Genomic DNA, 144,179 nt, shown 5'->3' on the forward strand with positions numbered 1-144,179 from the left:
CCACAAATTTCTTGCTAACCAACTATAGTTTTGGCAAGTCGGTTAGGACATCTACTTTGTGCATAACACAAGTAATTTTTCCAACAGTTGTTTACAGACAGATTATTTCAAGTATAATTCACTGTATCACAAATCCAGTGGGTCAAACACTAAGTTGACTGTGCCTACCTCTTAAGGCTCTCTTGAATTTTTTCAACATTTTGTTAAAAATCGCGCAACATTTCAACGTCCTGCTACTCTTGCCAGGAATATAGTATATGCATATGATTAGTATGTGTGGATAGAAAACACTCTGAAGTTTCTAAAACTGGTTAACTTCTTCGAGATTGGGGGCGCTCTTTTAATTTTTGGATAAAAAACTTTCCCGTTTTAAACAAGATATTTTGTCACAAAAAGATGCTCGACTATGCATGTAATTGACGTTTCCAAAACTGCAAAGATATTATCTGTGAGTGCCCCAGAACTAATGCTACAGGCGAAACCAAGATGAAGTTTCATACAGGAAATGCCCCAGATTCTGAAGGCGCTGTGTTCCAATGTCTCCTTATATGGCTGTGAATGCGCCAGGAATGAGCCTGCCCTTTCTGTCGTTTCTCCAAGGTGTCTGCAGCATTGTGACGTATTTGTAGGCATATCATTGGAAGATTGACCATAAGAGACTACATTTACCAGGTGTCCGCCCGGTGTCCTGTGTCAAAATTATTGCGTAATCTCTAGGTCCATGCTCGTTCCATTTCTTCAGAAGAGAAAGTCAACTGCCACGAAGGATTTATCATCGATAGATATGTGAAAAACACCTTGAGGATTGATTCTAAACATCGTTTTTGCCATGTTTCTGTCGATATTATGGAGTTAATTTGGAAAAAAGTTCGCGTTTTAATGACTTAATTTTATTATTTATTTATTTTTCTCTTTTTTTTCTTACCCAAACGTGATGAAGAAAACGGAGCGATTTGTCAACACAAATAATCTTTTTGTAAAAACTGAACATTTGCTATCTAACTGAGAGTCTCCTCATTGAAAACATCTGAAGTTCTTCAAAGGTAAATTATTTTATTTGAATTCTTTTCTGGTCTTTGTGAAAATGTTGCATGCTGAATGCCAGGGATAATCCTATGCAAGGCTATCAATACTGTTACACAAATGCTTGTTTAGCTATGGTTCAAAAGCATATTTTGAAAATCTGAGATGACAGTGTTGTTAACAAAAGGCTAGGCTTGAGAGCAAATAGATTTATTTAATTTCATTTGCGATTTTCATGAATAGTTAACGTTGCGTTATGCTAATGAGCTTGCAGATAGATTTACACAATCCTGGATACAGGTTTTTTTCGTAGCTAAATGTGACGCAGAAAACGGAGCGATTTGTCCTAAACAAATAATCTTTCAGGAAAAACTTAACATTTGCTATCTAACTGAGAGTCTCCTCATTGAAAACATCAGAAGTTCTTCAAAGGTAAATTATTTTATTTGAATGCTTTTCTGTTTTTTGTGAAAATGTTGCCTGCTGAATGCTAATGCTAAATGCTACGCTAAATGCTACGCTAGCTATCAATACTGTTACACAAATGCTTGTTTTGCTATGGTTGAGAAGCATATTTTGAAAATCTGAGATGACAGTGTTGTTAACAAAAGGCTAAGCTTGAGAGCTAGCATATTGATTTAATTTCATTTGCGATTTTCATGAATAGTTAACGTTGCGTTATGGTAATGGGCTTGAGGCTGTAGTCACGATCCCGGATCCGGGATGGCTCGACATGTCTGTGACTATAACAGAACGTGAACAGCAAGCAAAATCACAAGAAAAACCTGGTCACAAAAAAAAAAAGTATTCAGAAAATGATGTCATGGCTTTCGAAGCTTCTGATAGGTTAATTGACATCATTTGAGTAATTTGGAGGTGTACCGGTGGATGTATTTCAAGGCCTACCATCAAATTCAGTGCCTCTTTGCTTGACATCATGGGAAAAACAGAAAATAAATCAGCCAAGACCTCAGAAAAGAATTGTAGAACTCCTTAAGTCTGGCTCATTCTTTCGGAGCAATTTCAAAAACGCCTGAAGGTACCACGTTCATCTGTACAAACAATAGTACGCTAGGATAAACACCATGGGACCACACAGCCGTCATACTGCTCAGGAAGGAGACGGGTTCTGTCTCCTAGAGATGAACGTACTTTGGTGCGAAAAGTGCAAATCAATCCCAGTACAACAGCCAAAGACCCTGTGAATATGCTGGAGGAAACAGGTAGAAAAGTATCTATATCCACAGTAAAACGAGTCATATATATCGACATAACCTGAAAGGCCGCTCAGCAAGGATGAAGCCAATGCTCCAAAACCGCCATAAAAAAGCCAGACTACAGTTTGCAACTGCACATGGAAACAAAAATCATACTTTTTGGAGAAATGTCCTCTTGTCTGATGAAACAAAAATAGAACTGCTTGGCCACAATGACCATCATTATGTTTGGAGGAAAAAGGGGGAGGCTTGCAAGCCTAAGAACACCATCCCAACTGTGAAGCATGGGGGTGGCAGCATCATGTTGTGGGGGTGCTTTCTTCAGGACTGGTGCACTTCACAGAATAGATGGCGTCAAGAGGACTGAAAATTATGTGGATATATTGAAGCAACATTTCAAGACATCAGTCAGAAAGTTATAGCTTGGTCGCAAATTGGTCTTCCAAATGGACAATGACCCAAAATATTATTCCAAGGTTGTGGCAAAATGGATTAAGGACAACAAAGTCAAGGTATTGGAGTGGCCATCACAATGCCCTGACCTCAATCCTATAGAACATTTGTGGGCAGAACTGAAAAAGTGTGTGTGAGCAAGGAGGCCTACAAACCTGACTCAGTTATACCAGTCTGTCAGGAGCAATGGGCTAAAATTGACCCAACCTATTGTGGGAAGCCTGTGGAAGGCTACCCGAAACGTTTGACCCAAGTTAAACAATTTAAAGGCAATGCTACCAAATACTAATTGAGTGTATGTAAACTTCTGGCCCACTGGGAATGTGATGAAAGAAATCAAATCTGAAAGAATCTTTACTATTATTCTGACATTTTACATTCTTAAAATAAAGTGGTGATCCTAACTGACCCAAGACAGGGAATTTTTACTTGGGTTCAATGTCAGGAATTGTGAACCACTGAGTTTAAATGTATATGGCTAAGGTGTATGTAATCTTCCTATTTCAACTATATATATACTGTATGTGGTTTTTGTCCTGTCTAGGGTATTTGTATGTTTTGGGGGTTTTAAAGTCGATGTGTTTTTATGTCTATGGTTGCCTAAATTGGTTCTCAATCAGAGGCAGCTGTTTATCATTGTCTCTGATTGGGGACCATATTTAGGTAGCCATATGCCTTGGATAGTTTGTGGGTTATTGTCTATGGTTAGTTGCATGTCAACACTCGTTATATATAACGTCACGTTCGTTTTGTAGTTCTGAATAGTTTGTTTAAGTGTTCTTCGTTTTCATTAAAGATCAATGTTATCATATCACGCTGCACCTTGGTCTCCTCTTTACGACAACCGTGACATATTGTCAGCTAAATGAACAAGCTTACAGACTATGGCATGGAGCATAGCCAGATAACTAACATACAGTAGGCCAAGTCCTATTCTGTTCTTAAATTAAATACATTTTCTTCATATAATACATTTTCTTTAGACCTGACTAAAATAAATAATGGTTTTATTGCAATGGTGTAAATTCAATTGATTTAATATACTTTTTTTAATGTAGATGTTCCAAAGGTGTGAATCAGCAGCTTACACATGGGGGCCTGGAAATGCTAAACATGTTTATGTCAATTACCATGAGACCAGCAGTCCTCCGCATGACAATAACGAGCTGGCAAAATGTCATGACCATCACAGCCCTAGCTATTACCCACTTTCTCCTGCTCTACTGAAACAAATTGTCATCCTTCAAGAAGTGTATTTGTGAGTTTTACTCAAGGAACTAAGAAATGTTTTAGCATAGCGACGTCATCAGGTGCTGGAAAAACCATGGTAGTGGTGCTTGACTATTAATTCTGAAAAGGTGTTGGAACCCTGATATGTGATATGAATAATAATACAAAATAATGAAATGTCATTTATTCATTAATTTATTCCTAATTCACTGGAACTCATTCATTTAATAATAATGTTTTTAGTATACCAGTGACAGCCACTAACGCAAGCTAGCAATGACTAAGATTAGCATTCAGTGGGGGCGAATAAGCATGTGCAACCTGGTTTATTAGACTTTTTTAAATGCAGATGTTCCAAAGGTGCGAATCAGCGGCTTACACATGGGGGCCTGGAAATGCTAAACATGTTTATAACATGTTTATAACAACCTTGAACAAGTCCACAGCCTTACTGACATTACTGACATTTATGGGAGCCACGTAGGCAGACGTGGACGGAGACGTACTGCATTGCAACTGACATCAACGGCGGGCACTGGAATTTCAAGATTTGTCGTGGTAAGTGGGTGGAAGTCTATGGTCGTTTCTGAGGATTTACTAAACAGTTTCCGGACATGCTGTTGAAGTCAGAAGTTTACATACACCTAAGCCAAATACATTTGAACTCAGTTTTTTTCAAAATTACTGACATTTAATCCAAGTAGAAATTCCCTGTCTTAGGTCACTTAGGATCACCACTTTTTTGTAAGAATGTGAAATGTGTCCCGCCCTGACCGTAGATTGCTTTGTATGTTTCTATTTTCTGTTTGGTCAGGGTGTGATGTGGGTGGGCATTCTCTGCCTGTATGTCTAGGTTTTGTATTTCTATGTTTAGGCCGGGTATGGTTCTCAATCAGGGACAGCTGTCTTTCGTTGTCTCTGATTGAGAATCTTACTTAGGTAGCCTGTTTTCCCACTGTTAGATGTGGGTGGTTATTTTCTGTTTAGTGTTTTCACCTTGCAGGACTATTTTCGGTTATTCCTATTGTTATTTTGTATTTATTGTTCAGTTCAGTATATTAAAGATGAACACGTACCCCGCTGTATTTTGGTCTGACCATTCCTCTTCTTCTTCCGATGAATGCCGTGACAAAATGTCAGAATAGTAGTAGAGAGAATGATTTATTTCAGATTTTATTTATTTCATCACATTCCCAGTGGGCCAGAAGTTTACATACACTCAATTAGTATTTGGTAGCATTGCCTTTAAATTGTTTAACTTGGGTCCATATGGAAGACCCATTTGCGACCAGGCTTTAACTTCCTGAATGATGTCTTGAGATGTTGCTACAATATATCTCCATAGATTGCATTCTTCATGATGCCATCTATTTTATGAAGTGCACCAGTCCCTCCTGCAGCAAAGCACCCCTACCAAATGATGCTGCCACCCCGGTGCTTCCCGATTGGGGTGGTGTTCTTCGGCTTGCAAGCCTCCCCCTTTTTCCTCCAAATATAACAATGGTCATTATGGCCAAGCAGTTATATTTTTGTTTCATCAGACTAGAGGACATCAGACCAGAGTATGATCTTTGTCCCCATGTGCAGTTGCAAACCGTAGTCTGGCTTTTTTATGGCAGTTTTGGAGTAATGGCTTCTTCCTTGCTGAGCGACCATTCAGGTTATGTCGATATAGAACTCGTTTTACTGTGGATATAGGAGACAGAACCCGTCTCCTTCCTGAGTGTTATGATGGCTGCATGGTCCCATGGTGTTTTTACTTGCGTACTATTGTTTGTACACATGAACGTGGTACCTTCAGGCATTTGGAAATTGCTCCCAAGGATGAACCAGACTTGTGGAGGTCTACAATTTTTTTCTGAGGTCTGTCAGACTGGCTGATTTCATTTGATTTTCCCATGATGTCAAGCAAAGAGGCATTGAGTTTGAGGGTAGGCCTTGAAATACATCCACAAGTACACCTCCAATTGACTCAACTGATGTCAATTAGCCTATCAGAAGCTTCTAAAGCCATTACATTTTCTGGAATTTTCCAAGCTGTTTAAAGGCACAGTCAACTTAGTGTATATAAACTTCTCACCCACTGGAATTGTGATACAGTGAATTATACGTGAAATAATCTGCCTGTAAACAATTGTTCGAAAAATGACTTGTGTCATGCACAACGTAGATGTCCTAACCGACTTGCCAAAACTATGGTTTGTAAACAATAAATTTGTTGAGTGGTTTAAAAACGAGTGTTAATGACTCCAATCTAAGTGTATGTAAAATGTAGTGTATACACGTCCATGCATGTCCGTGCACAAAAGTGGTCTGCTGTCGGAGATTTAGAGGGTGTGTGCAGGGTCGAGCACAGCTGGACACTTGCCCGCAAATTTCCAAAAAATTGTATGTTTTCGGACTTGTGCATTGGATTGTTCGAACTGTAAATTTTCCTTTTCATGCTGTGTGAAGTGTTCCAAAACCACATAGCTTCACATGTGAAAGGCTATGTGATCACATGTGAAAATCATGTTGTTTTTCTGTAAGTAATCAACATGGTGTAGTCATTTGAGAGACAAGGGATGCAACCTCAGTATCTTTGCTACTTATCCCATCCCACTGGGCACAGACTATCACATTTCAAGGTAAGACCCAGATGCAGACAATGTTGAATTAACAACCGTTTAATAATCCAACAGGGGCAGGCAAAAGACAGATCAAGGACAAGCAAGGGTCAATAGGCTGGAAACAGGAGACAAAGGGATGTGAGACATGAGTTTAACTCATGGCACATGAAAGGTTGGGTGTATACAAAGGGTACGGGGCAGAGGAAGACAAACAGCAGAGGGGCTAATCATTTTAGAGATGGGAAAATGGGCCAGTAAACTGGGGGGAGAGTTTGCGGGATTCCACACGGAGGGGCAGATCCTGTGTGGATAGCCATACCTTCTGCTCGAGATGATACTGGAGAGCCGGGGTCCGATGGTGATCCGCTCTTCGTCAATACCTGGAGGTGGTCTTGAGGAGGGCTGACGGACTCTCCTCTAGGTACGACAACAGCGGCGGACAAACATCTGGGCAGAAAGCATGCCGACCTCTTCTTCCTGCTCGGAAATGAGTGGGGGCTGATACACCAGGGAACACTCAAATGGTGATAGGCCCGTGGCAGAGTAGGGAAAGGTGTTGCGGGCGTATTCCACCCACACAAGCTGCTGGCTCCAGGTGGTGGGGTTGGTGGAGACCAGGCAGCGCAGAGTAGTCTTGAGGTCCTGGTTGGCTCTCTCCGACTGGCCATTTGACTGGGGGTGGAACCCAGAGGACAGGCTGGCCGACGATCCAATGAGGGTGCAGAACGCCTTCCAGAACTGGGACAAGAACTGAGGCCCCCGGTCGGAGACCAAGTCCACGGTCAGTCCATGGATCCGGAAGACGTGCTGCACCATGAGCTGGGCCGTCTCCTTGGCCAAGGGTAGTTTGGGGAGAGGAATGAAGTGGGTGGCTTTGAAAAACCGGTCAATCACAGTCAGGATGTCAGTGTTGTCCTCAGACGGGTGGAGACCAGGGATATGTGGGACCAGGGACGGTGAGGGACGAAGCCGAAGCTGGTCTTGCGAAGGCCAGGGTTCGCGGGAGCCTGGGTGTCAGGTAAACCTGGAGGAATGGGCCCCCTCCAGGACCACGGAGTGGACAGTGTCAGCCACAAACATCCGGTTATCTGGAGGGGGGTGGAGACAATCACAAAGGCAGGTGAAGCAGATCAGGTTTTGACACAGACTTCAATTCAACGTTTATTCCAAGTTGGTTCAATGTCATTTCATTGAAATGACGTGGAAACAACTTTGATTCAACCAGTGTGCCCAGTGGGATATACTACCCTGGTCCCTTTAGCCCTTTGACAAAGAATGGCTGCCTTCAATCATCCTAATGAGAGCCTCCCATTGAGGGTGGATGATATGTTATGGAGATCTGATGACAGGAGCAGTAAAAATGCAATTCATCATGGCAATTATTAATTTGTCCCTTCTTGTCTCCCAAGGCCACATGCCATTTGAAATATTCCAGGAAGTTTTAAAGCAGAAGATTTCTGAGGAGTGCATACTTTTTTTGTTAATAGAGTGTCATGACGTTGCCCTCTTTGGGTACAGCAAGCCCCATCCCCCTCTCCCTGTCTCCTACACCCAGGGTGATATGGTCAGAGAGAGGTCGTAAATTCCTGGAGGAGATTATCTCCTCATGGCCACAGTATAGAGAGAAGGTAGAGTTTTCATAGAAGACAACAAAGGAATTTCTTCCACCTCACAGAACTTGAGGTCCAAACAACATTTATGTTCCGGAGAAGGTATAAAAAATCGGTGAAGAATCGAGCTATGAACTGATCCGTTTGGTACAATTTTGTGAAACTCAGGGGAGACAACACGGCCACTTTACCATAACGCTGTTTATATTATAGCCCCAGTTATGAGGCTTACATCTAATTATTGTATAAAATGAATGAGTGAGGATGGAACTGTTTGTGAAATTGTATAATGTGATTTTGGACTGTTTAATGAATTCCCTAAAAAGTTTCACTAAGTCCTTGGCATGCCCCCAGGGGCACAGACAGGACCGGGTGTCATGAGACAGCCCTTTTCAATGTTCTGAATAAAACCCCTACTTTCTCAACAGACCATGTTTCCCTCAATTACGTGAGGACAAAGGTTGCAGACCAGCTTATCTCGATAACGAGAGGGCCAAGGTTTGAGTAGATGGCTGACTCTTTTAACCATACCACCAGTCTAAACTCTTAGACTATCGATACCGACAGAATAAGAACAAGTCTTCGATATTAATTACTAGTCTGCAGCTAGGAATTTGGTATCATTGAACGCGAAGACCGACATCCGCCAAAACATCTATCCATAACGACATGAATGAATGTCACTCTGAACTATCCATTCTAACCGCGACAGAGAGGGCGGACAAACTCTCCAACAGAAACTAACTTTTCAACAGAGATCCCGACGACACACTGAGCGTAAATATATTGATTGATTGCAATTTGTCCTGAATGAGTGAGCACTCATGTGCAAAGGAATAGCATTTCATTTGTTATAATTATCAACTGTGTGTTATCTTATCTCAGTCGACCCCCACTTCCCTTTTGTACACCAAGCCGCGATGCCGGTTTATCCCACTAGGGAAACTCCGTTATCATTTCCTTGTAACTATCTACTGTTTGTTTATGCATTTCTGTGAATTACTTAGTTAGTAAATAAATGATTTAAGACAATTGATGTATGGATGACTCATAGTGAAGACTGGGTTCATGCAGATAACCAACAATTTACGACGTTTGGAATGAGACTAACGTGAGGTAAAGAAGAATTCATTAATCAGAAGACCATTTTTTTTTTCTTTTTTTTTTTTTACATTTTTGACCCCTTTTTCTCCCCAATTTTGTGGTATCCAATTGTTGTAGTAGCTACTATCTTGTCTCATCGCTACAACTCCCGGCTCGGGAGAGACGAAGGTTGAAAGTCATGCGTCCTCCGATACACAACCCAACCAGCCGCACTGCTTCTTAACACAGCGCGCATCCAACCCGGAAGCCAGCCGCACCAATGTGTCGGAGGCTACACCGTGCACCTGGCAACCTTGGTTAGCGCGCACTGCGCCCGGCCCGCCACAGGAGTCGCTGGTGCGCGATGAGACAAGGACATCCCTACCAACCAAGCCCTCCCTAACCCGGACGACGCTAGGCCAATTGTGCGTCGCCCCACGGACCTCCCGGTCGCGGCCGGTTAGGGGGGGTGGTTTATAGAAGATAGCCCTATTTGGTAAAAGACCAAGTCCATTTTATGGCAAGAACAGCTCAAATAAGAATAGCAAGTCAACAGTCCATCGTTACTTTAAGACATGAAGGTCAGTCAATACGATACATTTCAAGAACTTTCAAAGTTTCTTCAAGTACAGTCGCAAAAAACATCAAATGCTATGATGAAACTGGCTCTCATGAGGACCGCCACAGGAATGGAAGACCCAGAGTTACCTCTGCCGTAGAGGATACGTTCATTAGAATTAACCTGCCTCAGAATAGGCAGCCCAAATAAATGCTTCATAGAGTTCAAGTAACAGACACATCTCAACATCAACTGTTCAGAGGAGACTATGTTAATCAGGCCATCATGGTCGAATTGCTGCAAAGAAGTCACTACTAAAGGACACCAATAAGAAGAAGAAACTTGCTTGGGCCAAGAAACACTAGAAATGAACATTAAACCGTGGAAATTTGTCCAAGTTGGAGATTTTTGGTTTCAAAAACCGTATTATCTCTGCATGTGTATTTCCCACAGTAAAGCATGGAGGAGGAGGTGTTGTGGTGTGGGGGTTCTTTGCTGGTGACACTGTCTGTGACTTATTTAGAATTCAAGGCACACTTAACCAGCATTGCTACCACAGCATTCTGCAGCGATACGCCATCCTATCTAGTTTGGGCTTAGTGGGACTATCATTTGTTTTTCAGCAGGACAATGACCCAACACACCTCCAGGATGTGTAAGGGCTATTTTGCCAAGAAGGAGAGTGATGGAGTGCTGCATCAGATGACCTGGCCTCCACAATCCCTTGACCTTAACCAAATTGAGATGGTTTGGTTTGAGTCGGATTGCAGATTGAAGTAAAAGCAGCCAACAAGTGCTCAGCATATGTGGGAATTCATTCAAGACAGTTGAAAAAGCATTGCAGGTGAAGCTGGTTGAGAGAATGCCATTAGTGTGCAAAGCTGTCATCATGGTAAACGGTGGCTATTTGAAGAATCTCAAATATAACATATAATTTGGTTTATTTAACACTGTTTTGGTTACTACATGATTCCATATGTGTTTCTTCATTGTTTTGATGTCTTCGCTATTATTCTACATTGTAGAAAATAGTACAAATAAAGAAAAACCTTTCAATGAGTAGGTTTTCTAAATCTTTTGACCGGTACTGTATATACTTGGTAGGCTGATTCATTCTCTCTGATGAGTGCACATATTTTAACCCCCAAATCCTGGAGACAGCTGCAGCTTTGGAGTGTACCACTCTCAATTGACCTATCCATACCTCCATCCGTCAAGTTCTCTGCCAAGCTGGAAAGGTCTTTCGCCCAGCCTGCAATGGCCACATGTGTTTCATGACTGCAACACATCTGTGGTACTATGGCAACCATTTCAGCGGAGTTTCCATTGTGCTGTGGACAGATGTTCTTTCTAGATAAGGCCACGTTTGTCCCGCCAACATCACCTCATCACTTTTGCTTACTTCATAAAGTTAAGTGGGTTATAATTCGGCTCACTTATGATTTAGGGTAACCAGTGAGTTCAGATTTTTCTTTACTATAAATTGTATTCTGTCGCTGTCACAACAGCCCTCCTGAAAGCTGGTAATTGGAAGGTATTTGCTAGTTTTGAGAAGAGAGTGAGAGAGAGAGAGAGAGAGAAAGAGAGAGAGAGAGAGAGAGAGAGAGAGAGAGAGAGAATAAAGGAGTCTAAAGAGAGTTGCGTATCGCTCCTTAGAGCATTGCTGGAGTGAAAGTATACAAAGGAGCTCAGATTCTTCTGTCAGCTTTTGGGGGCTCTGGAAAAAAGTACAGTTGTCAACGCAATCAGAAAATAGTAAATAAAAATCTTGCATCGGATTCAAATTAGGTCTATGTTGTGTGTCATCCACAGACATGACTATTACAATATAATTAATCATTATACCATATTTATATCATATTTACATCATATTTATATCATATTTGCCCAGGATTTAATACGGTATCAACAGAACAGATATGAAGGCAGATGAAAGCATTGAAATATACTTCAAACATTGTGTTTCTGAGATATTGATTATGAGTCACTGTCAAATTTGTCATTATAATACCTATTTGCCTGAGAATATGAAAAATGGTTAAACAATTGCTCAAATTAGCCTAAGCTATTTCTTGTGATAGCATACTAAAACTGAGATAGAGTATGGAGAGTTTTGATCTACTGTATGTTGTACATTTTAGATGTGACTGCATTGGACTGATTGCTAACATCAAAGGGGACAATTTGGAGGATTTTATTTTCATGTTCAAAACTTAAAACTGTCACTGATATCAGTCATTTCAGTCTCCAGGATGTGACAACATGGAAACTTTGATTGCTGAGTAAAATACAATATGCAAAATATGCTGAATATAAAAAACATTAATAACACCTGCTCTTTCCATGACAGACTGACCAGGTGAATCAAGGTGAAGGCTATGATCCCTTATTGGGTGCTGGCTCATCTCAGGCTCATGTTAAAACTCAATATTCGGAGGGTGTTCTTAATGTTTTGTACACTAATTGTTTTGGGGCAAAAAAGTATTTAGTCAGCCACCAATTGTGCAAGTTCTCCCACTTAAAAAGATGAGAGAGGCCTGTAATTTTCATCATAGGTACACTTCAACTATGACAGACAAAATGAGAAAATAAATCCAGAAAATCATATTGTTGGATTTTTTATTAATTTATTTGCAAATTATGGTGGAAAATAAGTATTTGGTCACCTACAAACAAGCAAGATTTCTGGCTCTCACAGACCTGTAACTTCTTCTTTAAGAGGCTCCTCTGTCCTCCACTCGTTACCTGTATTAATGGCACCTGTTTGAACTTGTTATCAGTATAAAAGACACCTGTCCACAACCTCAAACAGTCACACTCCAAACTCCGCTATGGCCAAGACCAAAGAGCTGTCAAAGGACACCAGAAACACAATTGTAGACCTGCACCAGGCTGGGAAGACTGAATCTGCAATTGGTAAGCAGCTTGGTTTGAAGAAATCAACTGTGGGAACAATTATTAGGAAATAAAAGACATACAAGACCACTGATAATCTCCCTCAATCTGGGGCTCCATGCAAGATCTCACCCTGTGGGGTCAAAATGATCACAAGAACGGTGAGCAAAAATCCCAGAACCACACGGGGGGATCTAGTGAATGACCTGAAGAGAGCTGGGACCAAATTAACAAAGCCTACCATCAGTAACACACTATGCCGCCAGGGACTCAAATCCTGCAGTGCCAGACGTGTCCCCCTGCTTAAGCCAGTACATGTCCAGGACCATCTGAAGTTTGCTAGAGAGCATTTGGATGATCCAGAAGAAGACTGGGAGAATGTCATATGGTCAGATGAAACCAAAATGTAACTTTTTGGTAAAAACTCAACTCGTCGTGTTTGGAGGACAAAGAATGCTGAGTTGCATCCAAAGAACACCATACCTACTGTGAAGAATGGGGGTGGAAACATCATGCTTTGTGGCTGTTTTTCTGCAAAGGGACCAGGATGACTGATCTGTGTAAAGGAAAGAATGAATGGGGCCATGTATCGTGAGATTTTGAGTGAAAACCTCCTTCCATCAGCAAGGGCATTGAAGTTGAAACGTGGCTGGGTCTTTCAGCATGACAATGATCACAAACACACCGCCCGGGCAACGAAGGAGTGGCTTCGTAAGAAGCATTTCAAGGCCCTGGAGTGGCCTAGCCAGTCTCCAGATCTCAACCCCATAGAAAATCTTCGGAGGGAGTTGAAAGTCCGTGTTGCCCAGCAACAGCCCCAAAACATCACTGTTCTAGAGGAGATCTGCATGGAGGAATGGGCCAAAATACAAGCAACAGTGTGTGAAAACCTTGTGAAGACTTACAGAAAACGTTTGACCTCTGTCATTGCCAACAAAGGGTATATAACAAAGTATTGAGATAAACTTTTGTTATTGACCAAATACTTATTTTCCACCGTAATTTGCAAATAAATTCATCAAAAATCCTACAATGTGATTTTCTGGATTTTTTCCCCTCATTTTTCTGTCATAGTGTACCTATAATGAAAATTACAGGCCTCTCTCATCTTTTTAAGTGGGAGAACTTGTATAATTGGTGGCTGACTAAATACTTTTTTGCCCCAGTGTATATGCTTGTCATGGTACAAAAAAAAAATGAGGTAAGACTTAAATGACACTTTCCTGATGCTGTCGGATGAGATTTAAAGAAGATATGTCTCCATTTTATGTACAATTCAAATATACCCTAACAGCTTCATACCGCACTCGTCACCTTTAAGCTTTGGATATTCTGATATGAATATTATGAGTACGTTATCAGTAGTTTCCACCAATCCATTTTTGCCCCTGAAGTATTAACACTGACATGTTCATTCTGACCACTGTGAAGATAATACTTTATATAAGAAAACGTTTCTTAAGCTACTGGTATATTGAAAGACAATGGTTCTCTCCCTTTAGCTACCTAGGATCCTGTCCAAAAAATATGTCAGGTAGGAGAGTCTTGCAGAGGCAAAACATTCAGGCCAGCTTATAGAAAACAAACCATAGCTTAGCTCATATATTTACAACATGGAAATAGAGAGGTCAGTGGGGGACACCCTCGTTGGACTGCACCATAGAAATCTATATTTGGGATACAAAGAGAATTTTCCCTAAACACAACATGTCTGAACTCCCCTTTCTGAGAGGAGCTATTAAATCTTTCATGAGCGTCATCCACCCGTTGAGCGTAGGAGCTCTAGCCTTGTCCGTGGCACTCTTTCCAGACTTATGAATAAAATATGGCGTTCACATGGGTATGCTTAAACAACAAAAAGAAACACTGTCGGGATTGTTCTGCTATTATTTCAAATGGAGCTTTAGGAGAAAAATAATCCAAAAAGCTCACATCTACGTATATTCTCAAATGATTACATTCTCGAGTGGTCAAGACTTCCCCATGTATTTGACCTGACATGAATGAAAGGCAAAGTTTTGGAGATTACTTTGTGTTTTGCTATCATGAGTCTTGTGAATTGGATGCCTAATGATGTGATTAAACAATAATGTAGGCAGAGTTGATTTCCCTGTTTGTTAGATAGGTCTGAGGTATAATTAAGTATTTTTTTGTTACTACTGTACATGATTCCATATGTGTTATTTCATCGTTTTGATGTCTTCGCTATTATTCTACATTGTAGAAAATAGTACAAATAAAGAAAAACCTTTCAATGAGTAGGTTTTCTCAATCTTTTGACCGGTACTGTATATACTTGGTAGGCTGATTCATTCTCTCTGATGAGTGCACATATTTTAACCCCCAAATCCTGGAGACAGCTGCAGCTTTGGAGTGTACCACTCTCAATTGACCTATCCATACCTCCATCCGTCAAGTTCTCTGCCAAGCTGGAAAGGTCTTTCGCCCAGCCTGCAATGGCCACATGTGTTTCATGACTGCAACACATCTGTGGTACCTGTTTGTTAGATAGGTCTGAGGTATAATTAAGTATTTTTTTGTTACTACTGTACATGATTCCATATGTGTTATTTCATCGTTTTGATGTCTTCACTATTATTCTACAATGTAGAAAATAGTCAAAATAAGAAAAAACCCTTGAATGAGTAGGTGTCCAAATTTGGACTGGTACTGTATATTTTTATATGCTGTATATTTACAAAAAATATATAAGGAGGATTGGAAATTAGGCAAAAAATGATGGAAGCCACAATCTATCTGCAATATTAAAGCTGATCAACAGTGGCTTGCAAAAGTATTCACCCCCTTGGCATTTTTCCTATTTTGTTGACTTACAACCTGGAATTAAAATATAGTTTTTTTTGGGGTTGTATCATTTGATTTACACAACATGCCCACCACTTTGAAGGTGCAAAATATTTTTTATTGTGAAACAAACAAGAAATAATAAAAAACAGACAACTTGAGCTTGCATAACTATTCACCCCCCCAAAGGCAATACTTTGTAGAAACATATTTTGCAGCAATTACAGCTGCAGGTCTATTGGGGTATGTTTCTATAAGCTTCACACATCTAGGCACTGGCATTTTTGCCCATTCTTCAAGGCAAAACTGCTCCAGCTCCTTTAAATTGGATGGGTTCCACTGGTGTACAGCAATATTTAAGATATTCCAGAAATTCTCAATTGGATTGAGGTCTGGGCTTTGACTAGGCCATTCCAAGACATTTAAGCAGGGGGACACGCCTGGCACTGCAGGATTTGAGTCCCTGGCGGCGTAGTGTGTTACTGATGGTAGGCTTTATTACTTTGGTCCCAGCTCTCTGCAGGTCATTCACTAGGTCCCCCCGTGTGGTTCTGGGATTTTTGCTCACCGTTCTTGTGATCATTTTGACCCCACGGGGTATGATCTTAGGTGGAGCCCCAGATCGAGGGAGATTATCAGTGGTCTTGTATGTCTTCCATTTACTGATAATTGCTCCCACAGTTGATTTCTTCAAACCAAGCTGCTTACCTATTGCAGATTCAGTCTTCCCAGCCTGGTGCAGGACTACAATTGTGTTTCTGGTGTCCTTTGACAGCTCTTTGGTCTTGGCCATAGTGGAGTTTGGAGTGTGACTGTTTGAGGTTGTGGACAGGTGTCTTTTATACTGATAACAAGTTCAAACAGGTGCCATTAATACAGGTAACGAGTGGAGGACAGAGGAGCCTCTTAAAGAAGAAGTTACAGGTCTGTGAGAGCCAGAAATCTTGCTTGTTTGTAGGTGACCAAATACTTATTTTCCACCATAATTTGCAAATAAGTTCATTAAAAATCCTACAATGTGATTTTCTGGATTATTTTTCCTCATTTTTTCTGTCATAGTTGAAGTGTACCTATGATGAAAATTACAGGCCTCTCTCATCTTTTTAAGTGGGAGAACTTGCACAATTGGTGGTTGACTAAATACTTTTTTTGCCCCACTGTATGTATATACTGTATTATATACCATCTATTGAATCTTGCCTATGCCACTTTGTCACTGCTCATCCATGTATTTATATGTATATATTCTTATTCCATTCCTTTACTTAGATTTGTGTGTATTAGGTAGTTGTGTGGAATTGTTAGACTACATGTTAGATATTGCTGCACTGTCAGAACTAGAAGCACAAGCACTCACAATAATTTCTGCTAACCATGTGTGACCAATACAATTTGATTTGATTTGATTATCAGTTGAAAAAATGAATAGGAGTATATATGAAGACTGTTTAGTAGCAAAAACAAGTGTTTAAATACATTTAAAAAATACATTTTAATGTTTCCTGGTCTTTCTTATATGTCTCCGATATAGGACAGACACTTCAGAATACATTTCCTTTTTTGGTGAGGGGGACTATCGGTTGTTCCACGTAGTGAATATGCCATTCAATGCGTTTGTATGGGCTAAAACCAAGTCTATATATGTATATATATTATTATTATTTTTTTTGATACTTCAAGGGGTTTTGAAATTCTAAATCAAATAGCAAAATGACCCTTCTTAAAACAATTCCATATAGCTTAATAGAGGAAATAAAATATTATATTAGTTTTTTCACTCCCCATTCCCGGAGTCCTCCTTGCTAGCTAGCGGGAGCTACGACGGTAAAGTGTCTTATGGTCCCGCCTGCCAAAAACCTGCCCTCACAGTTGTTAACAGAACTACGGGAAAATGGTGCCACTGTCTACCTTTCGTCTCCCACCTTCTGTGTACCAGAGAATACTGTGCCTGACAGGCAGTGGTGTAGAACACTGTCTATCGGTCGCCCCAGCCTCCCTCTAGCACAGCAGTCAGGAAGCTGGAGCAACATTGTGTGTTAGCTTACTAGCTAGTTTGCTAGTTAACTAGCTAGTACACGGTGTCGCTCCCACAGGCTGTGTACTGGACTAGCAAAGCTAGCACACAGTGTCCTTCGCTCCCATTTGCCGAACACATGCCCTCGCCGTCGTTAACAGAATTGGGGGAAAACAGTGACTGACAGGCAGGGACGAAGGACACTGTCTACCGGTGTAAGGCCAGCTAACTACAGTTGTTGACCCCACCCCTCATTCTGTGGGGTGACTTTCACTTTTACTGGGTCATTTTCAATTAAGGTTTCTTTACTTTTACTCAAGTTTGGCAATTGAGTACTTTTTCCACCACTGGGAATGCCCACATGCAGGATGCCCCGAATTACAGGCCGCAATTGCACCCTTCTCAAAAAGCCTGCAGCAGCACTCGGATGTGAAGGACAGATAAATTGTGTGCGAGTTGACAAGTCATGAGGCAAATCTGTAAAAGTGGAGATTAAAAAGGGCTGTGGCATATGCCGCCTCAACAAATATTTTCCAGGGGCCCTGGACATTGAATTGAAAACGCTATAACAACATTATTAAATGCGTTATCATCTGCCTCATCCATATTGAAACACAATATAAACTGACCACCAATATATTTGGGGATTTTGAAATAATTTTGCAGCACAAGTAGATTTTTTTTAAAGCACAGTGGGATCAAATTTGTCTCAAACTGAAGGAGCAAAATGATTTGAGGAGTTAATGTCCAGCCTGTGAAATGCAGCTCCCAGGTTATGTCTGTATGCAGATTCCTATAGAGACATGGAGGAAGTCTCCTGGCTGTACCTTGGGTGCAGTAAAAGCTTTTGCAGAGAGAGAGGGGGCGAGAGGAGGGAGCAACAGAGAGAGAAAGAGAGAAGGAAGGAGGGGGGGAGAGAGGGAGGAGAGCTCTAAAAATATGTATTTTAGTAGCTGTATTTACCTTAGCTTGCCCTGAATGATATTGACTTTGAATCTTTCATCGTCACACACACAATTATTTATTTAACTAGGCAAGTCAGTCAAGAACAATTTGTTATTTACAATGACGGCCTACATCGGCCAAACCCAGACAGCACTGGCCGATTTGTGCTCACCCTACAGGACTCCCAATCACAGCCAGTTGTGATACAGACTTATAGGTCTATTGATCTTGAAGGACACAGTACCTCAATAACTTAGTTGAGTTCTTTGATTGATTAGATTTTGGCTTGTTTAGGCTGAAAATAAATTGACTCAACAATGAATAGTCTCACCATAGCTAATGCCCCATCTACAAAGGTGTTCCTTCCTATGGGATGTATGATCATCACCTTTTTTTCAAGAGCATTAGTAATGCATCTTTTAAATATATGGTGGGCTTTATATACATAAATGTTCTATTCCTTTCTTTTTTTAATAAATGTTTAAAAATAGAGATTCCGGCGAGAGGTACAACTGAAAAGTGCATCGTGGGTCTATAGCCCTTTCACAATTACTTTTCACTAGATGGCAGTGTTAGCAAGCATTGGAGTTACAGATTTTTCCAACTGAAGTAATAGGCCTAAATTAAATCCAAAATCTCATGAGTCCAAGTGTTGTATTACTTAGTGTTTAGGATCCTCTAATGAGCAAGTGTTGCTTACATTATCATTCATGTATTAAATAGATCTCAGCCATTGACATGGGCCTGTTTCCAAATGCTGAATTCCTATTTTTATATCAACATAACCACTCTTAACTTTGTGACACAACATTTAGGTTGTGTTCCTGGGATGGGGTGTTATCCTGCAGTGTGGTTTACTGATTGGAGAACATTCAGAAAATAACGTTTTATCAGCCTATTAAAAACAACAGGTCAACATTCACAAGGCCGCTCGGCCAGACGGATTACCAGGACATGTACTCCGAGCATGCGCTGACCAACAGGCAAACGTCTTCACTGACATTTTCAATCTGTCCCTGACTGAGACTGTAATGATTCAAGCAGACCACCTTAGTCCCTGTGCCCAAGAACACTAAGGTAACCTGCCTAAATGACTATCGAACCATAGCACTCACATCTGCTTTGAAAGGCTGGTCATGGCTCACATCAACACCATTATCCCAGAAACCCTAGATACACTCCAATTTGCATACCAGATCCACAGATGTTGCAATCTATATTGCACTCCACAATGCCCTTTCCCACCTGGACAAAAGGAACACCTACGTGCTCAGCGTTCAACACCATCGTGCCCTCAAAGCTCATCACTAAGCTAATGACCCTGGGACAAAACGCCTCCCTCTGTAACTGGATCCTGGACATCCTGGGTGGCCCACAGGTGGTAAGGCTAGGTAACAACACATCAGCCAAGCTGATTTTTTAAATGTAGCCTTTATTTAACTAGGCTAGTCAATTAAGAACACATTTTTATTTACAATGCCTAAATCAAATCAAATTTACTTATATAGCCCTTCTTACATCAGCTGATATCTCAAAGTGCTGTACAGAAACCCAACCTAAAACCCCAAACAGCAAGCAATGCAGGTGTAGAAGCACGGTGGCTAGGAAAAACTCCCTAGAAAGGCCAGAACCTATGAAGAAACCTAGAGAGGGACCAGGCTATGAGGGGTGGCCAGTCCTCTTCTGGCTGTGCTGGGTGGATATTATAACAGAACATGGCCAAGATGTTCAAATGTTCATAAATGACCAGCATGGTCAAATAATAATAATCACAGTAGTTGTCGAGGGTGCAGCAAGTCAGCACCTCAGGAGTAAATGTCAGTTGGCTTTTCATAGCCGATCATTAAGAGTATCTCTACCTCTCCTGCTGTCTCTGGAGAGTTGAAAACAGCAGGTCTGGGACAGGTAGCACGTCCAGTGAACAGGTCAGGGTTCCATAGCCGCAGGCAGAACAGTTGAAACTGGAGCGGCGGCATGGCCAGGTGGACTGGGGACAGCAAGGAGTCATCATGCCAGGTAGTCCTGAGGCATGGTCGTAGGGCTCTGGTCCTCCGAGAGAGGGAAAGAAAGAGAGAAAGAGAGAATTAGAGAGAGCATACTTAAGTTCACACAGGGCACAGGATAAGACAGGAGAAGTACTCCAGATATAACAGACTGACCCTAATGTCCCGACACAAACTACTGCAGCATAAATCCTGGAGGCTGAGACAGGAGGGGTCAGGAGGCACTGTGGCCCCATCCGATGATACCCCCAGACAGGGCCAAACAGGCAGGATATAACCCCACCCACTTTGCCAAAGCACAGCCCCCACGCCACTGGAGGGATATCTTCAACCACCAACTTACCATCCTGAGACAAGGCTGAGTATAGCCATCAAAGATCTCCGCCACGGCACAACCCAAGGGGGGGCGCCAACCCAGACAAGAAGATCACGTCAGTGACTCAACCCACTCAAGTGACGCACCCCTCCTAGGGACAGCATGGAAGAGCACCAGTAAGCCAGTGACTCAGCCCCTGTAATAGGGATAGAGTCAGAGAATCCCAGTGGAGAGAGGGGAACCGGCCAGGCAGAGACAGCATGTGCGGTTCGTTGCTCCAGAGCCTTTTCGTTCACCTTCACACTCCTGGGCCAGACTACACTCAATCATATGACCCACTGAAGAGATGAGTCTTCAGTAAAGACTTAAAGGTTGAGACTGAGTCTGCGTCTCTCACATGGGTAGGCAGACCATTCCATAAAAATTGAGCTCTAGGAGGCCTGCGTCTTGTGACCGTAGCGTACGTGTAGGTATGTACGGCAGGACCAAATCGGAAAGATAGGTAGGAGCAAGCCCATGTAATGCTTTGTAGGTTAGCAGTAAACCTTGAAATCAGCCCTTGCCTAACAGGAAGCCAGTGTAGGCAGGCTAGCACTGGAGTAATATGATCAAATTTTGGGGTTCTAGTCAGGATTCTAGCAGCCGTATTTAGCACGTATTTAACTTTATTTAGTGCTTTATCCGGGTAGCCGGAAAGTAGAGCATTGAAGTAGTCTAACCTAAAAGTAACAAAAGCATGGATTAATTTTTCTGCATCATTTTTGGACAGAAAGTTTCTAATTTTTGCAATGTTACATAGATGGAAAAAAAACTGTCCTTGAAACAGTCTTGATATTAGTCAAAAGAGAAATCAGGGTCCAGAGTAATGCCGAGGTCCTTCACAGTTTTATTTGAGACGACTGTACAACCATCAAGATTAATTGTCAGAATCAACAGAAGATATCTTTGTTTCTTGGGACCTAGAACAAGCATCTCTGTTTTGTCCAAGTTTAAAAGTAGAACGTTTGCAGCCATCCACTTCCTTATGTCTGAAACACAGGCTTTTAGTGAGGGCAATTTTGCGGCTTCACCATGTTTTATTGAAATGTGCAGCTGTGTGTCATCCGCATAGCGGTGAAAGTTAACATTATGTTTTCGAATGACATCCCCAAGAGGTAAAATATATAGTGAAAACAATAGTGGTCCTAAAACGGAACCTTGAGGTACACCGAAATGTACAGTTGATTTGTCAGAGGACAAACTATTCAGAGACAAACTGATATCTTTCCGACAGATAAGATCTAAACCAGGCCAGAACTTGTCCGTGTAGACCAATTTGGGTTTCCAATCTCTCCAAAAGAATGTGGTGATCGATGGTATCAAAAGCAGCACTAAGGTCTAGGAGCACGAGGACAGATGCAGAGCTTTGGTCTGACACCATGAAAAGGTAATTTACCACCTTCACAAGTGCAGTCTCAGTGCTATGATGGGGTCTAAAACCAGACTGAAGCATTCCGTATACATTGTTTGTCTTCAGGAAGGAAGTGAGTTGCTGCGCAACAGCTTTTTCAAAAAAAAATTGAGAAGAATGGAAGATTCGATATAAGCCAATAGCTTTTTATATTTTCTGGGTCAAGGTTTGGCTTTTTCAAGAGAGGCTTTATTACTGCCACTTTTAGTGAGTTTGGTACACATCCTGTGGATAGAGAGCCGTTTATTATGTTCAACATAGGAGGGCCAAGCACAGGAAGCAGCACTTTCAGTAGTTTAGTTGGAATAGGGTCCAGTATGTAACTTGAAGGTTTAGAGGCATTGATTATTTTCATCATTGTGTCAAGAGATGTAGTACTAAAACACTTGAGTGTCTCTCTTGATCCTAGGTCCTGGCAGAGTTGTGCAGACTCAGGACAACTGAGCTTTGGAGGAATACGCAGATTTAAAGAGGAGTTCGTAATTTGCTTTCTAATGATCATGATCTTTTCCTCAAAGAAGTTCATGAATTTATTACTGCTGAAGTGAAAGCCATCCTCTCTTGGGGAATGCTGCTTTTTAGTTGGTGTCACAGCTGTTGAAGGAAGTGGACCAAGGTGCAGCGTGGTGAGCGTAAATTTTATTATAAAAAAATGACGCCAACAAAACAAACGAGAAAACAACCGTGAAGCTACAGGCTATGTGCCATAAACAAAAGTCAACTTCCCACACTGAAAGGAGGGAAAAGGGCTACCTAAGTATGGTTCCCAATCAGAGACAACAATAGACAGCTGTCCCTGATTGAGAACCATACCCGGCCAAAACATAGAAATACAAAATCATAGAAAACAAAAACATAGAATTCCCACCCCAAATCACACCCTGACCGAACCAAATAGAGATATAAAAGGCTCTCTAAGGTCAGGGCGTGACAGTTATCTTTGTGACAGTATCAAAAATACATTTCGAATTGTTCTTATTTTCCTGAATTAAGTTGGAAAAATAGGATGATCTAGCAGCAGTGAGTGCTCTTTGATACTGCACGGTACTGTCTTTCCAAGCTAGTCGGAAGACTTCCAGTTTGGTGTGGCGCCATTTCCGATCCAAGCAAGCTTGGGTATTTTCTGTATACCAGGGAGCTAGTTTCTTATGATAAATGTTTTTAGTTTTTAGGGGTGCAACTGCATCTAGGGTATTGCGCAAGGTTAAATTGAGTTCCTCAGTTAGGTGGTTAAATTATTTTTGTCCTCTGACATCCTTGGGTAGGTAGAGGGAGTCTGGAAGGGCATCAAGGAATATTTGGGTTGTCTGAGAATTTATAGCACAACTTTTGATGCTCCTTGGTTGGGGTCTGAGCAGATTATTTGTTGCGATTGTAAACGTAATAAAATGGTGGTCCGATAGTCCAGGATTATGAGGAAAAACATTAAGATCCACAACATTTATTCCATTGGACAAAACTAGGTCCAGAGTATGACTGTGACAGTGAGTAGGTCCAGGAACATGTTGGACAAAACCCACTGAGTCGATGATGGCTCCGAAAGCCTTTTGGAGTGGGTCTGTGGACTTTTCCATGTGAATATTAAAATCACCAGAAATTAGAATATTATCTGCTATGACTACACGGTCCGATAGGAATTCAGGGAGCTCAGTGAGGAATGCTGTATATGGCCCAGGAGGCCTGAAAACACTAGCTATGAAAAGTGATTGAGTAGGCTGCATAGATTTCATGACTAGAAGCTCAAAAGACGAAAACATATTTATTTTTTCTGTAAATTGAAATTTGCTATCGTAAATGTTAGCAACAACTCCGCATTTGCGGGCTGCAAGGGGGATATGGTCATTAGTGTAACCAGGAGGTGAGGCCTCTTTTAACACAGTAAATTCATCAGGCTTAAGCCATGTTTCAGTCAGGCCAATCACATCAATATTATGATCAGTGATTAGTTCATTGACTATAACTGCCTTTGAAGTGAGGGATCTAACATTAAGTAGCCCTATTTTGAGATGTGAGGTATCGCGATCTCTTTCAATAATGGCAGGAATGGAGGAGATCTTTATTCCAGTGAGATTGCTAAGGCGAACACTGCCATGTTTAGATTTGTCCAACCTAAGTCGAGGCACAGACACGGTCTCAATGGGGATAGCTGAGCTGACTACACTGACTGTGCTAGTGGCAGACTCCACTAAGCTGTCAGGCTGGCTAACAGCCTGCTGCCTGGCCTGCACCCTATTTCATTGTGGAGCTAGAGGAGTTAGAGCCCTATCTATGTTGGTAGATAAGATGAACGCACCCCTACAGCTAGGATGGAGTCCGTCACTCCTCAGCAGGCCAGGCTTGGTCCTGTTTGTTGGTGAGTCCCAGAAAGAGGGACAATTATCTACAAATTCTATCTTTTGGGAGGGGCTGAAAACAAATGTATTAACCAGCGATTGAGTTGCGAGACTCTGCTGTAGAGTTCATCACTCCCCATAACTGGGAGGGGGCAGAGACAATTCCTCGATGCCGACACATCTTTCTAGCTGATTTACACGCTTAAGCTATGTTGCGCTTGGGGACCTCTGACCGTTTTAGCCTAACATCATTGGTGCCGACGTGGATAACAATATCTCTATACTCTCTACACTCGCCAGATATAGCTTTAGCCAGCACCATCTTCAGATTAGCCTTAACATCGGTAGCCCTGTCCCCTGGTAAACAATGTATGATTGCTGAATGATTCATTTTAAGTCTAATACTGCGGGTAATGGAGTCGCCAATGACTAGGGTTTTCAATTTGTCAGAGCTAATGGTGCGAAGCTTCGGCGTCTCAGACCCCGTAACTGGAGGAGTAGAGACAAGAGAAGGCTCGGCCTCAGACTCCGACCCGCTACTTAATGGGGAAAACCGGTTGAAAGTTTCTGTCGGCTGAATGAGCGACACCGGTTGAGCATTCCTACAGCATTTCCCTCCAGAAGCCATGAGAAAGTTGTCCTACCAGGGAACAGTGGGTTAAATGCCTTGTTCAGGGGCAGAACAACAGAACAGCACATTGTCAGCTCAGGGATTCGATCCAGCAACCTTTCAATTACTAGCCCAACACTCTAATCATTAGGCTGCCTGCCGCCCCAGCTGATACTCAACACGGGGGCCCCTCAGGGGCGTGTGCTCGGTCCCCTCCTGTACTCCCTGTTCCCCCATGGCTGCATGGCCAGGCAGGACTCCAACGACACAACAGCCTGATCACCGACAACGATGAGACAGTCTATAGGGAGGAGGTCAGAGACCTGGCTATATGGTGCCAGGATAACAACCTCTCCCTCAACATGATACAGACATAGGAGATGACTGTGGACTACAGGAAACGGAGGACACACCCCCGTTCTCATCGACGGGGCTCTAGTGGAGTACGTTGAGAGCTTCATGTTCCTTGGTGTCCACATCACCAACAAACTATCATGGTCCACACACCAAGACAGTCGTGAAGAGGACACGACAAAGCCTATTCCCCCTCAGGAGACTGAAAAGATTTGGCATGGGTCGTCAGATCCTCAAAAAGTTCTACAACTGTACCATCGAGAGCATCCTGACTGGTTGCATCCCTGCCTGGTAAGGTAATTGCTCGGCCTCCGACCTAAGGCAATACAGAGGGTAGTGTGTACGGCCCAGTACATCACTGGGGCCAAGCTTCCTGACATCCAGGACCTCTACATCAGGCGGTGTCAGAGGAAGGCCCTAAAAATGTTCAAAGACGCCAGCCACCCAAGTCATAGACTGTTCTCTCTGCTACTGCACGGCAAGCGGTGCCGGAGTCTAGGTCCAAAAGGCTTCTTATTAAGGATCTGACCCTTTTTTTCAATTTTCACCTAAAAGACATCTAACTGCCTGTAGCTCAGGACCTGAAGTAAGGATATGCATATTCTTGATACTATTTGAATGGAACCGCTTTGAAGTTTGTGGAAATGTGAAATGCATGTAGGAGAATGTAACACATTAGATCTGGTAAAAGATAATACAAAGAAAAAAACGTTTTTATTTTTTTTATAGTCTTTGAAGTGCAAGAGAAAGGACACAGTTTAGGCACAATTTAGAATTTGGCCACTAGATGGCAGCAGTGTATCTGCAAAGTTTTAGACTGATCCTGTGAACCTGATCCTGTGAACCATTGAATGCTCTTTAATTATTTGTTATTTTTATTTTAAAAATTACTTAACACTTATTTTTCTTAAAACTGCATTGTTGGTTAAGGGTTTGTAAGTAAGCATTTCACTGTAAAGTCTACAACCATTGTATTCGGCGCATGTGGCGCATTAGATTTGACATCCAGGTACTTTTTGCAGGTGCTGGAGTTTCCAAATCTAAATTTAACGCAATTTAAATAGAATCACTACCTAAAATCACTACTTATACAATTCCTGTTTTCTCTCCTTGCAGATTGTGATTCATAATCAATGTTGGTTCTTTGTGTTAAAGTTATATTGTCTATGCTTGTTTAAACTATATGTACAGGGATTCTATTGTCTTCGTAATTTGTAATATACACTGTCCACACAATATCTACAATGCTGGCTTCCCCTTTAACAGTGTGAGAATACCCAGTACCCTATATGATAGGTGTTCATATCTCTTATGTCAAAAATAACGTTTCTGTCTCTATCTCTCAGTTTCCTCCCACACCAACATACTTTTTGACCATCTCTCTCTCTCTCTCTCTCTCTCTCGCTGTCTTTACTATTGTTTTTTTGTTACTGTCCGTATTGCTATACTACTTCTCTATGCCACAATGTACTGAGTAAAATGTGCTATATATGTCATGATGATTATTATTCTCCACCATGTGACTGATGTATTCAAGCAGGCAGCACAGTGGAGAGGGAAGCAGTACTCTCTTACTCATCCACTCTTGACATGTGTGGGAGTGTTAAGTGATAGTGGGTAAGCATTCTCTGCAATGTCCTCCGAGCTGCTCAATAAATGTACAAAATATCTGCACGCAGAAAAGGTTGAAAATATCTCATCTAGACAACTGAAAGTGGATACAGCCATAACGTATAAATTGATAAGATGATTTAGTCCATTGGTAATCCCTCATTATTGTAATTTCATAGATCCCTATGTGCAACACTCCATGACAATTTCTCTAATTTGATATGGAGTATTTAGTCATTAAAATCCCGCTCTCCAAAAATTGAATATTTATTTTTGAGTAATCTATATACATGTATGCCAGAACATATCTGGTGGGTGTGTGACTGTGTTGCTCCTCCCACTTTTGGACAATACAGTCCCATACAACAGATTGTTGTCTCCACAACCTCCTCTGACAAGTTTGGAAGTTTTTCCCAGCAAGCTGTGCGAATGTGCATCACATGACATTGAGGAACAGAGGGAGTAGGAGATGATAGGCAAAGCATCAGTCACTCATCCTAGTTGGAGCTAGATGAGGACCCTGGCAGAACTGTGGGAGTTTGACCTCAAAAGGTGAGTGGAGCAGCATTTTTTACGTTTTTTCAATGGTGGTTGTTGAGACAAGTCAACTGAACAAGAATAGTAGTTTGTAACTGCAAACAGAGCAAGGCAAATTATATTTTATGTAATATCAGTGAATTAGGAAATGTTTTGAAAATAGCTTCTCATTTTAAGCAGTTACTTTGGACTTTATAAGGACTTGCTCAATGTTGTATCAAAATGAAAATCCCTTTCATGGGTGGATGGAGTGAATCACCTGTGAGTCGGTTAAGAAGGAAATATTGGACTGATAAGGCTTTCACTTACCAGATGTGTTATCTTATTCTGTATTACTCTATACAACAATACTGTGTGTATGCTATAGTACACTTTCTTAGGATAGTAAATGCTGTTTTTACAATGTTGTTGAGATATAGCTTCATTGTTTGGCTGTAATAGACCAGAACTACATCAGTTCCAGATGCTGAGTTAAGTCACGAACAGCTGCTTTCAATTAATGTCTCTCTCTCTAGAAACATTATACACTGGGTAAGCGTGTGTTTACTTTAGATGTGGAATTGAGGCATACAAGATTTCATAGCTAATTGGGTACTTTAATGTAGGTTTTCAGAAACCCATCAAGTTCACATGCAGTGGGTCGTGACCCAAACCATTTTAATTAAGCGTTAGCAATTAATTTGTCATGTTTAAGTGATTACTTGGAACATATTGGATATTTTCTACGCAAAACAAGTATATTTTAGCCATGAATTTAACTCAAATAGTTGCCATGTTCTTAAAAGTAAAGTTATTTAGGTATACACTGAGTATACAAAATATTAGGAACACCTTCCTAACATGGTTAGGAACACCTTCCTAATATTGCGTTGCACCCCTTTTGCCCTTAGAACAGCCTCAATTTGTTGGGGCATGAACTCTACAAGGTATCCCTGTTCCACAGGGATGCTGGCTCCAATGCGTCCCACAGTTGTGTCAAGTTGGCTGGATGTCCTTTGGGTGGTGGGCCATTCTTGATACACATGGGAAACCGTTGAGCGTGGAAAAACCCAGCAGCGTTGCAGTTCTTGGGACAAACCGGTGCGTTTGGCACCTACTACCTTACCTTGTTCAAAGGCACTTAAATCTTTTGTCTTGACCATTCACCTTCTGAATAGCACACATACACATTCCATGTCTCAATTGTCTCAAGGATTAGAAATCCTTCTTTAGCCTGTCTCCTCCCCTTCATCTACACTGATTGAAGTGGATTTAACAGGGGGATTATAGCTTTCACCTGGATTCACCTGGTCAGTGTACAGTTTGTCATGGAAAGAGCAGGTGTTCAGTTTTGCATACTCAGTGTACAGTATATCCTCAGCTTTGTCTTCTCATTGTCTATGTTTATATGACAAACCCACCACACATTAAATGTGGCCAGACCCTTACTCCAGCCCCATAGTCAACCGCACCCTAAACCACATTTTAGGGTGGAGGCAATCAAAAGAAACCATAAAACAGTCTCGGCCAGGTCCTCCATGTACTGTAGATGAACAAAGCTTGACAACTCTTGTAATTCTTCTTCATCCAGCTCAGTCCTCTCTCCTAGCCGTTATGTATACTGAACAAAAATATGTAAAGTTTATAGAGTTGGTCCTATTTTTAATGAGCTGAAATAAAGATCCCAGAAATGTTTCATATGCACAAAAATATCTCATATTTTGTGCACAAATGTGTTTACATCCCTGTTAGTGAGAATTTCTCCTTTGCCAAGATAATCCATCCACCTGACAGGTGTGGCATATCAAGAAGCTGGTTAAACAGCATGATCATTATACAGGTGCACCTTGTGCTGGGGACAATGAAAGGCCACTCTAAAATGTGTTGTTTTGTGCCACAACACAATGCCACAGATGTCTCAAGTTTTGAGGGAGTGTACAATTGGCATGCTGACCGCAGGAATGTCCAACAAAGCGGTTGCCAGATAATTTAATGTTAATTTCTCGACAATAAGCCGACCTCCAACGCTGTTTTAGAGAATTTAGCAGTACATCCAACCGGCCTCACAACAGCATCTGGCTTCCTCCACATCTGGCTTCGTCACCTGCGGATCGTCTGATGAGAGGGAGGGGGGCTTGCTGAGAAGTATATCCGTCTGTAATAAAGCCCTTTTGTGTGGAAAAACTCATTGTGATTGGCTGGGCCTGGCTCCCCAGTGGGTGGACCTGGCTCCTAAGTGGGTGGGCCTATGCCCTCTCAGGCCCACCCATGGCTGCATCCCTGCCCAGTCATGTGAAATCCATAGACTAGGGCCTAATTGTTTTTTTCAACTGACTGATTTCCTTCTATGAACTGTATCTCAGTAAAATATTTGAAATTGTTGCATGTTGCGTTTATATTTTTGTTCTGTTTATGTGTTGATTCAATATTAATCTCTGCCAGTTTCAAATTCTATATAAAGCTGTGAAAATAATGTTTTTACTGCAACAATGTAAATTGCTCCAGGTCCCTAGTTTCCTGTACATGAGGTGTTACTTACCACCCACACTGCTAAAGTGAATAGCAGAACCATGTTCATAAGTATTGTGATAGTTTTGAAAAGATAAACATTGCTCCACTGTAGACTTGCCGTCAGAGGGTTTGTGATTTAAAAATTCCTTATGATTATGTTCGTCATATAGCATGTTCTTAATTTTATAGAAAGTTTTGCATAAATGTAACTGCTCAAAACAGTGGTCCTCTTTTTTGCACATTTGACATCAGTAAACTTAGAACACTGCAAGGGAAAATAATAGCTCAGACCAAAGGCAGGAGTAGCCTTCAGTTAAGTTATGCAGTAATCAAAATCCTTCAGATATAGACGTTTCTCAGGCCTTTGACACTGACTTGGTTATTACATTAGGCTCTCAGGGAAAATTACCTAAATGTCCATGATATGAGAAAGCTGTGTACCGCCCATTTACAGTGAGGTATCAATGTCATCAGGATTACCGAGTATTTCATTATACAAAAAGCCTTGAAGTGGGTGAAACATTCAGTGGCTAAGACGCTGTATCAAAGCAAATGTTTTTAAAGTAAAATTTTTATGCATATCTAGGGAGTTGTGAAGTGATGTGAATTTGTTAAACATTTGTCCATGGCTGTATTCTCTTCAAAGTACTGCTGTTGATGGATGTTTTTTCTCAGTGGAACTGACTTGAAGGCACTGTTGGTGAAATTAGATGAGGTATCCATTTCCTCAAACTCTGAAACTATGTGGTAGGATATTTTACTGTATCGAATAAACTCATAAACAACACATTTTTATTCTCACAAGCGGACTGTGGTTCTGTTGGTTCTAAACAGTTGGTATCAATTCGTTGGGGTTAGGGTCAAAAGTAATTTTGTTGATAATAAATCATGGGGTTCCCCATCACAGAGGCCACAGGACAATTACCATAAATGTAGGCATGGGAGGGGACAGACATGGATGTAAAAGTGTCTGGCAATATTTCATAGACCCCAGAGAGAAAAGTTCCCCTTTCAATCTTTAAATAGTCAACTAGACACGAGAAAATCAACAGATATGATGTGACTGCGATTGGCTGATGAGAGGATATGACCTTTAACATTTTGCTCTGACAGAAGGAATAATCAATCAGTCAAGAAGGCAATATAACCTGTAATTTTGTCTGATGAGAATAGGATGTGTCCACCTCCTAGACTCCCCCTGAAAAGTGAAGTTTGGGGTAAGATATTGCTGATCTGCATATGATTCTTTTTCTCTCACTCTCTCTCCCTTCTCCCTTTCCCTGAGATGACAGGGATTCTGTCTGGAAGCCCGGACTTCACCATTGGACTTCCTGTGAAGAGTTTTTCTCTTTATCCCTTCATTAGAAAGCCACTATGATGCAGAAATTATTTCCTGTGTTTGAGCAACAGACTTAATAATGATACCTGTAAACTCTAAAGTCCTCCCTCCAACGAACCAGAAGTCTTGTCAACTGGAAATATTTGGCAGAGTGGAGATTCCATGATTAGCTTCAGTGATAACTAATGTTGTGTTACATTTCAGATTGGTACAGAAATTACAATTACTATAGCTTGAGAAATAAAAGTCAAATCCATTAGAGAACGATGAAAATTAAATTTGAACACTAAAATTGAAGAACAAAAAATAATTATGGGTGCTTCGGACAATCAAACAATTACTGACCCAAAAAAAGGCATCCCTGTCTGTGTTGATTTACAGTAGATGGTCTCTGATGGAAAAGCAGTTATAAAAGGGAAAATTAACACATTGTGACAAAACCAAATGTAGAGAAAGATATGAATTCATGATTTTAGTCATTTCATCATGATAAAGTGTGTACTATAGCACTATGTCTTGCCTGCCAGAGCTCTGGTCCAGTAGCTCATTAAAGCGTAAATCTCATTCAATTCCAGCTTAACTTTCTGTTTCACAATTACTTTTTGAGTTGTAAAAATATACTGTCGGGTAGTAATTATGCGCATTATGATAAGGAGAAGAGAAAAAGGAAAACAACATATTGTAACTGATCCAAACAACATGCAGCATATTGCATCTTCTGGAGTGGATGTGAATACGTAACCTGAACATGAGTCTAGTCTAGTTGTTATTATTCTTAGAGTGGACATTTTTGAAGGTCATTGGAAGCCTTTGGAAGAGCAGCAGGACTTGTTTCTGTAAACCCATCCGTTTATATAAAGCAGCCTTTTATATGGTTCCCTCTGTCAAGGAGTGAGGTCAAGTTCATGCCATTGATGACGTAGGATCTCACGAACACTTTTGCTGTTATCGCTCTAGGTGTTGTCCTAAGATAGTGTGGTATTTTTCATGTCTATTAACTATTAATCAAGTGCTTTAGGGTGTTGTATTTATGCACTTAGAAATCAATCATAAGAAAGGTGTGCTTGTTTTTCTGGTATACTATATAGATACAGTACCAGTCAAAAGTTTGAACACACCTACTCATTCATGGGTTTTTCTTTATTTTTACTATTTTCTACATTGTAAAATAATAGTGAAGACATCAAAACTATGAAATAACACCTAACACCTCGTGTTTTAACCAAAAAAGTGTTAAACAAATCAAAATATATTTTATTTTTGAGATTCTTCAAAGTAGCCACCCTTTGCCTTGATTACAGCTTTGCACTCTCTTGGCATGCTCTCAACCAGCTTCATGAAGTAGTCACCGGGAATGCATTTCAATTAACAGGTGTGCCTTGTAAAAAGTTAATTCGTGGAATTTCTTTCCTTCTTAATGCATTTGAGCTAATCAGTTGTGTTGTGACAAAGTAGGGGTGGAATATAGAAGATAGCCCGATTTGGTAAAATATCAAGTTCATATTATGGCAAGAACAGCTCAAATAAGCAAAGAGAAATGACAGTCCATCTTTACATTAAGACATGAAGGTCAGTCAATCCAGAAAATGGTTACTACATGATTACATATGTGTTATTTCATAGTTGTGATGTCTTCACTATTATTCTACAGTGTACAAAATAGAAAAAATAAAGAAAAACCCTTGAATGAGTAGGTGTTCTAAAACTTTGGACTGGTACTGTATGTACAGTATCTTACCGTGCACCTTATAAATGAGGTATCTAGTAATAACACCAGACATCTGGTCAATGTTACACAAGAAGGACTGCCCTTCCAAAAAATATCCAAATAGAGTTACAGAGAATGTAGGGGTTCAGTAAGAGTATGTTGAAAGTATGTATGTGTGTGTACGTGCACCACAATTTTTTGTGAGTGCATATTTCAGTCCCCATAGGGTTGCAGCTAGGGTAGCAATGGGGACTTGTAGGGTCATTCAGCTCTTAATTGAGAAAGTTCTGCTTTTCATTACATTAAGCCATATGTCCCGGTATCTGCCTTGCTATGAACACTCCACTCTGCTTCCTGGAATTGTTATGTCAGTCACTGAACTAATCTCTCTCTCTCTCCAATTGTGTGTGTGTGTGTGTGTGTGTGTGTGTGTGTGTGTGTGTGTGTGTGTGTGTGTGTGTGTGTGTGTGTGTGTGTGTGTGTGTGTGTGTGTGTGTGACACCTTTTGGACCGATCAGTTAGAGGTCCTTGTGGCAGCAAGAAATGTTTACATTGGTTCACTGGGAGACCACATTTTACTGTAAATGTTCTGTGTGTTTGCGCGCAAGTTATTGCATCTGCATTCGTATGGTAAGTTTATGTTATTAACTGCTCTTAAAAGTTGACATGAGTTCATGGTGGGATTTGTTGGAATTCTGTGTCTGTTTTTGTGTTGAATGGATTGATCTCTAGTTTTCTGCAATAAAGCCAATTTCATGTTTCAAAACAAAAACATTTTGGGAGTGTCACACCCTGATCTGTTTCACCTGTCCTTGTGATTGTCTCCACCCTCCTCCAGGTGTCGCCCATCTTCCCCATTATCCCCTGTGTATTTATACCTGTTTTCTCTGTTTATCCGTTGCCAGTTCGTCTTGTTTGTCAAGTCAACCAACGTTTTTGTTATCAGCGCCTGCTTTTCCCAGTGTCTTTTTCTTGCCCTCCTGGTTTTGACTCTTGCCTGTCCTGACTCTGAGCCCGCCTGCCTGACCACTCTGCCTGCCCCTGGCCCTGAGCCTGTCGACCTGTACCTTTGCCCCACCTCTGGATTGTTGACCTCTGCCTACCCTGACCCTGAGCCTGCCTGCCATTCGGTACCATTGCCCCACCTCTGGTTTCCTGACCCCTGCCTGCCTTGACCTGTCTATTGCCTGCCCCTGTTGGAATAGTAAACTCTTGTCTATTCCACGTGTCTGCATCTGGGTCTTACCTTGATTCCTGATAGTGAGTGGTTTGGACACAACCCACAGTGGGATTCCATTAAGAGTTAACAATTCAATATTATTATTTCCTGAATAGACTAGTGAATCACATTCCCAAGCGACCAAAACAGGGGACAGAGATACACATCTAATCACATAACAGTTTTAAAAGGATGCCAGCATTTACTATTACATTTCATTCAAGTAAGGAATACAATTTTGACATGAATCTGAATAAGTAATGAACTGTAATTTCTAGTTTTTTATTTTCTTTAAAAACATTCTCTCAAACTTTGGTGACTACTAAGTCTTTTTTTAAACCTCCCTCTTTGAGCTGGATGTGTCAATGTGTAGTGAATGCATAATCTGTGAGCAGAATTACTGTCTTACCTCAATTAGCCACGAAATTCCTAGTTTGAAAGCAGCTGTTTTTCTGGAAGCTGTGCAGTGCCATTTTCCATACATTTTCCCCACGTGCCAGCCCCCTAGCAATTAGAGTTCTAGCCAACGAGCATGCAGCCCCTCGCCATTTGAGTGACAGCTAGAAAGAGATGCACACACAGCAGAGCGAGTGAGAGAAAGCAATGACATGGTGCACATATTTGCACATAGGTGATGTAGTACGCAATTTTCAGTGACCACTTTTGGCTCGTGACCTCTATTTTGCTGAAAAAAAAAGTATACAAAGTACCGGAAAATCTCTTTCAGTAAATTTGACTGTGTCTGTAGGCTAATCAGCTAAGCAGGAGATGTGCACAATCACACCAGTGCTTTAGGGGCATATCACAATGTTGTTGTTCGAAATGTGATGTACATTGCCTTCAGAAAGTATTCATGGTATTCATAGCCCTTGACTTATTCCACATTTTGTTGTGTTACAGCCTGAATTCAAAATCGATTACATTTCTTTTTTTTCTCACCCATCTACACACAATACCCCATAATGACAAATTGAAAACATGTTTTTAGAAAATGTTGCTAATTTATTGAGAATGAAATACAGAAATATCTCATTTACATAAGTATTCATACATCTATATGTTAGAATCACCTTTGAACAGTGATTACAGCTGTGAGTCTTTCTGGGTAAGTCTCTAAGAGCTTTGCACACCTGGATTGTACAATATTTTCCCATTATTGTTTTCAAAATTCTTCAAGCTCTGTCAAATTGGTTTTTGATTGTTGCTAGACAACCATTTTCAAGTCTTGCCAGTGATTTTCAAGCAGATTTAAGTCAAAACTGTTATTTGGCCACTCGGCATCATTCACTGTCTTCTTAGAAAGCAACTCCAGTGTAGTAACTCCAGTGTAGATTTGGCCTTGTGTTTTAGGTTATTGTCATGCTGAAATGTGAATTAATCTCCCAGTGTCTGGTGGAAAGCAGACTGAACCAGGTTTTCCTCTAGGATATTACCTGTGCTTAGCCCCATTCCATTTATTTTTTATTCTGAAAAACTCCCCAGCCCTTTATGATTACAAGCATACCCATAACATGATGCAGCCACCACTATTCTTGAATATATGGAGAGTGATACTCAGTAATGTGTTGTATTGGATTTGCCCCAAGCATAACACTTTGTATTCAGGACAAAAAGTTTCTTGGCCACATTATTTTCTGTATTACTTTAGTGCATTGCTGCAGACAGGATGCATGTTTTGGAATATTTGTATTCTGTACAGGCTTCCTTCTTTTCACTCTGTCAATTAGGCTAGTATTGTGGAGTGACTACAATGTTGTTGATCCATCCTCAGTTGTCTCCTATCACATCCATTAAACTCTGTGACTGTTTTAGTCCCTATTGGCCTCATGGTGAAATCCCTGAACCGTTTCCTTCCTCTCCGGCAAGGAAGGACACCTGTGTCTTTGTAGTGAGTGGGTGTATTGATGCACCATCCAAAGTGTCATTAAGAACTTCACCATACTCAAAGGGATATTCAGTGTAAAAAATAAATAAAAAATAGGTTCTCTTCTTTGCGAGGCATTGAAAAACCTCCCTGTTCTTTGTGGTTGAATCTTTGTTTGAAATTCACTGCTCGACTGTGGGACCTTACAGATATTTGTATAAGTAGGGTACAGAGATGAGGTAGTCATTCATCATGTTAAACCTTATTATTGCACCCCGAGTGAGTCCATGTAATTTATTATGCTAATATTTTTTTTATTTATTTACTCCTTTGTTACGCCAATGTTTACTCCTGAAGCTAATTAGGCTTGCCATAACAAAGGGGTAGAATACTTATTGACACTGAAGACACTTCAGCGTTTCATTCTTAATGAATTTGTAAAAAAATCCCAAAACATAATTCCACTTTGACATTGTGGGTTATTGTGTGCAGGCCAGTGATTAAAACAAAATCTCAATTGAATCCATTGTAAACTCGGGCTGTAACACATCATCATGTAGAAAAAGTCAAGGGGTGTGAATACTTTCTGAAGGCACTGTATGTGTGCTCTCTATAGTACAGGAAATATCATTTTGTCCATTCAATACATCATTTTCCAATCTTTACATTTCTGAGTCGTATCTGACTGAAAATACCCTTGAGAATTAGACTTGGTGTCAATCGTGTTCATAGAACAGCTAGATTATTCAAGAAAATTAACAGATCAAGTGCCCCATGATGTCTAGACTGCCAAATATTTGATGCCAACCATGGGAATGCCAGATTTCTCAATTATTAGTTAAAATCTAGTATGCTAGTGAATATTTACAAGATCGTCATACACTTATGTATTCCCCACACACACAGCTCACACACTTCTCCAGAAAACAGTTACATTATTCCTGTGTTCCCATTGGTATAAAAGTGTTTAGGAAATCAGTTAATCAGCAATACAAATGGATGTAGTCATGATCTGTTTGACCTTAGCATGTATGGATGTATTTGGGGGGGACATGAGAGGTCACATGGTCTCATTTTTTTCCACACAAACACACCCACTCACAACATGCGGACTTGCTTGCATTCAGGGATGTCATCTTCATTAGTCCAAACGAGAGCTTCTATTGGACAAATGCAAGTAGGTCTCGCCACGTAACGTTCTGTTTGTTTCCGTTTAAGAAACGTTTTGCTACATAATCGGCTAAATGAATTCGCCCCTGCAAATTTAGAAACACACACACACACAGCTGTTTACATGCTTACTGCAACGACATAGGGCGCACATACGGAGTAAAATTTTACACGTTTGCAGAATGCATCGAAATCTGGAATACATTTAACACTTTTAGTCTCGATCTTTGAATTCTGTAAAGGACCTGTGGGGGTTTTCTGTCGTTAGATAGGCTACGGAGATACGATCACTGCCAAAAAAGGTTTGATGTTTCAAATAGTTACTGTATACAATGTCGCCTATTTCCTGTGGATAGGTTTAGTGCAAAGGGTCTAGGGTTACTTTGTAGCACAGCATATTGATAATACTCATGGAAGTTTAAAGTTACGAGTCGATGGTCAATTCAATGATGGCATATACTGTACATGCTCAACTTTTTTGTCGTGGTGCTCCTCAATGGAGTATTCTATTTCGTCGGCGAGTTGAGTATCTCCTTTGATTAAAGCGTACGATGCATCATGCAGCACATTTTTCCTCTTCTTCTGTTGTTCCTTTCATCATATCACATTGTTGGATCTGATTTGAATGTGTTAACTCTTACGTAATGGTATATTTACGGGACCTGGGTGCCTTGTTTGTGCTTCTTGCCGTTCATATTAGCGGAACTCGATATCTTTGACTCTTTGAACACATGGTTGAATTCTTGTAGCCTAGCCCTACTGTTTATTTTGATTAGATGTCTGTATAGAAAATAAGAAAGTTTACCGATTTTCTGGACAGTAGTTATTATATTTGTGTAATACAGGAAATGCTGTGCTGCTGTTTTCTGTAATGTGCCTTTTCTGTATATTATCTTCAGATAACATGTTTAAGTTATCTGTATCTGGCTTTTCACTGCAGAAAAGACACATTTAATAGACCACTTTTGACACCTTAAAATGACACCTTAAAATGGGTAGAATACCCCCCCCCCCACCCCCAAAAGGTGTAACTTTAACACAATAGGTGCTAAATGCTCTCCCAAACTAGTTGATTTTATATGAGGCGATAATGCAAAGGCCCCCTGTAATATTCTATTGACATGCTTTCTGGCTGTTTGCATGACAGTAAACATTGGTGATTGATGTTCCCTTCCCCCACCCCACAGATTACAGTAGACACACAGGGGTTTCTCTGTTTCTCTGCAGAGATAGAGGTGGTTATGGTAAACCTTTTTTTATGTTTTTATTATTAGGATCCCCATTAGATTTAGCAAAAGCAGCAGAAACTCTTTATGGGGTCCTGTGTGTTTTTCCTTCCCTGTGTGTTTGTTTACAACTTTATGCAAGCCTATTAGTTTACCTCAGCAATAACATAATTGATTTAGTATGAAACAAGTTTCCTGTGGATTTTTTTTTTATGTCTAACATCTGGCCATACTTGTTGCATCATCAGCACTGGTGGAAAACTAAAGTTTTTGTCTGTCCCCAACAGATTCCCAGTGCCAGCAGTCCTGGAGTGTGGCAGGTGAGGATCAGAGAGAGTGAGGCTGTTGTGAAGACTTGGACAGTATGAGTTTGGTGGAGATCAGACATACGGTTGGGTCCATGACCCTGTCCTTATCCAGCACAGACTCCAAGGAGAGGTACTTTGACCGGGTGGACGAGAGTGACCCTGAGTACCTCCGCAGCAGGAACATGTCACCTGAAATACAGCAGGACTTCAACATGATGGAGCAAAAGAAGAGAGTCACTCAGATCCTACAGAGTCCAGTATGTCTCTTGTTCTTTATGTCTATGTTAATGTGTGTACACAGTACAGCCATTTTCATTATCTGGCTGCAGACCATCACATGGCCTGAAAAGTTTTTATCTTCGAGGTCCAGGCCTATGTCATTGGCTCTAGTAGAGACACTACATCATTGATGTCTTCCGTTTTCATTCTGATGGCTACATTTGAACTGATCTGCAAATAAAGAGGCTATTACTTTTTCATTTGAGACATTTAGCAGATGCTCTTACCCTTGAGGTAGCTAGGTAAGACAAGTTAGGCAACTCAGTCATATTAAGTAGTACGGTGTTTGTACAGTGTACATCTTTGTTGCAATGCAGTACAATGTGCTACTGTCAGAGGAAACAGCCAAGCTCCACTGCTGTGGTTTTAAATATTTAAATATGAACCAGTCCGAATAGATTTGAGCCTTATTATACTTTGCCTACCAAATGTCCTTGTCAAGTTCACAGCTTAGCTCATGAAACATTTTTGTCAAATTGAATTTTTGAGAGACAGAACAATATAGGCATGAGCATGATAATTTTGGGCATCCACTGTATGTACATATATATAGTTCAGTTCAAATGTACTTATATATATATATATATATATATATACTTATATTTTTGTAGTATAAGCAGTAAATGTTGCCTATATGCACCCATGATAAATGCATATATGCAATTGTGAATCGGAGGCATAGATTATCGAGCAGTAAAATGTGGTTAGAGATGCTGCTAGGAGGTGCAACAAACACATGCCCGTAAAGTGCATGGAAATAAGATGAGCCCACGCATGTCTGTGATTGCATAACAGACCCCAACAAGTGGAACTTAGCTCATCACCATGGGAACCGCACTGAGATGGGGCGGAATGCTGGCGTTCCACCAAAGAGGCTTGCAGGAGAATCGTCTTTTTGGGAAGGATACCCAAGATATACAACGACACTGTGGGTATAAATTAATAGGCTGGCTTAATGAGAAGGATACTTCCCAGTTACCTCTAGTGACATTGGCACAAAGAGGGTTTTAGAAGAATCTAATGTGATTTAATTCAGGAGGGCTTTTTTAGGGCTGAGAGTACACTGGAAGTACATTGTCCTAATGTGAATGGCTGAATAGACAGGGAGTTGGAACAGGGTGAAGGTGAGAATAATTGCATAACTACACAACAGTAGACCATCCCAGAAGTTGTAAGATTAAGATAACTTTCTTGGTCAATTGTACACAAGAATTCCACTTTAAACCCAACCCTTCTGAAAGACGCACATATACAGGTTTTTGGAGAAGTGCAGGGGATGCCACACTGAGCAACCACGAAGCTGTTGTTGTGGGATATTAAGGGTCCTTCTCAATGGTATCTAGGATTTGAAACCAGCAACCCTCCAGTTTCCAGCCCACTTCCCAGGAGATTTTTCCCAGCAGACCTGGGATTTGACCAAGCAACCCTCTGGTTGCTGGTTCACCTTTCTAAACACTAGGCTACCTTCCGCCCTACTTCCTTCCCTCATCTTATTCTTTGTGACCAGTGACCACTATCCTGGACTGGTAAAGATTGATAGATGTAAGCCAGTGACTATTGGGACTGTTTTCACTCAGTCATTTTAACATGTCATTGTTTGGTTTCCAGGTGTTTAAGGATGAGCTGGAAGGACTGGTCCAGGATCAGATGACTAAGGGCAGTAATCCAACAGGGCTGCTGGCTCTTAGGCAAGTAGCTGACCTGATCATGGCCAGTTCTGTGGGAGGGACAGGCTCCTTCACATCTCCTCTCAGTAAGTAGCAGTGTGTGCGCACACATGTGAGAGAGTACATGTGGGTCTGCATAGTCTTTCAGTGATGCATCCTGATTCTCTGCATTGTCAATGTTTTGGAACAAGGAATTCACAAAAACCTGTGACATTGAGAGCCCTTATGCAGCAAAATTCTGCTCAAGTACTTGTTGACAACATTCCACATGCCAAATGTTTCTCATAAGTCGCCCACATGTCCTGGACTTAATAATGAATTGCAGCTGTCTGGATTGTCAATTATGTTTCCTTCCATCTTTCAATGGAGATCGTCCACATAAAAAAATACTACAGTTTACTATAGAATACTAGAGTACTTATTATAGAATTCTGTAGTAAAATGTAGTATACTGTAGAATATTACACAATGGGTGGGTCTAATAATGGAAATTGATTGGTTTAAACCGCATTCCAGCCGATGTCTATTCCACAATTTAACACCAGTATACTACAATCTGCAAAGACACTTAATTAATTACTGTAGTGTATATACACTACAGTTTTTTTTAAACGACAGTAATTACAGTGCATTCGGAAAGTATTTAGACCCCTTCCATTTTTCCAAATTTTGTAACGTTACAGACTTATTCGAAAATGTATTAAATAAACATTTTCCTTGTCAATCTACACACAATACCCCATAATGACAAAGTTAAAACAGGTTTTTAGACATTTTTGCACATGCATTATAAATAAAAACAAAAATAGCTTATTTACATACAGCTGAAGTCGGAAGTTTACATACACCTTAGCCAAATACATTTAAACTCAGTTTTTCACAATTCCTGACATTTAATCCTAATAATAATTCCCTGTTTTAGGTCAGTTAGGATCACCACTTTTTTGTAAGAATGTGAAATGTCAGAGTAATAGTTAAGAGTTATTTATTTCAGCTTTTATTTCTTTCATCACATTCCCAATGGGTCAGAAGTTTGCATACACTCAATTAGTATTTGGTAGCATTGCCTTTAAATTGTTTAACTTGGGTCAAACGTTTCGGGTAGCCTTCCACAAGCTTCCTACAATAAGTTGGATGAATTTTTGCCCATTCCTCCTGACAGAGCTGGTGTAACTGAGTCCGTTTTGTAGGCCTCCTTGCTGGCACATGCTTTTTCAGTTCTGCCCACAAATTTTCTATAGGATTGAGGTCAGGGCTTTGTGATGGCCACTCCAATACCTTGGCTTTGTTGTCTTTAAGCCATTTTTCCACAACTTTGGAAGTATGCTTGGGGTCATTGTCCATTTGGAAGACCCATTTGCGACCAAGCTTTAACTTCCTGACTGATGTCATGAGATGTTGCTTCAATATATCCACATCATTTTCTTTCCTCGCAATGCCATCTATTTTGTGAAGTGCACCAGTCCCTCCTGCAGCAAAGCACCCCCACAACATGATGCTGCCACCCCCGTGCTTCACGGTTGGGATGGTGTTCTTCTGCTTGCATGCCTCCCACTTTTTCCCGCAAACATAACGATGTTCATTATGGCCAAATAGTTACATTTTTGTTTCATCAGACGAGAGGCCTTGAAATTCATCCACATGTACACCTCCAAATGACTCAAATGATGTCAATTAGCCTATCAGAAGCTTCTAAGGCCATGGCATCATTTTGTGGAATTTTCCAAGCTGTTTAAAGGCAAAGTCAACTTAGTGTATGTAAACTTCTGACCCACTGAAATTGTGATACAGTGAATTATAAGTGAAATAATCTGTCTGTAAACAATTGTTCGGAAAACTATTTGTGTCATGCATGAAGTAGATGTCCTAACCGACTTGCCAAAACTATAGTTTGTTAACAAGAAATTCTTGGAGTGGTTGAAAAACTAGTTTTAATGACTCCAACCTAAGTGTATGTAAACTTCCGACTTCAACTGTAAGTATTCAGACTAGAGGTCGACCGATTATGATTTTTCAACACCGATACTGATACTGATTATTGGAGGACCAAAAAAAGCCGATACCGATTAATCGGTTTATTTATTTGTAATAATGACAATTACAACAATACTGAATGAACACTTATTTTAACTTAATATAATACATCAATAAAATCAATTTAGCCTCAAATAAATAATGAAACATGTTCAATTTGGTTTAAATAATGCAAAAACAAAGTGTTGGAGAAGAAAGTAAAAGTGCAATATGTGCCATGTAAGAAAGCTAACGTTTAAGCTCCTTGCTCAGAACATGAGAACATATGAAAGCTGGTGGTTCCTTTTAACATGAGTCCTCAATATTCCCAGGTAAGAAGTTTTAGGTTGTAGTTATTATAGGACTATTTCTCTCTATACCATTTGTATTTCATTAACCTTTGACTATTGGATGTTCTTATAGGCACTTTATTTGGACATGATTTGGAAAGGCACACACCTGTCTATATAAGGTTCCACAGTTGACAGTGCATGTCAGAGCCAAAACCAAGCCATGAGCTCGAATTAATTTTCTTTAGAGTGACGAGACAGGATTGTGTCGAGGCACAGATCTGGTGAAGGGTACCAAAACATTTCTGCAGCATTGAAGGTCCCCAAAGAACACGGTGGCCTCCATTGTTCTTAAATGGAAGAAGTTTGTAACCACCAAGACTTTTCCTAGAACTGGCTGCCCGGCCAAACCAGGAATTCAGCCAAGAACAGGTAGTTGACGAAGGTAGGTGACCAAGAACCCGATGATCACTCTGAGTGAGCTTCAGAGTTCCTCTGTGGAGATGGGAGAATCTTCCAGAAGAACAACCATCTCTGCAGCACTCCACCAATCAGGCCTTTATGGTAGAGTGGCCAGATGGAAAGCACTCCTAAGTAAAAGGCACATGACAGCACATCTCTGGTCTGATGAAAACAAGATTGAACTCTTTGGCTTGAACGCCAAGCGTCACTTCTGGAGGAAACCTGGCACCATCCCTACGGTGAAGCATGGTGGTGGCAGCGTCATGCTATTGTGATGTTTTTCAGCGGCAGGGAGGCAACCCGAAGTGGCAACCCAAAGTCTAAATATTGCTGTTACATTGCACAACATTCAATGTTATGTGATAATTATGTAAAATTCAGGCAAATTAGTTCGCAACGAGCCTAACATGCATTTATTTTAACAAAATATGCAGGTTTAAACATCTATACTTCTGTGTATTAATTTAAGAAAGGCATTTATGTTTATGGCTAGGTACATTTGTGCAAAGATTGTGCTTTTTTCAGCAATGCTCTTTTGTTAAATTATCACCCGTTTGGTGAAGTTGAAGTAGGCTGTGATTCGATGATAAATTAACAGCCACCGCATTGATTATATGCAATGCAGGACAAGCTAGTTAACCTAGTAATATCATCAACCATGTGTTGTTAACTTGTGATTATGTGAAGATTGATTGATTGATTTTATAAGATAAGTTTAATGCTAGCTAGCAACTTACCTTGGCTCCTTGCTGCACTCGCGTAACAGGCGGTCATCCTGCCACGCAGTTTCCTCGTGGATTGCAATGTAATCGGCCATAATCGGCGTCCAAAAAGGCTGATTACTGATTGTTATGAAAACTTAAAATTGGCCCTAATTTATCGGCCATGCCAATTTAATCGGTCAACCTCTAGTCATGATTGAGGGAAAGATGAACGTAGCAAAGTACAGACAGATCCTTGATGAAAACCTGCTCCAGAGCGCTCAGGACCTCAGACTGGGGAGAAGGTTCACCTTCCAATAGGACAACGACCCTAAGCACACAGCCAAGACAACACTAGAGTGGCTTCAGGACAAGTCTCTGAATGTCCGAGTGGCCCAGCCAGAGCCCGTACTTGAACCCGACCGAACATCTCTGGAGAGACCTGAAAATAGCTGTGCAGCGACGCTCCCCATTCAACCTGACAGAGTTTGAGAGGATCTGCAGAGAAGAATGGGAGAAACTCCCCAAATACAAGTGTGCCAAGATTGTAGTGTCATACCCAAGAAGACTCAAGGCTGTAATCGCTGCCGAAGGTGCTTCAACAAAGTACTGAGTAAAGGTTCTGAATGCTTATGTAAATGTAATATTTCAGTTTTTATTTGATAAATGTACATAAATCAAAAAAACGGTTTTTGCTATGACATTATGGGGTATTGTGTGTAGATTGAAAAATGGATTAAATACCCAATTTAATCCATTTTAGAACAAGGCTGTAATGTAACAAAATGTGGAAAAAGTCAAGGCGTCTCAATATTTTCAGAATATACTGTATACTATTGTTAAAGCTGCAATATGCAACTTTTTGAGCAACTTGACCAAATCCACATAGGCATTTAGTCATAGATCTGTCACTCATTAAAAGCAAGTCTAATAAGTGGTATATCTGTTCTATGTGCGCTATATTTATGCTTCCCGGTCTTAAGTTTCATTTTTGCCTTATTTACTTTCAACACCGGCTTCAAACATGAAAATCCAAAATTTTTGGTTATGGAAAATATATTTCACAGCGGTTTAGATGGTGCGATGATTACCTACACTATACTTGCTTGTTTTGTCACATAAACTGAAGTTAGGCAAACTCTTAGAATTTTAGCAACCAGGGCCATTTCTGCATAGTGCATATTTACAGTGCCTTGCGAAAGTATTCGGCCCCCTTGAACTTTGCGACCTTTTGCCACATTTCAGGCTTCAAACATAAAGATATAAAACTGTATTTTTTTGTGAAGAATCAACAGCAAGTGGGACACAATCATGAAGTGGAACGACATTTATTGGATATTTCAAACTTTTTTAACAAATCAAAAACTGAAAAATTGGGCGTGCAAAATTATTCAGCCCCTTTACTTTCAGTGCAGCAAACTCTCTCCAGAAGTTCAGTGAGGATCTCTGAATGATCCAATGTTGACCTAAATGACTAATGATGATAAATACAATCCACCTGTGTGTAATCAAGTCTCCGTATAAATGCACCTGCACTGTGATAGTCTCAGAGGTCCGTTAAAAGCGCAGAGAGCATCATGAAGAACAAGGAACACACCAGGCAGGTCCGAGATACTGTTGTGAAGAAGTTTAAAGCCAGATTTGGATACAAAAAGATTTCCCAAGCTTTAAACATCCCAAGGAGCACTGTGCAAGCGATAATATTGAAATGGAAGGAGTATCAGACCACTGCAAATCTACCAAGACCTGGCCGTCCCTCTAAACTTTCAGCTCATACAAGGAGAAGACTGATCAGAGATGCAGCCAAGAGGCCCATGATCACTCTGGATGAACTGCAGAGATCTACAGCTGAGGTGGGAGACTCTGTCCATAGGACAACAATCAGTCGTATATTGCACAAATCTGGCCTTTATGGAAGAGTGGCAAGAAGAAAGACATTTCTTAAAGATATCCATAAAAAGTGTTGTTTAAAGTTTGCCACAAGCCTCCTGGGAGACACACCAAACATGTGGAAGAAGGTGCTCTGGTCAGATGAAACCAAAATTGAACTTTTTGGCAACAATGCAAAACGTTATGTTTGGCGTAAAAGCAACACAGCTGAACACACCATCCCCACTGTCAAACATGGTGGTGGCAGCATCATGGTTTGGGCCTGCTTTTCTTCAGCAGGGACAGGGAAGATGGTTAAAATTGATGGGAAGATGGATGGAGCCAAATACAGGACCATTCTGGAAGAAAACCTGATGGAGTCTGCAAAAGACCTGAGACTGGGACGGAGATTTGTCTTCCAACAAGACAATGATCCAAAACATAAAGCAAAATCTACAATGGAATGGTTCAAAAATAAACATATCCAGGTGTTAGAATGGCCAAGTCAAAGTCCAGACCTGAATCCAATTGAGAATCTGTGGAAAGAACTGAAAACTGCTGTTCACAAATGCTCTCCATCCAACCTCACTGAGCTCGAGCTGTTTTGCAAGGAGGAATGGGAAAAAATGTCAGTCTCTCGATGTGCAAAACTGATAGAGACATACCCCAAGCGACTTACAGCTGTAATCGCAGCAAAAGGTGGCGCTACAAAGTATTAACTTAAGGGGGCTGAATAATTTTGCACGCCCAATTTTTCAGTTTTTGATTTGTTAAAAAAGCTTGAAATATCCAATAAATGTCGTTCCACTTCATGATTGTGTCCCACTTGTTGTTGATTCTTCACAAAAAAATACAGTTTTATATCTTTATGTTTGAAGCCTGAAATGTGGCGAAAGGTCGCAAAGTTCAAGGGGGCCGAATACTTTCGCAAGGCACTGTACTACAGTATACTGCAGTAAATACTACAGTATTGCCTGTAGTGGTTTTGCTGACATTAGTCCATAAAACACTACAGTGTATACTATAGTAATTGTACCATAGTATAGTGTTTTAGAAACACTAGGAATGTTTACTGAAACTGTTAGGAAATGTAAACATAATGGTTGTCTCCTATGGCTTTGAGGTGGAGGCAGCACTGTCTCTTTATAAGCCAACAGTCACTGTTGAAGTGGTTGTAAAAGATTAGGGTTCCATTTTGTCGAATGCCCTTTAAAGTATAAAGTCAAAAAATATATACTACTCAGAACTCATGAGACGTTCTGAGAACAGCACTATTATGATCCAAAAGTTAAGCAAGGAATGCTGAGATGTAGTGATTTAATGAGAAAGTCATTTTTATAGCAATCGTTTGAGCTAAATGTTGTTAGAGGAACTTGAAAAGAGAGAGGCAGAACATTTTAAGAGCTGTTCATGTTGAACGAGTAGTCATGGAGAAAGCTAATTCCATTGACCATGTTATAATACAATGTGAACATGAAGAAAGCTCTTGTTTCATGAACATTCATAAATGTTATATCTCTGAAGTATTATGAATGGTTTAGCTTGTTTAGTTTGAACAAAGGTGGCCGTTTAGAAATTTGTGGTGCTTGTCACGAAGGCTGTAGGGTGTTAGTGACTGTACTCTCGGTCACATCAGTTCACCATGAATGCAATGCGTTTTCTCTCCAGGCCCAGGGATGGTCGCCCCAGTCAATGACCTCTATGGGGAAGAGTCTCCATCCTTTACCAAAGGGGAGAAACAGTGTCGCTGTAAGCTAGCCAGTGTCTACAGACTGGTGGACCTTTTCAGCTGGGCCCATTTCACCAGCTCATACATTACTGTGAGTAGAACCCACATTAAAAAAACATATTATAGCAACTTAATGTAGCATCAAGGAAAGGGGGATACCTAGTCAGTTGTACAACTGAATGCATTCAACTGAAATGTGTCTTCCGCATTTAACCCAACCCCTCTGAATCAGAGAGGTGCGCAGGGGCTACAGTATACTACAGTGAATACTATAGTATTTATACCGTAGTATTTGTTTTAGAAACACTAGGAATGTTTACTGAAACTGTTAGGAAATGTAAACATAATGGTTGTCTCCTATGGCTTTGAGGTGGAGGCAGCACTGTCTCTTTATAAACCAACAGTCACTGATGAAGTGGTTGTAAAAGATTAGGGTTCCATTTTGTCGAATGCCCTTTATAAAGTATAAAGTCTCTGAATCAGAGATGAGCGGGGGGCTGCCATAATCGGAATCCATGTCTTCGGGCGCCTGGGGAACAGTGGGTTAACTGCCTTGCTCAGGGGCAGAACAACAGATTTTACCTTGCCAGCTTGGGGATTCGAACCAGCAACCTCTCGATTACTGGCCCAACGCCCTAACCACTAGACTCATAAGCACAGTATGAATCTTGATTACTGTAGGCATGTCAAAATGACACATGGAGTTCTCAGTCACCCAATACACATTCTATTTTTTGCAATTGGCAAGCATTGTTAAAGTATAAATAGTCATTTTTATCTTGATAATTGTCTATATCCAGTAGCAAATGATATAGCTGGTACAATGTTGCTCTTGGCAATGCATGCCTTTTGACATTTGCTTGTTATATACGTTTTCCTTTTCCTTGTACAGGTCCGGGTTAGCAAAGAACAAGACCATGTTCTTATCATCCCACAAGGGCTCTCTTTCACTGAAGTGACGGCTGGCAGTCTGGTAGGTATAATGGTCCATGCGCTTTAATATTCCATACACGTGGCTTAGAACGACCCTAGAAAATAACAGCTTGTGCTTATCTCCAGTGGGTGAACAACACAATCATTAACAATACAAAACAACCCTATTCAGATGTGTGAATTGTGCAGAATATGTGTTCAGACTATTGACAGGGCCTCATAATCAATGGCCAGCCACTCAAACAGACCCTGGCTGTGCTGAGAGACATGCCTCACTACTTCAGCAAGGGGTCAAGGAGAATTGACAATTGTGTTGAATGGATGTTTTCTAGCTTGTTGTCAGCATGTAGATGCCTTAATACAGTATTGATGGAAGTCCCAATAAAAGGATAACTAGATTCCTCTTGCAATATAATCATAATAACTGAATACAGTGAGTAACAGCACAATCAGTTGGAATAATACCCAATACATTAGTGTGACTTTGTATCCGACTCAGTATCTTGCTGCCATAGTAGACCTAGAGATGTTGTGTCCTGGTCTGTTTCCAGGTGAAAGTGAACATGATTGGTGATGTTGTCGACCAGGGATCCACCCATCTGGAGGTGGACCACTCTGGCTTCAGCCCTCACGCTGCTGTCTATTCCATGCGCCCTGACATCAGGTGTATCATACACATCCACACCTCTGCAACTGCTGCTGTGAGTACACTTTAAACTAAAGTTCAATGAGTGGCCATGTCCCTTCATGACTGAATGAAGTGCAACCTCTGGAAGTGTATTTACCATCTTTACCATCTCATCTTTGTTTCATTATTGTATATACACTAAGTGCCCCTAATGTAATTGTGCTGTTGCCTTCTAAAGTTCATAGTTACTAGTTTATAGTTGCTATATGTCTGATGTTTTTCTAGCCGGAAATAACTTCTGTTAGTTGTTGGTGACACAGCATAGCCACGGTTGCTTTTATCCTGAACTCACAGGTGTCCTCGATGAAATGTGGCATCCTGCCCATTTCCCAAGAGGCTCTGGTTCTGGGCGATGTTGCCTACTTCAGTTACCAAGGCTGTCTGGATGATCAAGAAGAGAAGGTGGAGTTCCAGAAAGCCCTAGGGCCCACTGCCAAGGTAACGCAGAATGATGGGTTTCCTTAACAACAACAGGCTCACTGTCGTGTGTGCCAAACATAGAAACAGAACAATTAATGCATTTAATCAAACTGTTCTGTTACTGTAGTAATTGCTCTTTCTACACAGGTATAAGAGCATTTAAAATGCATTTTCACATTACAGGAAGTTGTATCCACTTGCTAAACTGCTTTACCTTTCATGTCTTTGTATTTACTTCTGCATTCATATGGCCTTTTTTGATGTTGTTATCCCACGCTTAATCATTTTGTAGGTGCTTGTTCTGAGGAACCATGGCCTGGTTGCTCTGGGGGAGACTATTGAGGAGGCTTTCCACTACATTTACCACTCACAGCAAGCTTGTGAAATCCAGGTAACACTTGAATTCATCAGCCACACCTTTTCTACCACATTATTGTATAGGTCATGGAATAGTTCACTGCTATTTATTTTTTCTTACCATGGACATAGGATGTTGGCGTGCTGCAATCCAAGATATATGCGTGTTTACTTTGCCTCAGTAAACGTGTGTGGTCTAAACCCACCAGCATGTATTACATGTGAATAAAAATGCTCCCAGGGTTTTGGAAACAAATCAAACTTGGTGTTGGTCATTTTTCAATTGAATGATATTGTGTTACATTCCCTGTGTGTGAGAGAAACAAGTAAGAAGTCAAACATCTGTTAAAACAAAGCTAAATCAAATACTCTATGTGTGATTAAAACCACTGTTCTCAAACAGCACCAGGTGGAGTTTAGTGTTCTAGGACTTGGTTGAGTCCCCATGTAACTCATAGCTCTATGTGGAGCAGACAGATAATGTGTTCTCTTATCATCATATGAGTGGCGCAGCGATCTATGGCACTGCATCTCAGAGCTAGAGGTGTCCTGGTTCGATGCCGGGCTGTATCACAACCGGCCGTGATCGGGAGTCCCATAGGGCGGCACGCAATTGGCCCAGCGTCGTCCGAGTTAGGGGAGGGCTTGGCCGGGGTAGGCCGCCATTGTAAATAAGAATTAGTTTTTTACGTGCCTAGTAAAATAAAAATGTGTCTGGGATAGTGTTGGTTTATCCATTGAGCAGGTTATTCCATGTGTGTTCAGTCTGGGATTCCTCTGTTTTCTTTACTACACTCTAGTGATGCCTCGTGACACATTTTACCTCATATTTTCACTATAATAGCTAGTTTTAGACTTTACTCATTATCCGGCTAACCTGGTGAATTCAAATGGTCAGGAAAAATTCCTGACCTTGACTATATGTGTTTTTGATGTGGTCATTCAGGTCAGTGCTCTGCGGTGCTCTGCAGGGGTAGAGAACCTGGTGCTCCTGGACAGGGAGAGGTTCAAGCCCCTGACCCATGGAGTGGCTGCTGCTGGGGTCACCGTGGACAGCGAAATCAAGTGGAAAGTGGGCGAGGCAGAGTTTGAGTCACTCATGAGGATGCTGGACAACCTGGTAGGTGACCTGACCATTATACCTGACCTTTCCCACAATGCTTTGTGTTTCCTCTCCCATGCACATCCTGAGGATGTGTGTGAATATATTGACATCATAATCCCAACCGGAAAGTAGTATTTTTAACTCGTGAATCAAACATGGGGGATCATCAAGGCCAGCTGTAGCTCCTTGAACTAATGCACTATTTTTTTGTCCCAATGTGACCGTTGCGTGTTTATCAAAGATGAGCATCTAATCTTAGCCTGTAGCTATCAGGCTGTTTGTTAGCGATGGGTCTGTGTTTAGCATCCACTGTAGATAACTGTGTGATGTTCAAAGGGCTTCCCCTTCAAACAATACTATCTCAACAACACTGCTAATGACTAGGGCCAGACACATTCTGTGGCCACAGCAGACAATGAGCAAGCCTGATCTCTCTATTGAATCTACTGATGACATGCCACTTGCTGCGGACTGGGGCTGGTGTAGGCTACAGCTGTGTTAGCTTGTACAGCTCTGTGTGATCATAGCCCGCCTCCCCCATCATGGATTCCAGATGCCAGGCCATGCTGTGTGGAGTTAAGAGCACAGACCACACAATCCTTCAGAGTCAATTGACTGGAAAACTCAACACACTCCCTGGGTTCTGCTCAACATGGTTAGGGTTTGGGGTTTGCGGTCCCCCCTTTTCTTTGATGTGTCCCTAACAACAGTTCCCCTGCCAACTGCACTGTGTTACCAGGCATGATCCATTCCCTATGAAATCAGGCACTTTTGAAAGTGTGGTTTATATGTACTGTACAAAGTGTTCCAACAATGGAGGCTAAACATTGGGTGGTCTAGGATCCCCTTAAACCACGGGCTTTAGTCACTGATATGAAGTGTATGTTCACATTGTTAGAGATGAAAATAATCTTACAAATTTGTGATGGGAAACTGCAGGACCAATGTTTGAAAACGTGTCCTTGGGAGATTTTTTTTATATGCTGTCGAGGGCCATTCACTTAACAGAGAACACCTTGTGTTTGTTTTGAGCATAATTGAGTTGCACAAACCTTTTCCTTGAAAATCTATTAAACATTCTCAACACTAATAGAGACTTTACAGTTGATGGATAACAGGTGTCCGAGTTTTCGTGGAATCCATTTTGACAGGTGGACTGAAACATTGTCTCTCTGTGTTGCTAGGGTTACCGTACAGGCTATACGTACCACCACCCAATAGTGAGGGAAAAGATTCGGACCAAAAATGATGTGGAGATTCCTGCCACGGTCTACACTGTCCCTTTGCAGGACAGTGATCTGGGTCAGAGAAACCCCTTTAACTTCCTGGTGCAGAAACAGCAGAGGGAGAGGGCGCGCTGGCTCAACTCTCCCAACAGCTACCTGAAGGTCAATGTGCCTGAACGCTCACTCAGTGGAGAGTGTAGCCCCAGAACCAAGACCATGGTGAGCTGCTATAAACCAGTCTTCTTCAATCTACCTTGTGTACCGGTAGACTACATTGTGTACATGCAGTATTGCACCTCTTTTGCTTCCACCTGACAATATGTCTTCCTATAGCAGAGATGCAATATCACATGTTGTAGGTTAGCCTGCCCTCTTGTGGAATATTGTATAACTACATGTATGAAACATATTTCCCTACATAACATCTTCTAAAGGTGTCCGCATGCTTCCCACCCGGAACAGTTTGTGCATATATTATGAAGACGTTTTTGTTCGTTTTGTGATTGGTCAACAATTGGTCAAGCTGCTGCTACTCTTTGTTTATTATCTATGCATGGTCACTTTACCCCTACCGACATGTACATATTACCTCCACTACCTCGACTACCCAGTACCCCTGCACATTGACCCGGTACCCTTTGTATATATACTCTTTATTGTTGTTTTTGTGTTACCATTTTTCCTTTAGTTTATTTAGCAGCTTTGTCTTACTTTTGAAAAACTCTGCATTGTTGGTTAAGGGCTCGTAAGCATTTCACGGTAAGGTGTATGACGTACTGTATGTGACATTTGATTTGAACAGTATCATTCAATGAAGTGTTTGCTGCCATTCAACGAGAGATCAATCCTTTTCATACACATTTGTGACTAAGACCTCTGCAAAAACGTCAAAATTAAGGACATTTCTTGAGTGATCTTGGATAAATTCTGATTATTTTGAGGAAGTGTCTAGTGCCTTCAGAAAGTATTCACATCCCTTTTTTTCTCCATTTTGTTGTGTAACAGACCGAATTTAAAATGGATTTAATTAAGATTTTTGGTCACGGGCCTACACACAATACCACAAAAAATGTCAAAGTGGAATTATGTTTCGAGAAATGTTTACAAATTCATAAATTAAAAGCTGAAATGTCTTGAGTCAATAAGTATTGAAATAAGTTCAGGAGTAAAAACAAGTTGAATAATAAGTTGCATGGACTCACTCTGTGTGCAATAATAGTGTTTAACGTGATTTTTGAATTACTAACTCGTCTCTGTACCCCACACATACAATTATATGTAAGGTCCCTCAGTCGAGCAATGCATTTCAAACACAGATTCAACCACAAAGACCAGGGAGGTTTACCAATGCCTTGCAAAAAATTGAACTTATTGGTAGATGGGTAAAAAAAACATACATTGAATATCCATTTGAGCATGAAGTTATTAATTACACTTTGGATGGTGTATCAATACACCCAGTCACTACAAAGATACAGGCATCCTTCCTAACTCAGTGGCCGGAGAGGAAGGAAATGGCTCAGGGATTTCACCATGAGGCCAATGGTGAAGGTTAAATCATTTAATGGCTATGATAAGAGAATTGAGGATGGATCAACAACATTGTAGTTACTCCACAATACTAACCTAATTGACAGAGTGAAAAGAAGAAGCATGTACAGAATAAAAAACATTCCAAACATGCACTCTGTTTGCAACAAGGCACTAAAGTAATACAGCAAAAAAATGTGGCAAAGGAATTATCTTTTTGTCTTGAATACAAAGTGTTGTTTGGGGCAAATCCAATAGAACACATTACTGAGTACCACTCTCCATATTTTCAAGCATAGTAGTGGCTGCATCATGTTATGGGTATGCTTGTAATTGTTAAGGACTGGATAGTTTTTCAGGATAAATTATAAACTGAATGGCGCTAAGCACAGGCAAAATCCTAGAGGAAAACCTGGTTCAGTCTGCTTTCCACCAGGCACTTGGAAATAAATTCACCTTTCAGCAAAAATTATTTAATGAGCCCTAGACTGAAGTATCTTTATTAAACCAGTATCTTTCCTTTTAGTGGATGAAATCTGAAGAGACCAGCAATGGCACTGGCACCTCCATAAAGATCGAGGACCCCAACCAGTTTGTTCCCCTTAATACAAACCCCACTGATGTTCTGGAGAAGAGGAACCGGGTGAGCTAGAATATCATGTTCTCTAATCATGTTCCTTATTGACATGTTCAGACATATTGGGCTGGGAAACATATTGAGTTCAACAGCTTGACCATTTGCTACACACATTGTAAAGGAGGTACTATTGAACTCTCCTCCCAAGCAAATGAGTGTGGATTGCAGTGACCTATAGGATGCAGCCTGTCTCCCTCTGGCATGACAACTGGGTGGTTCAATCAGTCATGAAGCATTTGTATACATTTTTATGGATGCTTAACAGAACTTAAAATAATTTGTAATGGAAATCTGTATTTTAGATAAGGCAACAGAACACTGTTGATCACATGACTCCAGGACCAAAGTCCCATCTTCTAGCTGGCATCGTTGTGGACACCATACCAGGACCAGTAAGTACTTGGGTCAGCTTCACACCACACAACACTAACATGATATGGTGGTGAGTTCCATGATGGTCATGATCAGAAGACTGTAATGTGGGTCTTCATTGGTCCATCCTTATATTGTGTTCAGTGACATAGTTGGGTTGGAGCTCACCGGTATGGATCTTCCCATTGGTTTAAGGTTTGACTGGGCACTTGTGGAGCTCATTAGTCACTAAGCAGTATGTATAGCAGTTAAGTTTAACCCCATTGTTCTGTATCTCTCTCTCCCCTCAGGCCTTTATCATTGAGGATGAGGAGCAGATTCGCTCTCTTCCTCCCAACCCCTTCAGTGAGCTGACAGAGAAGGTCCTAGAAGAGTATAAGAGCGTTGTGGAGAGAAGGCAGTTTTGCCAGGATGGTACGATTCTCCCCTATCCCATACAAATATCAACACTGTCATCATGATGTAGAACACTCACTTCATCAACATTGCATTTAATTCTCACCTCTGTTATCTACAGTACTGCTACTGTATTTGTGTTGCTGAATCTGTGATGACTAGGGACCAATGTTTTATCTGGCCAGGTCACATGGTCAGGAAAACTCCAGGCCCTATTGATAACCCTTGAACTTGCAGATGCTGATATCACAGATGCAGATGAGATGACAACATTTGACGATTCCACCATCTCACTGTCCCTGTCTCCACTCATGTCTCCTGCCAAAGGTAGTATTTCATAAGAAAGGAGCAAGACCGGTGTGTCCAATAAAGTTTCCATGAGAAGATGAATTCCTAAATCAGGGCATTCCTTCTCATAAACCTTTTATTCGTTAAATTTTTTTGGAGTTATGGAAAGGGTGCACTATAGACAAAATGGTCATCTTCATTCTTCCTGCAGTTATACACTTTTCTACAAGCCCCCATCTTTCCTCACTGACTTGGTTTCTTCCCATTAACAGAGATCATACCCAATGGGAAAGATTATATGGAAGAACGGGAAGAGAAACTAAACATCAAAGTATCCAAGCTCAGTATAAGCACCACAGAAACGGTTGAAATATCCATAACTTCAGAGAAATCAGGGGGAGAGGAGACCCCTAACAGCCAAACCAAGTCCCCCAAGAAGAAAAATAAGTTTCGCACTCCCTCCTTCCTTAAAATTAATTTTAAAAAGGAGAAAGCTGAGGCCTAGAGGGAGAGACACTGAAGAATGACATGTCAGCTTATTTGGTATGAGATGAGCTCATGGGATGAGATGTGTTCCTTAGAGGAAATGTATGAGTCACTAAGATCTTAATAGATCTCCAGCTTTTGGGAAGGAGCAACTGTAACAATAAGCCTGTTATTGCAATCTCCTTATTACTCAATCACTTCCTCTGAGGGCTCCACATATGAATAGGGCTCCAGGCATGATGGGTTGAACATGTAGTATATCAGCTGCATTGTTCTTAGTACTGTAGCCAATTCGCAATTATGTAATACAAATCAATTATAATATACTGTGCAGATACAGAACCTCATTCTTTAAAAGATAAAACTCTTACTGAAATACCACATTGCCTGCTATGTATTTGTGGTCAGATACTTTTTTCATTCAGCTCATCATTAAACAGTAGGCCATAGATGAAGGTGAGACATATAAACGTCATCTATGTTGTGCATGACACAAGTCATTTTTCCAACAATTGTTTACAGACAGATTATTTCACTTATAATTCACTGGATCACAATTCCAGTGGGTCAGAAGTTTACATACACTAAGTTGACTGTGCCTTTAAACAGCTGGGAAAATTCCAGAAAATGATGTCATGCCTTTAGAAGCTTCTGATAGGCTAATTTACATAATTTTAGTCAATTGGAGGTGTACATGTGGATGTATTTCAAGGCCTACCTTCAAACTCAATTCCTCTTTGCTTGACATCATGGGAGAATCAAAAGAAATCAGCCAAGACCTCAGAAAGAAAATTACAGACCTCCACAAGTCTGGTTCGTTCTTGGGAGCAATTTCCAAACGCCTGAAGGTACCACGTTCATCTGTACAAACAATAGTACTCAAGTATAAACACCATGGGACCACGCAGCCGTCATACTACTCAGGAAGAAGACGTGTTCTGTCTCCTAGAGATGAACATACTTTGTTGCGAAAAGTGCAAATCAATCCCAGAACAACAGCAAAGGACCTTGTGAAGATATTGGAGGAAGCAAGTACAAAAGTATCTATATCCACAGTAAAACAAGTCCTATACCGCCATAACCTGAAAGGCCGCTCAGCAAAGAAGAAGCCACTGCTCCAAAACCGCCATAAAAAAGCCCAGACTACGGTTTGCAACTGCACATGGCAACAAATATCGTACTTTTTGGAGAAATGTCCTCTGGTCTGATAAACAAAAATATAACTGTTTGTCCATAATGACCATCATTATGTTTGGAGGAAAAAGGGGGAGGCTTGCAAGCCAAAAAACACCATTCCAACCGAGAAGCATGGGGGTGGCAGCATCATGTTGTGGGGGTGCTTTGCTGCAGGAGGGACTGATGCACTTCACAGAATAGATGGCATTGTGAGGAAAAAAATTATGTGGATATATTGAAGCAACATCGAGACATCAGTCAGGATTTTAAAGCTTGGTTGCAAATGGGTGTTCCAAATGGACAATGACCCCAAGCATACTTCCAAAGTTGTGGAAAAATGGCTTAAGGACAACAAAGTCAAGGTATTGGAGTGGCCATCACAAAGCCCTGACCTCAATCCTATAGAACATTTGTGGGCAGAACTGAAAAAGCGTGTGCGAGTAAGGAGGCCTAAAAACCTGACTCAGTTATACCAGCTCTGTCAGGTGGAATGGGCCAAAATTCACCCAACTTATTGTGGGAAGCTTGTGGAAGGCTACACTAAACATTTGACCCAAGTTAAACAATTTAAAGGCAATGCAACCAAATACTAATTGAGTTTATGTAAACTTCTGACCCACTGGGAATGTGATGAAAGAAATCAAATCTGAAATAAATCATTCTCTCTACTATTATTCTGACATTTCACATTCTTCAAATAAAGTGGTGATCCTAACTGACCTAAGACAGGATTTTTTTCTAGGATTAAATGTCAGGAATTGTGAAAAACTGAGTTTAAATGTATTTAGCTAAAGTGTATGTAAACTTCCGACTTCAACTGTAAATGAGGTCAAGCCTTAAGGAGTGTGGTTCGTTTTTATCTGGGCCTATTCATAATAGTGCTGTCTTAGTTTTAGTTGATTAAAAGTAGGCTAAAGTATGGGTTGTAGTAGTGTTTATAATTATTCAGTATTTGGTTAACATTTTGATATACACTACATTTCTTCTTAATAATAATTGTACTATAAAATAATACTTTTAACAATGTAAGACAGAGAAGGCAATTTTAGCTGGATATGTTTTTCAGAAACATTTATTTATGCCAGTGATATTATTTTAGTGGTTGCTACTTCTTCATTATTGTGACAAAATGAACTGAAAGAGATTTGAAAAATCTCCAATCTCTCTGAGCTCAATACTGCTGAATACTTTTTTTTACCGCATTCACTGATATCTTGGCATGGATATCACTACTGAATGCTAAATTACAAATGTAAAGATATGAAATAGGCCTATATCAGATTACAAAATGTATTATGAATGTGTTGTGTATGTGAAAGATTTGTTAAGACAGTATTTTGATAGATCATTTGAAAGTTGGCCATACAAAAGTAATGAAATGTTTAATGTTACTATTTCCCCCAAAATTAAGAAAGAAATGCAAGATTATGGCAAAAAAACTTTGGGTTATGGCTGAACTATGCCTCTTTTTGCCTCCCCAAGAGGCTTAAATGTCTTAATTTTGTCACTAGGTGTTGAACTAAGATTGTTTAATAAGGTTCGCTCACTCGTCTCACTTTTCAAAAACATTCAATTACATTTGTATGGCCTTATGGCAGATTAATAGCAATATGTTATAAAAAAGCTGTTCTCTGGACCAGAGTTAAACTGAAGACAAAGTCAAACATCCAGAGACGATATAAATCGAGAATTTATCCCAGTTAGCAATGTGAATGATTTTCTTCGATCCAAAGGGAGAAACTTGGCTTTCCTTTGTAGATACTACGTTTTGTGAAGCAGTTTTAAATGCAATACTGAAATTAAGGTTGATTAATTTGCAACGGTTGCTTTAACATTTATGTTGTATGTTTTTATGCTTGTCAGTTCATGCTCTGTTAAAGTATTACAAGCAGGCCTCCCGAGTGGAGCAGCGGTCTAAGGCACTGTATCGCGGAGCTAGAGGTGTCACTACAGACCCGGGTTCGATCCCAGGCGGTTTCACAACCGGCTGTGATCGGTAGTCCCAAAAGGCGGCGCACAATTGGCCCAGCGTCATACATTTTTGGCCGGGCTAGGCCGTCATTGTAAATAAGAATTTGTTCTTAACCGACTTGCCTAGTTAAATAAAGGGAACATTGTTTTTAATGACTTGACCCTCGCCTCCCAAGCCCGTTGGGGAGTTGCAGCAATGAGACAAGATCGAAATTGAGGAGAAAAGAAGTCGGTAAAATACAAGAAATTAAGTATCACAAGCTAACTGAATTGAATATACCCAGTATATCATGTTCACAGTCCCAGTTAACTTGTATTACTAATGCTTATTTTGTTTGAATTGCTTTTGTATTTACTGAGCTTTTGTAATGTGTGCTCTGTATAGCAGCTTCATATTGTTTCATTACATTCCTTATGAGCTTACATTTCACCATATGTAATAAAAACAGTGTGTTTACATGATTGTATTATTTTACCAAGGTTGATTGAAACATAGTGTTGCTTACAATCGTTTTGCATTCTTATGTCATTAAATCATGCAACAAACATTGAAATACATGTAACTGCCAAAATAATGGAAACGAGGGATACAAAGTATATTGAAAGCAGGTGCTTCCACACAGGTGTGGTTCCTGAGTTAATTAAGCAATTAACATCCATTCACCTTTAGGGTCATGTATAACGATGCTGGGCAGGCCATTATTTTGGCTACATGGCTATGGCCCCATCCACAGGGCACAAGTTGTCACTGAATGGTTTGATAAGCATGAAACTGATGTAAACCATTTTGCTCTTAAACTCAACTCTGGACCTCAAAGCCAGTTTCACTGCTTTTTTAAATTGTTCCTCTAATCAGGGACTGATTTAGACTTGGGACACCAGGTGTGTGCAATTAATTATCAGGTCGAACAGAGAACCAGCAGGCTCTGAATTTCGTAGGGTAAGCGTTGAATACCTGCCATATGCCATGGCTGTCTTAGTAACCAGATCTCAAACCAATTGTACACTTATGGGAGATTCTGGAGCGGCGCCAGAGTCAACGGTTTCCACCACCATCAACAAAACACAAAATTATGGAATTTCTCATGAAAAAATTGTGTCACATCCCTCCAATAGAGTTCCAAACACTTGTACAATCTATGCCATGGTGCATTGTAGCTGTTGTGGCGGTCCAACACCCATTAAGCAACCTGGTCTCAGATAGGGCTGTTGCGGCAGTCGGCAGACCACAGTACTCTTCCACGGTAATCTCCTCTTATGCACTCTGGACATGCTTTCGTAGTACCCAACTTGTTAACTACCAACTGCAAATCTAACCGAAAATCACATCAAACATATCAAAACAGTAGGCCTATCGTACTTTTAAAACACCTCACTGTGACGATCAATTTGAAGAAAGAAGTTCAACAGGTTGAAACTGTAAAACATGGTTGTTGTGGATGTTGTTTCAAAGCCTAACTCAACGAAATGAGCAGCTCTTTCTAAGATGACGATTAATTCAAAACACCCATACGCATATTAGCTTATACATAGGCTTATGAACATATTTCACTTCAATTCCCAAATTAAGCACTGGGTAGCTGCAGGAACAAGGCTGGAGAGCCCATGGCATACATCATCACAATCTCACACTCAATTCGTGCAAATATGTACAACAAGAATTTCATCAGTTTTTGTGTGCCTTAATTTGTGCGAAGACACACATCTTTGTGCCACTTAATTCGTAGGAAAAATGACACATTTTTGTGCGACGTCATTCAATTGAAAATCATTTTCTGGGGGGCAAACTTCGAATCAGTCTTTTGAAAGATGTTGGAGCAATGCATCTTGGGAAATTGTGTTCTACGCTGCCCTTTTTGTGTCCACATGTTAGTAAACAAACCAATATTGTTAATCCACCAGGTTGTCACTGAAATACTTATATTAAAATAGTAGCCTGACGTTTTTTATATTTTCTATTCATGCCAATGCTGTTTTCTATGCTCGTTTTCGCTTAATACGTTGGGATACTTGTGAGCTTGTAGTCAGAAAGGCCGTTTTTTTCGTGTACTCAACAGTAGACCTACATGATTTTCTTCATACCGTATTTCATAATTTATGGAGCCTACATTACACAATTTTATTCAATGCATTTAATACAAGGCAAATTGAATTGTAATGAATAGTGCTGCCTATTCTACTTGGCAGAAAATCATACAGGTTCTACATCATACATTAAGAGCTAAACATTCTGTAACGTTGCATCCTCCTATCAACAGGCTCCAGGTAGAATAATCCTGGCAGGCCTTCTCCTTAAAAACACCCACACACAAAACCCCAGGGAATAAGGCTTTCTTTTAAAACTTATTTACACAGTAGTCTACTAGAAAACGGCAGTGTCACCTAGAAAGAATGCATCTTCCTGATTGATAATTGTCTATCAATGTGAAGCCCCTCTATATGTAAATATAAAATGTAATATTCAGTAGGTCTATTGCCATTGTCTGTGAATTGAGGTTGCTATGGTAATCGAATGAGAGGGGCTGTGGAGACAAAGAGGGGATTTGCCGTCCAACAGGTGTTCCTGTCAGGGATGTGAGACGATCATACCACCACCCCATCTCATCTCAGGAGGTGACATTAGACGACTGACTATAATTGGGACTGGGCTGAGCCTGTATTAAGCAGTAGCCTACATGATTCATGTTTTATTCTCAGGTGACAAACTTCCTAAGTTTTTCTGATCAACAACCCTCGCTGTGTCTGTGGAGTACAAAGCTTAGTGTTCAGCAGCTCCCCCATCTCCTGCCTGTGTTAATGAGTGTTAATGAGAGGAGGAGTCGGTGGGGGCTTGCTTTAAGGAACAGGTGACACACTCTGGTCTGGTGGAGTGACCGCATGATGTGACCTCAGGGTAAAGAACAACTATTGTGTTCAGACAATAGGCACAACTGCATAATACCTAACTGCAGACAGATATAGATAGCAGATGACCACCATGGTATGTAATAACATAGTCATATAGAGTAGACAATATGTTACAATAAGGTTATATAGGAAATATCTTACTCTTCAAAGTAAAATACATTATATTAGAACACTCTTACACAACATTTTACTTCATGTACCAGTCTTCGGAACAGCCAGTCAGGAGACAGTATGTTTGAATCATATAATATCTTATTTTTGGTCACTATCTGATGATAAAATGTCTGGAGACAGAAATCGGGCTTGCACGTGCCTATTATCCACAGTTTTCTTCCTCTTTAAGAATACAAATCTTGCTGTTCAGAACATTGCATGCAATACACTCCCTACTGAGGGTAACCATAGGCACTGCTGCCACATGGTTTGACTGGCACACACACACAACGTGTGACTTTGCCTCTTCTGTGACAGCTGAGCCGACTGGTATAATCCTCAGGCTTTTCAGATTACTCCAGTTGGGGTCACATTCGACACTATCCTACAATGGGTCAGCTTTCTATGCTGTCTGTGTCAAAGCAGAGAGCTGACAGTCTGTCCACGAGCCCAGTATGTAATATGGACAGATACCTAAACCCAGTCCTCATATGCTTTCAACATGAGCATCTGTCTCGCTTTCTTTCTCTAATTGTGTGTGTGTGTGTGTGTGTGCATCAGTCCTAGCCAAGCAGCTGAAATAGACTCCATGGGAGGGTGTTCTCTCTCCCAGGCGTCCGTTACAGCCATGGCCACATCTGCAGTAAGGCAGCCATCTGCACCCATTGTCTCAGAGGCACAACACAGGCTCATACGCATGACTGCCCCCCTAAAGGCAGCCCCTCTACCCTCTGTCCTCCTCCCTCCTTCTCTGCCAAGGAGAAAATGACTTCTTAATCAATCAAAGGCACAATGGTAATAGACCGTCCAACTAGAAATTCATTCAATTTCAAGGTAAGCTTTATTGCATAGCTCTGGGGCTTTCACATCAGATGATGAAATATGGTAACTTCATGGTATCCTTTATATCACGTGTCAAACTCATTCCATGGTGGCCGAGTGTCTGTGGGTTTTCGCTCTACCCTTGTACTTGATTGATGAATTAAGGTCAATAATTAGGATGGAACTCCATTCCCCTGGTCGTCTAGGTCTTAATTGAAAGGAAAAACCTACAGACACTCGGCCCTCCGTGGAAGGAGTTTGACACCCTTGCTTTATATGGAGCAATACATATTATTGTATAGTTCATTTGAAGTGGTCCCACAACGGATTAATTTATTTAGATTTGACCTTTTCAGAAGTCAAGTCTATTGAAGTAGGTTATTGTAAGTCAAACATACAAATACAACATGTTAACATTGAAAATAATGCTTGTCTCCAGAAAATTGTATGTTTATGTATTCAAAGTAGCAACAGGGGGTGCTAAAGTGACTAAACCTTGTGGAAGGAATGTGGGATATTATATATTATACAACGGGTGGTTGTAATCCTGCATGCTGATTGGTTAAAAGCGCATTCTAGCCGGTGTCTATTCCACAAGTTACCACCTGCTAAATCTATGACATTAAAATGCCTATTTACTCTGTTCCATCTGACTGCGCAATCCACTGTCTCATTAGCCCAGCCAGGCACTTTATAAACATGATTTCCACTATATCCACCATTATCACACATTTCTTTAAGACTAACATTTAGTTTTCAACAGCGGAGATTTGTATAAACCTTGCAGTGTCTGTCTCTACGACATTTGCAACATTTGTTCAATATTCAAATTTGATCTCCAGCTGTCCCATAGTAATGAACATGTAGTGAGTCAGGACGAGGCAGACAGGCAGCGTTTCTCAGGCAGTGGAAATCATGAATCAGCTGGCCTAATTTTTATGGATATATACAAAAGAAATGTCCATTGAAAAAAGGTAAAACCAAACAAAGTGAAGCTAGTTTGCAGTCTTTCCAGCTTCAGTTTGAAGTGATTGTGTTAGCTGTGTTGTTGGCTAACTCCTCCGAACAACAGTGTCCTGACAAGTGAGCCCATTTTCTATGCCAGGCAAAATTGTGCATCATTAGCTCATTGTTATGGATGTATACAAATAAATGTCACTAGAAAACAGCTTAAACAAATGCAAATGCGGCTACTTTGCTGTTATTCTGGCTGCAAGTTAGCCGTAACCGTGAATGTAAGTTAGCCATAGTTGGCTAGCTAGCAAGCAAGGGATAAGCACGTTGCCAGCCAGTATGTCAATGGAACAATTAGAATGAACGACTGAGTCACGTCCATAGATACAGAACAAAAAGACTGAACGACTTGTACTTCGTCTCGGGCCTAACAACACACCCGTGCCACTATATCCTCCAAACACAGGCTTTTTGGGTATTATCACTTAAATACCAAGTTCTTCCACAGTGTATGCTCATAAATGCATTCCATTAAACTTTGTCTATTAGGAAATGATTTAAACTCTAACCTATGACTTTGGAGGTGCATTCCCAATCATATCAAGGCCCTGCAGAGCATCCTACTTCAATACATTAAAGCGATTGAGGCCGGATGACAATGCACTTTATGTGAGGACTTGATGTGATAGGTAGAGGAAGACATTTTCAATAGGTTAAATTCCTCTGCCCTTGTTAAGCAGGTCACACTATGGATTTTCTTTAAACTGATGTGATCACCTGCACGCCAGCCTCATTTGTTTTTACCCCATCACTAGTAAATGCTTTGATGCAGATGCTAGTCATAAAGGGAGTAACAATATACTGTACAAGCAGAGAATGATTTAAACTAGTCTAAAACAAATTACATTCATGCATTACACATTATGTGAGCCAAACGTTCAGTCCATTTTGGGGAGTTATAATCAGGATTAGCTATATTGTGAATACTGATGTGGTAATGTGTAAAACTATTCATACATATACATGTTGCTTTCCTGCAATATGTTGAAGACGAGGCTTGCATTCAGTTGACTATGGTGAATGCAATGTGCATGCTTTGGTGGGAGGGATTAACCGCCAACTAGGGCAAGTGGCTCAAGGACTGCACAATTCCATCTACTCCAGTTCAATGCAGTATCTCCCTCATTCTGCACATTGCACAGTTTGGATAAGGAGACCAAATTTAGACTGCTGCCAGTTCTCATAAAAGAAAATGGTTAAATATATGAGACGGCAGATCGAGTTGAAATCAGACGGGATCCTTTTGGAGTCGGGTGCGTCTATGGACCAACAGGATTTTAGCGATATGTCTGGATATTCCGACATTCTATATTCCGAATGTTCCGCAATGGACCAAATCGACACTTTTATGAAAAACGTTCAGGTGTTGCTGGATGCAGCAAATTACATTGAGAACAATGAAAAGAACAACGGAAGTAAGTAATGTAGGCTATTCTGGTTATTTCAGAGGCAGGCTCGCCAAGGCAGACAACAATGGACCGAAATGGTTAGGGCGACAAAAGACGCGTAAACATGAGAGGCAACTGTCTGACTCCCCTGCTTCCATTTGTCTGATTGTGAATGGGCCTAATATTTCAACCTATTCTGCCAATGCACATTTGTTGAGATAATGCCAGTAAGTTTTTCAAATGAATCACTTGGACTGAACATATTTTGATTGGTTTGTGAATGAGATATAGCCTACAAAAAAACAACAATCCATGGTCAAAAGCAAACCCGTGACATAGAATTATGATCTCACCCGCTATGGCATTTTCTACGAATGGTAGCATAATTTAAATGGCTATTCAAGTGCGCATTTTCCAATTGGATGAGACTTGACTATGGCCCCATTAATTAATTTTCTTAGAGACATGAATATGCCTAAACTAAACATATCCTAATGATATCCACGAAGGTTGCCCTGTGTGCGTTGGACTGTCTTCCTTTGAGCTATGTCTTCCTAAATTGTAGGTTACTTATTAAAATATTTAGGCTACATAATAGGCTTGTCGATTTATCAAGCTCCCACTCAACTTATTTTAAAACCTAGCCTAGCCTACTCAACACTGAGCATAGGTTTTCATTACATTTCTGGCAGTGGATGTGGACGCCTGCAGGCCGAAGAAAAGCAAATAATTCGTAGGCCTATGCTTATTTATCTCAGACCAAATCCAACTGTCAAATGAGGCAAATAAACCCTTAAAAAATGTGTTGAAAAGTCGGCATGTTGTGCAGAGGCTGAATAGAGAAGCCCTATAATGCCAGCCATATACTTTCTTTATTTCAATCAATTGCGCTTCCTCGTATCTTCACTGTTGCTCACATGGTTTCCACATGGAACAAAATTGTCCGTTTTGATTGGACTAAACCCATGTTCCCGTCTCGAGTCCTTGCAGATACCCAATCAAACCCAGGTTAAACTTTGACGTCACATGTATTGTGGGATTTGTAGGTGTATACACAATTTAGGATTAGATCAAATAAATAAAATATCACATTAAAACAATTCTGTTGTCATCAATCTCATATTGGATATTTTATTAAACCTAGAAATAGGTAAAAATGTTTATAGCCTATTATACATGTTATAGTTTTCTATATGCATTTTATTGTCTAGTGTAGCCTAATATAGTCTACTAAGTGAGATTTCAAAATTGGTAATGAATGAGTAGGCTGGCCTATGTCTTGAAGAAAGTTTGTTAGTGTTTTTCAATAAACCAATAAACCATGCTGTTGAGAAAGTAAGAGACAGTGTTGGGTGAAGCTATAGGCATTTCCCCAAGTTTTACTAAACTTAAATATACAACTTTTTTCTTTATATATATGTTTTACAATAATCAACAACATTGTAAGATTATTGGAAGCTGCAGCATATAGACAGGAGGGAGGGGTAGGCTATGTGAGATGTTGTTTATTCATTCCCTGTTGTTTTGGGACTAGCTTAATGTCACAAATGTTACAGACCAAAACAAAAAAAGTATTTGTCTGACAGAAATTACAGAATTATAATGTAAGGCCTAATGTGTTCAAAATATACATTTCATCAACAGAATGTGAACATGGATATGCCTCAACATGCCCTGCAACTCAGAACAAGCATCATCAGAGACAACGGAAATTAAAGAATAAGAAAATTGACAATATTCACAACAGGTAAATTAATCTTGTCAATATTCTTTATAACTGTGATATTACACATACCCATGTTATTACAGTTGCATGCTCACTCTTTGATTATTTGTGTATTTGTATTGTATTGACGAGACAGTTTACTGCACTGTTGGAGCTAGTAACATAAGCATTTCACTGCATCTGCTATAACACCTGCAAATATTTGGACATGACCAATACATTTTGATTTGATAACATTTCGTTTTTACCCCTTCTTCATTATTGGACTTGGAAGAAACAAAGTGCACCAAGACAGAAACTGTCAAACTAGTATTTTACAAAGCGTATTGGTAACATATCTTGTCCATGGATTTCTGTCTATAACATAGAAATAGATAGAAGACTCTAGTGCTCAAAAGCCAGTTTTAGCATGGGCAGCGCCACTTTCACCATTTTGAAGTAGTAAACTGGGTGGGATGTCCTATGGGTTAAGAAAGGATCACATGATTCCATCTGGGTCATCAGGAGGGATCAGCCAATGATTTATACTTGTGAGCAAACATTCCATAACTGCAGCTGGCAGTAAACCGCAAACCTTGGCCTTATACCTGTTCAAACAACACACTCTAGGTGGTAGTATGCACCGTTTCAGTTTGTTTGTTAACTCATAGGAGTAGTAGAAGAAAATGGACAACTTCAAAATGGAAATGGCCTCAATGGCACTGCCCATGCTCTCACAGATGCCATAATAAGATAGATACAATGATGCAATGTCTATCTAAGTCTATGGTCTATAACCTGTCCATTTTGTTTTACACCCAGATCAGCACACAATGAGCTGGAAAAAAATAGGTGAGTCAGAAAGGGTTGTGACTGTCATTCTGTGTTAGAGGCCATTGCAAGTATTTCCATTGACAGTAGTTATTGTTGATCAATTGAAGATCTCTGCAAGTACTGAATGTGCACTCATCTACCATTTTCTTCTCTACTCTGATTCCCCACCCGACTGTGATTTGGTCCATAACTGTGTAACATGGGGTAAAACACTTGAGTTACACAATAATTAATTAGTCAAAGAGATATAGGCCTAATAAATCTGATGGTGCATAACCTGTCTTGGTGCATATCAAACATCATATCCACATAATCATTCAACTGTGCAGACTGATACATGGTTTGATAGTGCACAAGTAACACAGGCGCACACACTTAATATGTTGTGAAATCTGTTGTGAATGTATTGTAATGTTTAAACAAAAAAAATGTATAACTGCCTAATTTTGCTGGACCCTAGGAAGAGTGCAGCAGCGAATGGGGATCCATAATAAATACATGTACAGGGATGTTGTTATGCTACAAATTTTGTAACATTTTATGTGGTGTGGCAAATAGTTATATCCGGTGACTTTATCTCCAACTGTCTTTTCAAAATGGAACTTCACTTGATAATCCAAAATACTGTGAAGGCTGGATTTATTGAATTTATTTAGCATATCCTGATGTTATTCTAAATATATTGACCCAGAATTTGAAAATGTAATACTGGCTAATAAAGCGGCAAATTTTACAGCTGGACTTACAGTGGGGCAAAAAAGTATTCAGTCAGCCACCAATTGTGCAAGTTCTCCCACTTAAAAAGATGAGAGAGGCCTGTAATTTTCATCATAGGTACACTTCAACTATGACAGACAAAATTAGAAAAAAAATCCAGAAAATCACATTGTAGGATTTTTTTTAAATGAATTTATTTGCAAATTATGGTGGAAAATAAGTATTTGGTCAATAAGAAAAGTTTATCTCAATACTTTGTTATATACCTTTGTTGGCAATGACAGAGAAACATTTTCTGGAAGTCTTCACAAGGTTTTCACACACTGTTCCTGGTATTTTGGCCCATTCCTCCATGCAGATCTCCTCTAGAGCAGTGATGTTTTGGGGCTGTTGCTGGGGCTGTTGCTGGGCAACACGGACTTTCAACTCCCTCCAAAGATTTTCTATGGGGTTGAGATCTGGAGACTGGCTAGGCCACCCCAGGACCTTGAAATACTTCTTACGAAGCCACTCCTTCGTTGCCCGGGCGGTGTGTTTGGGATCATTGTCATGCTGAAAGACCCAGCCACGTTTCATCTTCAATGCCCTTGCTGGAGGTTTTCACTCAAAATCTCACGATACATGGCCCCATTCATTCTTTACTTTACACGGATCAATCGTCCGGATCCCTTTGCAGGAAAACAGCCCCAAAGCATGATGTTTCCACCCCCATGCTTCACAGTAGGTATGGTGTTCTTTGGATGCATTCTTTGTCCTCCAAACACGACGAGTTGAGTTTTTACCAAAAAGTTATATTTTGGTTTCATCTGACCATATGACATTCTCCCAATCTTCTTCTGGATCATCCAAATGCTCTCTAGCAAACTTCAGACGGGCCTGGACATGTACTGGCTTAAGCAGGGGGACACGTCTGGCACTGCAGGATTTGAGTCCCTGGCGGTGTAATGTGTTACTGATGGTAGGCTTTGTTACTTTGGTCCCAGCTCTCTGCAGGTCATTCACTAGGTCCCCCCGTGTGGTTCTGGGATTTTTGCTCACCGTTCTTGTGATCATTTTGACCCCACGGGGTGAGATCTTGCATGGAGCCCCAGATCGAGGGAGATTATCAGTGGTCTTGTATGTCTTCCATTTCCTAATAATTGCTCCCACAGTTGATTTCTTCAAACCAAGCTGCTTACCTATTGCAGATTCAGTCTCCCCAGCCTGGTGCAGGTCTACAATTTTGTTTCTGGTGTCCTTTGACAGCTCTTTGGTCCATAGTGGAGTTTGGAGTGTGACTGTTTGAGGTTGTGGACAGGTGTCTTATGAACTGATAACAAGTTCAAGAAGAAGTTACAGGTCTGTGAGAGCCAGAAATCTTGCTTGTTTGTAGGTGACCAAATACTTATTTCCCACCATAATTTGCAAATAAATTCATTAAAAATCCTACAATGTCATTTTCTGGATTTTTTTTCTTCTCATTTTGTCTGTCATAGTTGAAGTGTATGATATCTATCTAGTCTATGATAAAAATTACAGTCCTCTCTCATCTTTTTAAGTGGGAGAACTTGCACAATTGGTGGCTGACTAAATACCTTTTTGCCCCATTGTATTTTATCAACACCTTCACAATTTCAAGTTTGTTTGTACATTAGCATGCTAGCATCCTGGTGGTAGAACAGAGATGTCTGTTTTGCATGGCAAATCAGGGAGTCCAGTCCAGTACAGGCTGTTCTTGGAAGACAACCATACAATGTTTTCACAGTTGGAACTGGAACTGCTTGTTTCAGACAGTGTGCTTCACTAAGCTAAGCTTTTCTGTGCAGTGATGAGAGCTAATATGCAGAGAGCTGCCAGTGTGGGAATCATCATTGAACACAGAAGAGGGAAGGCCCAGGCCTCTGGATGATAATAGCTCAATCTCAAATTCCACTACACAGGGGGTTTCTAGACACTACAATGTTCAGTTCTTATGGAGCAAAGGCCATGACCTTAAAACAAGATTGTCTGTATGCCTGTCATACTGGCTGACCTCAGCAGCAATGGTCCCGGACTATTAAATCTTTCTATCCAACAAAATGGAAAATAATATAAAGGGTCTGCTTTTGTAGCTCAATCTATTACTATACTGAACAAAAATATAAATGCAACATGTAAAGTGTTGGTACCATGTTTCATGAGCTGAAATAAATTATCCCAGAAATGTTCCATATGCACAAAAAACACATTTCTCTCAAATGTTGTTCACAGATTTATTGACATCCCTGTTAGTGAGCATTTTCCCTTTGGCAAGATAATCCATCCACCTGATAGGTGTGGCATATTAAGAAGTTGGGGACAATAAAAGGCCACCCTAAAATGTGCAGTTTTGTCACACAACACAATGCTACAGACATCTCTAGTTTTCAGGTAGCATGCAATTGGCATGCTGACTGCAGGAATGTCTCCCAGAGCTGTTGCCAGATAATTTAATGTTAATTTCTCTACCATAAGCCGCCTCTAACGTCATTTTAGAGAATTTGGCATTACGTCCAACCGGCTTCAGAACCATAGACCATGTGTATGGTGTCGTGTGGGCGAGGGTTTTGCTGATGTCAACGTTGTGAACAGAGTGCCCCATGCTGGCTGTGGGGTTATGGTATGGGCAAGCATAAACTAGAGACAATAAACACAATTGCATTTTACCAATGGCACTTTGAATGCACAAAAATACCATGATGAAATCCTGAGGCCCATTGTGAGGCCCATTTTTTTAAAGGTATCTGTGACCAACAGATGCAAACTGTATGTGTTTTAAATTAATTAATTAATTAAATTATTAAATAATTAAATTAAATTATTTCCTCATATGAACTGTAACTCAGTAAAATCATAAAAATTGTTGCATGTTGTGTTTGTATTTTTGTTCAGTATAATAACCAGATCAATAACTAATTACGTCCAAAGATATTCATCAATCGATGTGAAGGGGGATCATGACATTCAAATCCAGGAATTTCGTCTGGATGTAGAGAGACCATTCCTATTATTGGTTTCACTAAAGAGTAGTCTGTTGCTTCTTCGCCCTCTTAGACGAGCACATCTCCGCCTGTGTTTGGAGAGGTTGAAGACACTGATCCCACTGGGACCAGACTGCAGTCGGCACACTACCCTGGGGTTGCTCAACAAGGCCAAGGGGCACATTAAGGTACTGTAGTCAACAATGCCACCATGGTGGTGTCATGGGGACCATGGTGTTATGGGATCTGGTGAATAGTGAATGGTTCAATGGAAGCCCCTTGCCTATGGATAGAGAAGCTGTGTGCTCCCATGACCTGCCACAGCACTGCGGCACACAAACACAATGTGGTCTACTTCCTCAGCCTACAAATCACTTGCTATTCCTGGCTGCACACTTGTGGGCCTGGAAACGCAAGCAAATGCAAGAGAAATGGGGATATACCTTTAATGGGTATAACTGATTTATCAAACATAATTGATTAGAAAACTTGAATTTTCCCATTTTATCCAGGTGTAGATATAGTCTGGAACCTATTTGTCACCCCCTTGTGAACTCTGAAAAAGTATTTCCAATTGATCTGAGAAATGTTTTGCACATTGCTGTGTTTCAGAAAGAAAATAAAAAGTGAAAGAAAGTGTGGCTTGTATGCTTAGCCTGAACCAACCCAGCCGTTGCCCTTGTTTTCCTACAAGCAGCAAATTCAGCTCTACATTTGGCCATTGTACAAAAATGTCAGGAATTACTTTGCCACTACAGCTGTTTGGATCTGTTGGTTTTTTTTGCCTGGTCTGATGTGGATAAATTCACATATGATTATTCAGGCTCAGAAGAACACACTCAGTTTGTCCCTCAATCTTGAATGGGCAGAATTTGTGTTGTCACAAGAGTAGAGTAAAACAAAAACAAAAACATTATTCCATTTTAAATATGTTTGCAAATGGCAGCTGTTGAAGATTCTATCATTTGTACAGTAAAACTGAATATGTGTCATACTATGCGCAGATGTCTAACAAAATGTGATAAATAGCTGCTCCTTATCCTACACCATTTATTTATATGCAATTATTATTCATAAAATACCAGTGGTGTAAAGTACTTAAGTAAAAATACTTTGAAGTACTACTTAAGTCATTTAGGGGGTCCCTACTGCCTCTGATCTGGTGGACTCACTAAACACAAATGCTTAATTTGTAAATTATGTCTGAGTGTTCAGTTGTGCCCCTGGCTATCCATAAATAAATACAAATATATATTGTGCCGTCTGGTTAGCTTAATATAAATATTTTTTTATTATTTATACTTTTACTTTTAGCAATTCCATTTACTTTTGACATTTAAGTATATTTAAAACCAAATACTTTGAGACTTTTACTCAAGTAGTATTTTACTGGGTTACTTACACTTTTACTTGAGTAATATTCTATTAAGGTATCTTTACTTTTACTCAAGTATGACAATTGAATACTTTTCCCACCACCATAAAATACCAAAAAATTCTAAGGTTGATTAACTCTCTCTCCTCTGTTTGTGTGTAGAAACTAGAGGAGTTGGACCGGAGGAGTCAGCACCAGCTGGAGAGCCTGGAGCGTGAGCAGAGGCACCTGCAGAGGCAGCTGGCCCACCTGCAGACCCCTGGAGGCGGAGACAGGGACAGGGCCCGTATGGACAGCGTAGGTTCCCCTTTGGCCTTAGAACACTCGGACCGAGGTGAGCCAACCATTGCACAGAGTTTAGTTACTCCCAGCATATTTCGGCTGACAGTGGCAATATTACAGTGCCTTCAGAAAATATTCAGACCCCTTTACTTTTTCCACATTTTGTTGTGTTACAACCTGAATTTAAAATTGATTACATTGAGATTTATTTGGTCATAGGCCTACACACAATACCCCATAATGTCAAAATGGAATTATGTTTTCAAGATTTTTTACAAATTCATAAAAATTCAAAGCTGAAATATTATGGCAAGCAATAATATCTTCATTAGTAAAAATGTGCATAACTCACATAATAATGTGCATGGACTCACGCTGTGTGCAATAATAGTGTTTAAAATGATTTTTGATTGACTACCTCATCTCTGTACCCACACATACAATTATCTGTAAGGTCCCTCAGTCAAGCAGTGAATTTCAAAGACAGATTCAACCACAAAGATCAGGAAGGTTTTCCAATGCCTCACAAAGAATGGCAACTATTGGTAGATAGGTCAACATAAAAAAAACAGTAATTGAATATTAATTTGAGCATGGTGAAGTTATTCATTAACTTTGGATGGTGTGTCAATACACCCAATCACTACAAAGATACAGGTGTCGTTCCTAACTCAGTTACCGGAGAGGAAGGAAACCGCTCAGGGATTTCAACATGAGGTCAACGGTGACTTTAAAACAGTTACAGAGTTTAATTGTTGTGATAGGAGAAAACTGATGATGGCTCAACAATATTGTCGTTACTCCACAATACTAATCTAACTGACAGAGGGAATAGAATGAAGTCTATACAGAATACAAATATTCCAAAACATGCATCCTGTTTGCAACGAGGCACTAAAGGAATAATGCAAAAAATGTTGCAAAGCAATTAACTTTTTGTCCTGAATACAAAGTGTTTTGTTTGGGGCAAATCCAATACAACACAATACTGAGTACCACTCTCCATATTTTCAAGCATAGTGGTGGCTGCATCATGTTATGGGTGTCCTTGTAATCGTTAAGGACTAGGGAGTTTCAGGATAACATTTTTTTTACAGAATAGAGCTAAGCACAGGCCCAATCCTAGAGGAAAACCTGGTTCAGACTGTTTTCCACCAGCACAGGGAGACAAATTCACTTTTCAGCAGGACAATTTATTTAATTTACATTTTTTTATTTTACCTTTATTAAAAACTAGGCAAGTCAGTTAATAACAAATTCTTATTTACAATGACAGCCTACCCCGGCCAAACCTGGACGACGCCGTGCCAATTGTGCGCCGCCCTATGGGACTCCCAATCACAGCCGGATGTGATACAGCCTGGATTTGAACCAGGGACTGTAGTGACACCCCTTGCACTGAAATGCAGTGCCTTAGACCACTGCGCCACTCACGAGCCCCGAGACAATAACCTAAACACAAGCTTACCAAGAAGACAGTGAATGTTCCTGTGTGGCCGAGTTACAGACTTAAATCTAAATTAAAATCTATGGCAAGACCTGAAAATGAGTGTCTAGCAATGATCAACAACAAATTTGAGAGAGCTTGAAGAATTTTGAAAAGAATAATGGGCAAATTATGCCCAATCCAGGTGTGGAAAGCTCATAGACATACCCAGAAAGTATGCTTCTACAAAGTATTGACTAAGGGGTGTGAATACTAATGGAAGTTAGACATTTCTGTATTTCAAAATCAATTGAATCCATTTTGAATTCAGGCTGCATCATGAAAAAAATGGGGGAAAAGTCAAGGGAAGTGCATATTTTTTTAAGGCATACTGTTCAAATAAAATACAATTGTATTCATCACATGCGCCGAATACAACAGGCCTTACTGTGAAAGGCTTACTTACAAGCCATAACCAGTTTTTAAAAAGTTAATAAGAAAAATTAGCTAAATATACAAAAGGAAAAATAGTAGCACAATAAAAAGAACAATCACAAGGATATATACAAGGGGTACCGGTACCAACTCAATGTGCAGGGGTTCGGGGTAGTCAAGATACTGGAGGTAATATGTACATGTACAGTGCATTCGGAAAGTATTCAGACCCCTTGACTTTTTACACATTTTGTTAAATTACAGACTTATTCTAAAATGGATTCATTCAATAAAAAATGCTCATCAATCTACACACAATACCCCATAATAACAAACCTCATAATAATTTTTTTGCAAATGCATTATAGATAAAAAGCAGAAATACCTTATTTACATAAGTATTCAGACCCTTTGCTATGAGACTCGAAATTGAGCTCTTCTGTGGAGATGGGAGAACCTTCCAGAAGAACAAATATCTTTGCAGCACCCCACCAATCGGGCCTTTATGGTAGAGTGGCGGAAGCCACTCCTCAGTAAAATGCACGACACACTTGGAGTTTGACAAAAAGCACCTAAAGGACTCTCAGACCATGAGAAACAAGATTCTCTGGTCTGATGAAACCAAGATTGAAGTCTTTAGCCTGAACGCCAAGTGTCACGTCTGGAGGAAACCTGGCACCAAGCCTACGGTGAAGCATGGTGGTGGCATCATCATGCTGTGGGGGTAGCAGCAGGGACTGGGATACTAGTCAGGATCGAGGGAAAGACAAATGGAGCAAAAAACAGAAATCCTTTGGTGAAGATCAAAACTAACAAAAATGTCACAATGTCTTCATAATATACCCAGAAACTGTTCCCGAAGTGTTTCGGATGGGAAGCATGCGGAGGCCTTTAGAAGATTTTATGTAGAGAAATATGTTTCATACATGTAGTTATTACATCCATCCACAAGAGGGCAGGCTAACCTACATAATCAATGTAACCCTTTTTGAATTCTGTCTGTAACACAAAATATGGGGTATGAATAATTTCTGAAGGCACTGTATATTATACTAAGAAACGGTTTGGTTCAGTTCCATTTCAAACCAGTAAATATAATTTACATGTGTTACAGTCTATAATGTAGCATTTGGTGTCATCAAGCAGTAGTTGTCAATCAATACGATTATCTGATTACTAAGTGTGGGATGATCATAATAAAAAAATGTATCTCACCCCAATTTCTGTAGAAGAGATCGAGGTGGACGTGGAAAGCACTGAGTTCTCCCATGGAGAGTTGGACAGTATCAGCACCAGTGGCTGCAGTGACTTGGATGACCACAGCAGTCGGCAGAGCCTGGCCAGCGACGAGGGCTACTCCACCTGCAGTCTTAAACAGACCTTTTCCTCCTAAGAACCAGCCTGAACCTCCTCATCCACAGCTGCATTCTAAACTGGCCTTCTCCTAAGAACCAGCCTAAAACTCCACCTGCAGTCTATAACTGGTACTGTACAAATAACCAGCCTGAAGTTCAACTCCTCTTGAAGTTTAAAACTGGACCACTCCTCTTATGAATCAGCCTAAAAATCAACCACCTGCAGTCTAAACTAGCCTTCTCATCCCAAGAACCAGTAGTTTAAAGCTAAACCCCACCTGCAGTTTTAAAGTGGACTAATCCTACTACTACAACTGTAAATCTTGCCCCTGATGTGGGCGACTGCACTTAGAGTCTAATGTTACCTGTATCCTCCTAAAACCAGCACAAAAACCACAAAACCAGCCAGAAGCTCACCAGTGCCACTTTTCCCCCCACTTTGGAAACCTCTAGCAGATGACCCTCTAGTAAAAAAAAACTATTCTCATCCATCACCAAGCAGGTCACTCGCACTTCTATATCTGCACTCCAAACCAGTTCTCTAAGGTATACAGGTTGAATAAACAACAATTACACTTGAAATCTTTGACACAAGTCACCAATGTTATTCCTAATTTATTAGAATATAATTGAGAAATGTAGTATTTATTTTTCCAATATTTATTGTGTTGTACTGTATGTCTTGGTCACACTTGAATTATTTAGATGTTTTGACAAATGTAAAGTTAAGTCTGTTGTGGTTTTGAACTGAGCATTGTTTGACAAGTTATCCCAGACAAAAGCTAGGTGCAATGGTACAGGACAGGCTAAACGTATCACTCAGTGGCCTCTTTTGTGAGATGATTGACATCAATCCCCCTTGAGATTTCAAAAGTAATATTGTTTGTATACGGTAGGCAGCTATAATAAGCTATCCCGCACTTCCCAAGCACAATTCGGAAGCAATAACACTCATTGACAGTTATGTCAACTCTTAAGTTGGCTGTTAATTTTGTCCGTCCAACACCACTTGCTTGTTTTGTATGCAACTTCAATAGATGTATTAATTACAAATAGTAATCAATAGTAAGATAAAATGGCTGTAAAAGTTGGAACAAAAAAAGTAAATGGTGCATGTGTATTGAATGTAGCTTTCAATTGTATTGTCATGTGCTTTGGATTGACCAGTTTTGAGAGCTCATGTCTTTGTAGCATGAACAATATAGCACATGGCAGAATGTAATTTGAGTTTTGATTCGCATCCTTATTTAGTAACTTATTTTTTGTATTGTAGTTGAGAAGCATTCCAAAGTTAAAACCACGAAGCTGTATATTTTGAGTATTTGTCTACAAAAATCACACACTGCAAGACAATTCTACTAACCAAATTGGACATTTCATCTTATGACCATACCCATATTTTTGTGGTACAACTAAAACGATTATCACCACCAACTGTGTCTTAAAATGGCTAAATTGAATCTTGCACAGGTTTCTTAGTTCCAGGAATTTATTAAATGTCAGTTTTGGGTCATTTGTAAAATGCATTTTGAAAAAGACTCGGACTTAGAAAGTGTCTCTGAACACTCTCCTGTGCTAAAGCAGCCATCAAAGGTGACTTTTACAAAGAATATATTGCTGGTCCCCTGCTACTATTTTGTGTGGTTCATGGTAATGGTCCCTTGAAAACTTGATCAATAAACCTCTACCACCATATGTACCTATACAGTGTTCAGTTGTTCTTTGTTATTGTGGTGTCCATAGCTATAAGATACAGTGGGGGAAAAAAGTATTTAGTCAGCCACCAAATGTGCAAGTTCTCCCACTTAAAAAGATGAGAGAGACCTGTAATTTTCATCATAGGTACACTTCAACTATGACAGACAAAATGAGAAAAAAAATCCAGAAAATCACATTGTAGGATTTTTAATGGAATTTCTTTGCAAATTATGGTGGAAAATAAGTATTTGGTCACCTACAAACAAGATTTCTGGCTCTCACAGACCTGTAACTTATTCTTTAAGAGGCTCCTCTTTCCTCTACTCGTTACCTGTATTAATGGCACCTGTTTGAACTTGTTATCAGTATAAAATACACCTGTCCACAACCTCAAACAGTCACACTCCACTATGGCCAAGACCAAAGAGCTGTCAAAGGACACCAGAAACAAAATTGTAGACCTGCACCAGGCTGGGAAGACTGAATCTTGGTTTGAAGAAATCAACTGTGGGAGCAATTATTAGGAAATGGAAGACATACAAGACCACTGATAATCTCCCTCGATCTGGGGCTCCACGCAAGATCTCACCCCGTGGGGTCAAAATGATCACAAGAACGGTGAGCAAAAATCCCAGAACCACACGGGGGGACCTAGTGAATGACCTGCAGAGAGCTGGGACCAAATAACAAAGCTTACCATCAGTAACACACTACGCCGCCAGGGACTCAAATCCTGCAGTGCCAGACGTGTCCCCCTGCTTAAGCCAGTACATGTCCAGGCCCGTCTGAAGTTTGCTAGAGAGCATTTGGATGATCCAGAAGAAGATTGGGAGAATGTCATATGGTCAGATGAAACCAAAATATAACTTTTTGTTAAAAACTCAACTCGTTCTTTGTCCTCCAAACACAACACCATACCTGCTGTGAAGCATGGGGGTGGAAACATCATGCTTTGGGGCTGTTTTTCTGCAAAGGGACCAGGACGACTGATCCGTGTAAAGGACAGAATGAATTCAGCCATGTATCGTGAGATTGAGTGAAAACCTCCTTCCATCAGCAAGGGCATTGAAAATGAAACGTGGCTGGGTCTTTCAGCATGACAATGATCCCAAACACACTGCCCGGGCAACGAAGGAGTGGCTTCGTAAGAAGCATTTCAAGGTCCTGGAGTGGCCTAGCCTGTCTCCAGATCTCAACCCCATAGAACATCTTTGGAGGGAGTTGAAAGTCCGTGTTGCCCAGCAACAGCCCCAAAACATCACTGCTCTAGAGGAGATCTGCATGGAGGAATGGGCCGAAATACCAGCAACAGTGGATGAAAACCTTGTGAAGACTTACAGAAAACATTTGACCTCTGTCATTGCCAACAAAGGGTATATAACAAAGTATTGAGAAACTTTTGTTATTGACCAAATACTTATTTTCCACCATAATTTGCAAATAAATTCATTAAAAAAAAAAATCCTACAATGTGATTTTCTGGATTTTTTTTCTCATTGTCTGTCATAGTTGAAGTGTACTACCTATGATGAAAATTACAGGCCTCTCTCCTTAAGTGGGAGAACTTGCACAATTGGTGGCTGACTAAATACTTTTATGCCCCACTCTATATACTCTTCATGATTGAAATCATGTATTTTCTATACAATACATTTATATCAGCAGATTGTACACTTATGCACTAGCACCATAGACAAAACCTCACAATAAATCAAACATGAAGGTTTAATAGGAAAATCCACAACTCATCCCTGATTTTATTTTTAAAAAAGCTTATATCACCAGCAGTGGCATAAGGTCATTGACATACGTCACAGAACAAAGACGGTATAAAATACATTACTGCCATCTGGAGGAACTGTGTTAAACAACGTTCAGTACCAATATGAAAAATTCAGGGTTCAGGGAAAAATGAGAGGAACATCTTACCTCTAAACAAAAAACAATTTGTTTCCCTGTAAATGTACAAAACTGAGATGTAAAATTAGCTTTATAAAAGGGTCTTATCACTAAATCGTAAAAATGTATATTATAGTCTAGTTCAACCTGAAAAATCTATAATAAATGTGTAACATTAAAAACATGGAAATTGTTTTTTGGCCTTTGTTGCATTCAGAAGGATACAGCAACCCAGACTAATTTCACCACAACCATTATTTGTGCTGCAACTCCATTTACAGTGGTTATTTATTTTATTAAGAATTCTGCTGTTCTATGTGATAATACTGGTAAGGACAATTTCCCAATGAGGCAACCAATGGTGAGCAAGCAATTTGTTTCAAAGCTCCTTTACTGGGGTAACCCAAACCATAAACACACAAAGATAAGCAATGATCTTGCTACTATACAATAGGATACTTTTACACAAAGATAAAATGTTAGGTCACTGTGGCATTAGATGCCTGACGTTATATTTGGATGTGTCGTGATACGTGGTCATGGGTTTGTCTGCTATGCCACATGTTCCTACTCCCACCTTGCCGTTTACACTCTCCGGCGATGCAAATATACTCCTCTTCACCTGCAACAGACAATGGAAATCTCAGTAAGACTATTTGTGATGGTCCTTCTCCTGCAAAAAAGCAACAGCTGAACATGTGCAAATAACATTTGAAAAGTTACTTAGTTTAACACGAAGCGCAGACAGTAATTTTGATTTCATATTCATTTAAAATGGTAATACCTCTGCAATTTTTTAAGTCTTGTCCCCCTCCATCCTTAAATAGACTTATTTAGGAATATTCAGCACAATGACTTTGTTAGAATTTTGATTACAAACAGATCGTGTTATAAGCAGTCTTAGGAAGGCATGTCATTTTCTCCCCTGCCCTTCCTTCACATGAGAGTTCGCTGCCCATCTGATTATAGCCCATTGAAACTACAGCTAAACTCTATCTAAACCAACTTCACACAGACATTTTAATTTACTTAACTAGGCAAGTCAGTTAAGAACAAATTCTTATTTACAATGACGACCTACACCGGCCAAACCCGGACGACGCGGGCCAATTGTGTGCCGCCCTATGGGACTCCCAATCATGGCCGGTTGTGATACAGCCTGTATGTAACCTAAACACAACATTAAATTGACAGAAGTCTGAAGTCTGACCATATTATCAATTGTCAATGAAGAAACTGATGAACAGCGAGGCATGTGTAATTGACAAAGAGAAGAGCTTACCAAAAAGCTACTTTTCCAAATCATCTTATAGAGAGGTTCATGCAGCTTAGATTAATATTACCCATCGGAGAGCATATCTATGGTTTAAAAAAAACTAACTTTTCACAAAACTCAAATTTGAGTGGATGGGCTGTATTTCTAAAGCTAACTTTGCCCATGAATAACTAAGAATCCATGCTTTCAATCCATGCTTTCAACATGTGAGCACTCCCTGTGATTGGTACAGTGCCTTGCGAAAGTATTCGGCCCCCTTGAACTTTGCGACCTTTTGCCACATTTCAGGCTTCAAACATAAAGATATAAAACTGTATTTTTTTGTGAAGAATCAACAAGAATCAACAACACAATCATGAAGTGGAACGACATTTATTGGATATTTCAAACTTTTTTAACAAATCAAAAACTGAAAAATTGGGCGTGCAAAATTATTCAGCCCCTTTACTTTCAGTGCAGCAAACTCTCTCCAGAAGTTCAGTGAGGATCTCTGAATGATCCAATGTTGACCTAAATGACTAATGATGATAAATACAATCCACCTGTGTGTAATCAAGTCTCCGTATAAATGCACCTGCACTGTGATAGTCTCAGAGGTCCGTTAAAAGCGCAGAGAGCATCATGAAGAACAAGGAACACACCAGGCAGGTCCGAGATACTGTTGTGAAGAAGTTTAAAGCCGGATTTGGATACAAAAAGATTTCCCAAGCTTTAAACATCCCAAGGAGCACTGTGCAAGCGATAATATTGAAATGGAAGGAGTATCAGACCACTGCAAATCTACCAAGACCTGGCCGTCCCTCTAAACTTTCAGCTCATACAAGGAGAAGACTGATCAGAGATGCAGCCAAGAGGCCCATGATCACTCTGGATGAACTGCAGAGATCTACAGCTGAGGTGGGAGACTCTGTCCATAGGACAACAATCAGTTGTATATTGCACAACTCTGGCCTTTATGGAAGAGTGGCAAGAAGAAAGCCATTTCTTAAAGATATCCATAAAAAGTGTCGTTTAAAGTTTGCCACAAGCCACTTGGGAGACACACCAAACATGTGGAAGAAGGTGCTCTGGTCAGATGAAACCAAAATGGAACTTTTTGGCAACAATGCAAAACATTATGTTTGGCGTAAAAGCAACACAGCTGAACACACCATCCCCACTGTCAAACATGGTGGTGGCAGCATCATGGTTTGGGCCTGCTTTTCTTCAGCAGGGACAGGGAAGATGGTTAAAATGGATGGGAAGATGGATGGAGCCAAATACAGGACCATTCTGGAAGAAAACCTGATGGAGTCTGCAAAAGACCTGAGACTGGGACGGAGATTTGTCTTCCAACAAGACAATGATCCAAAACATAAAGCAAAATCTACAATGGAATGGTTCAAAAAGAAACATATCCAGGTGTTAGAATGGCCAAGTCAAAGTCCAGACCTGAATCCAATCGAGAATCTGTGGAAAGAACTGAAAACTGCTGTTCACAAATGCTCTCCATCCAACCTCACTGAGCTCGAGCTGTTTTGCAAAGAGGAATGGGAAAAAATGTCAGTCTCTCGATGTGCAAAACTGATAGAGACATACCCCAAGCGACTTACAGCTGTAATCGCAGCAAAAGGTGGCGCTACAAAGTATTAACTTAAGGGGGCTGAATAATTTTGCACGCCCAATTTTTCAGTTTTTGATTTGTTAAAAAAGTTTGAAATATCCAATAAATGTCGTTCCACTTCATGATTGTGTCCCACTTGTTGTTGATTCTTCACAAAAAAATACAGTTTTATATGTTTATGTTTGAAGCCTGAAATGTGGCAAAAGGTCGCAAAGTTCAAGGGGGCCGAATACTTTCGCAAGGCACTGTAACATGACACTTAAAATATGCTATTCTGTTCTTTTAAAATGCATTGTCTTAGGATCATGTTTCTTAAAGGCCCAGTGCAGTCAAAAGTGCTTTTCCTTTGTTTTATATACATTTCTGAACTATGAGGATGAAATAATACTGTGAAAATTATGTCCTTTTAGCGTAAGACCTGTTTGAAAAGACCACCTGAAACTTCAGACTGTTTTGGTGGGATGGAGTTTTGGCCTGCCTGGTGACATCAACAGGCAATAAATTAGTTAATCAACCAATACGAAAGAGTTCCAAACCTCTCTGCCAATAACAGATCATTTCTAGTTTCCCCTCCCACTCAGACATACCTAGCAAAATTCTTTCTTGAGAAATTGTTATTTTTGAAAATTTTAACTGAAATCACAGTAAGATTGTTAATTAATTATTTGACATAGAGGTAAAAATGGCTGCATTGGACCTTTAAGACATGCCCCAAAAAAATATTTATTTGCGATGGATATAACACTAAATTGTGGCGTTTGTGTTTTAGTTTTTAATGTACAGGAACTCAAGTCTGTTTGTTCACCTGACCTAGAATATCTCAATCAAATGCCGACCGCATTACCTCCTGAGAGAATTCTCTTCGGTCATTGTCACAGCCGTGTATATTGCCCCTCAAGCCGATACCATGACGGCTCTCAAGGAACTCAAACTGGAAACCGCATATCCTGAGACCGCATTTATTGTAGCTGCATTTCTAAAGCAAATCTGAGGAAAACACTAGCAAAGAAATATCAACACGTCGCCCACTCCAATCGCGCTTCAAAAACGATCGACCATAGCTACTCTCCCTTCGGGGTCGGCTACAAGTCCTGCTCCACCCTCCCTTCGGCAAATCAGATCACACATACATCCTGCTCCTCCCTTCCTATAGGCAGAAACTCAAACAGGAAGTACCCGTGGTAAAGTCTGTTCAATGCTGGTCTGTTCAATCGGAATCCATGTTTCAAGATTGATTTGATCACATGGACTGGGATATGTTCCAGGTTGGCTCTGAGAATAACTTTGACACGGTGACTGAGTTCATCAGGAAGTGTATAGAGGATGTTTTTCCCACTGTGACGATTTAAACCTATTCAAACCAAAAACCGTGGTAAGATGGCAAGACACCTTCTTCACCCGCTTCGAGGGAAACAGTGGGTCAACACTGCTCCTGTGGACTGTGAGCTCTCGTTCTCGATGGCCAATGTGAGTAAGACATTTAAGCATGTTAACCCTCGCAAGGCTGCTGGCCCAGACGGCATCCCTTGCCGCGTCCACAGAGCATGCACAAACCAGCTAGCTGGAGTGTTTAAGGACATATTCAATATCTCCCTATCCCAGTCTGTTGTCCCCACTTGCTTCAAGACATCGACCATTGTTCTTGTAACCAAGAAAGCAAAGGTAACTAAATTATTATTATCCCGCTGCACTCACTTCTGTCATCTTGAAGTGCTTTGAGAGGCTAGTTAAGGATCATATCAACACCTTAAACAACACCCTAGACACACTGCAATTTGCATATCGCCCCAATAGATCCACGGATGACGCAATCACCATTGCACTGCACACTGCCCTATCCCATCTGGACAAGAGGAATACCTTTGTAAGAATGGTGTTCATAGACTACAGCTCAGCATTCAACACCATAGTACCCACCAAGCTCATCATTCTTTGACAAACCACCCCCAGGTGGTAAAGGTAGGCAACAACATCGCCACTACACTGATCCTCAACACCAGGGCCCCCAAAAGGGTGCGTACTCAGCCCCCTCCTGTTCCAACTCACAAATCAAGTTCACAGACAACAACAGTGGTAGGCCTGATTACCAACAAATACAAGACAGCATGCAGGGATGTGGTGAGGGCCCTGGGGGAGTGGTGCCAGGAAAATATCCTCCCTTCAACAAAACGAAGGAGCTGATCGTGGACTTCAGGAGATAGCAGAGGGAGCATGCCCCCATCCACATCCACGGGGCCACAGTGGAGGTGGTGAAAAGCTTCAAGTTCCTCAGCGTACACGTAACTGACAATCTGAAATAGTCCACACAGATAGTCTTGGCCCCTAAGATCCTCACAAACTTTTACAGATGCACCATTGAGATCACAGCCTGGTACGCAGTCTGCCCAATAGAGCACCAGGGGCACACTGCCTGCGCTCCAGGACATTTACAGCACCCGGTGTCACAGAAAGACCAAGGATATCATCAAGGACCTCAGCCAACCAAGCCATGGCCTGTTCACCCCGTTACCATCCAGAAGGCGGGGTCAGTACAGGTGCATCAAAGCTGGGGCTGAGAGACTGGAAAAATAGCTTCTATCTCAAGGCCATCAGATTGTTAAGACAGTGACAACTAGCCAGCCCCCTGAATTTTAGTCACCATCACTAGACGGCTAACACCTGGGCACTCTACCATGCACCTTAAAGGCTTCTGCCCTATGTACATAGTCATGGAACACTGGTCACTTAAACAAATGTTTACATACTGTTTTACCCATTTCATATGTATATACTGTATTCTAGTCAAGGCATATCCTATTTAACTATTGCTGTACATATACTATTCTTCAGATGTACTACATATTCTATCAATATTGTCTCTTCATCCCATACCCACTAATACCACAGCATTGCTTGTCCTAATATTGCTTAATTCCATTATTTTACTTTTTAGATTTGTGTGTATTATTGTGTATTGTTAGCTGCACTGTATTTCGCTACACCCTCAATAACATCTGCTAAATATGTGAATGCGACCAATAACCTTTGATTTGATTTAGAACAAACTAATGAAAATGCTTTTGTATTCTTTTGGGGGAAAATGCATATTCCAATGTTACCTAAGATCTTCATAAACACAACCAATAGAATATACGAAATGTATTTATTAGACTGTTAGGATGTTATTGGCTCAAAACGGGATGGCTCAAGGCCCGGAATTTCTAGTGTGTAAAGTAGATGAATATGCGAATGAATGAATATACCTGTCCTTTCTTGTTCTTGTTATAGGCCTTGTTGTTAAAACTCTGCCACTTGGATTTCTGGTCTTCTCGCTCCTGTTCCAGTTCCTTCATCCTCAGCACCTTCTTCTGGGCCTTCTTCTTCTTGTACTCCCTCTGGTCTGCTATCTGCTCCTTCCTGTCATGGCACACACACCCACACACAAAGTTACAATTTTAGATCAGCCATGGACTCTTCTGTACATCAAGAACTGGAAACAAGGGAAACTTCTGACCCAACACAGGACCTATTTTATTAACATATACATTGTCTCTCCTACCTGGACTTGGATTTCCCGTCATCCTCAGAGTGCTTGCCCTCCTCGGCAGGCTTGAGGTTCTGCAGTGGCACCACCTCTGCGTTCCCGTAGCCGGAGAAGGTGATGGCCGCCGTGCCATTCTCGCCGTCTATCTCCTCAATCTCAGCTTCATACACCCTGTCAAAGAATCCCGGCTGTAAGCAGGTGAGTACAAGCAAGACAAGCCCTACTACACAATTATAAAGAATGACAGATTCTGAGAGTTTCTGTTATTGTTCTTATTCATGGGCTAGACCCTTCTTGCAAAATAGTCTTGTCATGTCTATCACTGCTTCACTGAACAAATACATTTGAATAGTGTAGGTCAAATGAAGTCAAGACCCTATATGTGCAAGCAAGACGAACAAAGATGACATTGCAAAATTGGTAAATTAACAGTTGAATATTCAGGTTGACTATGGACTGAGGAGCTTCTGGGTGATACTCACTGTCCATCCTGACTCCACACAGTCATACACCTGTCCCCAACGCTCCACCTATGTTTCAGGGGGGCTGCATCTGAGCTGTTGGCAGTAGCAGTACCTTCGGAGGGCTGCGACGTCAGGAGGTCTTTTGTTAAGTCTATGACTTCCTGTGAAGGATACGTAATTGAGGTCATTCAATTGCTGGATAATAATCGCATTTGAAAACAGACACACTAAGAAACATATTGACACTCAATGATGTAAAAATGATGTAAAATCTAAAATGTTCATGGCCAATACAGGTGACACATGGCTAACTAGTTACCGATAAGTCTTTCTGTAATTTGAGAAGGTCTTCATTTTCAGGGTCGGTTGATAAGGCGGCTTCCACTTGTTGCAACTGTGCTTTGTAGCTGCCCAACTGTTTCAACAAATCCTCTGACATCTGAAAATTCACAATGAAAGAGGGGGCGGGGGGGTAAAACGATAGTTGAAACAAAGCAATAATAGCAAATAACACATAGCCCAATAACATCATTAAGTGTTGCACATCATAGAGAATTGCTACTAGAGGTCGACGGATTATGATTTCTCAATGCCGATACCGATTATTGGAGGACCAAAAAAAGCAGATATTTGTAATAATGACAATTAATACTGAATGAACACTTTTATTTGAACTTAATATAATACATAAATAACATATATTTAGTCGGAAATAAATAATGAAACATGTTCAACTTGGTTTAAATGTTGCAAAAACAGTGTTGGAGAAGAAAGTAAAAGTGCAATATGTGCCATGTAAAAAAGCTAACATTTAAGTCCCTTGCTCCGAACATGAGAACATATGAAGCTGGCGGCTCAATATTCCCAGTTAATATGTTTTAGGTTGTAGTTATTATAGGAATTATGACGCGTCAACTATTTCTCTCTATACCATTTGTATTTCATATACATATGACTATTGGATGTTCTTATAAGCACTTTAGTATTGCCAGACTAATCTCGGGAGTTGATAGGCTTGAAGTCATAAACAGCGCTGTGCTTCAAGCATTGCTAAGAGCTGCTGGCAAACGCAGTAAAGTGATGTTTGAATGAATGCTTACGAGCCTGCTGCTGCCTACCGTCGCTCAATCAGACTGCTCTATCAAATATCAAATCATAGACTTAATTAGAATAAACACACAGAAATATGACCCTTAGGCGATTAATATGGTCAAATACAGAAACCATCATTTCGAAAAAACAAAACGTTTATTCTTTCAGTGAAATACAGAACCGTTCCGTATTTTATCGAACAGGTGGCAACCCCAAGTCTAAATATTGCTGTTACATTACACAACCATCAATGTTAGAATTCTGGCAAATTAATTACGGTCACACAGTTCACAACGAGCCATGCGGCCAAAACTGTTGCATATACTATGACACAATTTCCCTAGTCAATATTGGCTGCTAACATGAATTTATTTTAACTGAATATGCAGGTTTAACAAATTTACTTCTGTGTATTGATTTTAAGAAAAGGCATTGATGTTTATGGTTAGATACATTTGTTTGGCGAAGTTGAAGTAGGCTGTGATTCAATGATATATATGACAGGCAGCGCATTGATTATATGCAATGCAGGACAAGCTAGTTAACTTAGTAATATCATCAACCATGTGTAGTTAACTAGTGTTAACAATGTGAAGATTGATTGTTTTTTTTTTATAAGATAAGTTTAAGGCTAGCTAGCAAAGTACCTTGGCTTCTTGCAGCCACAAGGTCCTTTTGACGCTGCACTCACGTAACAGGTGGTCAGCCTGCCACAGTTTCCTCAAGGATTGCAATGTAATTGGCCATAATCGGCATCCAAAAAAACGATTATCCATTGTTATGAAAACTTGAAAATCGGCCCTAATTAAAATCGGCCATGCCGATTAAATTGGTCGACCTCTAATTGTTACGTTACCTAACAAAGGGCAAAAGGGCTCTGTGGATAAAAGCTGTTTAGCTTTCATACCAGCTGTGTGATCAAGCTGTCCATAGCCAATGTGAGCAAGACCTTTAAGCAGGTCAACATTCATGAAGCCGCAGTGCCAGACGGATTACCAAGATGTGTGCGTGCCAACTGGCAAATGTTTTCACTGACATCGTCAACCTCTCCCTGACCGAGTCTGTAATACCTACATATGTTTCAAACAGACCACCATAGTCCCTGTACCAAAGAAAACGAAGGTAACATGCCTAAGTGATTACTGTCCCAACAGATCCACAGATCTCAATCTCAAATCGCACTCCACACTGCCCTTTCCCACCTGGACAAAAGGAATACCTATGTGAGAATGCTGTTCATTGACTACAGCTCAGCATTCAACACTATAGTGCCTACAAAGCTCATCAAACTAAAAGGCCCTGGGACTAAACACCTCCCTCTGCAACTGGATCCTGGACTTCCTGACGGGCAGCCCCAGGTGGTAAGGTTAGGCAACAACACATCTGCCAAGCTGAACCGCAACACTGGGGACTCTCAGGGGTCCGTGTTTAGTCCTGTAATCCCTGTTCACCCACAACTGCATGGCCAAGCAAGACTCCAACACCATCAACTTTGCTGACGACAACAGTGGTAGGCCTGATCACCGACAACAATGAGACAGCCTATAGGGAGGAGGTCAGAGACCTGGCAGTGTGGTGCGAGGACAACAACCTCTCCCTCAATGTGATACAGACAAAGGAGCTGATTGTGGACTATAAGAAAAGGAGGGCCGAACAGGCCCGCATTAACACCATGGACGAGACTGAAGTGGAACGCGTTGAGAGTTTCAAAGTCCTTGGTCTCCACATCACCAAACTATCATGGTCCAAACACACTAAGACAGTTGTGAAGAGGGCACGACAACACCTTTTCCCCCTCAGGCCTGAAAAGATTTGGCATGGGTCCCCAGATCTTCAAAAGTTTTACAGCTGCACCATCAAGAGCATCCGGACTGGTTGCATCACCGCCTGATATGGCAACTACTCGGCATCTGAACGTAAGGCGCTAGAGGGTAGTGAGTACATCACTGGGGCCAAGCTTCCTAACATCCAGGACCTATATACTAGGCGATGGGTGTCAGAGAAAGGCCCCAAAAAAACGTCAAAGACTCCAGTCACCCAAGTGATAATTCTCTCCACTACCGCCCAGCAAGAGGTAACGAGACGCCAAGTCTAGGATCAAAAGGCTCCTTAACAGTTTCTACTCCCAAGCAATAAGACTGGTGAACAATTAATCAAATGGCCACCTGGACAATTTACATGGACCCCCCTTTGTTTTTACACTGCTGCTACTTGCTATCTATCGTCTATGCATCACAAATTACCTCGATTAACTTGTACCCCTGCATACAGCCTCATTATTTTTATGTAATTTTCTTGTGTTACTTTTTGATTTGATTATTTTACTTTATTTAGTCAACATTTTCTTAACTTTATTTATTGAACTGCATTGTTGGTTATGGGCTTGTAAGTAATCATTTAATGGTTAGGTAATTAATTACCTGGTAGGTAGGTTGTATTGTTGTATTCGGCACGTGACAAATAACATTTTATATAGGAAAGGGCCTTCCCCAAACTGTTGCCACAAAGTTGGAAGCACAGAATAGTCTAGAATATCATTGTATGCTGTAGCGTTAAAATGTCCCTTCACCGGAACTAAGGGGCCTCACCCGAACTATGAAAAACAGCGCCAGACCATTATTCCTCCTCCACCAAACCTTAATCAGGAAGGTAGCGCTCTCCTGGCATCCGCGAAACCCAGATTTGTCCGCCAGACTGCCAGAAGGCGAAGCGTGATTCCTCACTCCAGTGAACGAGTTTCCACTGCTCCAGTCCAATGGTGGCGAGCTTTACACCACTCCAGCCAACGCTTGGCATTGCACATGGTGATCTTAGGCTTGTCTGCGGCTGCTTGGCCATGGAGACCCATTTCATGAACAGTTTTTTTGCGGACGTTGCTTCGGTAGAGTGTTGCAACCGAGGACAGACGATTTTGACCGGGGCAGCTATAGCAGGGTAGAAATTTGACAATCTTACTTGTTGGAAAGGTGGCATCCTATGACTATGCCATTTGACAGTCACTGAGCTCTTCAGTATGGGCCATTCTACTGACAATGTTTGACTGTGGAGATTGCAAGGCTGTGTGCTTGATTTTATACGCTGGTCAGCTGCGTATACGGGTGTGGCTGAAATAGTCGAATAAACTAATTTGAAGGGGTGCCTGCATACTTTTGGACATGTGTAGCTACACAACAAATGCCAGCTGGCTAGTTAGCTTAATTGGCTATCTGGCGTAGCTAGTTACATTTCGGTGGAGGGTTAACACATTTTCAGCACTCGGTTCTCAGGTAACTAACGTTAGTTCTCTTTATTTCCTTACTCTGATAGGTATCAAATCTAGCTATCGACTTTCAAATACATTTCAAATAGGCATCGCTAGCAAGAAAGTCAGCTAACTAACGTTACCGCTAGATGGCTAACGTTAATTAGTAGGCCATCGCCACAACACAGTGACAGCTGGCATCCAGTGCCATTTTTGCAAAAGAAAACACATTCAAAACGGCTAAATGTTCATTAATAATCTTACCTTTCTGTATTTGTTTCAACTGAATAAATAAGAATATTCAGATTTTACTGAAATAGGTTCTCATAAATCAGCAAAAATAAATATCTAAAAAATAAACCGGAAATGTCGATTATTTCTTATAACATGTTATTCTCGCGATAGTAGTCTGCCAAAGTGTAATTTCGCTCATTGTCAGCAGATGGGGCTTTATCCCAATAAATTATGTCCCTGGTACTTAAAATGGACAATTGGTTTTTGAATCGACATCCTAACGAATTCACTGTAAAGGTCAACTGACTGTAACTCATAGGGTACGTTCGTAAATTGCCTCCAGTGTGTCGGTCGTTCAATCTTTTCCGTTCGTAAATTAAGAGTGTTTCACTCTCGGTGTACACACTGAACGCTCTGGAGGAGGAGTAGGTTTAATCAGAGCGTTCTGACCTCACAACAGCACTCACAGGCTAACTGGCTAAATTTGGCTAGCTTGCTAGCTACTTCCAGACACAAATGAGTAACACAACGAGAGAACACCTCACGCTGACCATTGTGCTTACCCTAGCAGAGGTGGTCAGGCTGTTTCCATGTTACCTAGAGCATTGGTGACTGTAACTGCAGCTGACTATGGACACCGATCATATTCAGCGGTGTTGTGTGTGTATATAAATGCATCAGTTATTCTGCGCATGGTTTGTGATGGTTTATTTGTGCTTCCCATGACTGTGTTTTTGTATATTAATGTGTATATTGTTATATAAATATTCATACACATAGCTCATATAAACAAAGACATTCCGTCGTAAGAACACATACACCCAGCCATAAGACTGACCCCCTCTTCCTTATATAAACACACATCTCATCTCCCTCTAACTGGCCGGTCCCAAGAGCAAATAACTTTTGCTGTGCACCAATGGGGCCCGCTCTGGCTAGAGCAAGGCCTGCCTCCAACCCTCCGACCAGTCAAGAAGACCGAAACGACAAGACTCCACCTACTTTATTCTATGTATAAAAATGAATGTAACCATTGTATAGGCCTCTTTTTCACCTGGCTCCTTGCCGAGTTATGTGAACTAGGTCCGTGCACGTAAAACTGCGGGACAAGATATCTCTGACTCATTAAAACTGTCTTTTGTTACAACTGAAATCCACTCTGTCCAGCGTCCGTGATTTGGTCTCAACTCTCCAGTATTTGAACACTAACAATATACAGTGCATTCGGAGAGTATTCAGACCCCTTGACTTTTTCCACATTTTGTTACGTTACAGCCTTATTCTAAAATCTATTCAATAGTGAATCTACACACAATACCCCATAATCGCAAAGCAAAAACAGGTTTTTAGACACGTTTATCATATTTACATAAGTATTCAAACCCTTTACTCAGTACTTTGTTGAAGCACCTTCGGGAGTGATTACAGCCTAGAGTCTTCTTGAGTATGATGCTACAAGCTTGGCACACCTGTATTTGGGGAGATTCTTCCAATATTTTCTGCAGATCCTCTCAAGCTCTGTCAGGTTGAATGGGGAATGTTGCAGCACAGCTATTTTTCAGGCCTCTCCAGAGATGTTTGATCGGGTTCAAGTCCAGGTTATGGCATGCTGACTCAGGGACCTTGAAAGACTTGTCCCGAAGCCATTCCTGCGTTGTCTTGGCTGTGTGCTTAGGGCTGTTGTCCTGTTGGAAGATGAACCTTCGCTCTGAAGCAGGTTTTCATCAAAGATATGTCTGTACTTGGCTCTGTTCATCTTTCCCTCGATCCTGACTAGTCTTCCAGTCCCTGCCGCTGAAAAACATCCCCACAGCATCCCCAAGGCATTTCGTTTTTTGGTTTTGAATAAATTAGCAAAAATGTCTAAACCTATTTTCGCTTTGTCATTATGGGGTATGGTGTGTAGATTGATGAGGGGGGAAAAATGTAATACATTTTAGAAGGCTGTAACGAAGCAAAATGTGGAAAAAGTGAAGTATCTGAATACTTTTCCGAAAGCACTGTATGTATATATATTAGTTTGGGTTCAATGTGTATATTGGCGTTGTATATACAGGGTGCATTTGTAAAAGCGACCCAGGTCTCAATATGTCTTCCCTGTTAAAATAAAGGTTAAATAAAAAAAATATATATATATATATATTGGAACCAGCGACCTTTCGGTTACTGGCTCAACAAAGCCTCCTTCACTCATGCCGCCAAACTTACCCTAGTAAAACTGACTGTCCTACCGATCCTCGACTTAGGCAATGTCATCTACAAAATAGCTTCAAATACTCTACTCAGCAAACTGGATGCAGTCTATCACAGTGCCATCTGTTTTGTTACCAAATCACCTTATACCACCTACCACTGCGACCTGTATGCTCTAGTCGGCTGGCCCTCGCTACATATTCGTCGCAATACCCACGGGCTCCAGGTCATCTATAAGTCTATGTTAGGTAAAGCTCCGCCTTATCTCAGTTCACTGGTCACGATAACAACACCCACCCATAGCACACGTTCCTGCAGGTATATCTCACTGATCATCCCCAAAGCCAACACTTCATTTGGCCGCCTTTCCTTCCAGTTCTCTGCTGCCAGTGACTGGAACGAATTGCAAAAATCGCTGAAGTTGGAGACTTATTTCCCTCACCAATTTTAAACATCAACTATCTGAGCAGCTAACCGATCGCTGCAGCTGTACATAGTCCACCTGTAAATAGCCCACCCAATCTACCTACCTCACCCCCTTTTTATTTTATTTACTTTTCTGCTCTTTTCACACCAGTATCTCTACTTGCACATCATTTGCTCATTTATCACTCCAGTGTTAATCTGCTAAATTGTAATTATTCGCTCCAATGGCCTATTTATTGCCTACCTCATGCCTTTTGCACACACTGTATATAGACTTGATTTTTTCTACTGTGTCATTGACTTGTTTATTGTGTTATTGGCTTGTTTATTGTTTACTCCATGTGTAACTCTGTGTTGTTGTCTGTGTCACACTGCTTTGCTTTATCTTGGACAGGTCGCAGTTGCAAATGAGAACTTATTCTCAACTAGCCTACCTGGTTAAATAAAGGTGAAATAAAATAAATAAATAAAACACTCTTAACCACTAGGCTACCCGAGATTATGAAATAAGATTACTAATATCTCATGTGGTTCATTAATAAACACTAGCCTAGACGCAGTCACAAAATTAAAAAAATATAGATATATCTGGAGAATATTTGGAATGACAAGGTATTTTGTCAATGTACAATTTGGAAAGCAACAATGAAACTCTTCTGTAGCTCCGATAGTAATTGGACCCCGCCCATTATTCCCACTAAGATATACTGACTAGGGAGATGAGGCTCACCACCATATAAAAAGCGGCAATCCCCTCCTCTGCCACATACATATCTGCTTCACCAACTACTGTTTCAGTGGCAGAGAAATATAATCCTGTCGATGCTATTCCATGCACAACGTGGGACAATTTGAAGTGTTTGAAGCTCGAAGGAAGAGGATAACGAATTACCACTTTTTTCCTGAATGTGTAAATGGAGAAAATTACATTTTTGGATGCTGGAAAACAAAGGAGTAAAACCACATTTTGAGATTCTTTGTATTTGAGATTGTTGATATGACATTTTCCCCAGTGGGCAAAAATTAAAGGCTACGTTATCGTGGGACGCTTAATTAACGAATGTGCCATAATAGTGGATTGGTTGACTTGTCTTGTAAGGACCCCAGCTTCAACCTTATGGGGTGTGATAACTTGACCAACAGCAACAAGACTTTGCCTGGCAGGCTCCCTTACACTGTGCAGACTTCTGTGCCTCTGACAATACTGGTGGGTATCCTTATTCTCCTCACAGTGTTCGGTAATGTCCTAGTGGTCATCGCTGTGTTCACCAGCCGAGCCCTAAGAGCCCCTCAGAACTTGTTTTTAGTGTCCTTAGCATGTGCAGACATTCTAGTGGCCACTCTGGTGATGCCCTTTTCTCTGGCTAATGAACTGATGGGATATTGGTACTTTGGTCAAGTGTGGTGTGAGATCTACCTGGCCCTGGATGTTCTGTTCTGCACCTCGTCCATCACGCATCTGTGTGCCATAAGTCTGGACAGATACTGGTCAGTCACTCAAGCCATTGAGTACAACTCGAAAAGGACACCACGCAGGATCAAATGTATAGTTTTATTTGTGTGGGTGCTGGCTGCCATTATATCATTCCCACCTCTCATTTCAATGGAGAAGGAAGGGGCCAAAGAGGAGGGTCCCACATGTAAGATCAATGAGGAGAAGTGGTACATCATATTCTCCAGCACCGCCTCATTCTTCGCCCCCTGTGTGATCATGATTCTGGTCTACGTTCGAATTTACCAGGTTGCAAAGAATAGAACCAGGGCCCCTCCGGGTGAAAGGAGAAGGGGAAACAATAATCCAGATAAAAGTCAGTATGGCTTAGTTCAGCAGGACCCCCTGGAGAGAAGGAACAGAGAAGGAGGTAGAGATGGAGTGGAGGAAGGTGAGGAGGTCAATGGAATCGACGTGGGGGAAGAGTGCTCCTCGTCTGATGGGAATGAGAACCAGTGCTCCATCAAAATGAAGCTGAGAAAGGGAAAGACCAAAGTGAGTCAGGTGAAACTAGAAGACCCGTCCCCTAAAGATTATGATGCACAGCAGTGTGTGAAAGTGAGTCGGTGGAAAGGAAGGCAGAACAGAGAGAAGCGCTTCACCTTTGTTCTGGCTGTGGTCATGGGAGTGTTTGTTGTCTGCTGGTTCCCCTTCTTCTTCACGTACACACTCACCGCCATATGTGAGTCCTGCTGTGTCCCTGAGACATTGTTCAATTTCTTCTTCTGGTTCGGATACTGCAATAGCTCGCTGAATCCAGTCATTTACACTATTTTCAACAATGACTTCAGGAGGTCTTTCAAAAAGATCCTTTGCAAGAAGGATAGACGAGGGCTATGAATATACTTTTTTTGGACTAGCTACTGTTTCTTGTCTGAATACAGATTTAATTGTTTACAAGTTGGAGTCATGTACAGTTTCTCATGGAAAGAAAATATACCTATTGGGAAATACTTGTATCATTAATTTTGTACATGTGTGTCAATGTACAATAGTTTTGAGATCATTACAATCTTTAATCCCACCACATACATTTAAATGTATTTGACATTCCATGTTTATTACTTCATGCTGATGTAGTGAGGCAGCTGGCTTGTATCTCCATGGAGGATGCTTAATGTTATTATGTAGGCTACAATTCAGTCATGCATAATCGATTAGCTGTGCAGATTTACAGGGAGCATATGTGCGTATAATGAATAAACATATTTAAACATGCATTCAATTTTACAGTATGTTCTATCAGTTTACGTTCGTTGGGGTACCCATTGAGTTTTAGGGGTATTGTTGTACATTAAGTAAATGTTCCAGAAAACAAATACTCAAACTTACAACACTGCACTCTAATCGTTTCAATTGTATTCTACTTATTGAATAAGGACAATCATGTTTCAACCACAACTGCGTTTCCTTCATGTACCATATTGCACAGACCCAGAGGAGCCAACAGAAAGAGAGAACCTGGGTTCCCACAGGGCAACATAGACTGAATCATCTACTGTGTCCTTATCAGTAGAGAGAGGAAACACCATGCCAATAACCCCCCCCACAATCAACAGATTTTATGGTGTATACTGTATACAGTGTATTATTTTTATAATCTTTCACGCACAGCCTGCCAAAATTCATGATGCACACTAAAGAAAAAGAGGTTATCACCTTTTTTTAAAGTAAAACAGTACATTAAGTGATGGATGTTGGATTTCTGCCATCAGAGAGAAGTTAATTATGTTAGTGATGCACACGAGTCACTGCAACCCCTGTCGATGAGCCATAGCAAAATTAACTCTATTGCTCATAAATCAAAATATGCATGCAGTTGCCTTCACTTCCCTCTTTCTGGGGTCTTGCATTTACTTTATCGCCACCATTTCAGGTATCTTGAAAACAAAAACAATAGAGGAACTCTATCGCCTTATCGATGTGACTGAAATAAAACAGGTTTCCCATACTATAACAGTAATTGTTCTGCTTACATTATCACATAAGTGAGAATTATGCAACATGCTGTGGAACTATTCTTAAATTCTTCACACAACAGTCTGTTGCTTGCTTATCAGGCTAATCGGACTAGAAATGGTCTCGGTATGAAATAAGCCTTTGTATAAAAACTTATCTGAGACATATTATTACATATTACATATTATGACCACGAGCAGGGGAATATAGCACTGAAATCAACACAAAATGGCAGAGAATCAACATGAACATGAACATTACATAAAGCCCTATTCAGGAGGGCCATTGGAACATGATAAGTGCATTCTGAGGAGCCATTATCTCCCTGTGTTTCATCGTCTTCCCTCAAGTGGGTGATGAAACTCTCATCAAAACAAATTGCATTGCCTTCAAAGAGCCCCCTCCCACCAAACTACCAGTGAGAACAATGCAAATCAAATGAGAGGGAAAGTATGCCTACAAGGTAATGGCTGGCACAACAATATTGAACACAGCTCAGTTCAGCTCAGCAGAAATAATAATGCTACAGTTGCAGATATCATTAAATCCTTCCCCCAAGTCAAACAAGAAACATATCAAGAGCCAAATGTTATTGGCCCTGCACTCCAAACATTAAGGTGTGTGTAATTGCATTGTGATGTAATATTCACAGCCTTATTTAGGCCGGCCTCAGTGTCAGACAGTTTCTTTGATTAGCATTCTCCTTTCTTCTATGGAAACGTTAGAGGCTTTGAAATTTGTTTGCACTGGTTCTTCTAGTGTTATACTGTACAACAGAATTATGGTGGCATTCTCATGATCAGTTTCAATATGTGTTATTTCATTTGAATGTTTTTGCCAGTGAGGAAGGCACACAGTAACATACACACCATTAGGGATTATCATAACTCAGCTCCAACAGTCCTTTCTCATTCCAATAGATAGAATATGCCTCAGTTGCAGCAGTTCTGCTGTTTAACATTCCTGTGGTACACATACTTGGGTTTAGCCATGTAGCCAGTCTTAAAATACAACAACTATTACTCACCAGTCACCACTGATGTTAAACTATAGACCCATCTTTGATGGATTCCCACGAACCATCTGACATGTCAAAATGTACACAACAAAACCCGCTGGGCACAAACTGGTTGAACCAACATTGTTTCAATGTAATTTGTCATCATATTGTGACATGGCATTAGGACATAGCTACTGTTTTTGTGTGTTTTGCTCTTGAAGACCATTAAAAACAAAAACACATTTGAAACGGAAGTGGTCACACTTTCCCATCAGATTAGAGGGAAGATTTGTGTAGTCTGTAGTTTGCACCCCTCTCCCCATTCTGTTCCATCATCCTCCATCATTATCCTCCTGAGGCAGGTGTCAGATATGCAGGAACTGGATCACTCATTACTTTTTTACCTCTAATGTTAAAAGCCCATTCAGTAAACAAGATAGATTGCCTCCTATCAGAGTAAAGGACCAAGGGAGAGGGCAGGAGAGAGAGAGAGAGACAGATGGAGAGACAATGAATATATTGCCTGTGAAACTCAGATCCTCTAAAGATGTAATTTGCTTGACTTCCCAAAATCTGCAGAGGATATGGAATATATCCGAAGTCATTAGCATTCATCGTGTTTAGCTTCTGGATGTTCTTAGTTCTTTTAATCAAAATAACAACCAGGAGAATAATGAAGGCATGTGCCATGCATTGCCAGCTGTGCATACATTACAATTAAAAGTTTTGGTTGAGCAGTTTTTAACGGATACTAAAAAGGTTGAATGTGAATGCATGTATATTCATCTCAATTGCTCAAAGTAGTAAGAGGAAATTGTGGAAACAAAGACAGTATTTGTTGAACCTTTGACTAGATAAAGCAGTTCTTCCTACAGTTGATAAAAAGTAATGCGGTCATCACAGGTAAGTTATGTTCTTTTAAACATGTATGTGCAAAACAATTATGGCCTTTTAACCTAAAATCACTTTGATTTAGCATCATTTCAACACTGAGTTTATATTTTTCCTGGTTACGATAGCACTGTAGCGCTATCCTCATTGCCACACTTTCACACACACACATTTTTTCTTCTGGGTTTCCGTCAATAATTTATTTCCCAGTCTAAGGTCCTCAAACAGGGCCGCAATTTATGGCTATGACACCCAGGCGTGTATGCTTAATAAGCTGTGTATGGCAGTAGTTCCCACGATTTTCACATTGATCTCAAGTCTGCCTCTCCCCATTTAACTCCCTAAGCCACATTAAGTCACAGTGATTCTGGAAAATTCGACTGTACTGTGTCTGAAACATTGCTGGTGTAGTCAGTGCTGGAGGGGGTTTCACGCACTGAGAGGGTCAAACACAATACTGAACAGGTTAGGGGAGGAGCGCCTGTAAAAATGAGAAAAAGTATGAAACCAAGGCAAAAAGTGTCAGAGCACATGCCAGGAATACTGAGAGGGTAAAGCAGTGCATCGAATCAAACAAAGAACCTGCAAGACCACAACAAAGAGTAGCTGCTATCATACTTGATATGGCTTGGAAAGGTCAACATATTGATATGAATGCCATGAGAAGAGAGGAGAATTATCATCAGCATATACTGAGCAGAAGAAAAATAAGTAGCAGGAGCGCTTCAGGTATTCCAAAACAAGTACAGGTGCTCTTGGAGGGGAATAGTACTAGAAAAGCTAAAAGGGAAAATTATACCCACAAATAGGCGCTAAGTAGAATACAAAATCCAAGTTGAGGCACTTGTGTGAGTTTGAAAGTTAAAAAACCCTTAATGTGTGGGCCAAGCAATTAAAAAAAATAAAAAATACATCAACATATATCGGCTCACACCTTCATCAGAGTTTCGGACACCCTGATGAAGACTTAAGCCAATACACATTGGTGAATACATTGAGCAGAGTTGTGCCAATATACAGTATATCATGAATTTAAAAAAAATTGATAATGAATTGAAAATACTGAAAATATTAAAAAATCAAATACTTATCTATGGACCATCTCTGAAAAGAGATGATTCCTGATCCTTGAGTGCACATAAGTAGATTAGTGTACATTTGATTTGATGGGCACATAGATGTATTCATTTCAGTCTTTTCTTTGTATGCAGTAGGATAGGCTATATTGTGTTGGGGCTATTGCAGTATTTGTTTTAATGTTGGACATACAGAAAAAGTACCTCTATTGCCAAACAGTGCCAAAATGAATGAAATAGCAACAGCACTTTGATTGTGTTTTTATGTACTAGAGTTCATTTCCAATATTCTTGAGATTTAGCAGATATAACATATGGTACATTAACCATTTTCTACACCTCTACTTCATTGATGACAAGCTTATTATTCACAGTGGAGATTCAAAATTCTGCCACTGTAATAGCATAGTAAGTTGAAGAACTTAATGTTTGTATCTTGGCATTCCCTTCAGATTTTATCTGAATGTGATACAATGGTTAATTAGATTTTTTTATCTCTACAGCACAGGACAGTTCTACATAGAACCAATACATACAGTATATAAGGTAGCATTACGGTATTGGGAATTGGATAGTCCAATCTGCAAATGAGCTGCAGAGCATAGTTTCTACTATGGAAGTGTTCATCCATCTGCTTCTCTGCTGTGTGAATGCTTGATAGAATGAAAAAGAGCACTACTAAATCAAATTGTATTTGTCACACGCGCTGAAGTAAAAAATAAAAGAGAAACAATAAAATAACAATAACGAGGCTATATACAGGGGGTACCGGTACAGAGTCAATGTGCGGGGGTTCAGGTTAGTCGAGGTAATATCTACATTTAGGTAGGGGTAAAAAAGGGGGGGGGGGGGGGTCAATGCAAATGGTCAATGCAAATTCCCGAGTAGGCATTTGATTAGCTGTTCAGCAGTCTTAAGACTTGGGGGTAGAAGCTGTTAAGAAGCCTTTTGGACCTAGACTTGGCGCTCCGGTACCGCTTGCCGTGTGGGAGCAGAGAGAACAGTCTATGACTAGGGTGGCTGGAGTCTTTGGCAATTTTTAGGGCCTTCCTCTGACACCAGTATAGAGGTCCTGGATGGCAGGAAGCTTGGCCCCAGTGATGTACTGGGTAGTATGCACTACCCTGTGTAGGTTTTATGGGTATTATGACTCATACGGTGGTACTCGTGAGCAAACATTCCAGAACTGTAGGTGGCAGTAAATCACGAACCTTGGCTTTATACATGTTTGAACAACATTAGCTGGCAGTATGCACCCTTTCAGTTTGCCAACTAGATGTAGTAGAAAAATATGGAGATGGCCTCAATGGCACTGCCCGTGCGCTCACAGATGCCATAATGTGACATGCACTGAGTGTACAAAACATTAAAAACACCTGCTCTTTCCATGACAGACTGACCAGGTGAATCCAGGTGACAGCCATGATCCCTTATTGATGTCACCTTTTAAATCCACTTCAATCAGAGTAGTTGAAGGGGAGGAAACATGTTAAAGAAGGATTGTTAAGCCTTGAGACAATAGAGACATGGATTGTGTATGTGTGCAATTGAGAGGACGAATGGGCAAGACAAAATATTTAAGTGCTTTTGAACCGGGTATGGTAGTAGGTACCAGGCGCACCGGTATGAGTGTGTCAAGAACAGCAACGCTGCTGAGTTTTTTACACTCAACAGTTTCCCCTGTGTATCAAGAATAGTCCACCACCCAACTTGACACAACTGTGGGAAGCATTGGAGTCTACATGGGCCAGAAGCCCAGTGGAATGCTTTAACACCTTGTAGAGTCCATGCCCTGATGACTTGAATGTGTGCTGAGGGGGGTGCAACTGAATATTATGTTTTGTACACCCCGTATATATAATGGCACAAGGCGAGACCCAGATGCCGACACAGGAGGCAGATGGTTTGAGTCTTTGATATTGATTAATAATCCAAAAGGGGTAGGCAAGAGAATGGTCGTGGACAAACAAAAGGTCAAAACCAGTTCAGAGTCCAGGAGGTACAGTGTGGCAGGCAGGATCAAGGTCAGGGCCGGCAGAATGGTCAGGCAGGCGGGTACAGAGTCCAGAAAACAGGCAAGGGTCAAAACCGGGAGGACTAGCAAAAGAGAATAGAAAAGGCAGGCGAGCAGGAAAACCATGCTGGTTGACTTGGAACACACAAGAGGAACTGGCACAGACAGACAGAAAACACAGGTTTAAATACCCAGGGGATAATGGGGAAGATGGGTGACACCTGGACGGGGTGGAGACAAGCACAAGGACAGGTGAAACAGATCAGGGTGTGACAGTATATAAAGATGATATCTCTATCATTCTCTCTGTTTACCAAATATGACTGCGAAAAAACCATTTGAATGGTAATTACTAGTGGGAAACGTGTCGATCATCCTTGAGCTCCAACTTCTCCCACATGGTGACCTCTGACCTAAATAACAGCATTTTTGGCAGCCTGCTTTTCTGATTGGCTGAGCTGGCACAAATTCATATTCAAAGTCTAACACTCTTCATCAGAGAGAGTGAGACCCGCTCTGACTCTGTCAGTCACTTAGTCGAAACAGAAAAACAGAAGGGTGGTGCTGAAAAAGTTAGAGACCAAAATAAATCTCGAGGCCAACATTGCTAAATGTATGAAATTAACACATTTATTTAGTAAGTTCTGGTTCTGCTGGGCCGAGTGCTGTGTCTGTGAGAAATGACAGATCATCTGCTGTGGTACACTGGCAATAACAAGTCTTTAGCCATCTACTAGACATTTATATAGTGCTTTTTACTAAACACAAGTCATCGTGTATTACAATAAAGGTCAATTCGCGGACTGTCTATGTATTTGTTTTATCAATGTTTATTCGCTTCTGAGTCTCAGTCTCTTTAACTCAGCGAGTGAGTTTATGATCTGTAGTAACAAGTGACTAAGGTGTCGGATTACGTTACATTGCCACTGCACTGAAGGCTAGAAAGTCCCACCTATCTCCCACTTATTTCATTCTCTGAAAGGCCTGTTACTTCCTGGCAGAAATATACGTATATGCGCACGGCACTGTCAAACGAAGCACAACACTAGTCCCGGCATTGTTCGTTGACAAACACAGAATGTTGTACTGTATTTTGAATTCAGTAGAAGAAAACAGAGAGACTGCCAGGTTCTTAATGTAGCCATTGGCTACAGCCTAAACTCTCTCTCTCTCTCTCCTTTTTTCTCTGTTTTCTTTGATTGAATTATATGCAATCTAATATTTAAACACTTATCTAAAGTGGGCAGGGGGGAACACTTGAAATGCACAAATTTGAAATATGTAGTTAGGCTGTTCTAAGATATTATATAAGCCAATATTCTTCTATAAGGCATTTATTTAGTGCTTTTCTTCTTTGTCTAATATACAATGCGTTTATTCATTCACAACTAGCCAAAGACAAACCAATTATAAGGCATTTATAAATTGTGTTCACCATTTATTAATCATCACTCCCACATTAATAAAGCATTTACTAGTCATTAGTAAAGTCTTTCTGCAGTCCCAAATCTAAAGTGAGTGCTATTTATACTTTATAAATGTTTTGAGTGAACAGTGTATTTTCTCACAAAAATATGGGCATGCCATTGGTAGACATTCCTGCAGGAACTGGGAAATGAGCAAGCATACAAAACAGGATGTACAAGGAAATATACCGGATCGGACTCCCCTTTGCCTCCAGAACAGCCTGGAGGTGTTGTAAAAGTTTGCTGCTCAATTGGTATCAAGGGACCTAACGTGTGCCAGGAAAGCATTCCCCACACCAGTACACCACCGACACCAATCTGAACCAGGCCGGATGTCTCCATGGACTCATGCTGCTTATGCCAAATCCTGACTCTGCCATCAGCATGATGCAGGAACCAGGATTAGTCGGACCAGGCAATGTTTTTCAATTCCTCAATTGTCCAGTGTTGGTGATCACGTGCTCACTGTAGCCGCTTCTTCTTGTTTTTAGCTGATAGGAATGAAACCCGGTGTGGTCGTTTGCTGCAAAGGATCGACGAGTTGTGAGTTCCGAGATGCCGTTCTGTGCACCACTGTTGTACTGCGAGGTTATTTGTTTGCTTGTGGCCCATCTATTGGCTTGCGTGATTCTTGCCATTCTCCTTCCACTCTCTCCCAACATCAAGCTGTTTTCGCCCACAGGACTGCCACTGGCTGGAAGGTTTTTTGTTTGTTGCACCATTCTCTGTAAACCCTAGACGGATGTGGCAGAGCTTGCAAACTATTACGGATTACAAAAGGGAAACCCAGCCGTGAGCTGCCCAGTGAAGCGGGCCTACCAGATGAGCTAAATGCCTTCTATGGTTTCTTCGAGGCCAGCAACACTGAACCATGCATGAGAGCACCACCTGTTCCAGATGACTGTGTGATCACGCTCTCCATAACCAATGTGAGTAAGACCTTTAAACAGGTCAACATTCACAAGGCCACAGGGCCAGATGGATTACCAGGACACGTATTCAAGCAGACCATCATAGTCCTTGTGCCCAAGAACACCAAGGTAGCCTGCCTAAATGACGACCGCTCCGTAGCACTCACGTCTGTAGCCATGAAGTGCTTTGAAAGGCTGGTCATGGCTCACATCAACAGCATCATCCCAGACACCCTAGACCCATTACAATTCGCATACCGCCCCAACAGATCCGCCGATGACGCAATCTCAATTGCACTCCACACTGCCCTTTCCCATCTGGACAAAAGGAACACCTATGTGAGAATGCTGTTCGTGGACCACAGCTCAGCGTTCAACACCATACTGCCCTCAAAGCTCATCAATAAGCTAAATACCTCCCTCTGAACCTGGATCCTGGACATCCTGACGTACCGACCCCAGGTGGTATAGGTAGGCAACAACATCTGCCATGCTGATCCTAAATACGGGGGCCCCTCAGTGGTGTGTGGTCGTCCCCTCCTGAACTCCCTGTTCACCAGGACTGCATGGCCAATAACGACTCCAACACCATCATTAAGTTTATTGACGACATAACGGTGGTAGGACTGATCACCGACAATGATGAGACACCCTACAGAGAGGACGTCAGAGACATGGCAGTGTGGGAAGTGTGGTGCAAGGACAACAACCTTGCGCTCAACGTGAGCAAGACAAAAGAGCTGAACATGGACTACAGGAAAAAGGGGTCCAAGCATGCCCCGATTCACATCAATTGGGCTGTAGTGGAGCGGGTTGAGAAGTTCAAGTTCCTTGGCGTCCACATCCCTAACAAACTCTCACGATCGAAACACACTAAGACAGTCGTGAAGAGGGCACGACAATGCCTATCGAGAGTTTGTTGCATCACGGCTTGGTATGGCAACTGCTCGGCTTCCGACCGCAAGCCGCTACAGCCCAGTACATCACTGGGGCCAAGCTTCCTGCCATCTGCTCCCGAGTGGCGCAGTTGCTGCATCTCAGTGCTAGAGGCATCACTACAGACACCCTGGTACGAATCCAGACTGTATCACAACCGGCCGTGATTGGCCCAGTGTCATCCAGGTTTGGCCGGTGTAGGCCGTCATTGTAAATAAGAATTTGTTCTTAACTGACTTGCCTAGTTAAATTAAGGTTACATTTAAAATGTAAAAAAAAATCCAATACCTCTATGCCAGGTAGTGTCAGAGGAAGTTCCTAAAAATTGTCAAAGACTCCAGCCACCCTATTCATAGGCTGTTTTTTCTGCTACTGCACGGCAAGCAGTACCGGAGCGCCAAGAATAGGTCCAAAAGGCTCCTTAACAGCTTCTACCCCCAAGCCATAAGACTGTTGATGTCACGCCCTGACCTCAGAGATCCCTGTTTATTCTCTATATTTTGGTTAGGTCAGGGTGTGACTAGGGTGGGTACTCAAGTTTTTGTACAGTGCCTTGCGAAAGTATTCGGCCCCCTTGAACTTTGCAACCTTTTGCCACATTTCAGGCTTCAAACATAAAGATATAAAACTGTATTTTTTTGTGAAGAATCAACAACAAGTGGGACACAATCATGAAGTGGAACAACATTTATTGGATATTTCAAACTTTTTTAACAAATCAAAAACTGAAAAATTGGGCGTGCAAAATTATTCAGCCCCTTTACTTTCAGTGCAGCAAACTCTCTCCAGAAGTTCAGTGAGGATCTCTGAATGATCCAATGTTGACCTAAATGACTAAATTATTCAGCCCCCTTAAGTTAATACTTTGTAGCGCCACCTTTTGCTGTGATTACAGCTGTAAGTCGCTTGGGGTATGTCTCTATCAGTTTTGCACATCGAGAGACTGACATTTTTTCCCATTCCTCCTTGCAAAACAGCTCGAGCTCAGTGAGGTTGGATGGAGAGCATTTGTGAACAGCAGTTTTCAGTTCTTTCCACAGATTCTCGATTGGATTCAGGTCTGGACTTTGACTTGGCCATTCTAACACCTGGATATGTTTATTTTTGAACCATTCCATTGTAGATTTTGCTTTATGTTTTGGATCATTGTCTTGTTGGAAGACAAATCTCCGTCCCAGTCTCTGGTCTTTTGCAGACTCCATCAGGTTTTCTTCCAGAAAGGTTCTGTATTTACCTCCATCCATCTTCCCATCAACTTTAACCATCTTCCCTGTCCCTGCTGAAGAAAAGCAGGCCCAAACCATGATGCTGCCACCACCATGTTTGACAGTGGGGATGGTGTGTTCAGCTGTGTTGCTTTTACGCCAAACATAACATTTTGCATTGTTGCCAAAAAGTTCAATTTTGGTTTCATCTGACCAGAGCACCTTCTTCCACATGTTTGGTGTGTCTCCCAGGTGTCTTGTGGCAAACTTTAAACGACACTTTTTATGGATATCTTTAAGAAATGGCTTTCTTCTTGCCACTCTTCCATAAAGGCCAGATTTGTGCAATTAACGACTGATTGTTGTCCTATGGACAGAGTCTCCCACCTCAGCTGTAGATCTCTGCAGTTCATCCAGAGTGATCATGGGCCTCTTGGCTGCATCTCTGATCAGTCTTCTCCTTGTATGAGCTGAAAGTTTAGAGGGACGGCCAGGTCTTGGTAGATTTGCAGTGGTCTGATACTCCTTCCATTTCAATATTATCGCTTGCACAGTGCTCCTTGGGATGTTTAAAGCTTGGGAAATCTTTTTGTATCCAAATCCGGCTTTAAACTTCTTCACAACAGTATCTCGGACCTGCCTGGTGTGTTCCTTGTTCTTCATGATGCTCTCTGCGCTTTTAACGGACCTCTGAGACTATCACAGTGCAGGTGCATTTATAAGGAGACTTGATTACACACAGGTGGATTGTATTTATCATCATTAGTCATTTAGGTCAACATTGGATCATTCAGAGATCCTCACTGAACTTCTGGAGAGAGTTTGCTGCACTGAAAGTAAAGGGGCTGAATAATTTTGCACGCCCAATTTTTCAGTTTTTGATTTGTTAAAAAAGTTTGAAATATCCAATAAATGTCGTTCCACTTCATGATTGTGTCCCACTTGTTGTTGATTCTTCACAAAAAAATACAGTTTTATATCTTTATGTTTGAAGCCTGAAATGTGGCAAAAGGTCGCAAAGTTCAAGGGGGCCGAATACTTTCGCAAGGCACTGTATGTTTTCTTTTTCTTTGTTGGCCGAGTATGGTTCCCAATCAGAGGCAGTTGTCTATCATTGTCTTTGATTGGGGATCATACTTAAGCAGCCCTTTTTCCCACCTTCTGTTGTGGGATCTTGTCTTTGTTTGGTTGCATGTATTTTGCACGACGAAGCTTTTCATTCGTTGTATTGTTCATTGTTTTTTTTGCTGGTTCACATTTTAATAAAATATAATAAACCCAAATCACGCTGCGCCTTGGCCTTCCCTTAACGACGAACATTACAGTTGAAGAGTTAATCAAATGGCTACCTGGACTGGACTGTTTATTATCTATGCATAGTCACTTTACCCCTACCTACACGTACACTAATGTTCAAAAGTTTGGGGTCACTTAGAATTGTCCTTGTTTTTGAAAGAAAAGCTCATTTTTTGTCCATTAAAATAAAATAAAATTGATCAGAAATACAATGTAGACATTGTTAATGTTGTAAATGACTATTGTAGCCGGAAACGACAGATTTCTTTATGGAATATCTACAAAGGCGAACAGAGGCCCATTATCAGCAAACATCACTCATGCGTTCCAATGGCACGTTGTGTTAGCTAATCCAAGTTTCTAATTTTAAAAGGCCAATTGATCATTAGAAAACCCTTTAGGAATTATGTTAGCACAGCTGAAAACTGTTGTTCTGATTAAAGCAGCTCGGAGCAGCTCACAGATTACTCTACTTTTTTTACTTTTTCTACTTTTTGTTGCCTTTTCCTCCCTTATCTCACCTCATTTGCTCACATTGTATATATACTTATTTTTCTACTGTATTGACTGTATGTCAACAGCACTGCACCCCCCACAGCAACTCGCCCAAGCCTTCCCCATTTCTCCTTCTCCCAAATCCAGTCAGCTGACGTTCTGAAAGAGCTGCAAAATCTGGACCCCTACAAATCAGCCGGGCTAGACAATCTGGACCCTTTCTTTCTAAAATTATCTGCCGAAATTGTTGCCACCCCTATTACTAGCCTGTTCAACCTCTCTTTCGTGTCGTCTGAGATTCCCAAAGATTGGAAAGCAGCTGCGGTCATCCCTCTCTTCAAAGGGGGGACACTCTTGACCCAAACTGCTACAGACCTATATCTATCCTACCCTGCCTTTCTAAGGTCTTCGAAAGCTAAGTCAACAAACAGATTACCGACCATTTTGAATCTCACCATACCTTCTCTGCTATGCAATCTGGTTTCAGAGCTGGTCATGGGTGCACCTCAGCCACGCTCAAGGTCCAAAACGATATCTTAACCGCCATCGATAAGAAACATTACTGTGCAGCCGTATTCATTGATCTGGCCAGGGCTTTCGACTCTGTCAATCACCACATCCTCATCGGCAGACTCGACAACCTTGGTTTCTCAGATGATTGCCTCGCCTGGTTCACCAACTACTTCTCTGATAGAGTTCAGTGTGTCAAATCGGAGGGTCTGCTGTCCGGACCTCTGCCAGTCTCTATGGGGGTGCCACAGGGTTCAATTCTTGGACCGACTCTCTTTTCTGTATACATCAATGATGTCGCTCTTGCTGCTGGTGAGTCTCTGATCCACCTCTACGCAGACGACACCATTCTGTATACTTCTGGCCCTTCTTTGGACACTGTGTTAACAACCCTCCAGACAAGCTTCAATGCCATACAACTCTCCTTCCGTGGCCTCCAGCTGCTCTTAAATACAAGTAAAACTAAATGCATGCTCTTCAACCGATCGCTGCCTGCACCTGCCTGCCTGTCCAACATCACTACTCTGAATGGCTCTGACTTAGAATACGTGGACAACTACAAATACCTAGGTGTCTGGTTAGACTGTAAACTCTCCTTCCAGACCCACATCAAACATCTCCAATCCAAAGTTAAATCTAGAATTGGCTTCCTATTTCGCAACAAGGCATCCTTTACTCATGCTGCCAAACATACCCTTGTAAAGCTGACCATCCTACCAATCCTCGACTTCGGCGATGTCATTTACAAAGTGGCCTCCAATACCCTACTCAGCAAATTGGATGCAGTCTATCACAGTGCAATCCGTTTTGTCACCAAAGCCCCATATACTACCCACCATTGCGACCTGTACGCTCTCGTTGGCTGGCCCTCGCTTCACACTCGTCGCCAAACCCACTGGCTCCATGTCATCTACAAGACCCTGCTAGGTAAAGCCCCCCCTTATCTCAGGTTCTGGTCACCATAACATCACCCACCTGTAGCACGCGCTCCAGCAGGTATACCTCTCTGGTCACCCCCAAAACCAATTCTTTCTTTGGCCGCCTCTCCTTCCAGTACTCTGCTGCCAATGACTGGAACGAACTACAAAAATCTCTGAAACTGTAAACACTTATCTCCCTCACTAGCTTTAAGCACCAACTGTCAGAGCAGCTCACAGATTACTGCACCTGTACATAGCCCACCTATAATTTAGCCCAAACAACTACCTTTTTCCCTACTGTATTTATTTTATTTATTTATTTTGCTCCTTTGCACCCCATTATTTTTATTTCTACTTTGCACATTCTTCCACTGCAAATCTACCATTCCAGTGTTTTACTTGCTATATTGTATTTACTTTGCCACCATGGCCTTTTTTTTGCCTTTACCTCCCTTATCTCACCTCATTTGCTCACATCGTATATAGACTTGTTTATACTGTATTATTGACTCTGTTTTACTCCATGTGTAACTCTGTGTCGTTGTATGTGTCAAACTGCTTTGCTTTATCTTGGCCAGGTCGCAATTGTAAATGAGAACTTGTTCTCAACTTGCCTACCTGGTGAAAGGTGAATTTTTTTTTTTTTTAAAGATTCAAGTAAACTGGCCTTCTTTAGACTAGTTGAGTATCTGGAGCATCAGCATTTCTGGGTTTGATTACAGGCTCAAAATGGCTAGAAACAAATAACTTTCTTCTGAAACTCAGTCTATTCTTGTTCTGAGAAATGAAGTCTATTCCATGCCAGAAATTGCCAAGAAACTGAAGATCTCGTACAACGCTGTGTACTACTCCCTTCCCAGAACAGCGCAAACTGGCTCTAACCAGAATAGAAAGAGGAGTGGGAGGCCCCGGTGCACAACTGAGCAAGAGGACAAGTACATTAGTGTCTATTTTGAGAAACAGATGCCTCACAAGTCCTCAACTGGCAGCTTCATTAAATAGTACCCGCAAAACACCAGTCTCAGAGAACAGTGAAAAGGCGACTCTGGGATGCTGGCCTTCTAGGCAGAGTTGCAAAGAAAAAGCCATATCTCAGACTGGCCAATAAAAATAAATGATTAAGATGGGCAAAAGAACACAGACACTGGACAGAGGAGCTCTGCCTAGTAGGCCAGCATCCCGGAGTCGCCTCTTCATGTTGACGTTGAGACTGGGGTTTTGCATGTACTATTTAATGAAGCTGCCAGTTGAGGACTTGTGAGGCGTCTGTTTCTCAAACTAGACACTCTAATGTACTTGTATATAAGAGACAGATTTCGACTGATAATAGGGAACCAACTGTCTTATGTTACCATACCAAATGTAACATATCATACTAATTTGAGTGTCCCGGATTTACATTTACTAAGTTACATCGTCTATGACACCAAGCTGTTTTGATGCATCTTCTGGTTTGGTGGTGAATTCCCATACTAACTTTAAAGTGTAATGTCGTGGTGTGGTACAACAAAAGAGACAAAAGTAGGGGAGTGCCGAGTAGTCGGACAAAACGAGTATCATAAAGGATATGGGCAATTTTCTGGATACGATTATGATCCTAGTATTTTTCAGTTGCATGTTTCTCATGTCATTCAGGTTATGTGCGAGTTCCTAAGTGAACTAAATTAGTTGTTCCTAAACTCTGGGCTGTGGACTCTACGGGGGCGCGAGGTGTCGGCATGGGTTCGCGTGGGTCCCCCACCCCAAAAAATAAATAAATTAAAATAATGATAATATTTGTATTTATTTTTAGGAACTTAGTCCGGCTTTCAACTTGCTCTTGAAAGTTATAATAGTATAATGTATGAGGTGCAATTTTGAAATTGTTAGTGCATCATGAGTTGTGTCATGAGTTTTGTCATCTCAGTCATAGCCTACTTTAGAGTGTTATTTATAACTTGGCAGAAATGTCCAGATCAACTAGGACAGTGGTTCCCAAACTTTTTATAGTCCCGTACCCCTTCAAACATTCAACTTCCAGCTGCATACCCCCTCTAGCTCCAGGGTCAGCGCACTCTCAAATCTTGTTTTTTTGCCATCATTGTGAGCCTGCCACACACACACTATATGATACATTTATTAAACATAGGAATGAGTGTGAGTTTTTGTCACAATCCGGCTCGTTGGAAGTGACAAAGAGCTCTTATAGGACCAGGGCATAAATTATAATAATCAATCATTTTGCTCTTTATTAGGCATCTTACATAAAAAACGTTATTTGTTGATAAAAAAATTGTGAATAACTCACCACAGGTTAATGAGATGGGTGGGCTTGAAAGGATGCACATAACTTTGCAATGTTGGGTTGTATTGGAGAGTGTCTCAGCCTTAAATCATTTCCCACACATTCTGTGCTTGTATTTAGTTTTCATGCTATTGAGGGCTGAGAATCCGCTCTCACATAGGTACGTGGTTGCAAAGGGCGTCAGTGTCATAACAGCGTGATTTGCCAAGGCAAATCAGCCCTATCCAGAAATTGCCAGTGGCTTCTGATTCAATTACATTTTCACATAACCTCTTGTTGCAATTTCGATGAGGCTCTCTTGTTCAAACATCGGTAGGTGGACTGGAGCCAGGACATGAAAGGGATAACGAAGGTGCTTCGCTATATCACATTTGACATTGTCCGTAAGCTTGAGTTCATTGCACACAAAAATCATGCAATGATGGAAAGACCTGTGTGTTATCCTTGTTAATGCAGACAAAGAAGAGCTCCAACTTCTTAATCAAAGCCTCAATTTTGTCCCGCACATTGAATATAGTTGCGGAGTGTCCCTGTAATTTTAGATTCAGATCATTCAGGCGAGCAAAAACATCACCCAGATTTACCCAAGTGGCGATGGGAGCAAATGCTTGCACACACATTACCACTCCACTACATTATGTCTCCCTGTCATGGCTTTTGCGCCATCAGTACACATATGAACACATCTTGACCACCAAAGTCCATTTGATGTCACAAAGCTGTCCAGTACATTAAAAATATCCTCTCCTGTTGTCCTGGTTTCTAGTGGTTTGCAGAAGAGGATGTCTTCCTTAATTGACCCCCATAAACGTAACGGACATATACCAGGAGCTGTGCCAGGCCCACCACGTCTGTTGACTCATCCAGCTGTAACACATATAATTCACTGGCATGTATGCGAAGCAGTAATTGTTTCAAAACATCTCCTGCCATGTCACTGATGCATCATGAAACAGTGTTGTTTGATGAAGTTATTGTCTGTATAGTTTTTTTGGCCATTCCCCCAGCATTGTCCCAGCCATATCCACGGCTTTCCTGTCCTAGCCACTCGGTAGCTCACCATATAAAATGCATCTAGCTGCTAATTAATGGTATCTGTTGCTTTTTTGCTCTTACTACTCTAAAGTTGTCTTAATTCTCGCTCAAAAAACTCCCGTGGCTTATTTTTGGTATGCTTTGTTTCTAATGACTGCGCAATAGTGGTTTGATTGAGTTGTGAGATTTTTTACTTTTGCACATGTAACACACTGTGGCTGAGGAAAGGCACTACTCCCAATATAAGTGAACCCCAAATCAATGTAGTTCTCATCATATTTGCGCCTCTTCGATGGTCCAACGTTCCTGTCCGTTGTTCTCTTCGGCTGCATCAGATTCACATCTGTCAGTGTCCATGCTAGCTGGGCTAACAACAAATGTAGAATTGCTGATGCTAGCATTGGATGTGCTCGTGGTCACTTTTTTTTTAACCATTTATCAATTTTCGAGCAAACGGATTGAGCAGCAGCTACGTTTGGCTACATGCGGACCGTTAGTGGAATTATTTGAATAGGCTACCTGTATTTGACTTTGTTGTTATTTCTCTAAACACTAGATGGTTTAATTGTATTTATGACAGTGAAACGAGGCCACTCAGGCGAGAAAACAAACCCCCAAATGTATAGCCCCATTGGAAAATAGAAATGGACTGTTAGAAGATGTGAGGGAATGTTTCAAAACAGATTTTTATTTGGCGTACCCCCAGTGGCATTGCGCGTACCCTAGTTTGGGAAAACCTGAACTAGGACATATCAGCTAGGTTTTTTAGCCCATAGATTTTGTTGTGATGTTTGAGTCACTGAAATATCACATGAATACTCATTAGACATGGCAAAATGTATAGAATTGTGATCAACCGAAGCACATTTCCTCGCAATCAGCTGGTAGTGTTTGCTTTCCATTGTGCTCAGCCATATAGTGCAAGTGCTTGTCACATGCGAATTGCATCAGTACTGAAAGTAAAAACCGGATACAAACAATATGCAGACCAGCATAATGAAGTTCGGGTTGATAACACTACTCTGTGGATATTTTGTCTCACATTCCTAACGTTACCTGCAAAAGGTCCAACTACACGGACAACAGATAAAGTTTCATTTTATTCAACATTCTGACTTGTAAAGTTTCCTCATGAGAGGAAACTTTTGTGATCCAAACGCACATTTTTGCCTGACGTAGAATTCTATGCAATTCAACATCGGGTCTTCAGCCTCGTTAGCCAGCTACATAGAATTAGATATTAGTAGGGTCTCTATGGCCACCTGGCAAACAATTATTTGTTGATGTTAGCTAGCTAACATTAGCTACTTACCCTGCAATCTCTCAGATGGAATTTCCTTATGAAGCAACATTATAATTTCAGAAACGTTAACATCTACAGGTTGCACTGTGTCGATTAACTATAAAATAGTTTGGTCTCATTTAATTGATTACATGAGTAAGCTAAAAGTTATGAGCAACACCAGGCAGCAGGAAAGAAAATGATGATAAAATGTTGTGAAATGTGATTGCCTAGGAACTGATGAGCTGTCATTGGTGAACATCATGCATGTACAATACTAAGAACGTTATAACTGACCCAAGATAGAACACATTCTGTCATTTCCTATAGAGCCCCACAGCGGAGGTGTCATAATATCCATAACACCTATTTGTCAAACAGGGCCAATGGATCCAATCGTTTTTCCACCATTCAATTTTAGAAACACTTAAAATAAGGGCTGTGTTTCGGTAGGCTTACCCTGGTTTGACATTTTGATAACCATGTAAATCTCTATCGGACAAGGTAATTTATCAATATATTCAGCTCTGTTTACTCTTAGATTCGAAAATGCTCATTAGTATCAAAGCAGACATCATGCAAGACTACAAATCCATGCAAGCTCCTGCACATCTCTAGCTGACACCTTTGCTAACAGGTATTGTGTCCATTTAAAACTTACATAAGACAGTTCACATGATTGTCAGTTTAAAGTAATGTTGGCAATTTATTCATTACTAAATTTAGCAAACAATAATCTACAGATTGTTCACCTTTGCCTTGATTCGACAGTCTCGTCCATATCATCAAGGCATTTGTAGTTCTTTGTGATAGCTACATTAACAGCTAATAGCATTTCATTTTGGGGGGGGGTAAATACAGGTGAATATATTGATAAAAGCCACCTTGACCTAGAGAGATTTATGCAGTTATCAAAACGTCACGCCAGGGTAAGCCTATACAAAATACAGCCCTTAATTTAAGTGTTTCTAAAATCCCCTATGAAAAATGAATGGACTTAAAATGATTGGAACCATTTTCTTGTTTGACCGCTAGATTTTATGGGTATTATGACCAATTTTTTCATTTTTTTTATGTAACTAGGCAAGTCAGTTAAGAAGAAATTCTTATTTACAATGACGGCCTACCAAAAGGCCTCCTGCGGGGACGTTGGCTGGGATTAAAAATAAAAAATGAAATAAAAATATAGGACAAAACACACATTACGACGAGACACCACGACACTACATAAAGAGAGACCTAAGACAACAACATAGCATGGCAGCAATACATGACAACCCAGCATAGTAGCAACACAACATGACAACAACATAGTAGCAACACAACATGGTAGCAGTACAACACATTGTACAAACATTATTGGGCAAAGACAACAGCACAAATGGCAAGAAGGTAGAGACAACAATTTATCAGGCTAAGCAGCCACAACTGTCATTAAGAGTGTCCATGATTGAGTCTTTGAATGAAGAGATGGAGATAACAGTCCAGTTTGAATGTTTTTTGCAGCTCGTTCCAGTCGCAAGCTGCAGCGAACTGAAAAGAGGAGCGACCCAGGGATGTATGTGCTTTGGGGAACTTAAACAACAAAAATACTTAAATACATGTAATTTTGTCCTTGAAACATTTAATTGAAATAATGTAGGATTCCATTCATTCCTATGGTGGACTGCTCTTACTAGGGAGTGCCAATATGGCCGACCGGTGGCTTCAAAGCCTCTCATTGGCCAATACATAGCATCAGCAATCCAGGGATTATATACTTAATTGGCAAAAATTACATTCGCCATTGCACTCCTTCTAAAGAACACATTTTTGTATATCTTGGGCAAAGGGTAAAGTCTACAAAACATTGTCCACTTTGTTCATAACAGATTCTAGTTTTGAAAACAGAGAAACATGTGCCCCCTGCTGATCCCTGCGGGCCCCACATTTTGGGAACCACTGGTTTAAATAACTAAACTGGCTGTCTGAAGAGAAGGGTGGGCTGTACATTGATCCTACTGCTCTGATTGAAACTGTATTTCTCCTTCCACTCGCTTCATAATTTCACCCAATCAGTTTACCTTGCATGTTTTCGATCTGATCATTTCGATTTCTGCTGTCTGCTACTATGATAAACCACATGTTGAGTAAGTTTGCTATCAAGCTGTGCATAATATCTAACATATTGGGCAAGAGCATAGCCACAGGAAGTAATTTGGGGGTGGTATGGCAAAGTGGGGTGTGTAGAAATACACTGACCATTTCAAGCTCATTTACTGTACTTCTACACAATTCTAAAACTCTAAAATGCTATTTGGAGAACAAACAAAAATGTCCCCCTAAAATTAGGTTTATTGGGTTTAAGGGTATATGTAATGGCGTGTACAATGTACTACTCAACCTCATTATACATAGGCTAGATGACGCATTTAGCCTGCTTGAAGAATAGTACATACAGTACAACATGAAATAGATGCATAGTACACGCTATCAAGGCTGACTTCAAATACCGAAATCAATGTGAAAGTAACAGCTGACTGCTAATGCTAACTTTGCCAGATGAATCCTACATATGCATTGAAATAAAAGGCATACGTCAAAGGAATTACTTAGGCCTACAATCGACGAGGCTGCATAAAGACAAACAAACTCGACCATGGCATGAAGAAAAATCTATACATTAATGCTGCGCCCATGATTCAGCACCGCTGAATGGACAGTGCCTCTGTACAGTTAGGCATAGTGGAGCTCCGTGGGGTGTGGCTGAAAGGACAGAGTCTCTGTCTAGTAGCCAGCTAGAATTAGGCTATTCTGTTTGTGGCAAATTAGACCTTTTCTTGGCACAGATTAGTAGCCTACAATGCTTATATGAAAATCATAACTGGCACGCATATCTTTAGAAATTGTAGGATAAATTGTAAATTGTCACTTACATGAAAAAGGTTACAGACCCCCTACTATAGGCTGAAGTGACCATACAGTGTACTATGACAGTGTCATTATTATTGCGTCAACGAACTAGGCAGCTCTGAGAATATTGAAACATTTTGTATCAACAAGACTGCTCTGAGAATATTAATATTGTAAAATAGTAGCCAACGCAGAGGCGGCCCGCAAAAATGTATCCCCGGGCCAGTTTGTCTCTTTCTGATATTATTGTGTTGCCTACGCAGCATCTGGGTGCTCATTATATACACTGAGCAAAAATATAAATGCAACATGTAAAGTGTTGGTCCCATGTTTGTTTCATGAGCTAAAATAAAAGATCCCAGAAATCCACCTAACAGGTGTAGCATATCAAGAAGCTAATTAAACAGCATGATCATTACACAGGTGCACCTTGTGCTGGGTACAATAAAAGGCCACTCTAAAATATGCAGTTATCACACAACACAATGCCACAGATGTCTCAAGTTGAGGGAGCGTGCAATTGGCATGCTGACTGCAAGAATGTCCACCAGAGCTGTTGCCAGATAATTTTATGTTAATTTCTTTACCATAAGCAATGTAGTTTTATAGAATTTGTCAGTACGTCCAACCAGCCTCACAACCGCAGACCTATTATATGGCATTGTGTGGGCAAGCAGTTTGCTGATGTCAAAGTTGTGAACAGAGTGCCCCCATGGTGGCGGTGGGGTTATGGTATGGGCATGCGTAAACTACGGACAACGGACACAATTGTATTTTACCAATGGAAATTTGAATGCACAGGGATACCGTGACGAGATCCAGAGTCCCATTGTGAGGCCCATACATGTAAAGGTATATGTGTCCAACAAATGCATACCTGTATTCCCAGTCATGTGAAATCAATAGATTAGGGCCTAATTAATTCATTTAAATTGACTGATTTCCTTATATGAACTGTAACTCAGTAAAAAATATATATATATATTTCAGGGAGTGCTGCAGCACTATCAGCACCTCTACTTCCCGTGACTATGGGAAAGAGTAGGGAAAAAATAAAATCCCCATTCTGACTGAGTGACAGCAAACTTGTCTGCCTGCTGCAAGTTGAGGACACAGACACCAATCCAAGTGCTGCTGATATATATATATATATATATATATATATCTATATATATATATATATATATCGAGGACCTTCAATGCCATCTGCAGACCAACTAATGAAGTGCCTTGAAGGATCCATTTTACTATCTTATTTTCACCCAGAGAGAATTGAAAGATATATTTCTATAAATGGATTAAAATGATCCAGTGTAAACCTTCTCATTCCAAAGGGACAGTATTTGCATTATGATACGTTTCCCATTGTTTGAAGCTATATTTAATTAGCTAGTTTAATTTAATTTCAATCAAAGCAAGTATACATTAAAATGGCTATCGATTCTGACAGCTTTGATCTGGGGGCAATTTGTAATGAAATAGTCCTCACAATAAGCAAAAAGCCCAACTTCAACCGACTTATCCTGCCAAGATCCAGTACCTTGAGGTAGCTGGCATATAATTGTTATGACAGCTCCTTATATTACCTATCCTCCTAGCCTTAGAGAACACCACCACTGTTCACAAGTTATTCAAATTAAGTTTGTCTTTATTCCAGAGCCTTTCGAATGCAAAGTACATTATCTGTCCATTCATGACATAAATTTAAACAAAAAGCCAATTTTCAAGAGACCAATAAGCCAGACTAATATGGTTGCGGTTATTAAACAGCACACTCAGAGAGAGAGAGAGAGCGACCAGGAAAGAACTTTACCATATCGACCTTCACTGCCATCTGCAGAGAGACAAACTACTGAACTTCTTTCAAGGATCTTATGGCAATGTTCTCTCTCTTTTCCAGATAAAGGGATTCAACTATTTATATAACTATAACTTGTGAATCTGTTAATTAAAAGTATCTCTATGAGCTCCTCCGAAGAGACATGAAAAGAAGTGACATTCTTCTCTGAGTATTTATTTCTCTAATAAGAATATTTGACCAAAAAAAAGTTGCTGCATGTTTCACCATAGACATCATTGCTCACAATGCTTTTCCTAAGGAGTTAATTAATTAATAAACAACCTTATTTGTGGCGCTACAGTGGTGACCCAAGTTTGTACCATAGATAGAACAATGAGCCAGATATTTCACTTGATGTATAAATGTGAAGCATTCTGCCGCTGCCACTCACTGCCAAATATGGTGATGAGAGGAAGCCCAAGTGACCCAGCAGTGGTCGAAGATGGAGCGAGATGGATTTGGCTGACATTCTACACATTTTCTCATCAATTAAATAATACAGTTTTCTGTTTCCAAAACTAGAATCAGTATGAACAGAGTGGACAACTTTTTGTAGACTTAAGTCTTTGCCCAAGTTTTTTTATAAAGGCATTCTTTAGCAGGAGTGCAAGGGCAAATTGAGTTATTGCCAATGAAGTATAAAAGCCCTGGATTGTTGTCCTATGAATTCACCATCGAGAGACTATGAAGCCACCGGTTGGCCATATTGGCACTCCCTAGTAGGAGCAGTCCTTCATATGATTTTTTTAATTATTTTTTTTAACCTTTATTTATCTAAGTACTAAATGAATGGAATTCTATAGTATTTTAATTAAAGGACATAATTACAATCATTTAAGTATTATTATTTTTTGTAGTGGGGACAGTAACATTAGTACTCACAAATACAACAGAAAATACCTTAAGGAAACTTTTTTAATGTTGTATGTTTAGCTCACATAATATAATTTAAAAATATGCATTAAGGTGTCTGTAATAGAATAAATGTGTCAAAAACTAATGTAGACGTTAATAAATGCATTTCTATAGCTTCCTAAATCTTTTTTACAATTGAGGAGTACCAAGATGGCTGGACGGTGTCTCCAAGACAACTCCCTTAGGAAATCATCCAGGGTTTATACACCTCCTTGATTATTACACACGCGCACTTCAGAGTAGGCGTTCCCTATCGGAAATATGCAAATACATGCTATTACGCACCAATAGGATCTCACTACTTTGTGTTGGCTCTGCCCACCTTGCTTGTTCTGCCCAGGCACTATGATTCATTTTCTCCCATCGTTAACAACAGGCAGTGGTCTATCTTAGGTCAGTTATAAAATGATTTGTTTGTACTGTACACATGAGCAGCACATGCGTGATGTTCATAAATGACAGCCCATCAGTTACTAGGCAATTACAATAAATCGTTTTCCTGCTGCCTAGTGTTGCTCATAACTTATAGAGGTAAAGACAGTTTCAAGTTGAATTTTCGGCAGATATTCGGACATTCAAACCTCAATAGCTTTCAAACCACTTGAGCCACATACTCCAAATAAGTGTCATGTTGTTGGAAAAATTGCACAGGTCTTATTTTCACGATTTGGACATTAATTTGCTTTCCAAAGCTAACAAACACGTGGTAATGTAAGCAGCATTTTGTATTCATAGTTGAATTAGTTAGGGAGCGTAAACAAAGTACAAACTTTTTTTACATTCGGATTTCAGAAGCTCCTTGGTCATGTGACCTACTTGACTCAAACAAAGTTCAGAATGTCCACTGACTACCCTTCTGTATTGCACACCCTTTGATTTGTCCACTTTCAACTCACACGGTTTTACATACATTTTTCAGACTTTCCCATTTCAATAGCTCCTTTGTCGTGTGACCTACTGACTTCAAATAAGGTTCAGAATGTCCAATCAGTGGGCCTACACATTGCACATCCTTTAGTTTGTCCATTTTCATCTCTCGCGTTTTTACATAAATTTTTCAAACTTTCTAATTTCAATAGCTCCTTGGTCATGTTACCTACTGGACTCAAACAGGGTTCCGAATGCAGTCAGTGGGCCTACACATTGCACACCCTTTAGTTTGTCCATTTTAATCTCACACGATTTTACATGAATCTTTCAAAATGTTACATTTCAATAGCTCCTTGGTCATGTGACCTGTTAGCTAGCTAAAACCAATAAAGCTGTTTTGCCAGATGGCCACACAGAGATCCTATTAGCTAATATCTAATTATATGTCACTTGCTAACTAGGCTGAAGACCCGACGTTGAATTGCATAGTTAAAATTCTATGTCGGGCAGAAATTAGCGTTTGGATTAGGAACGTTTCCTCTCACGACCTCCACAATGTCAGAATGCTGAAGTGGTACTTTACCGGTCGTCCGTGTGCTTGGTCCTTTTTGCAGGTAGGGATGTGAGACAAAATATCCACAGAGTAGTGTTATCAACCTGAACTTCAGTATGATGGTCTGTATAATATATATTTTGTATCCGTTTTTTTTCCGATACTGATGCAATTTGCATGTGTCAAACACAATATTGCTGAGACTAACTGAAAGGCAAACACTAATAGATGATTGCTATGAAACGTGCTGTTCAGTTGATTACATTTGGCTGCTGTTTGCATTATTGTGCAGTGTGTCACCAGATTGAAAATAGAAGTGACAGAACCTAGTACCGGCGCCGCAAAAAGTCTGATAAACAACACTTTCCTGTGGATACCCTATCTCCACCTCCTACCGCCAAAAGTAGCCTGGACGCATATAACGCCCCTCTGAATAACGGGCGTGGTTTTGGTTTACCTGAGTTGGGATCAAGAAAGACAGGCTGGACAATCAAGTTCTGAAAAACGGCTAAAGAATGTTGGCTGAGCTGGAACACTAGCATGAGGCCACAGCAAATTCATTGAAATGAACCGTCTTCTGACTAAAGTGATTCTAAGAATTAAATTTCCCCTAAATGGCACCAAAAAATTTCAAACTTTTATTTTACCACTACAATCAGTTCTTAGGACGAAACTGAAAAATAACAACTCATGAAGAAAGTAAACATCCGCACCTCTGGTGCCAAGTGTCCATACAGTGCATTCGGAAAGTATTCAGAACCCTTGACTTATTTCACATTTTGTTAAGTTACAGCCTTATTATAAAATGTATTACATTGTCCCCCCCCCCTTCATCAATCTACACACAGTAGCCCACAATGACAAAGCAAAAACAGTTTTATTTCTTTTAAATGTTTAGGAAAAGCACATTTAGTTACTCAAATGGCTACCTGGACTTTGCATTGACCCCTTTTTTATGCTGCTGCTACCTGCTGTTTATTATCTATGCACAGTCACTTTACCCCTACCTACACGTACACTAACGTTCAAAAGTTTGGGGTCACTTAGAAATGTCCTTGTTTTTGAAAGAAAAGCAAAACAATTGTTTATTAAAATAACATCAAATTGATCAAAAACACAGTGTAGACATTGTTAATGTTGTAAATTACTATTGTAGCTGGAAACGGCTGAATTTTATAATAGAATATCTACATAGGCGTACAGAGGCCCGTTATCGGCAACCATCACTCCTGTGTTACAATGGCACATTGTGTTAGCTAGAATAGAAAGAGAAGTGGGAAGCCCCGGTGCACAACTGAGCAAGAGGACAAGTGAATTAGAGTGTCTAGTTTGAGAAACAGATGCCTCAGTTACAGTGGGGAGAACAATTATTTGATAGACTGCCGATTTTGCAGGTTTTCCTACTTACAAAGCATGTAGAGGATGGTCAATTTGTATCATAGGTACACTTCAACTGTGAGAGACGGAATCTAAAACAAAAATCCAGAAATTCACATTGTATGATTTTTAAGTAATTAATTTGCATTTTATTGCATGACATAAGTATTTGATACATCAGAAAAGCAGAACTTAATATTTGGTACAGAAACCTTTGTTTGCAATTACAGAGATCATACGTTTCCTGTAGTTCTTGACCAGGTTTGCACACACTGCAGCAGGGATTTTGGCCCACTCCTCCATACAGACCCAGCAGTACGGACTTTCAGCCCCCTTCAAAGATTTTCTATTGGGTTCAGGTCTGGAGACTGACTAGGCCACTCCAGGACCTTGAGATGCTTCTTACGGAGCCACTCCTTAGTTGCCCTGGCTGTGTGTTTCGGGTCGTTGTCATGCTGGAAGACCCAGCCACGACCCATCTTCAACGCTCTTACTGAGGGAAGGAGGTTGATGGCCAAGATCTCGCGATACATGGCCCCATCCATCCTCCCCTCAATACGGTGCAGTCGTCCTGTCCCCTTTGCATGCTTCACAGTTGGGATGGTGTTCTTGGGGTTGTACTCATCCTTCTTCTTCCTCCAAACACGGCGAGTGGTGTTTAGATCAAAAAGCTATTTTTTTGTCTCATCAGACCACATGACCTTCTCCCATTCCTCCTCTGGATCATCCAGATGGTCATTGGCAAACTTCAGACGGGCCTGGACATGCGCTGGCTTGAGCAGGGGGACCTTGCGTGCGCTGCCGGATTTTAATCCATGACGTCGTAGTGTGTTACTAATGGTTTTCTTTGAGACTGTGGTCCCAGCTCTCTTCAGGTCATTGACCAGGTACTGCCGTTTAGTACTGGGCTGATCCCGCACCTTCCTCATGATCATTGATGCCCCACGAGGTGAGATCTTGCATGGAGGCCCAGACCAAGGGTGATTGACCGTCATCTTGAACTTCCATTTTCAAATAATTGCGCCAACAGTTGTTCCCTTCTCACTGAGCTGCTTGCCTATTGTCCTGTAGCCCATCCCAGCCTTGTGCAGGTCTACAATTTTACCCCTGATGTCCTTACACAGCTCTCAGGTCTTGGCCATTGTGGAGAGGTTGGAGTCTGTTTGATTGAGTGTGTGGACAGGTGTCTTTTATACAGGTAACAAGTTCAAACAGGTGCAGTTAATACAGGTAATGAGTGGAGAACAGGAGGGCTTCTTAAAGAAAAACTAACAGGTCTATGAGAGCCGGAATTCTTACTGGTTGGTAGGTGATCAAATTCTTATGTCATGCAATACAATGCAAATTAATTACTTAAAAATCATACAATGTGAATTTCTGGATTTTTGTTTTAGATTCCGTCTCTCACAGTTGAAGTGTACCTATGATACAAATTACAGACCTCTACATGCTTTGTAAGTAGGAAAACCTGCAAAATCGGCAGTGTATCAAATACTTGTTCTCCCCACTGCATATTGCTTCTTTAATCAGAACACAGTTTTCAGCTGTGCTAACATAATTGCAAAATGGTTTTCTAATGATCAGTTAGCCTTTTAAAATTAGAAACTTGGATTAGCTAACACAACGTGCCATTGAAACACAGAAGTGATGGTTGCTGATAATGGGCCTCTGTACGCCTATGTAGATATTCCATAAAAATCAGCCATTTCCAGCTACAATAGTAATTTACAACAATAACACAATGTCTACACTGTATCTCTGATCAATTTGATGTTATTTTAATGGCTCATTTTTTTCGCTTTTCTTTCAAAAACAAGGACATTTCTAAATAACCCCAAACTTTTGAATGGTTGTGTGTGTGTGTGTGTGTGTGTGTGTGTGTGTGTGTGTGTGTGTGTGTGTGTGTGTGTGTGTGTGTGTGTGTGTAACTGTAAAATAATGAAGTACCATTTTTGAAAATCATGGGACAAAAAGTCTTTGGTTGCATGCTATTTTATGTCAATCATATTGCTGCTTGTTGGCTATAACTTGCTGATCATGGTCTTATGCTGCCATCTATTGGAAATATTTAGCAATTAAAGGTTATTGTTTCACAGCAGACCATAAAGTCATTGGAGATGCAGTTGAGAGATAGTGTATTTTGTCTTATTAATTGCAGAGATCTGTCTAAAACCAGTCCCAACTCTCCCACGACAATGGCTCGACTTTCACATAGAGATTACTAGGTTACGAACAGTTCAAACCGCATTTGAAATATAAAATACAATCAAATGTGGGTTGTTATCAAGTGTTCTTCCTTGCAATAATACCACAAAATAACTAATTAATAAAACAGCAAATGCTTACGTAGGTTTTGATACATAAATAACAAATGTTATTTAATACTATAATGGTATTTACTAACATATTATTACTAAAATAGTACTACTCTGTTCAGGGTTAGGGTTAAGGCTAAAATAAGTTTTACATAGGGCTAGGGTTAGGGTTAAAGCTAAATTAGGTTCTTCCTAGGGCTAGGGTTTTTAAGGCAAAAAACTGTATTTATTTTATTTATTCGTTATTTTACCAGGTAAGTTGACTGAGAACACGTTCTCATTTGCAGCAACAACCTGGGGAATAGTTACAGGGGAGAGGAGAGCAATAAATGAATCAATTGTAAACTGGGGATTATTAGGTGACCGCGATGGTTTGAGGGCCAGATTGGGAATTTAGCCAGGACACCGGGGTTAACACCCCTACTCTTACGATAAGTGCCATGGGATCTTTAATGACCTCAGAGAGTCAGGACACCCGTTTAACATCCCATCCGAAAGACGGCACCCTACACAGGGCATTGTCCCCAATCACTGCCCTGGGATATTTTTTTAGACCAGAGAAAAGAGTGCCTCCTACTGGCCCTCCACCACCACTTCCAGCAGCATCTGGTCTCCCATCCAGGAACTGACCAGTACCAACCCTGCTTTGCTTCAGAAGCAAGCCAGCAGTGGTATGCATGGTGGTATGCTGCTGGCATATGGGTTTATAGCTCTCTTGCTTTTCCTCGTGGCTATCTGCAGGTACTACACACCTCATTCGCGACACTCGCTGGGCTCATAATTTGAGACAGCAACTGTGTCTGATATACAAATCGATTCTCTAGACCAGGTATTCCCAAACTGGGGTACGCGCAATGTCGTCAGGGGGATACCCCAAATAAAAATGTGATTCACATTTTTTTTTTAAATAACAGTACAAAACAGTACATTTATATTTTCCAACGGGGCTATACATTTGGGTGAAGTTTTTTTTCACCTGAGTAGCTCGTTTCACTGCCAAAAATAAAATTAAACCATCTAGTGTTCAGCGAAATAACAACACAATGTTAAATACAGGTAGCCTAGTCAAATAATGAACATCCAATCACATTAACTGTTACTCTCCCATGGGAAACCTTCACTCTTGAGCAGACATTTAGAAACTAAACAAAACCATTTGAAAAATAAGCCATGGGAGTTTTTTGAGCGAGAATAAAAACGACTATCGAGTAGTAAGACGTGTAAAAGCAACAGATACCATTAATAAGAAGGGGCTAGAAGAAACTTATATGGTGAGCACCCGAGTGGCTAGGACAGGCAAGCCCCATACTATTGTGGAGGACTTAATTCTTCCTGCTGCCGTGGATATGGCTGGGACAATGCTGGGGGAAAAGGCCCAAAAACTATACAGACATTGTCTTCATCAAACAACACTGTTTCCTGACACATCAGTGACATGGCAGAAGAAGTTTTGAAACAATTACTGCTCCACATACAAACCAGTGAATTTTATGCGTTACAGCTGGATGAGTCAACAGATGTGGCGGGCCTGGCACAACTCCTGGTATATGACCGTTACCTTTATGGGGGGTCAATTAAGGAAGACATCTAGGACATCATGAGAAAATATTTTAAAGTACTAGACGGCTTTGTGACATCAAATGGACTTTGGTGGTCAAGATGTGTTGGTATCTGTACTGATGGCGCAAAACCCATGAAAGGGAGACACAGTGGAATGGTAAGGCACGTGCAAGCAGTTGCTCCCGATGCCACTTGTGTGCATTCTAGCATCCATCGAGAGGCTCTTGCTGCCAAGGGAATGCCTGACGGCTTGAAAGACGTTTTGGATACTACAGTCGTGGCTAAAAGTTTTGGGAATGACACAAATATTAATTTCCACAAAGTTTGCTGCTTCAGTGTCTTTAGATATTTTTGTCAGATGTTACTATGGAATACTGAAGTATAATAACAAGCATTTCATAAGTGTCAAAGGCTTTCATTGACAAATACATGAAGTTGATGCAAAGAGTCAACATTTGCAGTGTTGACCCATCTTTTTCAAGACCTCTGCAATCCGCCCTGGCATGCTGTCAATTAACTTCGGGCCACATCCTGACTGATGGCAGCCCATTCTTGCATAATCAATGCTTGGAGTTTGTCAGAATTTGTTGGTTTTTGTTTGACCACCTGCCTCTTGAGGATTGACCACAAGTTCTCAATGGGATTAAGGTCTGGGGAGTTTCCTGGCCATAGACCCAAAATATCAATGTTTTGTTCCCCGAGCCACTTAGTTATCACTTTGCCTTATGGCAAGGTGCTCCATCATGCTGGAAAAGGCATTGTTCATCACCAAACTGTTCCTGGGTGGTTGAGAGAAGTTGCTCTCGGAGGATGTGTTGGGTTCCATTCTTTATTCATGGCTGTGTTCTCAGGCAAAATTGTGAGTGAGCCCACTCCCTTGACTAAGAAGCAACCCCACACATGAATGGTCTCAGGATGCTTTACTGTTGGCATGACACAGGACTGATGGTAGCGCTCACCTTGTCTTCTCCGGACAAGCTTTTTTCCGGATGCCCCAAACAATCGGAAAGGGAATTCATCAGAGAAAATGACTTTACCCCAGTCCTCATCAGTCCAATCCCTGTACATTTTGCAGAATATCAGTCTGTCCCTGATGTTTTTCCTGGAGAGAATTGGCTTCTTTGCTGTCCTTCTTGACATCAGGCCATCCTCCAAAAGTATTCGCCTCACTGTGCATGCAGATGCACTCACACCTGCCTGCTGCCATTCCTGAGCTAACTCTGTACTGGTGGTGCCCCGATCCCGCAGCTGAATCAACTTTAGGAGACGGTCCTGGTGCTTGCTGGACTTTCTTGGGCGCCCTGAAGCCTTCTTCACAACAATTGAACCGCTCTCCTTGAAGTTCTTGATGATCCGATAAATGTTTGAGTTAGGTACAATCTTACTGGCAGCAATATCTTTGCCTGTGAAGCCCTTTTTGTGCAAAGCAATGATGACGGCACGTGTTTCCTTGCAGGTAACCATGGTTGACAGAGGAAGAACAATGATTCCAAGCACCACCCTCCTTTTGAAGCTTCCAATCTGTTATTCGAACTCAATCAGCATGACAGAGTGATCTCCAGCCTTGTCCTCGTCAACACTCACACCTCACACCTGTGTTAACGAGAGAATCACTGACATGATGTCAGCTGGTCCTTTTGTGGCAGGGCTGAAATGCAGTGGACATTTTTGGGGGGAATTCAGTTCATTTGCATGGCAAAGAGGGACTTTGCAATTAATTGCAATTCATCTGATCACTTTTCAGAACATTCTGGAGTGTATGCAAATTGCCATCATACAAACTGAGTCAGCAGACTTTGTGAAACTTGATATTTGTGTCATTCTCAAAACTTTTGGCCACGACTGTACAGTGAAAATGGTTAACTTTGTTAAAGCAAGGCCCCTGAACTCTCGTGTATTTTCTGCATTACGCAATGATATGGGCAGCAACCATGTAACACTTTTACAACATACAGAAGTGCGCTGGTTATCAAGGGGGAAAGTATTGACACGTTTAAAAAAAAATAATGTCTGACCGCTTGCATGATGACGTGTTTCTCACACGATTGGCCCATCTGTGTGATGTTTTTTCTTGCCTGAATGATCTGAATCTAGGATTACAGGGACTCTCCGCAACTATATTCAATATCCCTTTCATACCCTGCCTCCAGTCCATTTACCGATATCTGAACAAGAGAGCCTTATCAAAATTGCAACAAGCGGTTATGTGAAAATGTTATTTAATCAGAAGCCATTGCCAGATTTCTGGATAGGGCTGCGCTCAGAGTAACCTGCCTTAGAAAATCGCAGTGTTAAGACACTGATGTCTTTTGCAACCACTTACTTATTTGAGAGTGGATTCTAGGCCGTCACTAGCATGAAAACGAAATACAGGCACAGACTGTGTGTGGAAAATTATTTAAGACTGAGACTCTCTCCAATACAACTCAACATTGCAGAGTTATGTGCACCCTTTCAAGCACACCCTTCTCATTAACCTGTGGTGAGTTATTCACCATTTTTGATGAACGAATAAGGTTTTATATGTAAGAGGGCTAAATAAAGAGCAAAATTATATATCATTATTATTTGTGCCCTGGTCCTAAAAGAGCTCTTTGTCACTTCTCACACGCTGGGTTAAAACATAATTCCTATATTTAATGAATGTATTGTATAATGTGTGTGTGGCAGGCTTACAATGATGGCAAAAAAACAACATTTGAGAGTGCGCTGACCCTGGTGCAAGAGGGTACACAGCTGGAGGTTGAATGTTTGAAGGGGTACAGGACTATAAAAAGTTTGGGAACCACTGCGCTAGACCATCCATTTGGTTTGCAAATCAGTGTACCTGCGCAGCATCCGCTCAATTGTATGCCTGCGAACACATATGAAATTATCCAGCAGCCATTAAAAATAACAATAAATAAAAAAGTCTTCTGGTGGTTTAAATTTGCAGCCATGATGAATTTTTACTTCAATCAAATGAACCTTTTTAAATGACCTTTCTATTCTGTCTTCTCAGGATATACATTGGGAGACGTCTCAGCACCTACTGATGCTGATGCTGCGTTCTGACACCAGTCACCCCTGTTGTGACTCATACAGCTGGCATGCCTTCAAATGGGACAACTTCGGAATCATACAGCTGACAACTTTGGAATCATACAGCTGACATGCCTTCAAATGGGACAACTTCGGAGTCATACAGCTGGCATGCCTTCAAATGGGACAACTTCGGAATCATACAGCTGGCATGCCTTCAAATGGGACAACTTCAGAATCATACAGCTGGCATGCCTTAAAATGGGACAACTTCGGAAACATACAGCTGGCATGCCTTCAAATGGGACAACTTCGGAATCATACAGCTGGCATGCCTTCAAATGGGACAACTTCGGAATCATACAGCTGACATGCCTTCAAATGCGACAACTTTGGAATCAAGGGAGAAGGGGTTGATGTAGCATTCTCCATTTTAGCTGATTGCCTCAAATCTTATCTTCTTCACCTTGGTGAATGCTTTGTACTGCTTCTTTCTCCCAGAAATGCCTTGATTCAGCAACTGCTTTGTGCTGCCTTGTTCCTCACAGTATTTAGTATGTTGTTTTATATTGATGGCTGCCAATCGGCATTCATGTTTATCTCATTTTCTTTTGCATGTCGAGTTTGTGGTTTGCCTGATTGTAATGCTCAAGGGAACGATTCATGTGAATGAATATTAATTGTGAAATATTTCCTTCACTAATGTTCTTTGAGAAATTACTTAAATGAGTACTGAAAAGTACAATCTATGTTTGAGTTATTTAGCAGACAGTCTTAGCCAGAGTGACTTACAGGAGCAATTCAGGTTAAGTGCCTTGCTCAAGGGCACATTGACAGATTTTTCACCTAGTCTCAGGATTTGAACCAGCAAAGTTCTTAACCCGCTAGGCTACCTGCTGCATTTGCAATCATTCCACAATTTTTATCTGAACACCTCAACTTACTGAATAGACATCTACAGTATGCCATCAGACTCATTTCACCTGTTTAAATTAATGGAGGCATAATGCAAATGAACATTATTTGATTTTATTTAACTTTGGTCAACATAAACATATGAATACATTGCCACCATGTTAATTATTAAACAGAGAAATGCTTTACCAGTGTTCCTGTTTTTAATGTTATAATCAGTACATATGTCAATTCAACCTTCATTTTTGCATTGGTAACTTGGAAAACAAAGTATGCACTTTTGATCCCAATAAATGATTTAAGGGCACATGTAAGAGGCTTGTCGGAATGTCCACTTACGACACGAAGAACCATCAACTTTCCTTATTTTGGAGGTAATCTGTATATCATTAGAGCTGTATGGTGTGCAGTACTCTTTCTCTGACTAATTATATACCTAGTGTTTTCACAGCCACAAATAGCAGCAGTAATGAGAAATCTATAAAATAGAATTGAAAAATAATGCACATAAGGTTCGTAAAACATTTGGGGACATAACCAGTAGCTGTCATTGATAGACGTAGGTATTAAGGCTGCAGATTCCCTTTGTCTTGCATCTCCTCCCATGAAGTTTCCAGCCTGGATCTTAAATGAGAGGAACACAAATAAATATCTCGACACTTGCACATGATCGGTCTCAAACGGTGGTTCTGAAACGTCAGAGTAGTTCCTTTGAAGATGGCTGGAGACAACTACTCAAAAGACCGCAGTGTGACAGAATGTTTTTCCACCTCCACAACATAAAAACATGCAAAGCAGTTAAGAACATGATTTAATACAGTTCTAAATATTAAAACACATAGCTGTAGTTTTAGTTACTTTTATTAAGTGGATGACACCATAAAGGTGTACTTGAATAGATACAGTCATTGAGATTACCATGTCTGGGGGATAAATTGGGGATAGAGGGAGTGGGTAGAGAAAATAAAAAGGTCCACTTTCCAAATTCATGACCTGTAGCAAGTGCTTTGGCCTGAATGTATGGTCAATGGGGGAATGTTAACAGGTAGGCCTAAAACCCAGGAAATATCATGTTTTAGAAAGGCCCAAAAGAGGGTGTTATAACAATAACAAGAGGTCATTTTCAGGGCTTTCCATAGTTTGGTTGTTAGATTATGAAATAAAGGCTGAAAATGTCAACACAAACACCAATGTTCAAGAGTTTGACCTCTTGGGAGTGCCGTTCCATTGATTCAAAGTAAGGTGGGCTCTCCGGGTCCGATCTCTGCCCTGGCACCGATTCACCCAAGGCAAAATCAACCTCTGACTCAAAATAAAAAACAGGCAGACCAATCAACCTCCTGCAGCAACAAAAGGAGAAAAGTGCCACCAGGAGGACGACAGGGCTGTTAGTTTCTGATACGGATAAACCACTAGGCTTAACTACGCAGGAACAGTAAAGCCTTGTCCTCAGGATGGAGCCCAATTATTTTTTTAGTTGATCTTATCCTGGAAAATGTACAGGTTGTTGGTGGCTGCCACAGCGATGACATTTTCTTTGGGGTGCCAGGCGGTGTGCAGGATCTTCTTGTTGAAATCCAGGCTGTCCACGCTAATTTCGTCTTTCTTCCTCTTGCCTCCAGTGGAGACTTTGCGGGGTTTGAGTGTGCCACGCGGTTTGCTGCTCTCCCTGGAGGCCTCCAGTGTAATGTCCTTCCTGGTGTTGCGGTCAAACATCCGGAAGAAGTTGTTGTAGGAGCCAGTCATGATTGCACTGAGAAATGAAAGAAACATGAATAATTAAAACTTACATATTAGCAGAAAATTTGTCCAAAGAACAACGTAGTAGTTGCAGATTGCCTTAAACAGAGAAAGTGCTAGGTTTTCTCACCTGTCGCTACCGTTCCAGCAGCACTCAAACTTGTCAAAGATGCAGTCATTTTCATACAATGAACAGAGCTTGCTGCGAAGGTATTCGTGAACCTGGACGGGAGAACGTTGATGAGTGTATTTGGAAAATAATTGCGTCTTTCTAACTATTTTTCTTATACCCAACTCGATAATTGTGGGTAAGCAAACCACACTGAAAATGATGTTACTTGTAGTGTTATCATTAGGAAGAGCAAGCTAACCTTACAGTGATTGGGGGAAAAAATGGATAGTTACATATCATATTTTTACAATATCGCAATTTTATTTTTGAACTAGTTGGCTGTACCTGCACCAAAACTTCAGTATTTGTCCTTCATAGCTTGTTCTTCATCTTATTTTTAAATAGGGAATTAATTTTTTATCTCTCATCTCTATGCAGCAGACGTATGGTGAGCAATATGTTTGGAACATCGAATCGCAATACATATAGAATTGTGAGAATTGCAATACATATCGTATTGGCACCTAAGTATAGCGATATGTATTGTGAGGTCCCTGATAATTCCCAGCCCTAGTACCTGATATGTCTCGACTGGCCTGTTCTCCATGTTGAGGTCCCACACCTTGACGGAGAGGTAGTCCCGTGTCATCATGTAGCGCCCGCTGTGACTGAACTTCACGTCAGAAATGGACGAGATGATCTCAGAGAAGAACGACCTGCTGCTTGGATCCTCAGGCTCCTCAAAGACTACAATCACAAACATGGAGAGATACTCAAAATGACAGACAATCAAAGCTCATTTATCTCTCAATGAACATAATTTACAATGCAGAGAACAAGGCTCTACGGATACTCACACTTAGTGTGCCTATCGCAGAGTGCTGCTGCTCGCATGTCACAGAGGCGTATGGTGCCTTTGCTACTGCTGTACACAAATACATTGCATTGGTTTGGTTGGCACTCAGCAGCTGTGATCACCTCTGTCAGTTCCTCCATGTTGGCAGGCTTGATGTCTACAATGTCTGAGAACACACTGTTAAGGAAATTAACTGAAATGAGTCTAAAAGGCTCATATAGGCTAATACAGCGCAGTTCGGACAAAGCAAACATTTGCATCTAAAAGTCATGATGCTGAAGACTTCAGGACAGATAACTTTTCAGACAAAAGATACTAAAGCTTCTGTCAGTGATTTCCAAGTGCCATAGGTTAATTCTTAGGTCATCAGCGGAGAGGTACGTTTGATGATCGCTATTTACAGAAATGGAATTAATATGATATGTATGAGCGTTGGCAAACACCCTCCGAGGACTTGCTTCTACCATGAGATCCATGGGCATCAGCACTGGTACCTATAAACACAGGACAGATTTATTCAGAGGTGGAAGCGATAAGCATGCTGCGTGTGTTTGTTCTTGTACAGTGTTTGCTGAAATCTTAAAGGTTAAGCAACACTAAACCAACCCGCAGGGAGGTAATTCTAAAGGGATCCCTGAGACGTCCATCTTCGTCTTTCAAGTTGTAACCCTCAGCCCGCTTGTCTCGTTCACTGATCTTCCACAATTTGATAGTTTTATCTGTATGAAACAAAAACGTGTATGTTGAGGCTGAAGACAACCTAACCAAAAGCTTAGTAGGTTCAAGCAAAATGTTCTTACCATTTGTTGAGAGCAGAAAGTGAGCAGAGTTTTGTTGGGGTAACCATCTTATTTTGTTAATTTTTTCCTCAATTTCTAAACTTTTCAAGTAGTCAAATTCAGGTTCGTGACTCTGAAATGTGCTATAGACGTTGTATTCCCCGCGCAGGTGTGGTCTATTTTTACACTGAAAGAGAAAAGTAGATGTGCACTGCGTGTCAAACTTAGATATTAAACATATATGATAATTAGAATTTTCATAATTTCTTTCCATAACAACCTATCATAGCTGACTCCAACATGTATGTCAGTAACCAGATTTCCATCCAACCTTTTTAAGCGAGTAAAGAACGACGGATAAAAAAATGTCATTACAGGTCTGACGAAACCAGCAAATTCGGCGGTCAATTTTCCAAATGTCAACAAAACAAAATACGCTAGACAAGGTGGGATGTTTGTGTCGGTAAAATGCAAGAAATGGAGGTGGAATCTTGCTCTTTTGTCAATAATAATCTCATGTAGCCTAGGCTATACCTGCACGGTATCTGCGAGCTGTAGACTGCACGTGCCAATACCAGAGTGGGTGCATTCGCTATGAACGCAACTTTTTTTTGTGACAAAACCATCAGTAGAGTTGAAAATGGGATGCAAACCTGTACATGGGAATTTAACCGCAAAAGTCATTTTTATGTGCACTACGTCATCGCGCACAGCCTTTTAGCCGCAACAAGTCAATTTGATGGAATCATCTCTGTTGGGAAAATGCGGATTTAGAATATTTGCATGAAAATCTGTCGCCAATTGGATGGAAACTTAGCTAGTGTTTATGAAAATAAATGTAGTTGGTAATTACAAAATTCACCTCCTGTTCATGTTGAAATATGACAACTCTGCCTCCCTTGTCTCCAGTTGCTAGAAACTCTCCAGAATGGTTGAATTCAACCGTTGAGATGATATCCGCTGAAAGGAGGACATGTACCATTAAATCTGGAGCATGATTAAGTGTATAAGGGTTATCCTTATACATTTAAGGGTTATCCTTATACAATAGAAACAAATCAGCAAAATGACACCGGGTACAAAAAACAGTAATGGTGAAACTTTCATGGGTGCACACTATGCAATGTAGTCGACAGAGCAGTTTATGCATTTCTACCTCTACTTTGAAAGAATGAAACATACAAATGTGACTCTCTCCCTATCAGAATGTATGCCGCGTTCAAAACAACTGGGAACTTGGGATAAAAAGGTAGCTCCGACTGGGGAAATCATTTTGAATGGTCATCCAACTCAACCAACCCATTTTTAGAGCCCCGACTTAAGGACCTGCAGATCACAGACGTAATGATTTGACCTTGTTTTTTTCCCTTCTAGTTCACAGTTGTCATAAAAGCATCAGTACTTTATCATACAAATATGTGCTCACAAACAAAGTGAGGGAAACACTCTTTAAAGCAACTCATAGTATCAGTAAATATATTAGAAATGTTTATGAGAAATGTATATTTTGTCCATCTGGGCCAGAATCACTTGCATTTGTATTTCCAATGTGTGTATGTGACTACGTTCTGGGTGGATCTTCAGCTGGACTTGGGTAAAAGGACATCCATCTGCAAGCTTGTGAGGTTCTTTTAGTTTTTTGATAATAACAAAAAGTTAGAGATTCATTTGAATATAATTCTTGCGAAATATTACATCATAACATGCATTTAAAAAAAAAAACATATATATATATATATATATATATATATATATAGATATATATATATATATTTTTTAAATGTATTTAAAAATATATATATTTTTTAAATTCAATATTTTTCAAAGTAGATTTAAATAATTACTTTACAACATTGACTACTATTCTCTGTAACAATATGAAGGCAATGAAATCAATTGATACACTAAGCTATTCAAATTTATTTGAATGTAAAAACCCTGTAAGTGTTTCTGTTCTTGTGTTTATCTGTTTGTGATGTTTTGTGTTAGAATTTTTAAGAAGGATGCATAGATTTTTGTAACACATTTGTATTCTTCAAAATGTATAGAAATCCAATTAAAAAAAGGTATACTTGCCATGTTCGACGCAGACCTTTGACGTCATTGACAAATCGCACCCACACTAGCTAACTTAATAACTACGCTAGCAAGATGACTCGTTAGTTTACGACAGTATATTTATCTTACTAGCCTACAAAAAATACAATATCTAATACGTACTCTTGACTGCCTAAATTGTATTATATAATACATAAATGTGCGGGACATAAGTTACTGGGGACAGTTGTTTGGGTAGTTATACCGTTAGCTTGCTAATGTTAGCCGAACGTAAGCAAGAGAAGCCAGCTAAGATAACGTTAGTTAGAAAAACAAACTCCGCGTTGCCCAGCAGTGCTCCTTATATACATGCAGTGTCATGACATCTTTGTTCTTGAAAAGACAGTCAGTCAAAGGCGTAGTTGGCGGAAGTTAGCTAACAGTATCACATTTGAGCTCAAACGCTAACGTTTAGCTAGCTACCATTAGCTACTCACCTTCCGCAACATCTTCATCTATTGCCCCCTTCACTTGTGAGAAACACCACTGAAAGTCATTTCCACCGGCAACTCCTGCATAACAACAATATTGGAATAATTAGCGCCAATTCACCAACCCATTTAGTCAAATGATGTGTTGTCAGTTAACGCTAGCTAGCCAAGTTAAAACTTGCATTCAGGCCACACAGCAACGAGTGAGTGGTATGGGGACCCTTTCCTAGCTACAAAAGTAGCTTACCTGCCATTGTTTCATTTAGCAGAGTTGGCTATTACTGAACACTGCTTATTCAACCAATGTAACTTGCATGGGGTAAAAATAGTCAACATCCACAGGCAAGGTGAAGAGTCGGGATCAGATCACGGAAATCGTCTGTGATTTTTTTCCCCCCATCCAAAATGGCGCACATTGCGTGACACAATGACGTTATTTCGACATGCCTCCAAGCATCTTTCAGGTATCTATCCAGACCCCCACCATCCATCAATCCATCCATCTTCTTTGATGAGTTTTAACGGCGGTTGGCATCCAATAAATGTTGCTTTACCGCCACCAACTAGACTGGAGTATATCTCCCTTTTACTTTGCCTATAAACCAACAAATACCCTACCATAGCCCTACACGCATTAAAACCCACACACCCTAGTCCACTAAATCTATTCAGTCATACCTCAGGCCAACAGCCTGAAAGGATGGGACACCACCACTCAACATACCCTGTAACTCTTCATACTTCAAATCTCTTACACCCAAATACTTCTCTGCAGCTGCCACCACAACCTCAATTTTCTGTGACTTACTGTATGTTCCATCCCTGCAGTACAGTTGATAATCATTGCTATAAAACACAAGAAAAACCCAATCTTACTGAACCATATATCACTTGTTGGCCTATACCTTTGCACTGGTACAGATCTACTACTCACACCATTCCTCTTAGGATCCCTCCCCCTTGACCCATCTTCCTCAACTTTATTCACTGCCTCAGCATGCCGTAACTTCTGCACTACTCTAACCCTGGTAACCTCAACCTGCCTCTCTGTCACCTGACATTTTTGATTCCCAGGCCCATGGGCATCCCTACAATTAAAACATACTGCTTCTTACCCTAATGTTACACATACCTTTGTCTCATACCTTTCTGCATACTTCTCACACCTAGGAACCTCCCTCCTAAACACTGCTGCCACATGCCCATAAGCTTGACACCTTGTAACAACGTAATGTATTCTGTACAAATGCTTGTACGGGATAACTGATATATCCTAACATGACTTTGTCAAGCAACGACTCAACATCAAACAAAAAAAAAACAGACAACGACTCTTCTGTTTCTCCATTCAGGACACCCTGTCTGCATCGCACCAAACAACGAGCAGCACAAACACAGAGAATCTTCCCCTCCAGTCCACTTTCACATTTACCACTACCACCATTATTCTAACAAACCATCTCAATTTTTTCCTAATTTTTTAACCAATTCAAGCTCACCCTCTTCCTCCCTCTATCTCTTCGACCTCCTCTGCCTCGCTTTTTCCCTCCATTCCTCCTCCGTAATCCAAATATGCGTCTTCTTATGATAATACTGCACTTCTCCTGATATACTGTACATCTCGTTCTTGCTGTCTCAAGGGACTCCATTTCCCATTCACTCAGTTCCATCCTCCTATCCATCCATTCCTAACTGTAGACAGTTTTGTCTATGTTTGAGTCATTTAGGCTCGGCCCTACTCCTTGCAACTTCATTGAGACAACAGAAAAACTGGATTGATCCTCACCCTTAATAATGTTGATGACTGAATTGAAGTGCAATGTATGGTTGTACATTGAAATGTAACATAGGCCTACCTTTAAAAGTGTTTGTAATGCAATTCAAGTAAAAAAGTGTTGGTAAAGGACATCACTGACAACCTGAAACTGTCCATCCGCACAAACAGTATGAAGAAGGTGCCCAGTACCCTGCCCTGAACTTTAGTGTCACTGTTACTAGCCGGCTACCACCCTGTACTTAACCCTGCTTCTTAGAGAATGCTGCCCTAGAGTATGTACATAGTCATTGAACATTGGTCACAAGTCGGAAGTTTACATACACTTAGGTTGAAGTCATTAAAACTCGTTTTTCAACCACTCCAAAAAATAATTGGAGAATTTTCTGACCTCGCCTGCTGGATGATAGCGGTGAGAACAGGCAGTGGCTCGGGTGGTTGTTGTCCTTGATGATCTTTATGGCCTTCCTGTGACATCAAGTGGTGTAGGTGTCCTGGAGGGCAGGTAGTTTGCCCCTGGTGATGAGTTGTGCAGACCTCACAACCCTCTGGAGAGCCTTACGGTTGTGGGCGGAGCAGTTGCGGTACCAGGCGGTGATACAGCCCGACAGGATGCTCTCGATTGTGCATCTGTAGAAGTTTGTGAGTGCTTTTGGTGACAAGCCAAATTTCTTCAGCCTCCTGAGGTTGAAGAGGCGCTGCTGCGCCTTTTTCACGACGCTGTCTGTGTGGGTGGACCAATTCAGTTTGTCTGTGATGTGTACCCCGAAGAACTTAAAACTCTCCACTACTGTCCCATCGATGTGGATAGGGGGGTGCTCCCTCTGCTGTTTGCTGAAGTTCACAATCATCTCCTTTGTTTTGTTGATGTTGAGTGTGAGGTTATTTTCCTGACACCACACTCCGAGGGCCCTCACCTCCTCCCTGTAGGCCGTCTCGTAGTTGTTGGTAATCAAGCCTACCACTGTAGTGTCGTCCGCAAACTTGATGATTGAGTTGGAGGCGTGCATGGCCACACAGTCGTGGGTGAACAGGGAGTACAGGAGAGGGCTCAGAATGCACCCTTGTGGGGCCCCAGTGTTGAGGATCAGTGTTGAGGATCAGTTTTTTTACCTACCCTCACCACCTGGGGGCGGCCCGTCAGGAAGTCCACTACCCAGTTGCACAGGGCGGGGTCGAGACCCAGAGTCTCGAGCTTGATGACGAGTTTGGAGGGTACTATGGTGTTAAATTCTGAGCTGTAGTCGATGAACAGCATTCTCACATAGGTATTCCTCTTGTCCAGATGGGTTAGGGCAGTGTGCAGTGTGGTTGAGATTGCGTCATCCTATTTGGACTGTAAGCAAATTGGAGTGGGTCTAGGGTGTCAGCTAGGGTGGAGGTGATATGGTCCTTGACTAGTCTCTCAAAGCACTTCATGATGACGGAAGTGAGTGCTACGGGGCGGTAGTCGTTTAGCTCAGTTACCGTAGCTTTCTTGGGAACAAGGACAATGGTGGCCCTCTTGAAGCATGTGGGGACAGCAGACTGGGATTGATTGAATATGTCCGTAAACACACCAGCCAAATGGCCTGCGCATGCTCTGAGGACGCGGCTGGGGATGCCGTCTGGGCCTGCAGCCTTGCAAGGGTTTACACGTTTAAATGTTTTACTCATGTCGGCTGCAGTGAAGGAGAGTCCGCAGGTTTTGGTTGCAGGCCGTGTCAGTGGCACTGTATTGTCCTCAAAGCGGGCAAAAAAGTTATTTAGTCTGCCTGGGAGAAAGACATCCTGGTCCGTGACGGGGCTGGTTTTCTTTATGTAATCTGTGATTGACTGTAGACCCTGCCACATACCTCTTGTGTCTGAGCCATTGAATTGTGACTCTACTTTGTCTCTATACTGACGCTTAGCTTGTTTGATTGCCTTGCGGAGGGAATAGCTACACTATGTGTATTCGGTCATGTTTCCGGTCACCTTGCCCTGGTTAAAAGCAGTGGTTAGCGCTTTCAGTTTCACCTGAATGCTGCCATCAATCCACGGTTTCTGGTTTGGGAATGTTTTAATCGTTGCTATGGGAACGACATTGTCAATGCACTTTCTAATGTACTCGCTCACAGAATCAGCGTATTCGTCAATGTTGTTGTTGGAAGCAATGCGGAACATATCCCAATCCACGTGATCGAAGCAGTCTTGAAGCGTGGAATCAGATTGGTCGGACCAGCGTTGAACAGACCTCAGCGCAGGAGCTTCTTGTTTTAGTTTCTGTCTGTAGGCAGGGAGCAACAAAATGGAGTCGTGGTCAGCTTTTCCAAAAGGAGGGCAGGGGAGGGCCTTATATGCGTCGCGGAAGATAGAATAGCAATGATCCAAGGTTTTACCAGCCCTGGTTGCGCAATCAATATGCTGACACAATTTAGGGAGTCTTGTTTTCAGATTAGCCTTGTTAAAATCGCCAGCTACAATGAATGCAGCCTCAGGATATGTGGTTTCCAGTATGCAAAAGTCAAATAATGTTCGTTCAGGGCCATCGATGTGTCTGATTGGGGGGGAATATATACGGCTGTGATTATAATCGAAGAGAATTCCCTTGGTAGATAATGCGGTCGACATTTGATTGTGAGGAATTCTAAGTCAGGTGAACAGACGGACTTGAGTTCCTGTATGTTGTTGTGATCACACCACGTCTAGTTAATCATAAGGCTTACGCCCCCGCCCCTCTTCTTACCAGAAGGATGTTTGTTTCTGTTGGCGCGATGCGTGAAGAAACCAGCTGGCTGCACCGATTCTGTTAGCATCTCTCAAGTGAGCCATGTTTCCATGAAGCCTCTGAGTCTCTGATGTCTCTCTGGAATGCTACCCTTGCTCGGATTTCACCGGAAGCAATCCCCATCGGAAGCAATCCCCATGTGCAGTTGCTAACAATAGTCTGGCTTTTTTATGGCGGTCTGGTTCATCCGTGGGAGCAATTTCCTAACACCTGAAGGTACCATGTTCATCTGTACAAACAATAGTACGCAAGCATTAACACCATGGGACCACGCAGCCGTCATACCGCTCAGGAAGGAGAAGCGTTCTGTCTCCTAGAGATGAACGTACTTTGGTGCGAAAAGTGCAAATCAACAACAACAGCAAAGGACCATGCGCAGATGCTGGAGGAAACAGATGCAAAATTATCTCTAGCCACAGTAAAACAAGTTCTCTATCGACATAACCTGAAAGGCCGCTCAGCAAGGATGAAACCACTGCTCCAAAACCGCCATAGGAAAGCCAGACTATGGTTTGCAAAAGCACATGGGGACAAATATCGCACTTTTTGGAGAAATGTCCTCTGGTCTGATGAAACAAAAATAGAACTGTTTGTCCATAATGACCATCATTATGTTTGGAGGAAAAAGGGGGAGGCTTGCAAGCCGAAGAACACCATCCCAACCGTGAAGCACGGGGGAGGCAGCCTGATGTTGTGGGGGTGCTTTGCTGCAGGAGGGACTGGTGCACTTTATAAAATATATGCCATCATGAGGAAGGAAATTATGTGGATATATTGAAGCAACATATCAAGACATCAGTCAGGAAGTTAAAGCTTGGTCGCAAATGGGTCTTCCAAATGTACAATGACCCCAAGCATACTTTCAAAGTTGTGGCAAAATGGCTTAAGGACAACAAAGTCAAGTTATTGGAGTGACCATCATAAAGCCCTGACCTCAATCCTAGAGAAAATTTGACGGCAGAACTGAAAAAGCGTGTGCGTGCGAGCAAGGAGGCCTGCAAACCTGACTCAGTTACACCAGCTCTGTCAGGAGGAATGGGCCAAAATTCACCCAACTCATTGTGGGAAGCTTGTGGAAGGCTACTCGAAACGTTTGACCCAAGTTAAACCTTATTTACCTAATTTGGCTAAGGTCTATGTAAATTTCTGACTTCAACCTTATGCCGAGCACTTGTTGGCTGCTTATCCTTCACTCTACAGTCCAACTCATCCCAAACCATCTCAATTGGGTTGAGGTCGGGTGATTATGGAGGACAGGTAATCTGAATCAGCACTCCATCACTCTCCTTCTTGGTCAAATAGCCCTTACACTGGCTTTAGGTGTGTTGGGTTATTGTCCTGTTGAAAAACGAATGATAGTCCCAGTAATCGCTGACCAGAGGGGATAGCGTATCGCTGCAGAATGCTGTGGTAGCCATGCTGGTTAAATGTGCCTTGAATTCTAAATAAATCACTGACAGTGTCACCATCACTTCACCCGCACACCATTACACCTCCTTCTCCATGCTTCACGGTGGGAATCACATATGCGGAGATGATAAAAATACACAAATAAAATGGTAAAATGTCTTTGTAAATAAAATTATACCAGTGACTGAGCCTATGATTGACTGGAGAAGGCCAGCCAACCCTGGTATATAAAGTGCAGTGGTTCATAAGGGTTTTGTAGTTTAAAATAAATCTCAATGCTCCATGGTAAAGGGTGTCAATTGATCTCAAATGCTGAGCGGAAGCATTCATATATAAAATACCCCATAGTCTAGTATAGGCATAAATGTCGCTGATACTAGCCTTCTTCTGGCTTCAAAAGAAAAACAGGCCTTATTTCTAAGGTAAAATCCCAACTTCAGCTTAATTTTTTTTGTAAGTGTCACTCCTGCTCCCGCTCTCCCTCCCTGGTGCTGGAGGGTGTCAGGCTACCCGTCATCATACGCACCTGTTACCATCATTACGTGCAGCTGCGCTCATTGGACTCACCTGGACTCTCTCACTTTG

The 144,179-nt window shown here is 40.9% G+C and overlaps 5 protein-coding genes across 9 annotated transcripts; 3 read left to right on the top strand and 2 right to left on the bottom strand.

The window, feature by feature from the left end:
- The first annotated feature begins 27,472 nt into the window (after positions 1–27,472).
- Positions 27,473–60,033, top strand: LOC110502478 (gamma-adducin). 3 transcript variants are annotated; one of them, XM_021580519.3, is made up of 15 exons: positions 27,473–27,672; positions 38,961–39,238; positions 40,869–41,013; positions 47,931–48,082; positions 48,884–48,964; positions 49,476–49,625; positions 49,907–50,050; positions 50,325–50,423; positions 51,336–51,509; positions 52,679–52,939; positions 54,777–54,893; positions 55,190–55,279; positions 55,550–55,673; positions 55,893–55,982; positions 56,216–60,033. In XM_021580519.3, exons 2-15 carry the CDS (start codon positions 39,038–39,040, stop codon positions 56,446–56,448), a joined length of 2,061 nt encoding a protein of 686 aa, XP_021436194.3. In that variant the 5' UTR covers positions 27,473–27,672; positions 38,961–39,037; the 3' UTR covers positions 56,449–60,033. The 3 variants fall into 3 exon arrangements, with proteins under 3 accessions (XP_021436194.3, XP_021436195.3, XP_021436193.3); XM_021580520.3 differs by lacking the exon at positions 27,473–27,672 and adding an exon at positions 37,221–37,454; XM_021580518.3 differs by lacking the exon at positions 27,473–27,672 and adding an exon at positions 37,418–37,749.
- A 5,475-nt stretch (positions 60,034–65,508) lies between these two features.
- LOC110502480 (max-interacting protein 1) lies at positions 65,509–78,670 on the top strand. Of its 2 annotated transcripts, XM_021580525.3 has the most exons (6): positions 65,509–65,887; positions 67,505–67,607; positions 68,388–68,417; positions 72,168–72,282; positions 73,632–73,803; positions 76,842–78,670. In XM_021580525.3, the coding sequence occupies exons 1-6, from the start codon at positions 65,665–65,667 to the stop codon at positions 77,003–77,005; spliced, it is 807 nt and encodes a 268-aa protein (XP_021436200.3). In that variant the 5' UTR covers positions 65,509–65,664; the 3' UTR covers positions 77,006–78,670. The 2 variants fall into 2 exon arrangements, with proteins under 2 accessions (XP_021436200.3, XP_021436201.3); XM_021580526.3 differs by lacking the exon at positions 68,388–68,417 and having other exon boundaries at positions 65,552–65,887.
- Positions 78,671–80,389: 1,719 nt separating this feature from the next.
- LOC110502481 (survival of motor neuron-related-splicing factor 30) lies at positions 80,390–92,410 on the bottom strand. Of its 2 annotated transcripts, none has more exons than XM_021580527.3 (6): positions 92,028–92,410; positions 87,750–87,869; positions 87,449–87,591; positions 86,982–87,137; positions 86,686–86,839; positions 80,390–81,186 (listed from the first exon to the last, which is right to left on the bottom strand). In XM_021580527.3, exons 2-6 carry the CDS (start codon positions 87,867–87,869, stop codon positions 81,049–81,051), a joined length of 711 nt encoding a protein of 236 aa, XP_021436202.2. In that variant the 5' UTR covers positions 92,028–92,410; the 3' UTR covers positions 80,390–81,048. The 2 variants fall into 2 exon arrangements, with proteins under 2 accessions (XP_021436202.2, XP_021436204.2); XM_021580529.3 differs by lacking the exon at positions 92,028–92,410 and adding an exon at positions 91,111–91,448.
- Positions 92,411–94,969: 2,559 nt separating this feature from the next.
- LOC110502482 (alpha-2A adrenergic receptor-like) lies at positions 94,970–97,326 on the top strand. Its single transcript, XM_021580530.3, has one exon. It carries the CDS (start codon positions 95,677–95,679, stop codon positions 96,946–96,948), a length of 1,272 nt encoding a protein of 423 aa, XP_021436205.2. The 5' UTR covers positions 94,970–95,676; the 3' UTR covers positions 96,949–97,326.
- A 34,418-nt stretch (positions 97,327–131,744) lies between these two features.
- On the bottom strand, positions 131,745–138,187 carry LOC110502483 (serine/threonine-protein phosphatase 2A 55 kDa regulatory subunit B delta isoform). The gene is made up of 10 exons (XM_021580531.3): positions 137,909–138,187; positions 137,668–137,742; positions 135,996–136,093; positions 135,155–135,320; positions 134,961–135,073; positions 134,671–134,848; positions 134,356–134,520; positions 134,076–134,245; positions 133,517–133,608; positions 131,745–133,399 (listed from the first exon to the last, which is right to left on the bottom strand). The coding sequence occupies exons 1-10, from the start codon at positions 137,913–137,915 to the stop codon at positions 133,120–133,122; spliced, it is 1,344 nt and encodes a 447-aa protein (XP_021436206.1). The 5' UTR covers positions 137,916–138,187; the 3' UTR covers positions 131,745–133,119.
- Between the last annotated feature and the right edge of the window lie 5,992 nt (positions 138,188–144,179).

The sequence above is a fragment of the Oncorhynchus mykiss genome, chromosome 23 (assembly GCF_057628025.1).
Source record: "Oncorhynchus mykiss isolate SJ-2025 chromosome 23, ASM5762802v1, whole genome shotgun sequence".
Lineage (NCBI taxonomy): Eukaryota > Metazoa > Chordata > Actinopteri > Salmoniformes > Salmonidae > Oncorhynchus > Oncorhynchus mykiss.

What these genes read in the sequence shown, in the direction of transcription:
- LOC110502482 (XM_021580530.3), top strand. Translation starts at nt 95,677, where the DNA reads ATGTGCCATAATAGTGGATTGGTTGACTTGTCTTGTAAGGACCCCAGC.
- LOC110502481 (XM_021580527.3), bottom strand. Translation starts at nt 87,869, where the DNA reads ATGTCAGAGGATTTGTTGAAACAGTTGGGCAGCTACAAAGCACAGTTG. An exon ending in AATTACAGAAAGACTTATCG is followed by an intron (nt 87,592 to 87,749) that starts GTAACTAGTTAG and finishes TATCCTTCACAG; the next exon opens with GAAGTCATAGACTTAACAAA. An exon ending in GACGGGAAATCCAAGTCCAG is followed by an intron (nt 86,840 to 86,981) that starts GTAGGAGAGACA and finishes GTGCCATGACAG; the next exon opens with GAAGGAGCAGATAGCAGACC.
- LOC110502478 (XM_021580519.3), top strand. Translation starts at nt 39,038, where the DNA reads ATGAGTTTGGTGGAGATCAGACATACGGTTGGGTCCATGACCCTGTCC. An exon ending in TGAGGATGCTGGACAACCTG is followed by an intron (nt 51,510 to 52,678) that starts GTAGGTGACCTG and finishes CTGTGTTGCTAG; the next exon opens with GGTTACCGTACAGGCTATAC. An exon ending in ACTCATGTCTCCTGCCAAAG is followed by an intron (nt 55,983 to 56,215) that starts GTAGTATTTCAT and finishes TCCCATTAACAG; the next exon opens with AGATCATACCCAATGGGAAA.
- LOC110502480 (XM_021580525.3), top strand. Translation starts at nt 65,665, where the DNA reads ATGGTTAAATATATGAGACGGCAGATCGAGTTGAAATCAGACGGGATC. An exon ending in ATTGACAATATTCACAACAG is followed by an intron (nt 67,608 to 68,387) that starts GTAAATTAATCT and finishes TTTTACACCCAG; the next exon opens with ATCAGCACACAATGAGCTGG. An exon ending in AGGCCAAGGGGCACATTAAG is followed by an intron (nt 72,283 to 73,631) that starts GTACTGTAGTCA and finishes GTTTGTGTGTAG; the next exon opens with AAACTAGAGGAGTTGGACCG.
- LOC110502483 (XM_021580531.3), bottom strand. An exon ending in CTGCGATAGGCACACTAAGT is followed by an intron (nt 134,246 to 134,355) that starts GTGAGTATCCGT and finishes TTGTGATTGTAG; the next exon opens with TCTTTGAGGAGCCTGAGGAT. An exon ending in GGCCAGTCGAGACATATCAG is followed by an intron (nt 133,609 to 134,075) that starts GTACTAGGGCTG and finishes TCTCCCGTCCAG; the next exon opens with GTTCACGAATACCTTCGCAG.